Below are 144,179 nucleotides of genomic sequence, written 5' to 3'. Positions count from 1 at the left end.
CGAAAACCTAAATCAGGATAGCCCGACACAAATTTGAACCGTCGTCCTCCCGAATGCGAGTCCTGTGCGCCACTGCCCTACTTCACTCGGTGCTTGAGGCAGTACCGATTACGTAACATGTCATCTCCGTCTAACACGTGTCGTAAACATATCTGATTCTATTGCGCATCAGTGTTAAAGAATGTTAATAGCTCTTACAGCTGACGTATGGTAAAAAAAAACAACAATAAAGAAATAGATTTCCAAGCACATTAATTAATTCCACCAGGCAGGTGCTGACTCAGAACATACGACTGCTTAACCGAGAATGATACCTGCAGATGTGACCTTGATCTCTAGATCTGATGTCGGGCATGACCGAGCACTTTCTGATTTCTGGTAAGACGTAGATACGGTAATAGCATCAGCAGCAGAAAATGGTATGGACTACGATGTGTTAAGAATATGAAAGTAGGGTGGACACTAAGCTTCTGTGAACAGTTCGGTGATATGATCGTTCTCACAGGATTCGACAGCAAATCAACGGCGGCAATAATAGTTCATTTATACATGTTAAAGACTCAAATAGCATATGAAGAGACAAAGGAAATATGCGAGGAAATATGGAGGGTTATTTAGTATGTAAAGGAAGATAAAAACGTGATAGTCATGAGGGATTGTCACTATGTGATATAATATGATTGTAATACTCCGGCTGTGAGAACCAGCGATGATACGCTGCCGTAATTGAGACGACAACGCTCTTTGCTGTGAAAAAAAGGATCCACCTTTTTCCTTGCAATTGCTGAAGAAATGCCCATTAGACACTGAAGTTTTTTTAGTTCAGGTAAGTTTACATATAGACATAATCTGAAGTGCAGAAGTCAGCTGGTACCGAGAATAGAAAAATTACTAATATGTAAAAGACGGCAAATATCGTCTACGAGCTTTTATTCGATGTTCGATCCCCGGACCTTCATAAAAATATTATATCTTTAGCAATACAGTGCATAGCGATTTTTTCGCGAATTAATAATACTGGGCGAATCTGCTACTATCAGGGTCCGAACGACACGAAATATTTCGCAGCTAGCTTATGTGTTCAAGACGTTCCCTAAGCGACCATTCACTGTTGTTCAACCTTCTCATTCTGAAAGTGCTTCCAGAAAATCTTAAGGAGACTGTGAGTATTTCAACTGCCATGAGAGACGGAGTCTTCATCGCGAGTTGTAGCAGTTTTATACGACTTTGCCTGCGTTCTCTGAGAAATGGAGAAACGGGAACCTACGACCGCCAACTCATCCTGCACCTAACCCGATCTCTCCTTACAGCAGCCACGAAGAAAACATATTCATCTATAGTCAAACTTTTTCACAGATTTTTGTATTAGACAGGTAAAATTTTTTAAAATGTGTGTATCTAGGCCAAAAAGAAAAAGGAATTTTTAAATACAGTACATGTCTTCTCTGTGTCAAAGTCAGAGGTCAAGTTAGCTAGTTAATTAATTTTTTACGACACAACAGATAATTAAAAGTTGTAGGAGAAGGAATAAAGGGTTACGTGAGAACAGAGTCCTGGCATCAGATATAAGGGAGGAGAAAAAATAATTTACTTTTGCACTAAATTTCAGATGCAAATTGTGAATAATCCATTTCAAGAAACACAGCTGTTCATTAAAAAGTGGAGATCGTGACAGGACTGTTTACAAAATTAGAGAAATTGTTAGGATTTTGTATCATTTCCGTGTGTGTATGCTGTTGGTACCAAGTGTACTATAACGTGTGTTTCTGTGTTGCATATCGCGTCCTGCCAGCCGGAGTGGCCGTGCGGTTCTAGGCGCTAGTCTGGAGCCGAGCGACCGCTACGGTCGCAGGTTCGAATCCTGCCTCGGGCATGGACGTGTGTGATGTCCTTAAGTTGGTTAGGTTTAATTAGTTCTACGTTCTAGGTGAATGATGACCTCAGAAGTTAAGTCTCATAGTGTTGAGAGCCATTTGGACCATTTATCCTGTCCTTGTTCGAGACCACAACGGCGACAGAGGGGCCGGAAGACAGATGTTGTACGGTTCATCTCAACAGGTCACCTGAATGTCCAGGCTGCATGCAAGTAACAGCAAGTTTATCCGTCTGTAATCTAATACTGTCGTTTTCTGTAGAGTCTTTCTATTTTGATTAGTTACAGATGTATATTAAAGGAAATTAATGTGTACATTTGTACTGATTTTATCTGTGTATTTTGAAACAGCGTGGGCTGTGTGAAGAGTTTTTTTTTATTTATTGTTAGGACACGCGCACAGTCGAGACTGTAACGGGAACAAAATACAACGGACAATATTTAATCAGTTGAGGACAGCTTCACCGACAATTCGGTACCTGTAATGAGCACAGCTGGGACTGAGGAATTTAACATCAAAGTTCTTTTACTCAGTATATCCCAAGCGGTGTAGACGTTAACTGCCAATCGACACTCGATGTCTGCTAAAGTTCAATCTGTAGCAACTGAACAGTCCAGGATAGCTTCCGCACAAGAATCAATGGCCGCGGAACAAGAGAAAATTTCCACTATAGTTCATATTGTAGCAGTAGAGCAGGCAAGTCTCTCTGCTAGACAAGACGGTCTCATTTAGCAGCAGCAGGTGCTAGTAACTGAACAAGCAAATATCGTATATGAAGATGGTATCTTTTCTTTAGGACAGACATGTCCGTCCGAAAGAACAGATACCATCGGTGACCATGCAGCGCTCTAGAATGAATTGATAATTAAATCATGACCCTATTCTGCCGACAGGCATTGATACAGGTACAGTTGAAAAAGTGTGCCCTGACAGGCATTCGAACCCGGGATCTCCGGCTTACGTGGAATATGCTCTGTCCACCTGAGCCTCCAAAGGCACAGAGGACAGCGCGGCTGCATGGACTTATCCCTTGCACGCTCCCCGTGAGACCAACATTCCCAACTTAATGTCCACACGCTACATTCGTAGAGCTCTGCCCATTACACTCATCACTCTCAGCAGACAATCTTACCGAGTCCCTTAAGGGTTCGGGCAATACTTGTGCATCCGCACGGAAAAAGAAGGTTATGGTCGGTTATCCTTAGCTATATGAAGATGGTATCTGTTCTTTCGGACATGTCCGAAGAGATACCATCTTCATGTAGTTAAGGCTAACCGCCCACCGACCTTCTTATATGCGAATGATCACGTATTGTCCGAACTCTTACGGGACTCGGAAAGATTGCCTGCCACGAGTAACGAGTATAATGGGCAGAGGGCACTACGAATCTAGTGTGTGGACATTAATTTGGGAATGTGGGTCTCACGGGTAGCGTGCAAGGGATAAGTCCAAGCAGCGGCGCTGTCCTCTATGCCCTCGGTGGCTCAGATGGATAGTGCGTCTGCCCGGTAAGCAGGAGATCACGGATTCGAATCCGGGACGGGGCACACTTTTTCAACTGATCCCGTTGATGTACATCAACGCCTGCCGGCAGCGTAGGGTCTTGATTTAATTATCATTTCAAGCAAATATCAGGCTAACTATTCAAGATATTATTTCTAAAGTTCAGTCACTACCTACCAACAAGATTTTGAGAGTTTGAAATGCGAAGTGGATCATTTAAGCATTGAGCAAAGTGATCGTGGTACGGAAATGGCAAATCTTAAGCTGTCCCAGGAGAAAGTTCCTGAGGAAATCTCTAAAATCCAAACCGAAGTAAAAGATGTTACAGTAACTGTAGATTCTCTTATGCCCAAATTGGAACATGTTGTATCAGATTGTGTCGCAGTTACAGAAGAGAGGATGACACAATGTGTTAATGAACAACTGAAACGAGCTGTGCAAAACTTTCAACTCGCTAATGTGTCGGATTCCAGAAGAATCCAGACTGATAGTGATGTGATTAGCCAACAATCTGCAGAAAAGTTCTCAGAGTGGAAAGACGATGTAACCAAATCGATTGAAGAATTTTCCAAGTCAATGAAGGAAATAAGGGCAAGTGGTTCTGACACACGTCACATTTTCTGACGAACCGAAGCAAAATGTGATTGATTCGGTGTCAGTGATGAGTAGCCCAACGCCTACGACAAAAATTGCACATGTGGTGTCTGACCCCATTTATGGCAGTATATCGACCAACAATGTACATGCCCAAATGTTAATGGAGGAGAAGCTCCGAAAGAATCGCAGTTGTAAGCCTTCTGTCCGGAGAAGGAAACTGTGAACTCCGTCGTTTTAAATTGCGAGTTCATAGGTGTTTTACACCGTGCATGGACTGACGCGAAAAAGATTTCTTTTGTCGATGGCTATGTACAAGGGGAAGGTAGTTTATGGTGCACGGACATTATGGAAACCTGTGGCACCTACGAGGATTTTGAGCGATCGTTCTTGAGTAGGTGTTAGTCTCAGGAAAATCAAGATCGACTGAAAAAAGAGGTTTATAAGCGAGAACCATTTTCAGTCAACAGTGGTAACTTGCATCGCTACTTTGAGAAGTACCTGAATAAAAGTAGATATTGGGATATTCCAGTCCCAGGTGGATATTTTGAAGATTATTAAGGTAAAGTTACCGGTCGAGATACGTGAAAAACTCATGTATGCTCCCGAATACAATGTGAAAGACTTTCTCTCTGTCATCGACACCATGACTTGAAACTTCCTGGCAGATTAAATCTGTATGCCCGACCGAGACTCGAACTCGGGACCTTTGCCTTTCGCGGGCAAGTGTTCTACCATCTGAGCTACCGCAGCACGACTCACGCCCGGTACTCACAGCTTTTACTTCTGCCAGTATCCGTCTCCTACCTTCCAAACTTTACAGAAGCTCTCCTGCGAACCTTGCAGAACTATCACTCCTGAAAGAAAGGATATTGGGGAGACATGGCTTAGCCACAGCCTGGGGGATGTTTCCAGAAAAGTTTGGAAGGTAGGAGACGGATACTGGCAGAAGTAAAGCTGTGAGTACCGGGCGTGAGTCGTGCTTCGGTATCTCAGATGGTAGAGCACTTGCCCGCGAAAGGCAAAGGTCCCGAGTTCGAGTCTCGGTCGGGCACACAGTTTTAATCTGCCAGGAAGTTTCATATCAGCGCACAATCCGCTGCAGAGTCAAAATCTCATTCTAGACACCATGACTTATTAAACGATAAATTAAGATCTACAAATGATGGGAATGGGTCGCCGAGTAGAGTGGCAATAATAATAGTAGAGCGCATCAGAGTTGCCTGCCGGGGTGGCAAGCGGTTCTAGGAGCTACAGTCTGGAACCGCGCGACCGCTACGGCTGCAGTTTCGAATCCTGCCTCGGGCATGGATGTGTGTGGTGTCCTTATGTTAGTTAGGTTTAAGTAGTTCTAAGTTCTAGGGGACTTATGACCTCCGAAGTTAAGTCCCATAGTGCTCAGAACCATTTGAACCATTTTTTTTTTTGCAGCAGAGCTCACGCTTACAAGTTCAGCATAACAAACGACAGCTGAACGGCGGCCAAAGATTGGATGCCAATGCGGTGCAGTTCAGACGTCGCTGGGAGAAAAATAGACCCAATGAGCGAAGATTCAACTCGATGTAACCAACGAATCCAAATAACAAAACCAACATAGTCAGAATAATCAGTAATTCCATGGGAACAATCCGAAAAGCAACCACAAAATATCAACCAGCAATCTCCCAATATAAATGACTGGAGAGAGCAACCGCCAGTGATTACGGATGTCACTGACGAACCCAGAACCCCTCCGTTAAACTAAAGACGATATGATCGTGCTCCGCATAAACGGTTGGGTGTGATGTAAGGGGCTCTGGCAAGAGAGTTGTCATGTTCCAATGCAATGACGCACGGAGACTAGTAAATGAACTTAGGGATGACGTTCAGCATTGTACACCCAAGCGTATGACCGTTCCTATAACTGCGAAATATGCAGAAGACTATGGCCGTAGAATTAAAGTTGTTCTTGATACAGCTGCAAATGTGAATGCAATGTAAGCATCACTCTTTGAGAGTTTGACACGACACAGGAATCTACCAGCCTTTCCTGTGACTAATTGTGAAGTTATAGGTGCAGTCGGTACCAGGGCACAGAAGGTAAAGATACAGACTGATCTTGAATTAAGAATAGGAAATGCAGCAACTTTATGCACGTACCTAGTAATAAATAAATTAATAGAGGACTGTATTTTGGGTATCGAGAGTATAGGTGTCCGAGAGACGGACGTATAACTAGATTTCCCTGCAGGCTGTCCCTCTTTTAAGATTTATTCGAACGGCCATAGCCCGGGTGGTGGTGGTGGTTAGTGTTTAACGTCCCGTCGACAAGCTCGGGTTAGGGAAGGATTGGGAAGGAAATTGGCCGTGCCCTTTCAAAGGAACCATCCCGGCATTTGCCTGAAACGATTTAGGGAAATCACGGAAAACCTAAATCAGGATGGCCGGAGACGGGATTGAACCGTCGTCCTCCCGAATGAGAGTCCAGTGTGCTAACCACTGCGCCACCTCGCTCGGCAAATGCAGAGGAGTTTTATCAAGTATGCACCTTAACTGATGTCTCAAGAAACCTCTAAATCTGTTTGACGATCTGCAGTGAAAACAACTGTGAGACTTATTGCAGCAGAATATCGATGTCTTTAGTGAAAAACTGGGTATGGTGAAAGGCGATGTGTGTAACTTAGAAGTGTATCAACGTAGTACATATTGCCGAAGTTTATATCCCGTACCTTGGAGACTTCGACGATCTGTTGATGAAGCATTGCAAGGAATGTTGATTGGAAGTTGAATGAGCCATCCACAAGCCCATACTGTAGTCCTTTGTTGGTTGTCCCTAAACTAGAGTGAAATTTCGACTATTTTGGGACGCAAGACAGATAAATGAGATTATAGTTCCTGTCCGAACTCATCCAGAAAATATTGATGAGCTTATACAGAAGTTTCATGGCAAGAAATTCTTTTCAACTTATGATGGCAGACGTTCTAGCTGGCAGATAACGGCAAGTCCTGAATCGAAGAAGTACACAGCCTTTGTTTATGCAGGGAGAACCTATCATTTTAAAGTTCTTCCATTTGGCCAATATGTCAGCTCTAGTTTGTTTATCCGGGCATTGGATGCTGTTTTAGGACCTAAACTGCATTGTCAACTTACGCTTTTTGTCAAAATATTGTCATTGCTACATTTTCTTGGGAAGAACACATTAACCTCTTGTCCAAAGTTATAAATGCATTTAGTAAAGCAGGAGTGACAGCTAACCTGCAAAAATATCATTTTTTACTCGAACAGATCCTTTGCCACGGGCATATAATAGACAATAATGGAATAATACCGGATTCAACGAAGGTGAGAACCATCAAGAATTTTTCCACACCATCAAACAAAAAGCAGTTCAAATCATTCGTAGGAATGACGACCTTCTACAGGCGAGTTTCAAATAAATAGGTGATGAATGCAGAGCCCTTACACCACAACGTAACGCGGAGGTGGACAAATGACTGTGAAGTTGCATTCCAGCTAATCAAAGACACTCTTGCGGATACAACTTTGGAGTTTGGTTTGATGACTGATTCGTCGAGCGTTGGTTTAGGTTGATGTTTGTTTCAAATCAAGGACATCAATGATCAGCCAACATTCAGTCTCACAGTTCACGCAAGTCACGTATTATCATGTTGTTAGCGCTCCTACACAATTGTGGAATTCGAAGCTTTGGTGGTTGGGTTGGCGTTTCGAAAATTCCCTTATTACTTGTTTGGAGCACGCAGTACCGTGTATTCCGATCATCTAGCTCTCACTTTCCGGCAACAACGCAATCTACTTCACACTCGTCTATCACGCTGGAACAGGGCTTTTACAAGAATATAATTTCAGAGTTGTAGACATAATGGCACAACATAACTAGAAAGCAGGTGCTTTATCTAGACTACCTGAAGGTTTGGAGAACATTACCTCTGTGGAAGATGAGTAGAAACGACATAGGATCTTGCTTATGAAAGGTTTGGAATCCAGGAGATATTTTTTATGCATGTGTAATAATCTATCTGCACCGCAGCACGATATGATCATTGGTCTATAGTTTTGAATAAACTGAGTCAGCCAGACCAAGGACAGTTCCGAAGATTTTTCAGAGTAGTTGATAATGTATCGTTCCATATAAGATCTGATACTTCAGATAAATGGTGTGTGTGTGTATACCAGAAGATTACGCGGGACAGCTCATACTGCACACTCACTATGTTTGGGGATATTTTGGTGTACTTAAATGTGCAATCAGGATATGTAGCCATGGTTACTTCCCGAATATCAGAGAAAGATTTCAGCAGGTTTAGAAGAAATGCAAAGTTTGTCAGCTGACTAAGCCTTCTAACAAAGGTACACAAGATGAGATGCACTCCATCATTCCACGTAAGCCCTTAGATATAATAACTGTGGACATCTGTGGGCCAGTACTGAGCGCAAGAGGAGGTAGAGCATACATCGTTGGATTTTTGGATACGATTTCTAAGTATGTAATGTTGTAGCAAATGCGGTCAGCCACCAGCAAACCCGTTATCGAGAAATTGTTTTCTGATTTTATTCCATCTACTGGGAAGCCAAGAACGGTTATAACAGACAATGCAACGATTTTCTAGTGTCATTCTTGGAAGAAAGCTTCACGGGAAGCAAATATTACACATGTCAAACGTCATGTTACAATCCCGAAGCAAGTCCCCTCGAACGTGTATTTAGAGGGTTAAATCGTTTTATGAGAACCTACTACTCAACGAAGCAAACCAAGTGGTTTCATCAGTTGCAATGACAACATAACACCCAGTCCCTGCATGGAGAAAAATGTCCGTCCCAATCGGGAATCGAACCTGGGAAATTAGGTGTGACATTCCGTCGCGCTGACCACTCAGGTACCAAGGACGTACATCTGTTGAATTGAATGAACAGTCTAGCGAGTACAGAATGTGAATAGGGAATAAACTATAAAAAGATAAAGGTAATGAGAAGTTGCGGAAACGAAAATAGCGAGAAAATTAACATCAAAACTGATCATCACGAAATAGAAGTTAAGGAAATGTGATACCTAGGCCGCTAAATTACCCATGACGGACAAAGGAAGGAGGACGTAAAAAAAGGAAATGTGATACCTAGGCCGCTAAATTACCCATGACGGACAAAGGAAGGAGGACGTAAAAAGCAGACTAGCTCAGACAAAGACGAAGTTCATAGGCAAGAGAAATTTACTATTGTCAGTCCTTTTTATTTTAATTTGAGGAACAAGTTTCTGAGGATGTACGTTCGAAACATAGCACTGGATGCTCGTGAATCATGCTCAGTGGGAAAATGAGAAAAGACTGGAATCGAAGCGCTTGAGATGTAGTGCTACAGCAGAACGTTGAAAATTAGGTGGCCGGTAACCACTAAGAAGAAGAAGGGAGGACATGGCTGAGCATGTCTTATGACATGAGGGAATAACATCCGTGGTACTAGCGAGATCTGTAGAGGGCAAAATCTGCAAGGGAAGAGAAACATTTGAAAACGTGCAACAAATAGTTGAGGATGTAGAAAGCAAGTGCTACTCTGAAATGAAGAGGTTAGCGCAGGATAGAATATCTCGCTGGGCCACATCAAACCAGTCAGAAGACTGATGACTAAAAAGAGTTACCTAAATTGCCCCAGGCGAATTCTTGGAAGGTTACTTTGAAAGGACACTGCCAACGTCCTTCGCCAAGCTTCAAGGAATCGGAGCTGCCGACCTCGACGTCGCCGAGATGTTGATTCACAAAGTTTCTTCCTTCGTTTTGAATACAGTGACTGTATGCATTATTTAAGTGCCTAGATAATCCTTACTAGCGTTGTAACTAAGTTTTTTCTTATTATAGTACTGGTATGTTGATATACGCAGTAAAAATTGCAAGGATGTGGAATTTATCATTATGAACTACCTAGTAAAGCGACAACGATTATGAGATCAATAGTTTGTGTTTTCTCATTATAATACTGGTATGTTGGTATACGCAGTAAAAACTGCAAGGATGTGGAATACGATTATGAGAACAATAGTTTGAATCTAGATGAATATTAGAAAGCAAGACATTCAGTTATGAAACCATGAACACCAGCATACAGTTTTCATTGTAAAATGCATAAGAAAGTTGTCCCCTCGTCTATCAACATAATTATTGACAAACCTGTTTACTTCTTGGAAAAAAATGTTTAACGATCTGTCAGGAAGTAATTACAGTTTCCAAATTACTTTTTATGTAAAGTATAATTACTAGCTTGCTGAAGCAGCGGGATCTATTCTCATTTAACTTGATATTTACAGGCGTTCGTATCGCAAAAATGGCGTATGCCGAGAGGTATCCGTATGTCAGGTCCCCCTCATACCTTTCGGTCTTTCTTTATTGTTCATTTGCTTCTGCCACTTGTTACCTGTTATCGGCCTCTCAAAAAAAGGTTGACATGGCTCTGAGCACTATCGGACTTAACATCTGAAGTCATCAGTTCCCTAGAACATAGAACTACTTAAACCTAACTAACCTGAGGGCATCACACACATCCATGCCCGAGGCAGGTTTCGAACCTGCGACCGTAGCGGTCACGCGGTTCCACCCTGGCTTCCAAATTCAATCGGAAAATCGATAAACAATAGATAGTAAAAGGAACTGCTGATGTGCGTCCCACTACTTGCAATTTGACTGAGACATTCTCCACTGAGATGAAGGCATTTAAGATTAATTTCCACAAGTGATTCCAGTGGCATAAGCACATCAGAGGTAATTGCAATCAGTCTTCAAGATAGCCCACTTTCGTACTAACATTTACATGTAGCCTGATTCCTATTAACGTTTAGAAACTCACGAAGCGACGTTGATGACGCTGATAGATAATTTAATATAAGACGCATGGCTCGGCAAATGTCGGGAAATACCCCAATAGTTGATGAAAATTATTGAACATGTGACGTCACCAGACGTCGCATCTCGCCACACGTGCAGCGAATGGGCTTGTCTATCCTATGCTCGCCTCTAGGGGGCAGTGTTGCACATCGCTCGCTAGGTTACTCTTTTTTCGAAGACCTTTCGTAAATGTGATTTGTTGTAAACCTACAGTTACAAAATTATTGTCCTCGATGTAACTGAGCAAAAGCTGTTGTTATTTTGGTTCCTTTCCTTTTGTCGCTTCCTTTTTTATTTATGTATTTTATTTGGAATAGAAAACTTAGGGTATTTACTGGTATCGACGCAGTTAGTGAACTTATTAACTTATAGCCCTATACAATACTTTTCAGTTGTACTATTCTCTGCTATAATCCAGTGGAGACAGGCAAACAAAATCTTTCCTCAGTGTAAAAATGCAAAAAAAGTACTGCGTGTTACACAAGACTCGAACTCTCGCCTCACGCGCTAAAGTCGGGCACATAAGTCAAGAGCCATACCGACGTGAATACTTCACTTGCGTTGGAATAAGATGTGACAGACCTAGAGGCTCAATTGCTGCAAATGGGGCGATGTGAGTCATTCCGTGACGTCACATATTCAACATTTGTCATCCACTTGGTATTTCCCGACATTTGCGGCCCTATGGGTCTCAAATTACTTTTCCCAATCTACGTATGTCGCTTCGGAGGTTTCTAAGCTTTAATACAGGGTACTGTATATTTAGATGCTTCTCCTAATAGGACAAGGAATAGAAAGACTAAATCAAAAGTTAACAATATAACAGCATTTATGTTTGGAGTAAAGTTTGGCTCGAAAGGATTATTACTGACGTTACTTGCTTCCTACCCAGAGCAGCATGTATGTCCTTCAGACAGAAGGCTCTCCGCCACTTTATACAGGGACAGTATCAGGCGGTCGCTCGCACCCACTTTTCACATGGGGTCGTTGAAGCTAAAATTTCACTGGAATGAGCTGCAAGGGACGGCCTGTTGATTGATGCCAGAATAGCGCGCACGCTACAAATGCGGCTCCTGCTGCGGTTGCTTGTGAGCCGTGGCAATGTGCATTTTTTTTTTTCGTTGCCTAGTTCAGACGTTTCGAAAATATTCAAAATGGAAGGGGAAGGTGGGAGCTTATCCTCATGTCTCAAGGCCTAACGACAAGACTAGAGCTCTGATACGTCGCTAATATTTGCCGCAGCCTTCTCTGGTGCTCACTTGAGGGAGAAAAGGTTTTCTGTCAATCTTCCTTTTTCTGATAGGTCAACCGATAACTGCGATACCTGGTTGGTTCACGTGGGTATTAACGCTCTCAATTTTTAGTGGGATGCGGAATTAGAGAGACGATATGTTCAGAAAGCACGCTGGGTCTGGTATTGGTGTCAATAACTTCCTCGCCTGGTATTGGTGAAGTACACTTTCAAGTTTGGATACTGGTGCAGAAAGCATCCAGGGTCCGATGCTGGCGAATTATAGAGTGAGATTCCATTTTAGGCGAGATGTAGACTGCTAATAACTGCATAGTGTTTCATGGCAATGGGATTCCGATGGAGTGAGGCCTAGTAAGTGCTTTCGCTTCTGTAACTGAATTTAACTGAGACTGACGCCATCTGAAATTTAATGACCTTACAAAAAGCCTTGTTCATAAATCTTACCGTTATTTCAGTTGTACCACGATTCGCGGATGGACGCTCATTTCAGTGAATTCTGTGTTAGCATGTATTGGTTAGTACCATGCCAAATGCTTGTTTTTGTTGTTCTGTGTGGTTATAATTTAAGTGCAGGTGCTCAAGGGAGTCCTGTGTGTGCTCTGATTATCGTACGGCAACGAAACTTGGTAGATATACTAATACGTCATTGCGGAACAGATTTACACTGGAAAAACTTTGTTCCAGTTTTGAGCATCAGGTGCAAATCTGGCGCTGTACACTGTTCGTGTGACGGTATGTCACTCACACTGTCTTTTAAGAAGCCGTAACGTGAATGAATACTATAGCTATCGAGAAAAGAACCCGTGAGCTGCTAGAGAACCTGTTTTATCTGAACGATAGCTATTACAGTGCTGCACTGAGAGAGTATGACGGAGGAGAGGCGCCATCCGTTGTTACTGGATGATATAAAGAAGCTGGTAATGAAATTTGAAAACACGGGGCAGCTTGGTGTGGCACGTTGAAGAGGAAGGCGTCTTATCTCACTGGAAGTTATTGGCGACGTGGCTGTTGCTGTAGGCGACCATGCGGCACGTGCCCGGGTAGTGCTAGTCCTCGTGCTGCGTTGCAAGAATTGTCCATCTTATGGTCAACGGCATGGAAAGTTTTTCGGTCTATTTTACACCGGTGCCTGTACAACACCCGGAAGGTGTACCAACTGAAATTATCCTTCGGTTTGTGGCTCGAACTGCGTGATATGTGGACGGGCAATATTCCATGCTGTACGAGGCAAATTTTATACCACAGGGAGCAGTGAACACACAGAAATTCCGAATTTGTGGAACTATTAAACAAGTTGTTGTGCGCTAAGGACCACTGCACTCGCCGTATGTGACAGTTTGATGTTGATTCACAAGCACGTTTATTCTCTGTATGTTCTTCATTGAGGGGAATACACCATGAGAACCTGTCAGGTGCGCCGTGATGTCTGCTCATTATCGATTCCTCTTTAGGAAGACGGCAGCTATGTGGAAAGCAGTGTTTTCATGCAAGATGGAGCAACATCTCATGTCGCTCGCCTAGTGGAAGATCTATGTAATGGAACATTTCACGAACGTGTTATCTCCAGTTTTCTCAGGTGCATTGCCTGTAAGATCACCTTAAGTGAATCCATGTGACTTTTAACTCTGGGAATATCTAAGAGAACGTTTGGCCTCTACCTGATCCCAAGGACAATATCCAGGAACACGTTGCTCAGATTCCGCTGCAACTGCTGCGAGCAACGGTTGATCACATCATTTTGCGGATGCAGCAACTCATCCCGGTCCCCACACTGAACAAATTTTATAAACGACGGTTAATAATAAAATTAACATTATTTGACCCTATCTGTCCACGTACCATTTCATAATCCATTACATATGGAAACATTTCTATAAATCGCTCTTGCGTTACAGCACCAGATTTGCACCTGAAGGCCAAAATCAGTTCCACATTAACGCCTTAGAATATCTACCAATTTCCGCTGTCGAACGACAGTTTTAGCCCTTACTCGCTTCTGTGAGTAGCTGCACCTGGTATCATGAGTAAAGTCTATTCATCCGCTATATCTGGGAGTAGTAACACATCTTTTATATAGGTTTCCCACGTTTTACGCTGGTGATGGAGACGTGTTCATGGTCATGAGAAATAGGATAATATCTAGTATGATCAATACAAGCACTAAAGAAGTTCAAACATGGTCACAGAATGCTTTTACAGACTTCCCGACTAAGCAACAGTAGTGGCGGGACGGTAGAGATAAACTTGGAAAATATTTTGAAAAAATTCAAATTCCCTGGCCATGTTACGGTTTTAGATGGAAATCTTAACTTACCAGCTATAGCCTGGGAGACTCAAGTGATTTCGAAGGGTAGTAGGGAGAGAGAAACATGTGAAACTGTTCTAAGTGCTTTATCCGAAAATTACCATGAGCAGTTGATCACAAAACCAACTCGTGAAGGTAATATCTTAGACCTGCTGGTGGCAAACAAACCCGAACAGACCCGAACTAGAGTCAGTGTTAATAATGACGTTACAGCATTACTGAATACGTCTGTAAATAGGAATACAAAGAAACGCAGGAAGATATTTTTGCGTAGAAAAAGTGACAAGAAACAGATTTCAGATTACTGAGCAGTCAATACGAAATTTACATCTCCAGCACTAACAACGTTGAGTATCAATGGTCGTAGTTGAAGAGCATTGTGCAGAAGGCTTAATGTGTCCAGCAAAATAATGAGGGACGGAAGGGTTCGGCAGCATGTTAGAAAAATGCTACAAAGCAAGGCGAACTTCACTGCAAATTTAAAAGTAGCCAAAGCCTCACAGAAAGACAAAAACTAAACTAGGCCAAACTTATCCTAAGCAGGGACATGCGTGAAGTACTCAACAAATTGGGGAGTAAATTTTTATCGTTCGACTCGGCAGCATAGCCGCGCCGGGTAGCCGAGCGGTCAGGGGCGTCTCGTCACGGTCCCTGCGGCCCTCCCCACCGGAGGTTCGAGGCCTCCCTCGGGCATGGGTGTGTTTGTTTTCGTTTGTGTAAGTTAGTTTAAGTTAGAGTGTAGTGTGTAAGCTTAGGGACCGATGACCTCAGCAGTTTGGCCCCATAGGAACTTACCACAAATTTCACAATTTCGTCAGAAAATCATTACAAGTATTGGTCTTACGTTAAATCAGTAAACAGACCGAAGCTCTCTGTCCCTACTCACTTTTGAGCGTAATCGTAGTGAAACTGCGAATGACTCAGAAAAGACCGAAATACTAAACGTCTTTTTCAATAAATTTAATACCTCTTTTATACAGTCACACGAATTATAAAATGGCTAATACTGAAACAAGTGGCCTCGGGGCAGAAAAGAAACTGAAATCACTCAACAGCAGGAAGACCAAAGGCCCTGACAGGATACCAGTACGGTTTTACAGAGAGTATGCGGAAGAAATTGCCCTCTTGGACAGTGTTGTACCACAGGTCTGTAGAGGTGCCAAGTGCTCCTAATGCTTATAAAAAGGCACAAGTCATTCCAGTTTCAAGAAGGGCTGTTGATCTGAAACACAAAACTATTGGCCTATAACGCCTGCGACGGTCTGTTGTTGAATTTTGGAACATGTTTTCTGCTTCTGTGGTATTCCAAGGGAGTATTACACAATCATTATAGTAAGCACTATCTTTAAATGCCCGAGCGTATAAAGTTGGAAGTTTAATTAGACTTTTCGCGCAGGATTCTGTTGTATACAGAGAAGTCGCTACGCTAGAAAATTGTAGCAAAATGCAAGAAGTCCTGCAAGGATTGACGCGTGGTGCAGGGATTGGCGGAGGAACCTCAACGTTAACAAACGTAACATATTCAGCATAAAAGTGCAGAAAAAACCATTATTGTGTTATTAGACGATACCATGGGCCAGTCAACAGTATACACTTTTGGTTAGCATTTACAAAGCTCAAAGAATTCTGCAGTAAGAAAACGATTAAGTTCTTGCTATCAAAACTTGGGATGATGCGGTAGGAGAGGAGACAGAATGATGCTGTTTAGGTTGCGATATTACACTAGATGGCGAAAGTAAGGGAGACACCAGATCGGTGCCACAGGTGATAAAATGTTTCTTTAGTAGGGTTTTACCTGTGTCACAGAGTTATTGGAGATTTTTCTGAGACTGTACGTGTAGAGCACTCTACTGTATCGATTTCATCTATTAATCCTGGAAAGTTATGGAAGATAGACCTGGCTTTCATGTATGAATCTCCAGAAAGACGTTAATCTTGAAGTTTTACGGTTTACAGTGGTGCGCCCGGTTTGCAGCTGGTCGTCGTTTGCTTCCCAGCACAACATTTCGACTGGATATCTGTTAGTGATACCCCGGTATTCCATTAAAGACTGCATTTTTTCTGACACTTTGAATTAGTTACTGACGTACTGTATATAGTTCGTGCATGCGTCATGATCTAACAGAAGTAGCGAGGGTATCGACGGTTACCAGCAACACGAGCAGAGCCTTTGGCGGTGAAGCTACAAAACCGGTATGTTTGATTGGTTGCCGCATCTTCTGGCGCTAGGCGAGCAAACAGCAGCACGCCAAGTTGCCACGCTAGCTACCCAGCGATAGGTCGAAGCATATGGGTTTGTCAGTGGCAAGAACATAATTTGAATGAGTAATAAAGTAATAAGAGGAGCGTCTTGATGAAATTCAGAGGTTTAAATGAAAATAGTTCGTCTTAGTTACACAGTGGTACACTAAACGACACGAGGCATCAGCAGAGATATGGGACGCCCTACGAGTGAGACTACACGAGAGGAAACTGAAGAAAGTACACCACAACACGGAGAGGGAGTGGCAATCATACGTAATAAAAAGGATAGAATAGGACTGAGACTTGGTGCAACAGAGATCGACTCACTGCATTCCAGAGCAACTTCGCCCAGTAGAAATAGTACGTCATGGAACGATGAATCCAACGAAACTGACTTTCTACAAGTAGTTTGAGAAGAAAGTATTGATATGAGTGAGAACAACATATAGGAAATTAAATATTAAAGAAAAAATCATGGATGCTATAGCTAGTGTTGGTCAGTAGCCTGACAAAAATTCCATCTCAGTCATTTTCAGTGCCATGCCACAATAACTGTACCAACACTGGAAAGAATTATCTTAAACATGCACAGGAAATTGTAGCCGTGATGGGACAAGGATAAAAACTACGTCTTACTTAGTTCCATACTCGGCCCCTAAGTAATATTTATGTATGTCCACCTACATACAGATGGTTGCGGAACCTCAGCTGTTCAGTACAGAATGTCAAATCAAAACACACTTCAACCGTCTAAATTTCCAAATTGCTATTTTATTGGGCAACCAGTTTCAGTGACCTATTCCTCACGTCGGTCCAGGAGCCTGAAGTGTATCACCGAAACTGGTTGCTCAATAAAATAACAGTTTGCAAATTTAGAAGACTGAAAGTTGTTTTGATTTGGCATTCTATGTTCATAAGTTTCTGCGGTTCCCTACGTCTATCTCAATGAAATAGATAGCCTTGATCCAAAGAGATAATGTTCTGAATAAAATATTATATAATTTTTTTCCTATAAACTTCTGCCCATGAGGAACCTAACTAATAATTCATTGGACAAGGTATTTTTACCAGAACAAAAGAAGTTACAGGGACCCTAAATAAGGGCCTGACTGCTTTATCACAGTCTATCATGTACCGTTACGGCACTCACTGCTTTGGAAATTGTTACCATCAAAAAACTGGAATGATACTAGCGAAACCTAGCAGTAATTTGCATTTTTCTGCACTTTATTCAGTTTCCTAATAAAGCAATATTTTTGTAAGTGTAATTACTTTTGGTCCAAAAGCCAATATTTCGAAGACTCTTGGCGTCTGTGGCTCAGCTGTAGCAATTGTTTTGCAATTGGTTTCTTCTGTGTTGGGAAACATTTCTATTCTTTTGATGTTTTATTATTGCGTTTGTGTGGTTTTTCCTTGAGCTACGCTCTTCGGGCCTTATTTGATACTTTAAATAACGTATTACTTTTCACACAGGTTTCCTACGTTTTACATTAACTGATTTAACTGGTGTTGTAACGAAGAAAACTTCCTGTTGCTGACAACAAATACGACGTCTTTCAGCAAACTGACAGGTCTTCTAGTGTTTCCGACCCATTTCTTGTTCTTAAAAGAACAAATAAGAAACATGATTATTCATCAAATATCTGTTATAAGAGAAGCTTAAAATAACTACCCTGTAATGGACTGTTTCATAAATCCCAGAGTCCTTAGACAACTAAAGAAAAACAAATGTATAATTTTTTAGGCATTACCTTTTTTAGGGCACTATATGCCGTCCTTGTTATGTGTTACAAATCAATGCAAAAGAGACTATTTGCACTCATCGTATATCCTATTCAAAAGTGGAGCATTCTGTTTGATTGGAGAGCTGCTGTTCCACTGTATAACAAATAGTATTGTGAATGTATGTGTTAGACTGTGGTGTAATGTTAATGTTCCGCCACTGTGGCGAGATATTATCAGACAACTGAAATAAAATTCGGAATTCCACAGAGTAAAAAAAAAAGAGCTCTATCTTGTAAGTGCCACATAAGAGTTTTAGTTTTAGAACTACAGTATGTGATCAAAAGTTTCCGGACTCGTGGCTGAAAATGACTTACAAGTTCGTGGGGCCTTCCATAGCCAATGCTAGAATTCAGTATGGTCTTGACCCACCCTTTGCCTTGATAACATCTTCCATTCTAGCGGGAATACGTTAGATCAGGAGATGGAGTGCTGCACTGTGGAGAAGTATCGATGTCAGTCGGTGAGGCCTGGCAGAAGTCAGCGTTCCAAAACAACCCAGAGGTGTTCTATAGGATTCAGGTCAGGACTGTGTGCAGGCCAGGTATTATAAATAGGTGTTCGATCGTGTTGAAAGATGCAATCGCCATCCCCGAATTGCTCTTCAACAGTGGGAGGCAAGGAGGTGCTTAAAACATCAGTGTAGGCCTGTCTCTACATCTACATCTACATCTACATCCATACTCCGCAAGCCACCTGACGGTGTGTGGCGGAGGGTACCCTAGGTACCTCTATCGGTTCTCCCTTCTATTCCAGTCTCGTATTGTACGTGGAAAGAAGGATTGTCGGTATGCTTCTGTGTGGGCTCTAATCTCTCTGATTTTATCCTCATGGTCTCTTCGCGAGATATACGTAGGAGGGAGCAATATACTGCTTGACTCTTCGGTGAAGGTATGTTCTCGAAACTTTAACAAAAGCCCGTACCGAGCTACTGAGCGTCTCTCCTGAAGATTTTTCCACTGGAGTTTATCTATCATCTCCGTAACGCTTTCGCAATTACTAAATGATCCTGTAACGAAGCGCGCTGCTCTCCGTTGGATCTTCTCTATCTCTTCTATCAACCCTACCTGGTGCGGATCCCACACTGCTGAGCAGTATTCAAGCATTGGGCGAACAAGCGTACTGTAACCTATTTCCTTTGTTGTCGGATTGCATTTCCTTAGGATTCTTCCAATGAATCTCAGTCTGGCATCTGCTTTACCGACGATCATCTTTATATGATCATTCCATTTTAAATCACTCCTAATGAGTACTCCCAGATAATTTATGGAATCAACTGCTTCCAGTTGCTGACCTGCTATTTTGTAGCTAAATGATAAGGGACCTATCTTTCTATGTATTCGCATCACATTACACTTGTCTACATTGAGATTCAATTGCCATTCCGTGCACCATGCGTAGTGAAAGTGCCATTCAAAAAAAGGAATGCAGCCCCCCTCCATGGGAAACACGTCCAAACCATAACACCACCTCCTCCGAATTTTACTGTTGGCACTACAAACCGTGGCCGTTGAGGTTCACCGAGTATTCGCCATACCTGCACCCTGGCATCGGATCGCCACATTGTGTACCGTGATCGTCATTCCACACAACGTTTTTCCACTGTTCAATCGTCCAATGTTTACACTCCTTACACCAAGCGAGGTGTCGTTTGGCATTTACCGACATGATGTGTGGCTTATGTGCAGCCGCTCCAGTATGAAATCCAAATCTTCTCACCTCCCGCCCAACTACCATAGTACTTGCAGTGGATCCTGATGCAGTTTGGAATTCCTGTGTGATGCTCGGGATAGGTGTGTGCCTATTACACATTACGAACCTCTTCAACTGTCAGCGGTCATTGTCAGCCAATAGACGAGGTCGGCCTGTACGCTTTTGTGCTCACGTGTCTCTTCATCTTTCCACTTTACTGTCACATTGGAAACAGTGGATCTAGGGATGTTTAGGCGTGTGTAAATCTCTCGTACAGACAAATGACGCAAGTGAAACCCAATTATCTGACCACGTTCGAAGTCCCTGAGTTCCACGGAGCGCCCCATCTTGCTCTCTCACGATGTCTAACATGGCAGTAGGTGGCATCAGAATGCACCTCATATGAAAAAAGTATGTTTTTTTGGGCGTCCGTATACTTTTCGGCACATAGTATATATAGCACACCGGCGCAAATGAAAAGATTGGAAACACGTTTATCCTAACAGTACGCTCTTTCAGATACATTGAGTTTCGTTTTGAAACTTTATGTCACTATAAAGTGAATGTAAAGATACAAAGCATATTTTTTCTCACCTATTCACTCACATTCTTGAAAACTCGTTCGAATGAAGACAAACAGCTGGTGCATTCTTCATTAAGATTACAGACACTGGTCCTCGTTGTTTTACCTAGACGAATCACTTTCGACAATAGAAAGCTGTAAAGCAGTATAGTCGTAGCCTGATGCAATCAGATGATGTCAGTCTAGTTCGAATGTAAGGCAACCACCAACTTTATTACAACACAAAATCAATTTTCTTCTTTCGAATGCCGGTGTTGTCTGTGCAGGCTGCCTCGAGCTCTTCTGTAACCAGTAAAATGAAAAATGAGATAGAAAATTCGAGACCTGTTAGATGATGATTATTTTGGTATTACGGATGGTAAAGATCTCGATTTTACTTCAGCCTTACTTCCGTCTCTATTCCACTCCTTAATTGAAAACGGAATCCACGTGTGTACGTGTACCTCACCCCTCATGGTAATGTACATGTGCGTCAGTGAAAAAGACCAATAAAAAGGTGTTAGCATGTGGACATAATGTGCTGTTCCAGTCTCTTCTGTAGCTAAGGTCAGTCACCGTTCCCTTCGGATCCCTACGTATTTCGGTGCTCTCCGATACACACGATCGAACAGCGGAGGAGTGGTACTCAAGCGTCAAATTTAGGTTACAATATCTCCGGATGTAATTAACATTTTACAATGCAACAAACGGCACTGATTATGTATTTGTTTATATGATCAGATGTGCTAACAAAACTAAGGGGGTTCCATTTAAAAAACGTAGGTTTTTATTAAAAAACATACTTCCGTGCTTTTTTTTTAATGGTTTGTATTAACCAATTACACTAGCCCCTCTCCTCACGTTCGGTCTGTGGAATCGTTTCGTCAGTATTTGATGTGGTTTACGAAATAGATGCAGCGGTAACGTTAGGTGACTCACCCTGTATATAGAAGAGCCTTGTTATCATGTTATATTACGCATCACTGCGCCTTTGTTCTGTAATATTGATACATGTATTGTTATATTACAACTACCCCAAATATTTCCCAGTGAAACTTTTTAAATAAAATGATTGCACTTTTATGTTTTTAATTTGTAGAGACTCTTTCAACTTAGAGTATGGCACTTACATCTTGTTACTTTTAATTGGAGACCTACAGTTCTCCGTTGTAAAAATTATATGCACTCCAAAGCTCTCACTTTGCTTAGACCTTTATTCCTAAATTCTTTATCCTGCATGTTCTTAGCTTAAAAAGCAACCCTGTTGCCACCTACATTATACAGGGTGAAAATTGTAAGTTGAGAAACCAGAATAACTCGAAAAATAAGCCTCACACGAAAAAATGTGTTGAATCCAAAGTTGATTATTTTCGAGAGGGACATCTGCTGGTGCCAAAATTAGCCCGCCACCGCAGCTCCCTGGTGGTAGGGCTGTAGGAAAGTTTAAAATTTCAAATGGGAACCCTCATTTTTGTTGCAGAATCAGATTCTTCATAAAAAAAACTACGTACATTTTGTCTTAGGAATTTGTTTTGATTCTTGGTAGTTGGAACTGTAATTCAATAAAATGCATGTTCTCATTTTTGCGTGGGAAATGGTTAAGGATAAATAAAAAATACTTAATTACTTCGTAAATTTTGATTTGCTAAAACTATAACTCTCCCTCTCTCCCCATAGGGTGGGGAGAGAGGAATTAGTTTTACACATGTTGATCCAAATATTAATTTTTTCCGCAGACTCGGATATTTGGGTCAGGTTGACCAAATTGCTTCCAAAATCGTCTCCTACGATTGTCTGGTTGGAGACATATGGGATCTCATATGTCAATAGAACTTGATGCCAATTATGACTAGACCATTCAGCATGTTGGGACCCATGTGTACCGCGAAGCATGATGTCAAAAGAGAACTTCCCAATGGACGTTTGGAATGGAGTTTCACTCCATGCAGACTATTTCGTCCGGTTTGAGCCGAAACACAACATAAATTTACACAACATTGTCTCTGGAGTGCAGCGATCTCCTGGTATATTTAGGTTAAAATCAACAGTCACGATACCAGTAATATTTGTTTATTTACTGGTTTCGTCTTATGTTAAAGGGATTCTCAGAATGTTTGGCCCACTGTGACTGTTGCCTGCGCCTCCTAGGTTTTCTCGTGATACCGCGATGGATCACTGCCACAGTCCATTCAGCTCGTGTACGATAGCCGCCAGCAACAGCCACAGTGGGTCGAAAATAGGGTACGGCTTTAACATAAGGTATCTCCACTGTTGGTTTTAGGCGACACACGACATTCTGTGGCTGCAAAAAATCATTATTCAGCATGATGGCGCTCCTCTCATGATTCCTCCGAGCTGGCATCCGTAAGTAGTGGTTATCAGCGGCAGTAGTAGCTTTTGGGCACGCTGAGGGAAGCAAGTTAACAAATTTCATGTATCTTTGATCCTCCTCCATGTCCGAAAGCATCGCTTTGGTTCACTATGACACGTGTGGAAACTTCCATTGATGAGACCCTCGCTGACAGAATGTAACGACGCAGATACGATCAAACTTCAGAGCTGACCTTCTACGCAAGGCAGACTTACAGACAACACAAGTAGTGCACTTCCTTCCTAGTGTTATGACTAAAACTGAACAGCTTTATTACCTGCTCCGTCACACAGGCATTGCCCATGCACGGTTTTTTACAGCTTTGTGCGGGTATAGTGACAACTATGAACAATCCAAGTGACTGTGTTATTGATACTGTTGGGCTCTGTGTTCATACAGTGCGGCTGCCACACGTAAGACGCTGCCCTGGCCTTTTCGAGCACCGTGTACCAACGTTCCAGTGGTAGCAGCGTGGCATACTTGGGGGCGCCACAAGAGATGCAGCAGTCATACAGCTGGAGTCCACGGACCCAAGCAGGATGCAGCCCCACGTGATTAAGACGCGTCGTCTGGTGGGCCTCCTGGAGTACAGATCATGTCTCCTCTCAGTCGTGACGCTGTTACTGTGCTAGTGTTTACTGGAGATGAACTGTATCTACGGACCTGGAAACGAGAGAGTACGCTATGTTTCACCTTGTTTCCAGAATAAATCTTCTAAGTTTTAATAAATTCCGACCTCCCATTTGGTAGTATGCACCTGGGACACAACAGATACATCATACACATTCAACGTCAGTGTTGGAACCGTGGTGATGCAACACTTTTTTTCATGCCTGTAGATGTGTACATGCTTTCCTATAATGAAGTACAGCTTTGTTCTCTCCTATGTACTCACATACCTCCTAATTTTGAAAATTATGTGTACTGAAAAGCTAAAGAACGAGGAGATTCTCCGCAGGACGAAGGAAGGGACATACGGAAAACAGTGACCGAAGGAAAGGACATACGGAAAACAGTTACACGTAGAAGACTCAGGATGTTAGGACATGTGTTAAGGCATCATGGATTAACCTAGTTGGTACTAGAGGGAACTTTAGAGGCTTAAAACTGTAGGACAATACAGAGATTGAAATCCAGCAAATAAGTGACGACGTAGGGTGCAGGTGATACGCCCAGATAAAGTGGTTGGTGCAGGATAAGAATGCGTGGGTGGCCACATAAAACCAGACAGAAGAAAGAAACGGATCAGTCTTTCATATACCCTCTATCGATTTAAATTAACATTTCAGGGGGAATAAAAGAAAGCGATGTAGCTCTAGCGTTAGAAGTTTCAATGTATGTAAGAGTTCATCGACACCTTTGCAACAAATTCACCTATTTACGTGCTTTACTCGTCGGTGAAAGGTTACTTCAGCAATGAGCTCAAGGATTCTCGAAAATATTTCCTCTATCGGATGCGATGATAGAAGACTGTTACCGTTATTACACCAGTCGTTGTACAATTACAGTAACTTTTTGGTAGTTAGCAAGAAATATGTCTAAGAAATTAATGTCATTTCGCATTACTGTTCAACGGTTAACTTAATTATTTTATGTAACATATTTAAGTTGTAAAATAATAGATCTCTTACTGGAAAAGATGGGACAAAAGCAGAATACCGTCCACACATTCCCTATGATAAATTAATCCATAGACCATAATTAGCGAAAAACGTTTCGAAGACGGTTGGGTCCCGTTAGGATTGGGAATTCTTTATTCTGTAAGAGATTTGGCCGTCAGATGTAAAATAATTGAACCTGAAGACCAAATTTAATAACCTGATATATTTTCTAACCGCCATTCAAACAACGTTTTAGGGATCAGAACATTATTTCGAATAGCTATGAAGCGTGTCTCCGGTTGGTGGAACAGTATACAAGACAACTCCCTTGCAATAAAAGGTTAACTGAAACGCTATCTATGATCTGAATAAGGGTTCGCACAAAAGAACTATCAAAGAAACATGTCCTTCATATATGCGCTTGGCTTATTGCCCTTTTTAATCCATAAATAATCAAAGAGTGACAGAAGTTACTAACTACCGAAATGATAGCAAAAGGAATTAAATTACTACATAATTATTTCACAAAAATTCACACACGTGAGGAAAAACTAACACTAACGAATGGATTAGTTCAAATATAATGCAATGCCCATAAAATATTAAACTGTCTCAGTTATATGTAATACCTACATTAATGTCTACGTCTACATCTACATCTATACTCACGTTGTGGTTTACTGTTACTGTTACGAGATCGAAAGTTCCTAGAAAATTCAACAAATACACTCCTGGAAATTGAAATAAGAACACCGTGAATTCATTGTCCCAGGAAGGGGAAACGTTATTGACACATTCCTGGGGTCAGATACATCACATGATCACACTGACAGAACCACAGGCACATAGACACAGGCAACAGAGCATGCACAATGTCGGCACTAGTACAGTGTATATCCACCATTCGCAGCAATGCAGGCTGCTATTCTCCCATGGAGACGATCGTAGAGATGCTGGATGTAGTCCTGTGGAACGGCTTGCCATGCCATTTCCACCTGGCGCCTCAGTTGGACCAGCGTTCATGCTGGACGTGCAGACCGCGTGAGACGACGCTTCATCCAGTCCCAAACATGCTCAATGGAGGACAGATCTAGAGATCTTGCTGGCCAGGGTAGTTGACTTACACCTTCTAGAGCACGTTGGGTGGCACGGGATACATGCGGACGTGCGTTGTCCTGTTGGAACAGCAAGTTCCCTTGCCGGTCTAGGAATGGTAGAACGATGGGTTCGATGACGGTTTAGATGTACCGTGCACTATTCAGTGTCCCCTCGACGATCACCAGAGGTGTACGGCCAGTGTAGGAGATCGCTCCCCACACCATGATGCCGGGTGTTGGCCCTGTGTGCATCGGTCGTATGCAGTCCTGATTGTGGCGCTCACCTGCACGGCGTCAAACACACATACGACCATCATTGGCACCAAGGCAGAAGCGACTCTCATCGCTGAAGACGACACGTCTCCATTCGTCCCTCCATTCACGCCTGTCGCGACACCACTGGACGGGGGCTGCACGATGTTGGGGCGTGAGCGGAAGACGGCCTAACGGTGTGCGGGACCGTAGCCCAGCTTCATGGAGACGGTTGCGAATGGTCCTCGCCGATACCCCGGGAGCAACAGTGTCCCTAATTTGCTGGGAAGTAGCGGTGCGGTCCCCTACGGCACTGCGTAGGATCCTACGGTCTTGGCGTGCATCCGTGCGTCGCTGCGGTCCGGTCCCAGGTCGACGGCACGTGCACCTTCCGCCGACCACTGGCGACAACATCGATGTACTGTGGAGACCTCACGCCCCACGTGTTGAGCAATTCGGCGGTACGTCCACCCGGCCTCCCGCATGCCCACTATACGCCCTCGCTCAAAGTCCGTCAACTGCACATACGGTTCACGTCCACGCTGTCGCGGCATGCTACCAGTGTTAAAGACTGCGATGGAGCTCCGTATGCCACGGCAAACTGGCTGACACTGACGGCGGCGGTGCACAAATGCTGCGCAGCTAGCGCCATTCGACGGCCAACACTGCGGTTCCTGGTGTGACCGCTGTGCCGTGCGTGTGATCATTGCTTGTACAGCCCTCTCGCAGTGTCCGGAGCAAGTATGGTGGGTCTGACGCACCGGTGTCAATGTGTTCTTTTTTCCATTTCCTGGAGTGTATGTTTCTTTCTCCAACGCATAACTCGCATAAAGACCATGAAGATAAAATTAGTGAGATTCGAGCCTACAAGGAGGTTTCACAGCGTCGTTCTTCCCGCGAACTACTCACAGCTGGAACAGGAAAGGGAGAAAATGTTAGTGGCACACAGAGTACCATTCGCTACACACCACAAGGTGGTATACCAGATTGTTCATAATGAAAAATTCCAAAAGTCTGCAGTTCTTACTGCGAATACCAATACTGAGAACACTTAGTTAAATTGTTAGTAAGGATTATATTAACACTTGAATATAATGCATACAGTTTTTGTATTCAAAAGGAAGGAAGAAACGATATGATTTAACATCTCGTCGTGTCGAGGACATCAGCTCCGATTTCTTGAAGCATGGGGAAGGACGTCGGCCGTGTCCTTTCAAAGTAACCTTCCAAGAATTCACGTGGGACAATTTAGGGAAGTCTTTTTAGCCTTCGGTCTTGTGACTGGTTTGATGTGGCCCAGCATGATATCCTATCCAGCGCTTACTTCTTCATTTCAGATTAGCACTTGCATTCTACATCCTCAATTATTTGTTGCATGTATCCAAATCTCTGTCTTCCAATGCTGATTTTGCTCTCTACAGTTCTGTCTAGTACCATGGATGTTATTCCCTTATGCCATAAGCCATGCTCAGTCATCCCACCCCTTCATATTCTCAGTGTTTTCCGTAACTTCCTTTCTTCGCTGAAGAGAACCTTCTCATGCTTCATCTTATTGGCCCACCTAATTTTCAATGTTCTGCTATAGCACCACATCTCAAACGCCTCGATTCTGTTCTGTTCTCGTTTTCCCACTGCGCATGATTCACGAGCATACAGTGCTATACTCCGAACGTACATCCTCAAAAACTTCTTCCTCAAATTAAAATAAAAATAACTGACGATAGTAAATTTCTCTTGTCTATGAACGCCGTCTTTGCCTCTGCTAGTTTGCTTTTTACGTCCTCCATGCTTCGACCGTCAAGGGTGATTTTGCGGCGTAGGTATCACATTTCCTTAACTTCTATTTCGTGATAACTGGTTTTGATGTTAATTTTCTCGCTATTCTCGTTTCTGCGACTTCTCATTACCATTATCTTTTTGTGGTATATGTTCTATCCACATTCCGTTCTCGCTAGACAGTTCATTCCATTCGACAGATCCTGTAATTCTTCTTCATTTTGACTCAAGATAGCAATGTCAGTAGTGAACCTCATTACTGATATCCTTTCACCCTGAATTTTAATCCCATTCTTGAATCTTCCTTTATTCGTCCCTCTTGGTTCTTACATATACACATCAAAAAAAGTTTCGCATCACCTCGGTTCCGAGAGTTCCGGAACCTATATAGTTAACTGGAATAGAGATCAAAATAAACATCAGTTCAGCCCTTTTGATTGCTCATTAAAAGCACACATCGCATGTTGTACCACCATACAGCAAGACCTTCAGAGGTGGTGGTCCAGATCGCTGTACACACCGGTACCTCTAATACCCATTGGTGCATGCCTGTATTCATCGTGGCATACTATCCACAAGTTCGTCAAGACACTGTTGATACCGATTGTCCCATTCGTCAACGGCGATTGGGCGTAGATCCCTCAGAGTGGATGGTGGGTCACTTTGTCCATAAACAGACCTTTTCAATCCATCCCAGGCATGTTCGATAGGCTTCATGTCTGGAGGAAATGCTGGCCACTCTAGTCGAGCGACGTCGTTGCCCTGAAGGAAATCATTCACAAGATGTGCAAGATTGAGGCGCGCATTGTCGTCCATGAAGACGAATACATGCTGCCGATGTGTTTGCACTAACGGTCAGAGGATGGCATCCACGTATCGTACAGCTGTTACGGCTCCTTCCGTGACCACCAGCGGCCCCACATAATGCCACCCCAAAACAACAAGGAACCTCCACCTTGCTACACTCTCTGAACAGTGTGTCTAAGGCGTTCGGCCTGACCTGGTTACCTCCAAACACGTATCCGACGATTGTCTGTTTGAAGGGATATGCGACACTCATCGGTGAAGAGAACGTAATGCCAATCCTGAGCGTATCACGCAGCCTATTGCGCACAGTTTGAGTCATAATACGACGTCCTATGGCTACACGAAGAGCATTATTCAACACTGTGGCGTTGATGTCAGGGTTCCTCCGAGCCATAATCCGTGGTAGCGGTCATCCACTGCAGTAGTAGTCCGTGGGCGGCCTGATCGAGGCATGTCATCATCAGTTCCTGTCTCTCTGTATCTCCTCCACGTCCGAACAACATAGCTTTGGTTCACTGCAGTCTCCTCATTTGTTTTCCCTTACAGACGTTACCATCTACAGCTCCATCTAGTACCAAGGAGGTAATTTCCTGTCCTATTATTAAACAATCATTTTTGTCAACCCTGCCACTTACTGTACTCAATTGCCATAGTACTTGAAACCGTCATCCTCAGTTACTTGCTGCATGTATTCCACTCTCAGCCTTCCTCTACAGCTTTTACTTTCTACAGCTCCCTCTGGTACCCTGGAAGTTATTCCTTCATGTCGACACAGATCTCCTACAATCCTCTCCCTTCGTCTTGTTTTCTTTCCAGATATTCGTTTCCTTGGCAATTCTGCACAAAAGCTCTTCATTCCTTACTTTAAAAGTCCACTTAATTCTCAACATTCGTCTGTAGCACCACATCTCACACGCTTTATTCTCTTCTTTTTCGGTTTTCGGACAGTCCATGTTTCACTGCCATACAAGGGTGTACTTCCAACGTACATTCTGAGAATCGTCTTCCTCAAATTAAGACCTATGTTCGATACTAGTAGATTTCCCTTCGACATAAATGCCCTTTTTCCAGTGCTAGCTGCCCTTTATGTCCTCCTTGCTCCTTCTGTCATGGTTTACGTTGCTGCATAGATAGTAGAATTCCATCTGCTTCGTGACTACCAATTCTGATGTTAAGTTTCTCGGTATTCTCATTTCTACTGCTCCAGATACTTACTAAGATTTACTCTCAGTCCATACTCTGTACTCATTACTTTGTTCATTTCATTCAAAAGATCCTGAAAGTGTTCTTTACTTTCACTAATAGTAGCAATGTCATCACAGAATCCAATGACTGATATCCTTTCACCTTGAATTTTAATCGCACTCTCGAACCTTAATGTACACTAAAGATCCAAACAAACTGGTACACCTGCCCAATATCGTGTAGGGCCCCCGCGAGCACAAAAATGTGCCGCAACACGACGTGGCTAGGACTCGACTAATGTCTGAAATAGTGCTGGAGGGGACTGACACCGTGAATCCTGTAGGGCTGTCCATAAATCCGTTAGAGTGCGAGGGGGTGGAGATCTCTTGCGAACAGCGCAAGGCAACCAAGATATGCTCGATAATGTTCCTATCTGGGGAGTTTGGCTGCCAGTGGAAATGTTGAAACTCAGAAGAGTGTTCTTGAAGCCACTCTGTAAGAATTCTGGACGTGTGGGGTGTAGCATTGTCCTACTCGAATTGCTCAAGTCCGTCGGAATGCACAATGGACATTAATGGATGTAGGTGATCAGACAGGATTCATAAATATGCGTCACCTGTCAGAGTCGTTTCTGCAAGTATTAGGGGTCCAATATCAAACCAACTGCACGCGCTCTACACCATTACAGAGCCTCTACTAGCTTGAACAGTTTTCTGCTGACATTCAGGGTCTGTGGGTTCATAAGGGTGTCTCCATACCAGTACATCTCCATCCGCTCGATACAATTTGAAAGAAGACTCGTGTGACCAGACAGTATATTTCCTGGGACCATATGGTTCAAATGGCCCGGAGAACTATGGGACTCAACTTCTGAGGTCATTAGTCCCCTAGAACTTAGAACTAGTTAAACCTAACTAATCTAAGGACATCACACACATCCATGCCCGAGGCAGCGGTCACGCGGTTCCAGACGGAAGCGCCTAGAACCGCTCGGCCACTGCAGCCGGCTTCCAGTGATCAACAGTTCAATGTCGGTGTTAACGGGGCCAGGCGAGGCGTAAAGCTTTGTGTCGTGCAGACGTCAATGGTTCACAAGTGAGCCTTCGGCTCCGAAAGCCCAGATCGATGATGTTACTGTACGTTGAATGGTTCGCGCGCTGACACTTGTTGATAGCCCATCACTGAAATCTGCAGTAATTTGCGTAAAGTTAGCAGTTCTATTGCGTTGAAGGATTTTCTTCAAACGACGTTAGTCCCGTTCTTGCATGACCTTTTTTCGGCCTCAGAGATGTTTTACCGGATTTCTGATATTCAAGGTACACTCGTGAAATGCTCGTACGGGAAAATCTCCACTTTATCGCTAACTCGGAGATTCTGTGTCCCATCGCTCCTAAGGCGACTGTAACACCACGTCCAAACTAACTTAAATCTTGATAACCTGCCATTTTAGCAGCAGTAACCGATATAACAACTGCGCCAGATATTTATTGTCTTATATAGGCGCTGCCGACGGCAGCGCCATATTATGCCTGTTTACATATCTCTATATTTGAATACACATGCCTATACCAGTTTTCTTGGCGCTTCAGTGTACAAAGTTTATGAAGCTTAATATATAGTATCATGAGAATCGAAAGATTTTTTTTCTGTTCTCTGTACAGTTTTTGCAAGTGCCGAGACCGAACGTCTTCGGTGTGTCCTTCTCCAAGCGCAAAAACTGCCCAAGAGGAAAGGAATGAGCCGCGGCAACATGTTCCTGCCGACGTTGAGAATTGTCTCACTGTAGGGCACCACACAGTTTCATGCTTTCCTTCACCTGGCTGTACTGCTTTTCCGGTTTCCCGTCGTGGAGTGGTGGTCGCTTTCAAAAGCCCTTGGCCGCTCGGTGTAGCCGCGCGGTCTAGGCGCCTTGTCACCGTCCGTGAGGCTCCCTCCCGTCGGAGGTTCGAGTTCTCCCTCGGGCATGGGTGTGTGTCTTGTCCATAGCGTAAGTTAGTTCAAGTTATATTAAGTAGTGTGTAGGCTTAGGGATCGATGACCTTAGCAGTTTGGTCCCATAAGACCTCACCACAAATTTTTTCAAACGCCCTTGGCTGCGATTTTAACACATTGACCTTTTATTTTGAAAGTGACGTAAGGTCATTCCATGAAAACAGTGAGATAGTCGAGTGAAACTCTCAGAAAAAAAAGCCTGTACCTTGCAAAAGGCGGGGTAGAAGATTTTATTTTTTTAACTCGTTCATATTGTTGGAAAGGTTAGAAAACCAAGTTTTGCCAACAAAATTTCTCTTGGGAAAACTTTCTGCAGTCAAAAAACTTCGAAAATTTCGGCTTTTTTTCAGTTTTTTCAAAATATCTCAGTTTCATTTGCTCCTATCGCTTTGACGTCTATTTCCTTTTTTAAAGAGCACAAAATTCTCTACAAATTTGATTTTTTACCATTTTTTCTACTCCCAATATCTAAGGTGCTACAGCGCGTCAAAAAATACCAATTTTTCAAATTTCGAGCAAAGTGGCAAATTACCTAATTTTTTAACACTGTTATTTCAGTTTCTTTTTATGTGGTATAACCATATTACTCATCATGTTATTCATTGGAATTTACCATCTCACTCTGCTGCAGGGCCAGGACAAACAGCATCATATTCAGTAACTACGAACACATTCACGTCGGATTGCGTGAAGTTTATTTGTGTTACAATATGTAATACGATTGCATGCAGGTGCCGTACATTTTCTACAGTTGATTGACGTTAATGATCAGATATAAGAAAAAGTATGTAGGAATTGTTCTTTAACGGACAAAAGCGTATTTATTCTTTGGCGGGCGGAAGGTAATTATCTCTAGTGATTGTTCACAGCGCGCTGACAGCTATTAGCACACAACAATAAGGGTCCTACAGTTTTGAGTCGCTCCCATTCAGTATATGTTGTGGTGCTGAAAATGAGTATGTCTCACATGAATTTGTGTTTCATTTGCGGAAAAACTGGTGAGTGGTGGATGCAATGTGAAAAAGAAAGGACTGAGCACACTTATCGATTGTAGTGCTAAACGCAAGGAGTCTGCTCACACCCGCTTTTTGAAAACGCTCAGTGAAGTGATGGTGCATGAAGCATGCTACAAGAAGTACATTAATGAGAAAAAGATAGCAGCTAGCCTTCGACATCCTCAGGAACCAACAGCCGTGCTACGTCGGTCGCAGGAAAAAGGTCAGTTCAAGTTCAAAGAGAAATGCTTCTCATGTGCAAAAGGGAATTCTGATAACTTTTTAACCAAGCAGTTAAGACTGTCATTTGCCAAACGAAATTTTGATGGAGGGTACCTTACCCACAAAGTGAGTTGGACTCGAAATGTTTGCTTCAAGTCAATAGCCCAAAGCTATGTTTCTTCCTGCAACGTCAATTTGGATCTCAATTTGCTATTGTATTTGATGGGTATCCATGTGAGGGAGACAAATGTAGCACAAAGAGTGCTGAGAGGATTCGTAGGTCCAAAAAACATTCTTCGGTTGACGTTGTGGTTGAATCAGAGATGGTGAACCAAGTCCGTCAGGACAAGTTCTTGTATAACGAACGAAACAAGATGCGTTTGATCACACTTCTTAAAAAGGAATTTCTGGTGTGTAGCGTTGAAGTGCTGCAATATTGTTGCGAAAAATGAATGCCTAACCTCAGCGCTTTGCACGTTCAATAAACCACATGCTACCCATGAAGAAATAATAACAGCAGGAGAACAGGTTACTATCACATTGTATAGTGGACGTGTCAGCAGTTCCCACACACTAGACCATTTGCGGTACCACCTATTTGCCAAGTCTGCCACATAAAGCAAACTGAATCCTGCACGGTTGTCACCTACACAAGATGCTGCACATCATTCGTTGCGGACTTACCAACAAGTCCAAAGTTGAACGGGAAACTGGAAACCTCCTGAGAAATGGGGCTGGAATCACAGTGACCACGGTCCAGTACTTCTTATAATGAGCCAAGATCCAGCACCTGAAGCACTTTTTCACATTGTTTCATGCTCATGCACGCTGAACTGTGGCGGAGCGTGCTCCTGTAGAAAAGAGGGTTTGAACTGTTCTTCAGTTTGCAAGAAATGTATTGGGGTCAACTGTGAAATGTGCCAATATTTTTATATGAAGACAGTGAAGAAGATGTTGTGGAGGATGTGGAGGAAACCGCTGACGAAATCAACGAACTTGCTGAAGGTGACTCGCTGTTTAAAGAAGAGGTCAATCTGGGACCAACTCTCGGTGCAGACCCTGAATCCGTAACTCAAGGTATTTCTGGTTACACTGAGGAGCCTGGCCTATCAAAACGTTGGAAGTGACGCTCATATCTGTCTGAAGTGCGCTAATGTGCGATATTACCAGTATTACACGCCCAGAACTGTCAACATTTTTTATTAACTAACAATGCATTTTAATTGTAATAAAGCTACTTACTTTTAATGTCAACTGTGTGGCTTTTATACACAAGAATAATTACCTACAAAATTAGGTTGCCTATTGCAGCTAATAATAGTTCAGTTTTCTGAGACAATATATTTTGTGTGTGTTTGTGTGTGTGTCTGTCTCTTAATGATGTATTTTTATATTTATAGTTTTACAAATACCATGGCTGAGGTGGCCCATAGTGAACTTCAGGTGGTGATGTAAGAATCACAATAGTTGTGTGCCCAGCAATCCTTATGTGCATACAGAGAAATTGAATACTTCAAAGTGAGGTGGTAAATCCCAACATATAACATGATGTATAATGTATTTATACTACACAAACAGAAACTGAAAAAATAGTGTTCAAAAATAAGGTACCTAGCCACTGTGTTCAAAATTTGAAAAATTGGTATTTTTTGAGGTGCTGTAGCGCCTTAGATATTGGGAGTAGAAAAAAATGGCAAGAATCAAATTTGTAGATAATTTTGTGCTCCTTAAAAAAGTAAATAGACGTTAAAGCAATAGGACCAAATGAAACTGAGATATTGTGAAAAAACGGAAAAAAGGCCGAAATTTTCCAATCTTTTTGACTGCAGAAAGTTTTCCCAAGCTAAATTTTGTTGGCAAAACTCGGTTTTCTAATATTTCCAACCATATGAACGAGTTGAAAAAATAAACTCTTCTACCCCGCCTTTTGCAAGGTATTTCCGCAATTTTACTGGACTAAGAGGGCACATAAAATAACTTTATACTAAATTAATCTCAAATTATGTGACATTCAAATTATTATTTGTTTCACCATCTTAAGCTTACTGCATATAATTAAACAGAATTTTACAGCAAACACTTTTTGGTTTATTTACAAAGCATCTTCTATGGTCATTGTGGCAATATGGACACATTTCTTTGTAGAATTTGGCTGTTATTGATTAAATACAGTATTTCCTTAACATGTGCTGCAGACCACTGCTTTTTCTTTGTTTGTTAGCAATAGTTGAAGTCAATAGGAACTTCTTTGTACTTTGCAGTTTTCTGTTTTTTGCAGTTTCTCTTACTTTACATTGACATTATTTCCTCTTCGCCTCACTTTTGGAAACAGAAGTGCAGGTATACGTATATATGTTCGCATTCGGCACTGCATTACAGTGTTTATGGTTGTTCATTTGTTTTTCGTGTAGGTTGTATTACATATCAGTTGGCATATTCGTGATTTCTGATGTGGATTAGTTTTTCCTGTTCTTTTTGGAAAGTACTTTTGAATTGAATTGTTTGTTTGGTGGGCTATTTTTAAGCCTTGTATTTTGAAAGTATTAGGTTTTCTGTGCTTTTATTTATGTTTGTATGTCACTGTGTATCATCTTTTGTTTTCTGTTTCTTCTCATTTTGAGTTTTTCCTGTATTTTTATTTTGTGTGTGTGATTGTGTAGGATTCTGTCCTCTTGGTTACGGCTGGGTGTTTGCTGCTTTTGTTTCTTGATTTTATTGTTTAGCTCTTTGTTTCTCTTTGTATCCATTGTTTGTGGTTATTTGTACTATGGTATTCGTTCCAAAAATTTAGAAAATGAAAATTTATTCAAATTTAGAAAATAATTACATTGAACTAGTTTCAGCAGTTTTCTTAGTCTATCCACAGCGGTAATGTTAATACCTTATAGTCGGTTCAACATCTGATGGGCTTCTTTCAATTATAAAAATGCAAATAATATAAATTACATCATAAAATGAATACATATCTACATATTATTTTTAGTGTTTAATACATGTATTATTTTGAAGCAATTTTTTTGTGCTTTTGAATTCTGTTATTAATTTTTTACATATTTCAACTATTTTTTTATTACACATTTATAAATGGCAGTTTCCATCACATGCTAACGAGACCAAGAAATCCATGTTGCGATTTAACTATTGGCAGTAGCTGTCGTTTGAAGCAGTATACGCATTAGATACGTGTGCTGACAGTAATGAAAATTTTGTTTATTGGTGTAATGGTGCACATAGTTCATATGCCGTAAATTTGCCAGGTTTTTGTCTGCAGAGTGTTATATAGTGTTGATAAAAATAAGCACAAAGATTTTTCAGCGTCATAAATGGATTATACAGAATTTGATTCTCGTTGTGGCCAGCTAACGGTCGAAATTACTCTGAGCGTAGAACTCTGCCACCTTCTTCTAGAAAGACTCAGTTTGGCACACAGTTGTCCGAACTCAGTGACTAAGCTACACCCTTAGCTGTTTTTTGCAGCCAGTTGACTACGCCCAGTCTCCCACTATGTACTCTCGGCCGATGATGGCCACCTTCTCCGGCCGTAACAATCATGTATCAACGTTCTCAATTTGCAACTTCTCCAAATGGTGCTTCACACTGTATATTTTCTTCTGTATGCCATACAATGCAGTAAGACAACAGTATAGTGGTAATCATTCATGTATACTGCGCAGTAGTGAGTACGGCTTGTGAATCTTTCCTGGGGACACGTAACACAATAGAAAGTAAGCTACTGATCCTGGATACATCACTGTTTTATTTGACTGATGTACTGTTCATAAGCCGTCAAAAAATCCAGCTTACTGTTGACAACATCTGTAATATTTTATACCAGCTGCTACCTGGGGGTAAGCTCGCATATCAGAAGTTTTCTTAAGATGAGCGATGCTAAGTAACCTGTTGCATGTGCAATAGCGTGTCTGCCTGTTCGTGTGAGCAAAGCACGATGCTCAGATGCACCCCATTCCTGCAACTACCCCAGTGCATAACGACGTGGCGCGCATACAGCTTTGCTGCCGTGATGTGTATGTGGACGATAACAGGCAGGTGTGCACATCCACCCGTCTTCCTGTTTTAGTAGCTACATATTTCGCAATATGTACATTACGCAACATATTTAATAATTTTTGACACTGTTTATGTTTACTGATGAAGAAGAAAGTGTTCCATCACCTACTTTACATTTTTGAGTGTCGACTTCTATTTTCTTTACTTTCTAAAGCAGCCGACGTTCTTCCTCGGGGATCAAAATATCTCCATACCAAATTTCAACTGAATCTGTTCTGCGGTTTTATCATGAAAAGGTATTATACGAACACACTTTCACATTTATAGAACTTAAGAATATTATATCTTCTTTACGTGATACAATTTTGATGAAATAAACCCTATATTTTGGTTACATTACATAATCATTCAGTACAGGAGGTAATCTGTCAAATTGTACTCTAGTCTTCGTGGGAAAACCGATTTATTTGCAGAGATCTATTGATTGTGTTAACTTAGTGATGATGAAAAATCAATTGGTTTTCACTGGAATATAGTTGCATCAAGCTTGTATGCTGCTCCAACCTATGCTCACGTTACCTGTGCAACCCCCTTAAAAATTCGTCTGACACGCTTGGAGGTTGTCGCGTTCAGTCAAACAGACAGACAAGACAGTTAAAAAAAAGTCATTAACTCACGGTAATTTTCTATATCGTGATCCGATTTTGATTAAATAACGCATTTACGATGCCCCAAACTACTCTCAACTTACCTGTGGAATCCTCATAAAAATTCATGTAGTTCCTTTGGAGATTAGCAGGTTCAAACAGATACACATGACAGGTTTAGGTGAAACTTTAAATTAAGTATGTTTTTCTTCCATGACCCAATTTTTGATGAAATAAATTATGCATGTTACTGGAAGGTACGTTCAAGTCACCTGTGAAAACCCTGCGAGAAATAGTCTGGTAGTTTTGGAAATGAGAGTTTTCAAATAGAAAGAGAGATACAACGACTTTATAGTTTTATTATTAGTATATATACTGGTATAAGTAAACTTGGGTGTTGGATGGCGAATGATTAGAGTGTTAAATTGCAGTCAGACAGATGTGCTGAGACTAATCGTACGCTTGTAATAGCACTACGGACAGTATGTTCAGTGTACTAGTCCAAATACCAATTTATTCTCTGTATTCCATTTCAAAAAAAGCAAATTGCAAGGAGACTTCGGGTACACAATGAAACAGGCAATACGCAGGCTCATTTTTGTTTCGTCGCCGAACAGGGCTCTGGAAATCCCGCAGGATGATGATGTCGAAATGCTTGTCAACGACTGTGTTGGGTGGGCGAGGCAGTTGGCTGGTATAGCTCAAGGCAGCAGAGGCCGACGCCATAACATACTTTAACTTTCAGACCCTTTGTCCGCTTTCTACATGGAAAAGGGAAGCGCAGTCCTGACACTGGTCAGCTGTCTATGAAGACATTACTCACGTCAGACACAAAATAAGTGTCCGCAATGCTATCTCAGGCTAATTCCGCATAATACCGAACCTAAGCGTGATAATAGCCTCATTTCGGCGAAGAAAATTTAAAAACACTCAAACCTGTCAGTGAGACCGTCTAACCAAGAGATCGGCCTCACTTCAGTGTTTAACAGTGTCTTCGAATCCATCCTTTCGCATGCACACATGAAACCAGCGTCTGCCTCTACCAACTAGTATGGTTCGAGTCCTAACTCTTCCTCTGACGACCAGCTCCTACACCTTTCCCATCCTACTAACTCAATATCTGTAAATCAATGTCTTTAAATTCCTTGACCTATGGCTTTGGTGGCTTTCATACTCCAATAAACTATGTCCACCTTATTGCATCCTTTCTAGTCAATCCTATTTAACTATGAACAATAATAATTTCCGTGTCTTCTATCTCCCTGCAGGTATGCCTTTCTCCACCCCTGTATATAATCTAGACTGCCATTATGCCTAAATCCAATCACCCAATCTACTTCCTCTAGTAAGCTGACGATACCGCCTTCCTAGCCTCAATACCCAATCCTCGATAAATCACAGTGCTGTTTCAAATAGTCCCAAATGTTTTCTACAGAATGAGGATTGATGATTTAACGAGCTGTTCGAGGTGAGGATCCCTGAGTTTCGTCAGACATGTGAACACGGATCCTGTCATGTTGGACGATGGGAGTGTCCACAGCATTATCATCAAGAAGATGTTGCTTAAAGAGTAGCACTTGGGCACCTTAATGTTGAAATAAACGCTCTGGTTTATGTTCACGGTAACATGAAAGACTGAGCCCGAGTCATGGTACGAAAACACACATCACATAACGACCCCCGACGTGAAGCACACCTTACACACGTTGGGAATTTACTTGCATCACTGGAAAACAGGCAAAATTGCGACTCGTCGGACAACACTACACTCCAGTCAGCTACTGTTGAGTTTCTACACTATGTAATCAAAAGTATTCAGAAACCACAAAAACATACATTTTTCATATTAGATGCATTCTGCTGCCACCTACTGCCAGGTACTTCATGTCAGCGACCTCAGTAGTCATTAGACGTCGTGAATGAGGAGAATGGGGCACTCCGCACAAGTTAAGGACTTCGAACGTGGTCAGGTGGTTGGGGGTCACTTCTGTCATACGTCCGTTTGCGAGATTTCCGCACTCCTAAACATCCCTAGGTCCACTGTTTTCGATGTGACTGCGAAGTGGAAACGTGAAGTGACACTTATAGCAGAAAAGCCTACAGGCCGACCTCGTCTGTTGACTGACTGAGACCGCCGATAGTTGAAGACGATCGTAAAGTGTAATAGGCAGACATCTGTCCAGATCGTCACACAAGAATTCCAAACTGCACCAGGATCCACTGCAAGTACTATGACAGTTAGGCGGGAGGTGAGAAAACTTGAATTTCATGGTGGAGCGGCTGCTTATAATCCACACATCACGCCGGTAAATGCCCAACGACGCCTCGCTTGGTGTAAGGAGCGTAAACATTGAACGATTGAATAGTGGATAAACATTGTGTGAAGTGACGAATCACGGTACAAAATGTGGCGATTCGATGGCAGGGTGTGGGTATGGCGAATGCCCGGTATAAGTCACTGGCAATCGTGTGTAGTGCCAACATTAAAATTCAACACGATCTAGCACATATTCATAATGCATGGCCTGTAGAGGACTGGTTACACAATAACATCCCTGTAATGGACTGGCCTGCACAGAGACCTGACCTGAATCCTGCAGAATACCAGATATTTTGAAACGCCCACCTCGTGCCAGGCCTCATCGACGGACACGGATACCTCTACTCATTGCAGCATTCTGTGAAGGATGGGCTGCCATTCCCCAAGAAACCTTCCACCACCTGATTGAAAATATGCCTGCCAAAGTGGAATCTGTCATCAAGGCTAAGGGTGGGCCAACACCATACTGAATTTCAGAATTACCGATGGAGGATGCCACGAACTTTCATTTTCAGCCAGGTGTCCGAATACGTTTGATCACATAGTGTATGTCGTCTTGCCTATTGTGTAGCTTTAAGTTCACTGTGGCCAATGATGTTCAGTGAGGTACCCGACTCCAAATTTCATTGTGTGTATTTCTCTTTGTAATGCTCACTAGGAAACTGCGCTGATTGCCAACAACCGACTGTCACACACCACTTCACTGCTGTGACTTATCGTCAGCAGCAGATGGTCACGCTACCGCCTGGAACCAGTTGTACTCCATTTTCAACGTTCCAAGGCGAACTGATTAATCGAGAAGCCCAGTATATTACAGTTGTGTAACTGCTGTAGGCTAATGTAGGCTGTCGTAAATAAATGCAGACTTCGGTAATTTTCCTAGTAGCTGCGGTCAATTAAGGTCGTAGCAGCTAGGTGTGTTGCATACCTGTCGGGCGTTACCTCATTTCGATCGCTTTGCTTTCGTATGAAGCCAATGTTCTACAGATTCCCCTAAACACCGAAAGTTGTGTACTGTCTAAAAACTGAGTGAGGACATGTAAAGGGCCGAGTAAGCCACAGAATATTTTTGTTCCACATAGTTCTCCTCCTGTCCGTTACTTAAAAATAATCAATATTTATGCAAAAATTCAAACTGCTAATATTTAATTAATGTTTTACTCGAGAGTTGTTGATTTGTAACGTGAAACAGAGGGACGTTTTAGCAGAAATAAAAAATAGTACGGGTTTATCACACAGCTCTAGAAAACGCAATTTCCTCAAAGGAAGATAAAACGTAGAAAAAATGAATGGAAATCAAAAACGTATCAGTAAATTTTGGGAACATTTTACCTGGAGTACAGCGGTTATTTTATCGCTCAAAAATGAACATGAACAGTCACAACCGCAAGAAACTTCTTTTTTATGAAGTTACCTGTTTCCGCCTGTTTTAGAGCAGTTTCAGACCTCACACCGTGAAGGTAGACGGTGGCTGTAAACGGAGCAGTCGCTACGGCACCACAAGCTGGAACTGCAGTGGCATTTGTGGAGTCGTAGCGACTGCTCCGTTTACAGCCACCGTCTACCATAATGGTGTGAGGCCTGAAACTGCTCTAAAACAGACGGAAACTGGCAACCTCATGACAAAAAGAAGTTTCTTACGGTTGTGACTGTTCATGTTCATTTTTAAAAAACGTATCATACATCGCTTCCTATACTTACATAAAACGTGTTCCCGTTATTGCTAAACAACTTTCTCACTTACCAACAATAACAAGAAACTCTTGTCTTTGCTCATAATGAAGAACGCTCTAATCCGTACACAACAACAACAATAATTATATAGAATTTTTATATCTGTGCGCGTAATCTGTACTTGCATCTAAATTTTTTGCTTTGAGTGCATGAAAGCACAAAAGTTACGCGAGCTGCTAATTTTTATTTCTTATACAATGAAAATTATATTTTGTAAGGATATAATATGCACAGTGTAATAACGCTGAACGATGTGCGATTCTAGTTATATGCAATACAAAAAAAAAAGATAGCTAGTTGCCTCCCAGTTCCTTTCTCTGACACATTGGTTTATGTTTGTTTCCCCACCAATGCTACCAGTTCTTCCACTCACTAGGTCAGGTATGTACCGTACCTAAAAGATCGAACCATAATCTTGGAATAGCGCAACTCTACATAGAACACAGGATTCTGCATGCAAGGTCACGTAAAAAAGAAAGAATGCGTCTGCATACCATATATCCTGTACGTCAGAACTCGTGAACGGAGTGAATTGAATGCGAGGATGCTCAGCTACATTTCTCCAGATTCTCTGTTACTGTGCTGTGAATTTTAAACGTCAGTGCTCTGTTACACTAGCAACTCCAAGGTTTACTGCAAGATCCAGTCTTCAGACTACCCAGTCACTTTTGCAGCCACAGTCGTAGCAACTCAAATACAGAGAGCAGTGACACAATGGTTCGTCAGCACGTATTGTCATTCCGTTTTCGTGATGATGTTCCTATCCGGAATTAGCTGATCACGAAATAGAATACTTCACTTTGCGTAAAATTGTGTAAAGAGGGCCGTCATTGATCTGGCGAGAGGGAGTAGACCTGGCTCACAGCTGCTTAGAAATTCATTGGACGTAGTACGATAGTCTCGAGCTATTTTCCCAGGCTTGCGTTTGAACGCTTTGGACGGTCAAATAAGCACAGATGTTTCTCGTACATTCTAAATAACTACATGATTTGAATTATTTGCCCGAGCGATTCTAGGCGCTTCAGTCCGGAAACACGCTACTGCTGCAGTCGCAGATTTGAATCCTGCCTCGGGCGTGGTTGTGTGTGATGTCCTTAGGTTACTTAGGTTTGCGTGGTCCTACGTTGTACGGGACTGGTGACCTCAGATGTTAAGTCCCTTAGTGCTCAAAGCACTTTGAACCATTTTTTAAAATTATTTGCCAACTGTTTGGAATACGATACTTTCTGCATTATTTCGTAAATGTGGCAGCAAAAGGTTCAGACCTAAATCAGCTAATGCGTCGGCATCGTGCTATACAATTCGCCCGAAACAGCAGCAACAACTATCTGCGAGTATTTGGGAAGAATGGAAACAAACTGAGTCCTCATTGTACCACATGATAGTGGAAAGCTCCATCGAAGGGTCTAATAGTAGCAATACAACTAGAGGTATCAACTGAACCATGCAGTAGAGGCTGTTGGAGGAATTTCGCCCAGTAGTGTTCCTTCAAGGCTTACAGCAAAACGTGAAGAGGCGATAAGAGATAGCTGAAATCGATTTCTAATCCCTACAGATCCAGATATACTCTTTCGATTCAGCAGAATCTGCACTAAGTCTATGTTTCGAGGAATACTGAAATTATCCCATATGCCACCCTTCCGATCATTCCATCAAAACCTTGACCTTAATTTTTTAAATGATTATTTTTCGAATGTACTCGTCAGTCAAAGAGCATTTGAAATGCAGATAAATAATACTTTGATAAATAAACTGCAACACATTTCATTTTCACATTAACTACTCAACATATTCAATCAATCGAAAATCCTGGATGGAGTGTAACAATATTATGAGAACGGAAGTTGCTACTCACCATATAACGGAGATGCTGAGTCTCAGATAGGCGTCGCGTTTCGTACGAAAGAGCAGCAACGCCTATCTCCGAGTATTTTGCGAGAATGCGAGCAAACTGAGTCTTCACTGTACCATATGGTAGTGGAAAGCTCCATTGAAGGGTGTAATAGTAGCAGTACAATTGGAGTATCAACTGGACCATGTAGTAGAGGCTGTTCGAGGAATGTCGCCCAGTAGTGATCCTCCAACGATTATAGCACAACGATAAGAGAGTCTTTTTGTTGTGCCAATCTGCGACTCGGCATCTCCGTTATATTATGAGTAGCAACTTTCCTTCTTATAATATTGCTACTCAACACATTACTAGATCACGATACAGGCGCGTGATTCGCTTAACACAATGTTTTTTCCAATATTTTTCAGAATTATAAACAGAGACTCTATTCCTCTAGCTCCTAGGCTCTTCATCAGGAGTCTGTTGAATGCGGCACTAATCTTCTCACTCAGATTCCCTTTCGGTATAAAATAGCTCAAGTGACTCTGAGCACTATGGGACTTGACTGCTGAGGTCATCAGTCCTTTCGGTATAGTTAGACACTGTGAGGGATCAGCAGTTGTGGTGAACATACGAACGCAGGAGAAGGAAACGGAAGTATGGAAGGGTAAGGGACACGTATTTGCTCAAATATTTGGAGCAGCAGAAAAACTTCCTAATATCATCATTCCAAATCAATAAAACACGTTGATGAAGAAGGAAGAGTGATTTAATGAGCTTCGACTCTAGAGGTACATCTTAGCGTCTACCCTAAAATGCTGCACTAGCGCCGGTGCACTCTGAGAACGAGTGTAGATAAGCAGCTACCAGGTGGCTGGATGGTGCGCTGGCCGCTACTGGATGAAGAGCTGCTCGTAGGGCACCTGCAGGGCGATGCCAGACAGGATCTGGCGCACCGCCTCGGCGATCGCCTGTGCTATCACGGGGCCCACATCCGTTGTCACCTCCCGCCAGTTCTCGTTCAGGAACATGTTCGTGTTGTCTCCTGAAAGCCACACATACAGCGGTGTTAAAACATGCAGCAAAATCTTTCCAGACGTTTTGGGGCTATAGACATGTTTATAGAACCACACGCTCTCTGTCACACACTTTCTCTTCCTCTCTCTCTCTCTTTGTCTTTGGCTCGCACGTGCCAAAGACATACGTAAGGGCTCAGAGAAAGATATAGCGTATGCACGTAGGTGCTTGACGTATCAGAGAGCAACCGGACATATATCAGATGCGAATGTTTGTTTCTCATAGAACTTCAAACGCCAAATCTACGTGTAGTAATCGCTCCTGGATATCTGGTGACACATAAATTCCAAACCGCGTCTATTTTTTCATCAGTCTTCTCACTTGTTTGATGCGACCCGCCACGAAATTCTCTCCTGTGCCAACTTCTCCACCTCACAGTAGCTCTTGTAACGTAAGTCCGCAATTATTTGCTGGATGTATTCCAATCTCTGTCTTCATCTACAGATTCTGCCCTCTACAGCTCCCTCTAGTACCATGGAAATCAGTCCCTGATGTCTTAACAGATGTCCTATTATCCTGTCCCTCCTCCTTGTCACATTTTCCCACATATACCTTTCCTCTCCAATTCTGCTCAGAACCTCCTCATTCCTTACTCTATCAGCCCACCTAATTTTAAACACTCTTTTGTAGCACCACATCTCAAATGCTTCGATTCTCTTCTGTTCCATTTTTCCCACAATACATGTTTCACTACCATACAATGTTGTGCTCCGAACTACATTCTCAGAAATTCTTCCTTAAGGCCTATGTTCGATGCTAGAAAACTTCTCTTGGCCAGTAATGCCCCTTTTGCCAGTGCTGGTTGCTTTTGATGTCCTCCTTGTTCCGTCCGTCATTGGCATTTTGCCGCCTAGGAAGCAGAATTCCTTATCTTCATCTACTTCGCCACCATCAATCCTGATATTAAGTTTCTCGCTGTTCTCATTTCTGCTGCTTCTCATTACTTTGGTCTTTCTTCAATTTACTCTAAATCCCTATTCTGTACTAATTAGATTGTCCATTCCATTCAGCAGATCATGTAATTCTTCTTCACTTTGACTCAGTATATCAATGTCGTCAGCGAACTGTAACACTGATATCCTTTAAACTTGAATTTTAATTCCGCTCATGAACTTTTATTTTATTTCCATCATTGCTTCTTCCTCTTCAAATGTTTTTAAAGTATGGAGATGTATAATTTCTAAGCTATATTAAGGTCATATGCCTCTGAAAACCTGCATTTGCGTACAATTTAAACACAAACTGTTGGAGACAATGCCGTGTAACAGACAATTATGACCAACCTATTCACTATAGTCATAAATAGGTTACTGGACAAAATTTATGATAATACATGGTTTCAAGGCAAAATATAGTGATAAAATTGTCTCGAGCTTCCAACCGCGTCAAGTTGTTTAAAATCTACAAACTTTTGATAGCCTATTCCTGAGTCAGTGCCAGTTAGTGACTCTCGCGGTGTTGCTGCCGACGGCTGCTGCAGCCAGACGACAGTTGTCTTTTGCCAATGATTGCAGAGTACTCTGTCGAAAGTTCGCGGATTTTAAACCAGTTGGTACGGCCGGAAATACGAGAGAATTTTATTAGCCTAATGTTTACTCGAAACAATGTACATTCCAACATGCAGTACATACACAGGCACATCTTTTAAAGAAGTAACTCCTTTCTTGCTACACGTTTTTTCCTTATTTTTCAATCAAGTACTGAAGCGGAGTTTCAGTTAAGTGATTAAAGCACTGAGGAATGGAAGATTATGTACACTTGGCAAGGACACCTCGTGGACATATCATTTTCGGTTTATTCACACTGTAGCTGTGCTTTTACAATGTCAAAGGCCACAGTGATCAAATTAACCCGAGGACTGCCACAAGCGTAGAAAACGTAGATGAGCGTGGTAGAATTATGGAACGAAAACTCTTTGACTGTCTGGACATAACTTCAACATTCACGTTCATCGGTTCTCTCAAATTCACGAAATTAATTTAGATCAACCAGAATTAGCTCAGTTGCTACAGCACTTGCCCGCGAAAGGCAAAGGTCCCGCGTTCAAGTCTCAGTCCGGCACACATTTTTAACCTGCCAGGAAGTTTCAATGTAGATGAAGCTTGCCAGAGTAGGATGGGTTGTTACTGAACTTTGTTCTAAAGTACGCAAATAATATTAGATTTGTACATACAAATACGTTGTTGTGTCGACAGCGTGAAAGAAGACTAGGAAATCTCAAACAAACAGATTACGCAGTAGTTTTAATCGGTTATGTCAATTTGATATCAAAACACTTGTCATAACGTAAAAGATGTTTAATCTAATGAGTATCAGCTATATTTCACTTCCCCATCATAAAAAATATGGATAGAGACATAAAAATTGCAAGAGAAGCGTAGAAGGCAAATTATCCTAATTGTATTGAAACTAATAAAATATGAAGCTTTTACTGTCACGTTCTTCATTCATCCATTTCCGAAATACCACTTGAGCGTATTTCGAAATAGATATTATTTAGCTTGCTCTCAGAATAAATTTTCACTCTGCAGCTGAGTTTGTGCTGATGAGAAACAGTGATTCAAACTGCGTGCCTCCCGCTAACTCGCACGTGGGACCCTCACCTTTCTAGGTACGACTTTCGGTACAGCACACCTTCCTTACAGAAATGGTAGTCCCGCAGTGTATATAGGAGAATTTCTGTGAAGTTTGGAAGCTGGGAGATGAGGCACTGACTGAAGAACAGCTACAGGGCGGGGAATAATTCTTGCTTGGGTAGCTGAGCCGCTGCCGGTACGGTCGCTCAGCTTGTTCGGTCAGAGGGTTAGCTGCCCTCTGTAATAATAATAATAGTAATAAAAATAATAATAATAAAAAGAAACTGAGTGAATGGATCATCAACGAACTTCCACGGGTGTCGTGGGATGTCCGCCCTGACCAAATGTAAGAAATAATAACGAAGAAAATGAAATTTAAAAAAAGTTGGTAAATCACTTGCTGCGAAAGGCATGGGTCCCAGATTCGAGACCCAGGCTGGCACACAGTTTTAATTTCGAAGTAAGTTTCGATTTTAACTGCTGATTACAATTCCACAGCGACTCTTTTCTCTCGTGGAATTAACCGAAAAGCTTTCGATTCCTCATAAATAAGTGGGTCGAGAGGTCACCTTTATTATCCTTTATAGCGGACTTCTCTGCCAAATAAGGTTTTAAATATTTGTTGTCACAAGAAATGAATTTTCAGTGTTTCCCGCCAATCCTTTGAGTTTTGCATTCCACCATCATATGTAAGGACATACCCATTGAATCGGGCTACTGTGAATGACTCATTTTATAGGACGGAAGCATTCAGCCTTGTTAGAAAACAGTGTCATCGCATCGAATGCTGATGGGACTGGGTGAACGCAGGAAGGTAATTATAGTAAGTGGTCTACAAGATGATTCTCTGGGGGGTGTAGGCAAGTGCGATCGATGGAACACTCACTGGACTGCGACGTACGTGTACTACACAGAGACCTGTAAGATATGCACAACTGCCCAAGTGAAGAATATGTAGGTTAAGTTAGTGCCGTAGTATTTAACTTGAAAAACTTCTTTTGTATCGCTTTTTTTTTTAAATTGCGTATTTTATACCTTGTGTGTTACATCAACGCATTCGTGATAGAAAATGAGTAAATAAGTATCATGAGTAGATCCTTATTTAGTATCTAAAAGTGCAATGGAAGTAGCAATCATATTTGGAGCATTTAAGCTTCCCATTTAGTAAATGTGGAATTTACTATTGTTCAAAGATCGTTATTCCCTCCGTCTAAAAGCGTACTGGTGGTGATAAAGATCCAAATAAAGCAACCTTAACTTGATCTATGAAGTTGCACATGCTTTATTAGGGGCGCTGTTTTACTCTCTGACTCACCCAGCAGTTTGTCGCCGTTGAACAGGTTGTCGAGCTGTATGTAGGTCCGGCTGGTGTCGAATGTGGGCGTCGCCTTGGTTGGGTTCAAGTACTCCTTCCCGTCCTCCTTCTTCACCAGCTCGTACTCGAACTTCAGCGTCAGTGGGACGTCAACTGGAAAACACAGGCTAGGCTGGTAAGGCAATTTGTGTGCCTCTATATTTTTGAAACCACAAGTTGGGTCTATCTTTTTCTTAGGCCAAACTTGTTATATCTCTTTCCTTCTTTTCTTCTCTACATTATGTATGCCAATAACATTGGAAATTTGTGGTAAGGACTATGCTACTAAACTGCTGAGGTCATCGCTCCCTTGGCTTACACACTAATTAATCTAACTTAACCTGACTTACGCTAAGGACAACACAGACACACACACAAACCCATGCGTGAGGTAGGACTCGAACCTCCAACCGTGACAAGACGCCTAGACCGCTCGGCTACTCCGCGCGGCTGCCAATTAAAGTAATAGAGGCAAAGACAAATTTATTGCAGATGAAAACTGAAGAAAGAGGACACACAGGTAGAATGACCAGATGTGTTAGAAATGCCTGGATGACAAAGGAAATATTAAATTTAATTGTTTAAAGGAGGAAATATAAAAATGCATCAAAGCAAATAGGGGAAATAGCATACAAACGCCTTAGAACTGAGATTGACAGAAAGTGCAGAATGATTACGTAGGGAGCTGTCTATGGGAAGTTTAATGTGACTTTTGACGAAAAAGGAGACAGCTGCATGAATATCAAGAGTTCAGACGGAAAGGTAGTAATAAGCAAAGAAGGAAAGGCTGAAAGGTGATAGCAATATAGGAACATTCACGCTTTATATAAGGGCAACTAACCTGAAGACGGTATTATATGTAGCGAAGACGAAATAGCTGGAGATGGGAGACATGATTCAAAGAGTAAAAATTTGACAGAGCACTGAAATATGTAAGCCGAAATAAGGCCTCTGGAGTAGATGATGTTTCCTCAAGTTTAATGACATCCGTGCCCCTCCCCACTATACGTATTACCCGCGGCAGTCAATCTACCGATTCCCGTAAGGGTTTGAGTAATGTGAATGCATACGCACTGAAGAAGATCATTGGCCAAAGAAGGAGATCCCGGATTCGAGTCCTGGTCGGGGCACATATTTTCAACTGTCCCCGTTGATATTTATCAACGCCTGTAAGCAGCTTATGGTCTGCATTTCATTGTAATTTCATTCTTCGAAAGCTGCAAGAACACCAATGGTAACTGGTCTTTCGGACATGTACAAAAGAACAGATACCATCTTCATATATGAATATAAGTATTATGAAGACTTTTCTGAAAGTATTTGGAGTATAGCCCTTGGGGTAAATGAAATGTGGATGATAGGCAGTTAACACAAGAAGAGAAGGAAGTTTTTGAGACGCGGTGCTTGACAAGAATGTTGAGGATTATATGGATAGATCGGATAATAAATGAATAAATACTGAAGTGAACTGTGAAAAAACGAATTTATGACACAATCGCACTAAAAGAAGGGGTCGTTGATAGGACACAGTCTGATGTATCAAGAAGCTGCTAATTTGGTAATAGAACGAATTGTGTGAGTGGGAAGGGTGGGGGGGTGGGGGGTGAGACAACTAATCCAGAGGGAAAGCAAGACTCGGATACAGTAAACAAGTTCAAAGAGATGTAGACTGTGGAAATCACACTGAGATGAAAAGATCTGCACAAGAAAGAGTAGCACTGTAAGGTGTACCAAACCAGCGTTCGGACAGATGACCACAACTACAACAACTGAAACACTGGACATACATCTCCACAAATATTTACAGATAAATGTCAAGGGTAGATATCAGTACTTCATTTGTAATGTCCACCTGAATATAAGACCTTTTATTCTCTTCAATATTGATACACAAAATGGTGGCTTAATCTCGCAGGAAAATGGTTATGTTAATTCTCTCTTTCTATATGAGAAAAAGTCAACGAGTAAAGAGTGTGCAGTGGCAGAGGTCTAAATTACTCGTGTTTTGTCTTAGTTGGAATAGGCAGACACTGCTAGACCAGAGAAGTAATTTACTTTCTCTTAAAATGATATACGTTTAAATACTTTTTTTTAATGGAGGCTCTACACTCTACCATTTGTATCTGGAAAGCTTCCTTTCAACATAATCTGATCAGTAAGTGTCAAAAGTTTTCCATCCAAAGAGGTTAATGTCGAAAGCATTATCTGGGTTCAGTGATAACTCTACTAATCCACGTTACAATCAGGGCAAAATAGAGCCGAATTTGCTTAGCTGTAGAGACGTCTCTTGAAATTAATCTCTGAATTTATAGCTCGTAGTTCGAGTCCTTCGAAAACGCTCACATGTTTCTCTGTTGCTGGCTTCAATGGTTTTTACACTGCGATCCCCAATAACGTGGATCTAACATTGCTGTTTCGAAACTCAACTCTTCATGCATTTGTGCCATCTACGTACTGCAATTCCATGTTTCTTACTAGACAGAGTAGATGACAGCAACTCTAGACTCCCGTGTGCCGAAAGAGCACTTGAACCAGTATCCATAAACTAGCTGATTTCCTTTGTAGGTTAGAATCATGTGAAAATACATACTTTTCCGTCGTATATTGTGCTGTCCCTTTGAACAGAGCACGACGATCTCTTCCTCCGTGTTTAAAACGACGAATTATGTTGTAGCTCAATTTATTTTCACATGCCTGCACAAAAATAATTGTTACTTCTATTACATGTTACGTCGTGTGAACTGTTCGTCCTCTCGGTCATATTCGGCCGCTTGTCTGATAAATTTCCTTTAAAACTTTCTGCACATTGTGCCAAAATATTGAGTGAAGCTAGATATTTCATTTACAGTGTTCATTTCTTCCCGAAAACAATGAAGTTACTCTTTATCATAGTTGATTTTCGAATGCTATTTTTCTCTGCAGAAATTCTCCTCTAGTTACATTAGGCAACACTGAAAAAGTAATTGGGATGAAATAACTGTTCGTTAACTGTGTCTGACACACTGAGAACGAAAACGACAATGAAATACCGAATTAGATCTTTTTCCAAATTAAAGAGGGTGCATTTAATTACAATTTATCAGCATTTATTGTCAGTCCTTCCCATATGGGCTTGGAAACCCCGTTCAAGGTAGAGAGAATGATGAAGTTTGTAGTCCGTACTCGAAGCAACACGACGAAGGGGAGAAGGAAGCGAGGAGCTGAACATGCTTCAATTCAGCGTAGTTTCAATCTGTTACAATCTGTACTCCGTTCCTGTGTTGGAAGAACGTGTTACTGCAGTGTAGTTAGCACGTGGGGTCATTGTAATTACTGTAATTCAATGTGCTTTGCAAATGCGTAATAGGTGTTGCAACATTTTGCTACATTCACGGACAGGCTACACTGAAATCGTAAAGGAGGCCATAGCATCATATATTAGGGAGGCGTACAGGCTGTGCTTTGGCTGTGACATCCGGGACCAGGACAAACCCTGGGCTCCTCATGTATCCTGCATAACTTGTGTTTCGAGACTTCATTTGTAGTTGAATCATAAAAGATCTTCCACGGGCTTTCTATACCCGTGATCTGGCGAGAACCATCGAACCATGTGATTGTTGTTTTGCATGACAATTCCATTAACACATGGCATTTACAACAAGCAAAAGTCTTTCATGGAGTATCCTAATATGTCGTCGGCCATGTGACCAGTCCTCCACCTAGACGGACTGCCTGTTCCTGTCTCACTTGACAGTGGCAGGGCGTTAGTGAAACTAGTGCTGCACCGTCATCCTTAAAACCCAATTCTTCGAAAAATCCTGATAATCGTGGGTATACAGAGATTCACAAAATAACACAGTGTGAACTTAATGACGTATGAGAGATATGAAATTGCCGAAAGGCAAAGCTGAACTGTTGGTGTCGATACTATAACAGTGGAACCGTCTTGATAAAGGGGTAAATGTGACCGCGTTCATCAACCGCCGTACGCCATTCCTTTCATTTTTAGAAAGAGAAAAGAACTTGGTGTTTTGTCGAGATGAGCAGTGACCAATGGCAGCTATGGACATCTACTCATCCAAAGGATGTCTCATGTGCGTGCCAGTGCACAATGGCAACGCTTTAACATCGATTCCAACTAGGTATGCGCCTCTTATGAAAGAAACGTATGATAATATGAGGAAGTTGTTATTGCGATTGAACTATGAAAAGTTTAAATGGAAAATTTCCGGGGATCTGAAGGAAAAAAGTGGCTTGAGCGTCAACCATTTTAACCACGGATCTCACAGTGTTAAGCACGAAGCAGTTGTCGAATCCAAGAACTAGTAATTCTCCATGCTCTTCATATAAAATTCGGGCTAACGAACAACTTCGTTAAGACCATGCACAAAGCTCGGGAAGCATTTCTCTATTTGCACTTCTGCAATAAAGAGGGGACATTCGAGGAATCCAGCATATACAGACTGCACAGAGATCAGCATTTCAGTACCCCCTGTCAGGTGATGAATAGTTAACTCGGGATGCCGTCGTTAAAGTGTCAACAAACTCTCTAGGAAATAAGAGGGCAAAAAACTTTAAGGATATTTTGACAAATCTTCTGCACTGCTACAGTATACTGGGGTTGCAACATGACCTTAAAGTTGTTGTTCCTAGCCGCCCACTTAGACTTCTTTCCTGACAACTGTGGAGCTGTAAGCGACGAGCACGGAGAACGCTTCTACGAGCAAATTTCGGAAATGGACATGAGATACCAGGGAAATAGAGTGCATCAGTATTAGCCAATTACAAATCATTGTAAAGATTTTTGAAAGTCATCTAAAAATGAACCAGCTATAATATATCAGCTGTTACGTACGTTCTGTGTACAGTTATGTAACATTCATGCCAACCAAAACAGTATCGTAAGGAACATTTAACGACACTGTAAAATATTTTTTAAATATTTTTCTGTCATACATAGGGTCACATATCAAATTATTCTCCAGCTATCAAAACGTAACTAATTTCATGTTTATTCTCTAGCTATAGGCGAGGCAATCAATATTTTACCTCGATGTCTTTCGTGTAAGACTTTTTTCTTGTATGGAGGATAAATGTTGAAGTACCATTATCTCTTTCTTGTCCAGGTACAAAATTAGTCGCTGAAAACTGTGTCCTCTTTAGAGAGACCAAGAGACTTCTTACTTATACCTACGGAAGGGGGTTTCCTTGAAGTGTAATGTGTGTTAACATTCAGAACCGTAACTGAGTCATGTCTAAATGATCTTCCTGTGAATTAGTTGGTAGATTTCATAGAATAAATTAAAACATTTAATTATTGAAATTACCAATGTGAATGCGATCGGACTCAAATTACTATACTACTATTAAGGTAGGATTTTAGTTAACAAGCCAGTAGAGGGCATAAATAAATTTCAGAAACAGCTATTACGAGTTTCACTGAAATACGCGACGTGGTTCAAAGTCACAAAGTACTTACCGAGAGTAATGTTAGCGGGGCCACTGCCTTTCAGTGGCAGCACGAGAATCTTGCCGTCCACCTGGTAGTCGGCTAGAACTTCCAGCCGCGGCAGGAAGAAGCCCCACTCGAACTTCTTGCCTTTTGGGTCAAATCTGCGACAAAGGTTTCATTCCTATACAACCATGCATGTTAAACTGTATCATTGGAAATTTAAAGAATTTTATTCCGTTAATGGTACTGAATAAGATAACTCGCGGGGAAGTACAGGTATTTAAAATCCAGTTCTAACGCTCTCTGCTCTCCATGAATTTCTGATAAGCTGCATCTGCTTGTACAGGAAATTTAACTATTGGTATAATTTGTAATAAATAAACGTCTTATAGTTATTTTGCCCTAATATTTCATAGTGAATTAATAGGGCAGCAGAGCTGAGAATACATGAAAAAATAACCTGATTGGTTCCTGTTTGGACAGTAGCCTTTAAAAATGCTAGCGATGTTAGTCCCAGTTGAAACAACAGTATAGTGGGTTAACAAACTGAATTTGGTTGTAGGTAGAAATTATTGTAACATATTATAATATTTCCTAGACATAAAGCACATTATTGTAATTATTTTGTGAAGACCGCAGGATTTGTGCAAGTCTACACCCTTTTCGCACACCCAATTTAATCAAAGCACTTCGTTCTTGTCTTCCAGTCTTGTTGGTCTCCCTTGGTTTATGTACACATTGTACACGTATAGTCTTCCCTTGTAGCTTACCCTTATTTTCTCAGAACTTCGAACGTTTTACGTTGCCGAATGCTTTTCCCAGGTCGACAGATTCTGTGAACATGTCTCGGTTTTTCTTCACTCTTGCTTTCATTAGGCTATCAACTGCAACGTCCGAACTGCCTTTCTGTTGCCTTTATCTTTGCTACAGCCAAACTGATCGTCATATAACAGTTGCTTAGTTTTTTTCTGTCAACTTATGCCACCTGTGGTTGAGCGTCATCTTGCTCTCAAGTCCGACTAGTAATATTACCCTGTGTCACTTTCTCGAAGTGCCTCTGCAGCGAAAGTGAACCGCTTGGCATTAAAACACGCTCTCTGGAAGGATTATCCGTCACTGTGGTTCGCCCACATCGGAAACAAATTTGACACCGACGGGGTAACGCAGGCACGAAATATGCACAAGTGCTTGGTCTACTCGACATCCGCGTCGGCAGTGAGGTTAGTCATGTTATCCAAACCAACCCACGTCCGGAAAATATGTTACTGAAAGACTTCATGCTTAGGACGGTCGTTACACAGGATGAAATAGGGAGTCGTCACTGTACCTGCGATACCTCCACGCTTTGGCTGGACAAGGCGTACTGTCCCACTTCTACGGTCCATATGCTTGCCGGAGATGTATCTCACCCTGCTTTCGGCAACACAAGAGGCGTAATTGAGCAAGCTGGTAGAGATCGCGAACGTACTAATCGATCCTGCTGCTCCACAGGTCTTTACTACAACGCGTGTCTTGCAAAGTAACGTTGGTTTACGAGCTTCGCTCGGAAGTTTTGAAATTTCAGCGAGTGATTTACGATCAGGTCCTTAAAAGGGAGATAGAATAATTCGTGCAATCGCCCGACTGTACGGGATACACATGACAGTCCGCAAACGGTGTTATGGAGTGTCTACACCATTGCTGGAAGGAAGCTACATTCCACCACATGACTGATCCGTGGATTGATGCTCTCCCAATAGCGAAGTTGCGATAGTGCAGTGCAAAGAAAGCCTGCAGGTGTCCCAACGGAGGTACTTTGTGGCGAACATCTGCGTCCAGCAATAGGTTTCCGAACCACATCCCGGCGCGCGATGTTACACTCAAGATATCGTTGAGGGTCTCCACAGGCAAATGGAGGCTCTGGCACCGAGTGGAACTAACGGCACGCGAAACAGACCCTCTCTCTATGCTCCCGGTCCTACCGAATCCTTCTCCCCTTAAACTATATTCCGCTGTTGTTGATGCCAACTTACATTCGTCCCTCCACACTTCCTTATCTCGTTTGCATTTCAGCTGACCGCCGTTCCGTCGTCTGCCAATGACGTCATTGTTTGCAGTATGGAAGGCAGAAAGTCGTCACACGGCTCTCCCGGCCGTTGTCAGTTTTCTTGCACTAGAGCCGCTGCTACACGGACAAATAGCTCCGCACTTGGGCTCACAAGGCTGAGTGCTCATTTTTCCAGTCCTCCAGTCAAGGAAATATCCTTGGCAATACAGGGAATCGAACACGGATCCTCCATCCTGCTGACATCTTATCCATGGAGACGTACTAGGTACTTAATAAATGCTACACTTTACCTAAAGATAAATCTCTTAATTGGTCTGAATAACAAGAAGGTGATTTTTTTGTTGTTGTGGTCTTTAGTTCGAGGTCTGGTTTCATGCAGCTCTCCAAGCTACTCTCCTGCGCAAGCCTCTTCATGTTAAAATAAATACTGCAACCTACGGCCTTCTGAATCTGCTCACTGACTTCATCTCTTGGCCGCCCTCTATGATTATTACCCTCACAGTTCCCTCCGATACTAAACTGGTGATCCCTTGCTCTCTCAGAATGTGTCCTACCAAATGGTCCCTTCATCTACTCCACTTGTGCCACAAACTTCTTTTCTCCCGAATTCTCTTCAGTACCTCCTCATTAGTTATGTGATCTACCCATCTAAACTTCAGCATTATACTACAGCACCACATTTCAAAAGCTTCTATTTTCTTCCTATCTAAACGGTTTATCGTCTCTGTTTCACTTCCATACATGGCAACACTCCATACAAATAGTTCCAGAAAAGACCTCCTAACGCTGAAATCTATGTTCGATGTTATAAAATTTCTTTTTTAGAAACGATTTTCTTGCCATTGCCAGTCTACACTATACGGGGTGGTCCATTGATCGTGACCAGGCCAAATATCTCACGAAAAAGCGTCAAACGAAGAAACTACAAATACCGAAACTAATCTAGCTTGAAGGGGGGAACCAGATGGCGCTATGGTTGGCCCGCTAGATGGCGCTACCAAAGGTCAAACGGATAACAACTGTGTTTTTTTTTAATAGAAACACCTTTTTTTAATTACATATTCGTGTAGTACGTCAAGAAATATGAATGTTTTAGTTGGCCCACATTTTTCGCTTTGTGACAGATGGCGCTGCAATAGTTACAAACATATGGCTCATAATTTTAGTCGAACAATTGGTAACAGGAAGGTGTTTTAAATTAAAATACAGAACGTTATTTCGGTTGTTCCAATGTGATACATGTACCTTTGTGCACTTATCATTTCTGAGAACGCATGCTGTTACAGCGTGATTACCTGTAAATACCACATTAATGCAATAAATGCTCAAAATGTTGTCCGTCAACCACAGTGCATTTGGCAATACGGGTAACGACATTCCTCTCAACAGCAAGTAGTTCGCCTTCGGTAATGTACGCACATGCATTGACAATGCGCTGGCGCATATTGTCAGGCGCTGCCGGTGGATCACGATAGCAAATATCCTTCACCTTACTCCACAGAAAGACATCCGATGACGCCATATGCGGTGAACGTGCGGGCCATGGTATGGTACTGCGACGACCAATCCACCTGTCATGAAATACGCTATTTAATACCGCTTCAACCGCACGCGAGCCATGTGACGGACATCCATTATGTTGGAAGTACATCGGCAATCTGTCATGTAGTGAAACATATTGTAGTAACATCGGTAGAACATTAGGTAGGAAATCAGCAAACATTGCACCATTTAGATTGCCATTGATAAAATGGGGGCCAATTATCCTTCCTCCCATAATGCCGCACCATACATTACCCCGCCAAGATCGCTGATGTTCCACTTGTCGCAGCAATCGTGGATTTTCCGTTGCCCAATAGTGCATATTATGCCGGTTTACGTTACCGCTGTTGGTGAATGACGCTTCGTAGCTAAATAGAACCCGTGCAAAAAATCTGTCATCGTCCCGTAATTTCTCTTGTGCCCAGTGGCAGAACTGTACATGACATTCACAGTCCTGCAATTCCTGGTGCATAGAAATATGGTAGGGTGCAATCGATGTTGATGTAGCATTCTCAACGCAGACATTTTTGAGATTCCCGATTCTCGGGCAATTTGTCTGCTACTGACGTGCGGATTAGCCGCGACAGTAGCTAAAATACCTACTTGTTCATCATCATTTGTTGCAGGTCGTGGTTGACTTTTCGTATGTGGCTGAACACTTCCTGTTTCCTTAAATAACGTAACTATCCGGCGAACGGGCCGGACACTTGGATGATGTCGTCCATGATACCGAGCAGCATACATAGTGCACGCCCGTTGGGCATTTTGATCACAATAGCCGTACATCAACACGATATCAACGTTTTCCGCAATTAATAAACGGTCCCTTTTAACACTGGTAGTGTATCACGAAGCAAAACCGTCCAAACTGGCGGAATGTTACACCACACCACGTACTTATACGTTTGTAACTATTACAGCGCCATCTATCACAAAGCGGAAAAAGTGGTCAAACTAAAATATTCATATTTCTTTACATACTACACGAATATGTAATAAAAAATGAGGGTTCCTATTTAGAAAAACGCAGTTGATATCCGTTTGACCTATGGCAGCGCCATCTAGCGGGACAACCAAAGCCCCATCTGGTTTCCCCCTTCAAGCTAGATGAGTTTCGTTCTTTTTAGTTTTTCGTTTGATGCTTATTTCGTGATATTTCTTCCTCAGCATCATGTGATTTAATTCAATTATTTTCCACTATTCTCGCTTTACTTTTGTCGATGTTCATCATGTATCCTCCTTTCAAGACACTGTACATCCCATTCAGCTTCTTTTCCAAGTCCTTTCCTGTCTCTGGCAGAATTACAATGCCGTCTGCAAATCTCAAAGTTTTCGAATAATATCATCTACATTGCTGCGAATACAACAATGGTAGACAAGTGCAAGAAATGTCGCACAATTGGCTTAACAGCTCATGCATCCAGACAGATAAAGAGAGTAGTATGCAAAAGAGCGGAAAAGTAAACAAAAGACCTGTTAGATAACGGTAAGTTTGGCTTTCGGAAAGATATGGCACCAGAGAGGAATTTCTGAGTTGTGCTTGATAATGGAAGCAAAATTTAAGAAAAGTTGACACCTTCATGGAATTTATGAGTCTAGAAAAAGCTCTCGGCAGCATAAAATTGTGCAAGGTGCTCGAAATTCTGTGAAAAATAGGAGTAAGCTAAGGCGAAAGAAAGCTGTACAAGAACCGAGAGGAGACATTAAGAATAGAAGACCAAGAGCGAAGTGCATGCACCGTACTAAAGGTAGCTGATGATTGTAAGAACTATAGGGGAAGACAGAGATTGAAGTACTTCCAAAAAAGAACTGGGACGAGGGGACCGTCCTGAGTGAAACAATTATATACAAAATTGTTAAGGCTTTCGTGGCCACTTGTTGATAAACAGCCTATTTGCTTCTGTCTCGGGTTTTGCAGACGACTTTCGTCTGATGTTTTACTGACGTTTTGCCACCACGAGTGGCTGGTGTTGTCAGAGCTTCACGCTCCACTGCTGGTGGTGAACTGGAGCCGAGCTCGCGGTTGCAGACTATATGCCAACATCGGAGGGTTCTCGGCGGTCATTTCCGGCCCGGTTCTCCTCTTGCTACTTGCGACGGTAGCTCGCTGCAGCATGGGAAGCCAGGATCCGTTTACCTCAAGGCTTTCTTTTTTCCCATGTTTTTGTATTTCTATCGCCCCTCTGAACAAGCGGGTGTGAAAGCGCTTCTCTAGAGCTAGATCTTCCGTGTCGGCGAATTTTATTACGTATTCAGTCTCACATAGTGCGTGCTCTGCCACGGCCGATTTCCCTACCTGCTCCAACATAAAATTTACCATGGAAGTATAAAAGGACAAGAAACAACCATTTCTAAATGTGGTGGTCACAGGGGATATCGAAAACCTGGGACACAGCGTGTTCCGAAAACCGACACACAGGGACCGATACCTGCACAATTTACCAAACAACAACCCGAGACAGAAAAGAGGCATGATTAATACACTCTTAACGCGAGCAGGACGAATATGTGAGCCGCGGCACCTCAGACGTGAAATGCAACACTTGCAAAGTGTTCTGAGGAGCAATAGGTACGACACAACTTACGTCAGAAGTGTAACAGAGCCAAACACTCGGCGAAGCGGCATATCAGAAAAAGAAATGGCGGGTAGAGCCCTTCTGCCATGCATTCCCTGAGTGACGGACAGAATCGGCCTTATATTGCGCAAACATGGCGTAAATACGACTTCAAAATTGTCAAAGAAGATCAAAGAGTATCTTAGATAAGTAAAGGAGGCAAGGGACCCACTTGCAATGTCGGGAATAATCCGCATACCATGCACATGGGGAAACATTTATGTCGGAATGGCTGGACGATCAATCAACACCAGGATCAAGTAACATAAGCAACATTGCAGTTTGGGGCAGGTGGAGAAATCGGCCGTAGCAGAGCACGCACTATGCGAGACCGGACACGTAGAAAATTCGCCGACACGGAAATTCTGGCTGTAGAGAAGCACTGTCACACCCACTTGTTCAGGGAGGCGATACAAATACAAAAACACGGGAATAACTTCAACAAGAAAGAAGAAAACCTTGAGGTAAACGGATCCGTGTTGCAGCGAACGACCGTCTCAGGTAGCAAGAGGAGAATCGGACCGGAAATGAACGCGGAGAAGCTCACGGACGTTGGCGCGCCAGGTACACATAGTCTGCGGCCGTGGCCTCGACTCCAGTCCACCACCAGCAATGGAGGGTGAAGCTTGGACAATGCCAGCCACTCGTGGGTGGCGAAACGTCAGTAAAATCATGAGACCAACGTCGGCCGGAGAACCCGAGACACAAGCCAATAGGCAGTTACGTACATATTCAATGCTTCTGGATTCTCCGTTTCCATGCCAGTTTGGTCGCTGAGTTTCAGGACAAATGGCTTAGATTCATATACTGATTTAATTAATGACCAAAACTTGTTCCAGCTTTCTCTCAGATCGGTATCTGCATTCCCACTTTTAAATTCGTTAAGGGGTTAGAGCAGGCTGGAAAATTGCTTTTGAGCCCATTTATTTATCTTATAATGTTCCTTAGAGAGTCTATTTTCAAGATTCTTTCATGTAAAGTTTGCCATAAATGTTAACATTTTCTATAACGGTGATTTACTGAAAGGTATCTGGCGTGTCTGAGCGTTCGGATGCAACCGATGTGATGCTACAATAGCTACGGACGGGATAAGGGTCCTGTCAGTTTCGCATAGTATCACAAAGTTCATTTGTATAAATTAAAATACTGTTTTCGAGAAGCGTTCTAGCTCTCGTCGTTTATGGTATCGTATGGCATCGTATGATTCATTTATGGTAAACAGTCTGAAAGCACGTGCTTGTCTCATGTCTGCTTAACTTGTCATTTCGTTTGTTTTTTTATACGAAGTAAAACGTGAGTACTTGAAAATGACAAGATAAACGTATTTTTAGGATAGAAAACGTTCTAAAGAATCCCAGTCGTGTAAAAAAACACTTTCATCGGTAAGAGGACATAATTTCGTCAAATGAGAGTGTTTCGACATCGGCGAAAAGAGACCAGATGTACAGTGTTGGCAATGCCGATTAAAGGTTTGTTCAATTTGAGAATTAAAAAACACGAGTTGAAGCTTAACACCCTTGTTTTTTCAAAACATTTTCCAAGTTACTAGGTCCTCCGATACATGAAATATACGTGCTGTTACTTTATACCTCTTTGTAACTTGGGTGTCAGCTTTTTTCCTGTTGCAGCACATACTATTTTTTCTATATATTTTAATTTAGATTATTGTTGCACGTTCTCATAACGACGTTTCGTCAAAAATATTGACTTTTATTTCAGAGTTCCGCTATTAAGTCAACAATCATCTTGTAAAGTACGTTAGATATCAGTTTCATAATAGTTATTAAAATGTTGTTCTGTGTCGAAATTTGTGACGTTCAGAGCTCCCACCAACCGACCTCGCACTTCACGAAAGAATTTCGTCGCTGTCGTGTAGTGTCCTTTGGGTGCAAGTCTTTTACTTAAATAAATATGTGCTATAATCTGAAGAGTGTACAATAACGATCTAAAATCAGATTCGTAATTTGTTCGTTATTTTATTGAAAAAAAACTATCATGATACTGGTTCTAAGATCGAGCTTTATCCTGGTCTATCCCCTTAAACGCTTAACGCATAGTTCACCTTACGTTAATTTTACATCGTTCATTGTTTGTTTGTCTATGAAGCTTAATAAATAAGCTCGCTATGTTTTCAGAGCAAATTTCTAACACAGCTGTCGAAAGACGACAAGTCTTTCCGATTCCTCGCAACTTTGCTGTCTTACAATATTCTCGTATTTCGTCTATTTATCGTCCAAAAGTTTTAGTCGCTGAGATGGATATTTATTATCCAAATCGCAACGTTTGCTCAGAAGAATCCCCCAATGTTCTTCACATTCCTACTGGCGCCCGTGGTCTGGGATCCTGTAGGCCTCATGACTACTGGTTCGGTACTCTACGTTAAATGAGTGTGATATTTTAGGCGTAACGCGCTGCCCCCTGGGAGTCCAGAGCGGCGCGCACTTACACAGAGGAGCGGAACTCGATGTCGGAGATGCCGTGCAGGCGCACGTTACGCAGCGTGATGTTGAGGCCGCGGTCCGCCACGCTCACCTCGCTGATCACCAGCGGCTGCATGCTGGGCACCCGGTACTTGGGGTCTCCTGCAACAGCACGAGTAACAGGTGTGGAGCGGCAACGGGCTTCAGGTGTAGCGACAATGCCTTCGAATACACACGTTTTACGAGGGCCTGTTGAAAAGTAATGCTTCCGAATTTTTTGAAAGGAAACTCTTAAACCTTTTTGAATAAAAGGAACGTTATTGACATTCTACACCTTCATTATTGACATCTATATATTTATTCCTCAGCATAGTCACTCTGGCAACGAAGACATTTCTCCTAACAAGAGACAACTTTATTTATATCGTCGCTGTAGAATGTTTATTGACGGGGCCACAGCCGCACCTTTCTTGCACCGCATCATCATTTTCAAATTGAAGTACTCGAACGTGTTCTTTGCCTTTTGGAAACAGATGAAAACCAGACAGTGAACCCAGGGTGCTCGATTACTGAAGAGGTCGCAGTGCTCATGTATGGTCTGGCATTGTCATGCTGAAGAAGAGGGTGATCAATGTGTGGACAGAATTCGAAACTCGATTCCCTCAAGCTGTTCCACACTCACCGACATAGTTACGTTACAAATCGCCATGTTACTCGTTTCAAGGCATGACTTTCCAACACGCCCTCGTATACGAACGATGAAAAAAACAATCTTTTGTCAGTATGGCGCTAAGTTGCTTACTGTGAAATTTTGTTTTATGTTGGTACATTTTACGCAGTAACGTAAGTCATGTCTCAACGTGATTTGGGTAATACCGTTGTCTGCAGGTTTTTCTGAATTAGCCATGTTCCGTGTGTTCTCAAATGGATAAACTGTGAACTGCGTGGTCTCCAAACTTTCGTTCTTGACGATTGTGACAACCGAATTTCATTGAAAGTTTTCGAATGTTTACAAAACGTCGATGGCTGGCAATATTGGCACGTTATCGCACCTCTGTCGGAATTGGTCCAGGTGAACGACTTCCCGAAACAGCAACCACAGATGGAAAACACCGAGGAAGTGTAGAGTGTGGTGTTAGAGTATGAAAACCTGAAGTATTCTATTTGTACCTAGTGTGATTGGCTTATCAGTAAACAGAATGTATCGTGTTTTACAATAAATTATAAGAAAACTATCTGCAAGGTGGTCGTCGTGTAGTTTAATGCAGGAAAAGAGATTGCGGAAATAAATGTCTCCTCATGTTCAGATCTTATTCAAACAAATTAAAACTTTTTGTTAATATTGCACTGGCTTGAGTGATACATCCACCACTTCTATACATAAATGAAACTGCAGTCTAAGTACTAAGTAGTCGGAAGAAGCCAGTAACCCTGCACGAATTCCTTTTTTTCTGACAGAATGGTCTGGTCATTGTTTTTTCTTAGGCATAACAGATTCCTGTTGAAGCTTACACAAACAACTGGTGAGTACGGAGGCTAGCTCTCTGTACAAAGCAAGTCATTGTGAGCAACGGAAGAAAAGAGTACTTGAAAAGAAGCCCTGAGACCTCGTACTCATAAATTCATTAATGGAATGAACCGGCGCACAAAGGATCTTCAGCAACGAAATCTGAAGCATCAATTGTTAGAATATCCAACTCATTTCTCAAACGTGGGATCTGCTAACATTCGTCTAATTCCCACGTGTGACAGCATTAGTGACTGCAAGCTATGAGAGCCTTCGTCAAGAATAATGGTTCACATACTGAAAATAGTTATAGGAAGAAACGATGGACTAAGTGCGTGTATCTGAACTGGATCTACGACGAGAAATATGTGCATTTTGAACCAAAAATCCCAGACGAGAATGTCTCGAAGAGCTGGAGATGTTATACAGGATAATTAAAAAAATCGCTATATTCTGTTAGTTATGAAATGCAGCACAAATAGGGAATCAGTTCATCAGAGAGTTAAATATAACTTTAGCGTACCTACAAATGAGAATGTCGAGAAAATTCAGCGTTGCCTCCTTTTTGAAATTGTTCCGATGTCAAGGACATTTTGCATGTTGGAAGTACCAGCGATGCTTGTGCTCTCGCACCGTGAAATTGCACGTTTTGTAATGAATCTGGCTATTAAAAATAAAATACGCTCGCAGGGATGTTTAATGTTGTAATGTAATAACCTTGGAGGTACATATAACACCGGGAGAGTGAGCTACAGACTTAGGCTTCAAATTGTTTTGAAACCGCGCCGCCTTGTTGGATGCCCCAGAACATTGGCAGATTATTGCTTACGATAAATTCTTGTTATAGCGTCTGTCGTGTGCGCGCAGGAGTTAAATGGAAAATGTTACATTGTTTTCGTGAATAACACAGTGTCAGGATGGTATTTTCAGACTTTTTTCTAATGTTAAATGAATATTTGAAGCAATAATACGACTTATTTCGTCTCGTTCACGTAACGCACTTTTTGTCATATGCTTCGGATAACCAGAATAGAAGTTCGTTATGTGAAACGCTGCTATAATAATACAGCTTTTTCCTTAATATGTTCTGAGAAAAGCGATATTCGGTCTATACACTCCTCCAGAAAATACATGCTCTACTTTGCTGTGTTTGGTCGGCTGCCAATCTTTCCTTCTGATACAGTTACTAAAAGAGCTTCTCGGCTTGAAATAATAGTAAATACGACGTCAAATGACAATTTTTATTAAGATAACTTTCAAGGTGAGCAACACAGTTCTGTAGTATCAGAATACTTCCCCCATTTTCTGGATACAAGTAAGATATGTACAAAAAGATATATATATACACTCCTGGAAATGGAAAAAGGAACACACTGACACCGGTGTGTCAGACCCACCATACTTGCTCCGGACACTGCGAGAGGGCTGTACAAACAATGATCACACGCACGGCACAGCGGACACATCAGGAACCGCGGTGTTGGCCGTCGAATGGCGCTAGCTCCGCAGCATTTGTGCACCGCCGCCGTCAGTGTCAGCCAGTTTGCCGTGGCATACGAAGCTCCACCGCAGTCTTTAACACTGGTAGCATGCCGCGACAGCGTGGACGTGAACCGTATGTGCAGCTGACGGACTTTGAGCGAGGGCGTATAGTGGGCATGCGGGAGGCCGGGTGGACGTACCGCAGAATTGCTCAACACGTGGGGCGTGAGGTCTCCACAGTACATCGATGTTGTCACCAGTGGTCGGCGGAAGGTGCACGTGCCCGGCGACCTGGGACCGGACCGCAGCGACGCACGGATGCACGCCAAGACCGAAGGATCCTACGCAGTGCCGTAGGGGACCGCACCGCCACTTCCCAGCAAATTAGGGACACTGTTGCTCCTGGAGTATCGGCGAGGACCATTCGCAACCATCTCCATGAAGCTGAGCTACTGTCCCGCACACCGTTAGGCCGTCTTCCGCTCACGCCCCAACATCGTGTAGCCCGCCTCCAGTGGTGTTGCGACAGGCGTGAATGAAGGGACGAATGGAGACGTGTCGTCTTCAGCCATGAGAGTCGCTTCTGCCTTGGTGCCAATGATGGTCGTATGCGTGTTTGGCGCCGTGCAGGTGAGCGCCACAATCCGGACTGCATACGACCGAGGCACACAGGGCCAACACCCGGCATCATGGTGTGGAGAGCGATCTCCTACACTGGCCGTACACCTCTGGTGATCGTCGAGGGGAAACTGAATAGTGCACGGTACATCCAAACCGTCATCGAACCCATCTTTCTACCATTCCTAGACCAGCAAGGGAACTTTCTGTTCCAACAGGACAATGCACGTCCGCATGTATCCCGTGCCACCCAACGTGCTCTAGAAGGTGTAAGTGAAATACCCTGGCCAGCAAGATCTCCGGATCTGTCCCCCATTGAGCATGTTTGGAACTGGATGAAGCGTCGTCTCACGCGGTGTGCACGTCCAGCACGAACGCTGGTCCAACTGAGGCGCCAGGTGGAAATGGCATGGCAAGCCGTTCCACAGGACTACATCCAGTATCTCTACGATCGTCTCCATGGGAGAATAGCAGCCTGCATTGCTCCAAAAGGTGGATATACACTGTACTAATGCCGACATTGTGCATGCTCTGTTGCCTGTGTCTATGTGCCTGTGGTTCTGTCAGTGTGATCATGTGATGTATCTGACCCCAGGAATGTGTCAATAAAGTTTCCCCTTCCTGGGACAATGAATTCACGGTGTTCTTATTTCAATTTCCAGGAGTGTATATAACTTTTAATTCTTCCGACCAAAGTGAATTCAGAACGTTTGACCTCTTAACTAGGAAACTACCTCATTTGTCTTGATAGGCCGGCCGGGGTGGCCGAGCGTTTATAGGCGCTACAGTCTGAAACTTCGCGACCGCTACGGTCGCAGGTTCGAATCCTGCCTCGGGCATGGATGTGTGTGATGTCCTTAGGTTAGTTAGGTTTAAGTAGTTCTATGTTCTATGGGACTGATGGCCTCAGACGTTAAGTCCCACAGTGCTCAGAGCCATTTGAATTTTGTCTTGATAGGGGTGTGTGACCCTATATTTATATTCTGGAAAAAAACCTTGATTAGCAGTTAATTGCAATGATGAACGAAATCATTATGATCACCTGCTGGGCTAAACATTGGTCCAATTTGGGATCAAAACACAGCAGCAATGCTGGGTGACATGGATTCGCCAAGTCTGGTAGGTTTTTGAAGGTCCGTGCCACAACATCAGAATTTTGCTATAGTGAAGCACGGTCATAAGCTAACGTTGATGTCTTGGCCACAAAACTCGTCTCATCTGAACTAGAAGCAACAAGTATGGGATACAGTCGGCCGCCAGCTTGGGACATAAACCCGCTACTGCTGATTACTTCCTGATGAGACCTGAATAGCGATGCCTTTGGTAGAAATGCCAGTGGGCAGGCATATGACCGTATAGTACGTTTAGTGACTTGATTTTTGGGCTCTGTAAGTTCCTACACAGACTTGTGGTCCAGTATTCTAAACTCGCTAATGTCGGTTAATTCCCCACATTTTTGTAAGCATAGCGCAGAGCACAGGTACCTAACACCCATAAATTGTCGGTGGTCGTGGAGCTTATAAGCCATGGGTTTTATAAGTATAAATTTACCAGGGCTGCCCTGTACCCTCCAGGGTAGCCGAGAGCGCTAATGCGCTGCATCCTGGACTCGGATAGGCGCGCCGAACGCCGAAGCCCGGTATTCCAGCCAGCCTCGATGTGGTTTTAGGTGGTTTTCCTCATCCCACTAGGTGAATACCAACGGGTTGGTTCTCACGTTCCGCTTCAGTTACACGACTCCCCGACATTTGAACACTTTCGTACTATTTCATGGCTTACACTAGACACAGACAGCTGGGGTAAACTACTTACATCCCGGGGGAGGGTTGGGGTGGCAGCAGGAAGGGCATCCGGCCACCCTCTGCAACTAACAATGCCAAATCCGTAATAACATGGCCGATCCCGCGTTAAAAATCGGGACAAAGGCCGAAAGGAAGACAGCAAAGGCTGGGATGAGCAACATGTAGCTGACGAGTGAGGCCGCAGTGCAAAGTGAGCGACGTGTATGCCGGAAAACAGGATGGGACAGCCGACCCACGAAAGGCTGTGCTGCCGTCTCCGGAAAATTCCGCGGCGTTAAATAAACCGCATTGTCGAAAGCTAGCTTGCAGCACTCTCACACAGCGAGGTTCTGAGTGTATGCAACTATGAATTATGTATTCAGAAAAAGAACACAAGAAATCGCAACAGCATAACGATCCTAACTAAGTTATTACTACCGATGCATTACAAAGAATTTAGAATGTTGTCGAAGTTTATATAACTTTGTTATGTATAAGAAATATTCATGACTACAATGTGTCACAATCAAGTGACATTTCATGTGAAAGAAAATGAAGACATCTCCAGAAAGAGCCTACATGACACATTGCTACACGAAAAGACGAATTTATAAACACAAACATTGTATTGCAATGATTGTGGGCAAAACAGAAAGTCCGCTACAGTAACACAACCAATGTCCTCTGCGTAAATAATTTGTATTATTGTTCTTTATTTAGGTATTAGTATGAAATTCTAGTACTGTTGTGTGTCATTTCAGTAAAGCAGTAACGCAGGGCATGTAAATTGTGAACTTCACTAGGTTCCAACAGATCCGATTCAAAGTGTAAATTACTTTTCCAAAACATAATTTCAGCTATATAGAAAATTAATCTGTCTCATACTGGAATGCAGAGGTAATGTAAAAATATATCTTATTTGGTTAGTATAACGTATGTTCAAAAATTGTAAATAATTTGAGATGATGGTACAGAAGTTAAGAGCTAACATGACTCGAGTAGTGATCACAAGAGTAAGTCGACGTCGGAGAGAGCAGAGCGGGGCTAGGTGTTCTTTTGTCAGTGTCCTTGTTTGGGGTGCGTTTGTTAACGTGGTAGGAATTTGGAACTTATTCACCTCAGTAAAAATAGTTTGCATGTGTGGAGATGCGCGTTATTCGTCATGAGTTAGCTTGTCTTGATCTTTGTATGTTACTCGGTTACTGAATAGACTGTGTGAACTAGATAAATGTCAGATCAACATGGGAACAAGTAGGGCTCGTCTGCTGCTAAGCTCTACGTTCAACAGCGTGCACTGAGCGGTCTGGTCTGAAACACTTGTATCTTCACCAGCGCGGCACTCAGTCCCCAGATTTGCCACAGATTGCCACCTACCGGGCATTAAAGAGCGGATAAGCCTCCGGTCTTCTTGTTCTGTGATGAGAAGTGGACGTCAAACGCCTGGCCATCTTCTCCAGCCCATGCTTCGCTCGAATCAGTCCCCTTTCGTCTCAGCTCCATTTGTATTCTCTTCCTGCCACGTCAAATGCTCGCGTTGCCAGCAACGGGGAGTGGCCATAATATTGTGGCTCGTCTGTGTATGTCAGAAATGGCGCAAAAAACGTTACAAATATTGTGGATGAAATGTCTCACCTTTTAGGATGGATGGTATTGCCTCTCGACCATTCTTCAGTGAACATTCATTCAGGCCAGGATCGTTTATTTTGCAAGGCTTGATGTAGCTCGCTGGAACAGAAAAAAAAAAATGTATCGTTTAGTGTAGAAATAACAGGCGTTACAAAAAGAAATAGATGCGATGGAATTACCTTAATAATTAACAACTAAACTCTACAATTCCATGCGACGGCTGTTTGATGAAAAAAATTCAGTGCGCCTGTACAACCAACATCTGAAATACTACGGGAATCAGAACTCTGTCGTTCCTGTGGGCGAGTGGGAAGCTGGGAATTTGGGTCTGAAATGAAGCGCGTCCACATGAGGGTGGAGGTTGCGGCAACCGTTCTAAAGGAGCAGGGCATCCTGAACCGACACACATTTTCAAATCTCGTCGTTGCATTTCCGCTTTGCCCTGCGCGACTTTCCTTTCTATCTCTTTACCATCCAGTTCCTATTCCCCTACTCCCCAACCCCCCCGCCAATTATACATGTAATCGTAAACAAGATCGCTTGAGAAAAGCACATTGATGTTAACTAACGTGTGCAGTAAGACCAATGGTCCGTTCGTTCGTTGTATTCTACTGGTGTTATGAGATAATCATCTGTACTCTACAGGGTGTACAGGCCCGTTCACGGTAGTACACGCTATCAACGTGTTCCAAAGGACTGCGAGTGAAAATGCAATTTTTCCGAGGATCACATCCAGGAATTCTATTGATTACACAATTACAGGGTCGAGTGTTTTGGATAGCCCTTGCCCTAGTGACCATTTGTATAGCTATCAGAAGAACGAGCCTTCTGGAGCTACCCTATATCACAGCATCAAAATTTAAACATTACACGTTTCCTGTAGCCCAGGCAAATTGAGCGAATAGGTTGGTTCTGTTGCGTTAGGTGTGGTCCGGGGTGGATCTTAGGCGGCTTATAAATGCATCATTTGTTTATGAGCGGCTACTGAGGAAACCTCGAAAAACCATGAATTCTGGCAATGAAAAGTACCAATTATGGGGATAATCACTTCTGTAATTGCTATTCAAGGCAGACCGTCAAACTTTTACCATATGTTCTTAAGATTAAGTTCTCGGGGAACCTAGAAACTTTTTCGGTACCATCAACCGTTACCGAGATCCAGAGGTTGAAGGTTACCGTACTTATGATCGTAAAACGTGCAGGTAATATACAGTCTGAGGACTAAATGTGGTTTTAACTGATGTAGAGAATACATAGCAAAGATTCTAGGGTCATCGCAAGGGTTTTAAGGTCACTTTTCACCAATAAAATTTTACGACGCGCTCCATCTGTACGATGGGCGCTTTACTTCTGTACAGATAAACCGAAAATGGTACTGTGATGGCAGAAATCGGCTAAAAAGGATCTTAAAATGTCTGCCACAAATTATGTAATACTGGAGAGACTGTAAGTTCAGTAAAATATTTCTAATAACGATTTTACTCCTTTCAGATATAAACCTTAAGCCTAGCATTTCCAATGACTTGCGTTCGATAAGTAAAGTATACAGAAAAAATGAAAAAGTATATCGTTTTGTGTTCATCTTACATTATGTGTACTTTTTTGTTGTTTATATGTGCCAAAGTATGTACAGTAATGTGTCGAAGTACTTAAATAAAGCGTCGAAACTTAAATGACTTACAGAATTGGTTTTATGTAAGTAGCACACCTTGCTTTATCAGGGAAAAGAGGGAAACCAAGAAAAAAATGCACCTGTTAGCACAAAAAAGGCAAATATGATCCCCTTTTAAAAAAACTTTGACAGAGGTGGGGAACCAGCTGCCCCAATTCACATTCCACCTTCCCCAACAAATATTTTGGCATGCGAACATATTCGCGCTTTTTTGTGCACAAAGAGAATAGCAGGAGATACAATGACGATGGGACAGACAGGAGACAGTGCTAGTGGAGAGAAAGAGAGTGGAGACATTGACGGTCAGTGAGAGAAAATGGCAATAGAAGAGAAAGAGAGGTAGATGGAGATAGATGCAGTGGAAGCAAAAGAGAGAGTAGACGCCTGTGGGTCTCCCAGACCGGCGAACTTTAACACGTAGGTACAGGGGAGGGCGAACGTTTAAATGTAATTTTAAACACTGGGCATAAGGTAAAAACTAGTTGGATCAGCCAGGATCTTTGAACTGCCTAGTTATGGTGCAGACAGTGGCAGTGGGAAAGTAGTCAAAAGGAGAGAGTGTAAGTAGAGTAGACAGTGGCAATGAGATATGACGTAAATCAGTGAGAGAAAAAGAAGATTGTGGGAGAGAGGTATAAAGTCTAAGAAAAAAGGAAAAAAAGACGCAGCATGAAGGAATTATCTGAATGGAATAGAAATTATTAGATGTGAGGTAAGTGTAAAGCAATCAAATGATTACAATTTTATAAAAACTGAATGATCTATTCATGAGAAAGAGCTTTACAAACTGAGCAAGTCAATAACGTGCTGGAATTTATGCACGCAGTTACTAGGCTTGGCATTGTACTTACAATTAGTACCAAATCGAGTAACTGCCTGAAAATGGCCAGAGGTGGACCAACTCGCTGTTAGCTTGCTCTTTCTCTTGAATAAATCATCCAATTTTTCTGAAACTTTTATCATTAGCTTGTATTTGGTTGGTGCATAAGTTCGTAGAGTTTTTGTTTTACATGTTAGCATTCCGGTTATTGTTTGTCATGTTTTACTTGTAGTCCACGGTTGCTATCTGAATTTACACACGGTCATTTTGTCATCTGGACGTAGTGAATGATACTGTGGACGACACGAAGTGGATTAGCAAGTGGAGAAATCGGAACATTTACGACACATTCTTCTGTTTGAGAGAAGTAGAGGGATAATAGCAGCAGTAATCAGAAAATTTGCTTCATGTATGGGGGTAACACCACTTGACAGAGCACGGCAAGAAAACGAGTGTCTCATTATAAGGATAATTATTTTGACATTACTGACTTTTCACGTTCGGGAAGACTTCCGGGGTAGAAAAAGATCGTTTAAACGCATTCATCCACAATGATCGACGTCAGTGTATTCGAGAAATACCAAATGTGAAGAACTGTGATCATCGTGCGACTTTTCCATGCAATGTAGCAGGTTCAAAACTCGTGTGTACTTTTTTCTTTTTTTTGTCATCAAGCTACTTACTGATTTGATGCGGCCGGCCACGAATTCCTTTCCTGTGCTAACCTCTTCATCTCAGAGTAGCACTTGCAAACCTACGTCGTCAATTATTTGCTTGACGTATTCCAATCTCTGTCTTCCTCTACAGTTTTTGCCCTCTACAGCTCCCTCTAGTACCATGGAAGTCATTCCCTCATGTCTTAGCAGATGTCCTAACATCCTGTCCCTTCTCCTTATCAGTGTTTTCCACATATTCCTTTCCTCTCCGATTCTGCGTAGAACCTCCTCATTCCTTACCTTATCAGACCACCTAATTTTCAACATTCGTCTATAGCACCACATCTCAAATGCTTCGATTCTCTTCTGTTCCGGTATTCTCACAGTCCATGTTTCACTACCATACAATGGTGTACTCCTGACGTACACCCTCAGAAATTTCTTCCTCAAATTAAGGCCGGTATTTGATATTAGTAGACTTCTCTTGGCCAGAAATGCCTTTTTTGCCATAGAGAGTCTGCTTTTGATGTCCTCCTTCCTCCGTCCGTCATTGGTTATTTTACTGCCTAGGTAGTAGAATTCCTTAACTTAATTGACTTCGTGACCATCAATCCTGATGTTAAGTTTCTCGCTGTTCTCATTTCTACTACTTCTCATTACCTTCGTCTTTCTCCGATTTACTCTCAAACCATACTGTGTACTCATTAGACTCTTCATTCCGTTCAGCAGATCATTTAATTCTTCTTCACTTTCACTCAGGATAGCAATGTCATCAGCGAATCGTACCATTGATATCCTTTCACCTTGTATTTAAATTCCACTCCTTAACCTTTCTTTTATTTCCATCATTGCTTCCTCGATGTACAGATTGAAGAGTAGGAGCGAAAGTCTACAGCCTTGTCTTATTCCCTTCATAATACGAGCACTTCGTTCTTGATCGTCCACTATTATTATTCCCTCTTGGTTGTTGTACATATTGTATATGACCCGTCTCTCCCTATAGCTTACCCCTACTTTTTTCAGAATCTTGAACAGCTTACCCCATTTTATATTGTCGAACGCTTTTTCCAGGTCGACAAATCCTATGAACGTGTCTTGTTTTTTGTTTAGCCTTGCTTCCATTATTAGTCGTATCGTCAGACTTGCCTCTCTCGTGCCTTTACTTTTCCTAAAGCCAAACTGATCGTCACCTAGCGCATTCTCAATTTTCTTTTCCATTCTTCTGTATATTATTCTTGTAAGCAGCTTCGATGCATGAGCTATTAAGCTGATTGTGCGATAATTCTCGTACTTGTCAGCTCTTGCCGTCTTCGGAATTGTGTGGATGATGCTTTTCCGAAAGTCAGATGGTATGTCGCCAGACTCATATATTCTACACACCAACGTGAATAGTCGTTTTGTTGCCACTTCCCCTAATGATTTTAGAAATTCTGATGGAATGTTATCTATCCCTTCTGCCTTATTTGACCGTAAGTCCTCCAAAGCTCTTTTAAATTCCGATTCTAATACTGGATCCCCTATCTCTTCTAAATCGACTTCTGTTTCTTCTTCTATCACATCAGACAAATCTTCACCCTCATAGAGGCTTTCAATGTATTCTTTCCACCTATCTGCTCTCTCCTCTGCATTTAACAGTGGAATTCCCGTTGCACTCTTAACGGGTACGCCCTGCTATAAGCCAAAATCACAAAAGTCAAATGGCTGGTGGCCATATTCAGGCCTCTACTTTCAAGTTATCAATTAGCTCGTGGACAACAACGAACAATCCTATCCTGTATCATTATTGGTGATACGAAATGCAAAAATAAGGAAAAGAAAGGAATGGTTGAGCCCAAATAAAGCATTAACTCCCTGTACAAAGACCTGCCCGCATCCATAAGAGGTAATTTTATGCGTCTAGCGTATCTGTGGAGCTGTCGAGTAATACGAATTGCTTCTACTAGGAGAAATCATCATTCCTGACATTTATTCTCAACAACTGAAACGTCCAGAGGACGAAGTCCAAAAACAGCAACACGGAAGAGTGCGTGAAGTGATTCTACTCCGCTAACTTTCTGCTAGAGTTGCAAAAAACGATATACAGGTTGTTGAGTCATTCCGCATTCACTTTTTTCACTTGATCTTGCGCCTTCAGCTTTTCATCTTTTCCGCTATGTCGAACAACCTTCAAGGAACTTCCTTTCCGGATTAATATGCACTCCGAACATGGCTCGACGAGTTCTTCGCCTCAAAATCACATGGTATCTACAGTCGAGGAATCGAAAAGTTACCCGAGCGTTGGCCGGCTGCTGTAAACAGCGAAGGAGAATATATTATTGATGACTAAAGTCTCTGTTATGTGTGGCTGTTGTGTTTATTAAACTTATGGAAAAACGCTACGAACTTACGCACCAACCCAATGCTTCACATCTGTCGATTTTGGTCCATTCGGATGATTCTTTCGTGATCCGTAGTTCTTTCTGTCAGGCCAGGTCAGAAATTATTTTTTTCCTGGAAATAAAACCATGACCTTGCCATCCAGTCCTTTGAATTTAATTATGATTTTTCAGGTGTATAAAATATTCCGGGATGCTTCCCAAGAGGGGATACAACGCGTCCCCAAATGAGGACATTGTGTTCAAGAGGGTGCAGTGTAAGTCGAAAACTCAAAGTATTTTATTTGATTTTTATTTCATCAAAATCCATAAACTACACAAAGCTTACTCAATGATTATATGCATAAACTATGGCTTTGCCCTTGTGAAGAATGATAATCAGAGAAACATATTTTTTTCTATCCAGACATACTTGAATGTTACATTTTATACAATAAAATTTGATATTGTCTTTGCAGCCCGGTTTCTAGCACCTGTAAAACGATTTTTTGTCACTGGCCACTGGAAGATGCTCAACCTTGTCCAAGCGAACATCAGCTTCGGGACGAACTTCCACGTTGACCCGTTCTGAAGTACTTGGACTCTCACTAGAGGGACACCCCATTTTCCTGGCAGATGACTTATCTATTTTTGTCAGTACTTTGACCACATTTGCCCTAATGTGGAGCAAATCAAGTGTGTTATTTTAGGAACACCTAAATCTGATGCGTTTTTCTTGCAATCAGTCCATGCATTTAAACATGCAAAATCAATTGCATGAACAAGCATGGCTGTCGAAAATCGTGTTCGGTTTCAAAAGCAGCTCACTGCATGTTCCTTCGGGTGCAAAGCCCGCTAAATGCCCAATAGGCTGTCGCCTTGCCAGGTCCGGAAAAGCATCAGACTTACTAATCTGGACATTCAAAGCTACCTTTCAGGCTGTTACGATTACAATGGGTATTTTTCTTCTTCAGCTTTAGGTTGACTGCGGTATGACAAATCGTACGCAAAAATAACATCCTCGCTGCCAATCCATTGTCGTTTGGATGAGAAGAGTGTTTCGTGATAATCTCAGTCGCACTTATCATACAGTTAGCGGGCTTTGCGTCTAGGCTATTCAGCTTACAGTATACCGTATGGTACAAAATGTATGACCTCAGATGTTAAGCCCCAAAGTGCTCAGAGCCATTTGAACTTTCGCCTTTCTTAGACTCGGAGCATTGTGAAATCACCGTAAATGACTAAAAAGACAGCGAAATAATATCGTAAATTTCTATGCTATTACAACCTTTCATTCAGTGTCATTATTTGGAGACACATATAAAGCTATAAATATGTCCTTTACCTTTCGTTACGAATGACACCTTTAGTTTTCACCTTCAAGAATGCACCTTTCTACGCACAAATATATTTTTTGCCTAAACTCAGAAAATACTAAGCGGCTGATGGAAGGTACAAAGATTACTGGAAAGCGTCCATGTGACTGTTTGCTTTCAGTTTTGTTTTGTGGTATCAAAGATTGACAGAAGATGTCAACACCGTTCTCAGATAATCTCTCTGCTTGTGACAATATGAGGACAACAATCGCAAATGGTGAAGATTAACGAATTTTAATCTACTGTGCATTTATTTAGTATGTCCTTATATGAGGACGCCGTGACCGAAAGGGTTAAAACTCGCAATGGTGCGAAAGATTGCAATATTTATCGTCTAACGTATTACCAGTAACGGACCGGTACACAAAGGGCCATCATTTGAAGAAAATTTGATTCGCTTGTAAGGATTCCTACAGGAAAAAGAAGGAAGATAAGGGTTTAACGTCCCGTCGACAACGCGTTCGTTAGAGAGGGAGTGCTAGCTCTGGTTTTTACAAAGAAGGGGGAGGAACATGCCTGGAGCGGTTTAGGAAAATCACGGGACACCTATAACAGGGGAGTAGGACGCGTATTTGAACCATCGTCCTCCCGAATGCGAGTTTCGTGTGGAAATCAATCCACCACCTCGCTCGGTATTGTTGCTACAATACGAGTATGTTATTCCTGACCACTTAGTAGATGATCCTGAAAGACGAAGTGTATGGTATCCGCAAAATCCAAGTACGCTGGATAGGTGCTGAAGCCATTAACAGTATAAGAAAGAAATGTTCGCTCGTAAGTTGTCGTTACGACTGGAAGAACCAGTCTGAGTCCTGATTTACTTGTACGTAAATTGCCAATACCATTTCAGAAGCAAAGGCTAAGAACTTGCTGTGCAGTTTCAGAAGCTCAGAACATATTAAGAACAAAACCACAGTTAAGGATAAGGTCTGGTTTGAACGTGCTGTACAGCAGAGTGGGGCAAAATTGTAGACCTCTGCCCGGAGTTTAGAAACTGCTAATGTTTGGTTGCAACAGAGGCCACTCCTACAAGTACGGCTGCCGTGGAACTGGTTTGGCACATATCGCATTTCCAGTTGCTATAGTACCGGCCTCCGTCTCGCAGAGGCGTACTGCAGACATCGAGGCCGCCACGTGACTCTTGAAAGGCGACTCGTTTACCGGCTTCAAGGTTCATCCGGCAACTGAGAAGGCGGCCGCGTGCCCTCTGGAATGTACGAGCGATCTACTGATCCTCAGTCCCTGTCCCACGAACTAGTGACATCTACAAACTCCCTCTCACAGCGTGGCGGAGGGTGCATCCTGAACTGAGATCCTTTCTGTTGGGCGAGGGATGTCTCTGCCTGTTCGCCTATAGATGAATTGGAATTTCTTCGGTGTTGTCGTCGTCTCACTCTCGGAAGCTAATTTCTCGTCATTTGAAGAGGAATCATTTCTATCATGTACGACGTCTTTCTTTTAGAATTTCTCTCTCTGACTTCTTTCACGACATATGGTGAATAGTAAACATCGTCTGTGATTATTTCTTCTGGTAACGTGTTATGTAACGATCCCGAACTGAAGAACTGTGCTCAATTGTGTACGTGACATGAGTCCGATTTGAGGGTGACATTTTATCAGCTTTCCCAACAACGCCGGACGAGGTGGCCGAGCGGTTGAAGGCGCTACAGTCTGGAACCGCTACGGTCGCAGTTTCCAATCCAGCCTCGGGCGTGGATGTGTGTGCTGTCTTTAGGTTAGTTAGGTTTAAGTAGTTCTAATTTCTAGGGGACTGGTGACCTCAGAAGTTAATTCCCATAGTGCTCAGAGCCATTTGAACCATTTTCTTTCCCCCAACAACTGCATGTGTGTTGTAAGTAGGATGTTTAGATTCTTATATTGGTAATGCCACGTAGCGCTCTGTATGAAAATCACTGGCTGTGCTGTGTGCAGTCTGTGGCTGGTTTGCATTGTTGTTGGCTACTGTAGTGTTGGGCAGCTGGATGTGAACAGCGCAGTTGGAGGTGAGCCGCCAGCAGTGGTGTATGTGGGGAGAGAAATGGCGGAGTTTTGAGAGCGGATGATCTAGAAGTGTGTCCATCAGAGACAGTAAACTTGTATTATTGGATATCATGAATTGATACATATATGATATCCTTTGAACATTATTAAGGTAAATACATTGTTTGCTCTCTATCAAAATCTTTCATTTGCTAACTATGCCTGTCAGTAGTTAGTGCCTTCAGTAGTTAGAATCTTTTATATAGTTGGTGGTATTGGCTCTCGCTGTTTTGCGGTAGTTTGAGTAACGAAGAGTTTTGTGAGGTAAGTGATTCATGAAAGGTATAGGTTATTGTTAGTAAGGGCCATTCTTTTGTAGGCATTATTGAAAGTCAGACTGTGTTGCGCTAAAAATATTGTGTGTCACATTAGTGTTAATCAAAACAGGTAAACAGCGAAATGTCTGAGTACGTTCAATTCTGCTCAGCTGTTTGAAACTCAAATAACGTAAGAGGTTTATCAGCACAGTAATTTACTGATTTCTCTAAGGCGACGTTTCAATGTCACTGTCTAATTTTAGGTCACCCCAAGCAGCAATTTCAACATTTTGTCCGGTTATAGCGTACATTAAAAACGTAGCAAATTTTGAGACAAACGGTACGAAATTTTTCTTTTTCTGTTCAGGTACATTCCGATATATTTTCTCATATTCAGAATAAACAGCCAATCGTTTCACCATTGTTTTGTTAATCCTCAAGTTTTCCGGTATTTTATGCAGTTCTGTGTGTATAAAAAAGAACTGTTCGAAAGGGGTCTCAGAAATTTATCACTGGTAGCGAATCCAATCGTAAAGGTAGCCGGTCCCAAGACTGTAAAGCTGTTACAGGGTAGACTGTACTCAGAAATAATTATTAATAAAAAAAATTCGATATGTTGTGCTGTGTCTGATTTAATTAGCATTGATGTTATGCGATCTGGCCTTCCTGCGCGCAAATTTAAGGTGGCCGTCAGAAACGTTGTTGCCAACATGTACTTTGTATGGGTTCCTAAAACTGAACAAGAGAGCGATGCAAATAGAGACATGGGACGATAGTAAGGATCGAACCCTAGACAAAGGCATAGCAGTCTCTAGCACTATCATCTATGCTATGACAACAACTGATGGTAATTGTATCTGGCGGGCCGCTTGAAATAGCACACCTGATTGGCTAACTTCAACACCAACTAACCCGGAAACGGCGCAATATATCGAAACTTTTTTACTTAACAAATATTTCTCAGCACAGCCTACCCTGTAACGCGGCGTACAAAACCTGCCGTTTCGAAAGTGCACCCATCCTTCTCCCGAAAGCCATTTATCAGGCCCTTTGGAGTCAGATAAAGATTTTCAGACTGTTTCCGATCAACCTGAATACAACTAAATTAACCAGCTACGTTGTAGTCCTTCAAGTTATATCAACTGCAACAACTCGTTTAAAATACTACAGAAGCTGTGTCACCCTGTTAGTTAATAGGTAATAGGAAACAATTATTCGTTTGTGCTGATTTCGGTCTTGTAACTGAGAACATTGTTTTCGCAACATCCAGTCAGTTACGCTTCTCATATAGCAATGCACCAGTGTCGTCTTCTACTTGATTCTCCAGTGTGTGAAAACGAAAAACTGACAGTGGTGTCTTTTTTCCATCATATCTTGTATGCTAACCAGATATTATTTGTATGGAGCCCTTGTCACTTCTTGCAAATGTATTTGCAACATTTCATCATCCAGTAATTCACTGAAAAACCCTTAAAATCTGCAAATTTTTAGTTTAGTTTTAGTCTGCATTCACTACGCTAAGGTAGGGCCGATTGTTATAGAAAAGATTCACCGTACAATTGGTCCTTTTAACCCTAATCTGAGGGTAGGGCAGAGTGGTACTCAGTTGAGCAGTTACTATCATTTACTTTACAACAAAACGAAAGCTCCCGAATATCTAGATCGGAACCGTGGTGCAGGGAGCAGAGGTGTGGGTTTGGCGCTTTTGTTAATTTGTTACTGAAACAAAGTGTGCGTATATGTATGTTTAATGTACCAAAATACAGTATATCAGTCGGTCGAGTTGCAATGGAGTGAAAAACAATCGATGGCAAAATGAAGCATTCTTAGTAATGTTATAACACTTAAGAGTTGCAAGAAACTCTTAGCTTATAACTACTACTAACATATACAGTAGTCTGCTATGTTACTCTGATGAAAGCACTGCAACAGTTTTAAGACCTCGGTATAATATACGAGGGTTGGAAGCTAAATAGTGGCAACTATTTTTTCACAACCGTTACAAAATAGTTGCCCGTTTACACCTCCGCTGTTCTTCAAAGTAGTGACCAGGGTTGTGTGGAACCAGTTGCCAGCGATGTGGGAGGCGTAGTATACTGTTAGCAGAGCCTGTTCTGTTGATGGTGCGAATGGGGTGGTCTACTGGCTGTCGAATACCTGTAACAGTTCTGAAGCGAATGCCACGAAGTGGTTCCTTCATCTTCGGAATCAAATCAAAGTCACAAGGACTCAAGTGTGAGCCGGCCGGTGTGGGCGAGCGGTTCTAGGCGCTACAGTCTGGAACCGCACGACTGCTACTGTCGCAGGTTCGAATCCTGCCTCGGGCATGGGTGTGTCTGATGTCCTTCGGTTGGTTAGGATTAAGTAGTTCTACGTTATAGGGGACTGATGACCTCAGAAGTTAAGTCCCATAGAGCTCAGAGCCATTTTCACCATTTTGAGGAGTATGGTGGCTGGTATAGCACCTCCCAGTCCCATCGACCGAACAGAGCAGCCACAGGTTGCGCTGTACGCGCCCGCGCATTGTCGTGCAAAATGATGGGTGGGTTGCGGAGAAAGTGTCGCCGCTTCTTTCGCAAAGCTGGTCGCTCCAAAACCGAACATACTGTGCATTTGACGGTCTGCCGTGGAGGAACGTAATGCGTTAGGATAACACCATCACAGTCGTACACGAGAAACGCAATAACTTTAGACCGCTCCATCCGCCCCATCAACAGAACAGGCTCTGCTAACAGTATCATACGCCTTTCGCATCGCTGGCAACGGGTTCTACACAACGATGGTGACTACTTTGAAGGACAATAACATATGCTAACATGTAACACTTCATCGGTTGTGAATAAATAGTTGCCACTATTTAAGTTCCAACCCTGGTATTTAGTAGACAAGCACTTCGAATTTAATCTGGAACAATACACAGATGTTATGGGAGAAAAGTATAAGGATGTGGACTTAGTCCAGGGTTACGAGGAGACCATAGACGCCGTCACACTCTGTTCGTCGGGTGTGACGTTGCGCTGGCGCTGTCAAGGGCACTCTAGCCCACTGGCCGGTCTGCTAATCTCGGCCTCAGTTTGCACCCACGCCACGCGCCGCAGTGGCACGCCGCAGCGCAAGCCAATTGCTCCGCATCACAGCTGGTGGAGGTGATGGCTAACTGCCGACCTTCACTGTCTTTCTCTACCTTTCGGTGCTATTGTCTTAGCGTGTAGCGAGTCGTTTATTCCTTTCGTTTCCTTTCCATTTAACAGTTCCATACCAACTGGGGGGGGGGGGGTGGAGGGGTGTCAGTAACTAACCGAAGTTTCCAGTTCAGTCGTTTATTTAATAAATTCATGACAATTATCGTAATTATAATTTGCTACAATCGACAATAAGAACACCTTTTGGTTTACACTCATTGTTGAGTTATAGCGATTGTTATAACTGAAGGTGTAACAGATCAACATTCACCACTCGCAGTCAACCGGTAAACAGTGTGGTGAGTGGAAGCTAATATCTGTGGTGTCACCGCCAGACACCACACTTGCTAGGTGGTAGCCTTTAAATCAGCCGCGGTCCATTAGTATATGTCGGACCCGCGTGTCGCCACTATCAGTGATTGCAGGTCTAGTCTAGAGAGACTCCCTAGCACTCGCCCCAGTTGTACAGCTGACTTTACTAGCGATGGTTCACTGACTACAAACGCTCTCATTTGCAGAGACGACAGTTTAGCATAGCCGTCAGCTACGTCATTTGCTACGACCTAGCAAGGCGCTATATTCAGTTACTATCTATCCTGAACAGATAATATTGTGACTCAGGTACCGTCAAGAGCGACGTTCGTCTTTAATGGATTAATGTTAAGTATCAGACTAATTTCGTCCGCTTTCTGAATCCTCATTCCTTGTCATGTTCCAGACCTCACGTCAGTATACTTCTTCCCTCCTCACGCCAGCCTGCGTGAGCTAAAACGCGTGCATTTCGGCCTCCACTAGTAACACGGTGTTGGCTCTTCTGCCAACACAACAATATTTTTGTGTAATAACTTTGACATAAGATGAATCTGACAGCTGACGAAATTATAAAAATTTGCTTTGGAGTTCAGACTATGAATTTAGTGGTCAACTATCTGAAAGCTCAAGCAGTGAAACTGAAGATGTAGTCATGAAAATTCGAGATCAAGTAGTTTCTGACAGCAGCGAGTTGGATGAAAGTGAACAGGGTAAGTATTGATTTTTATTACTTTTTGCAGATATTTTGGAGAATATTTGGATAAGTGTCACGGTAGAGGGCTTAGTTTGCAAGTGTTTGATTCTGTTTTCATATTTTTATAGATATTCAACCAACAAGAAGACCACCCAGGCCGAAAGCACAAATTGATCAACTTGAAAAGGACACGGTGGCCCCGTCAATGGAAGAGAAGCCCTTACGTAAATCAAAGGAGGAGGTCTGTTGCTAACCTAATGAGAACCCCGAAAGGAACTAAGCCAGGGATAAAACCTGGTACACCAGGTAAAGCTTTTCTCACGTACTTCGATGATAACATCCTCGATAACATTTTGATGTGTACCAATCGAAAGCTTGGAAATCTTAGGGAATCATCTGAAGATGTTTTCATAAAGAATTCGAAAGAATTTGAAAGGGAAGAGGTTGTGTCAGCAATTGGAATTGTATTGAACTGTGGAGTCCATAGACAGAACAAGGACAGTGTACGTGATATATTTAGTAAAGCAAACTTTCCGATGTACCGAGCTTCATTTTTGGAGCATTGACTGAGGCTCTTACTGAAGTCCTTGCGTTTTTATGATGCTCTAACTCGAGCAGCTACAAAACAGACCGACAAATTTGCTCCTATCATAGATATATGGAACACGATAGTTAGTAAATTTCCTGAGTTTTATAATGCTAGTGAGTCAGTCACAGTGCATGAAGAACTTGTGACCTTCCATGGGCGATGCCCATTCAAGCTATATATTCCAACAAAACCAGGAAAATATGGAATAGAGGTGAACCTGTAATGTGATTCAGATACGAAATACTGCTTCGCTGCGGATCCCTACACTGGAAAGCACGCTAATGAGAAGAACCGTAACAGTGGCCCTGAAATAGTTAGAAGATTGATAGAAATGTCTAACTTAATACAATCTGGAAGAAATGTTACCATGGACAGAAAGTTCACTACCGTTTCACTAACGTCTGATCTTTTGAATGAGAAAATAACTACAGTTGGTACTATTCGAAGTGACAAACGCGATTTTCCTACAGAACTCAGTCCTGTTTTTCTAAAAAAGGCTACACCAGGAAGAATCCGATTTGCCTTTAGTGATGATGCCACTTTACTCAGTTACATGCCTAAGAAAGGAAAAGTTGTTACAGTATTGTCAACCCAACATCATGATATGAATGTGACGGAAGAGAAGCTAGACATCATCCTATTCTACAATTGTACAAAGTCAGGAGTGGATTCATTCGATAAGTGTGTAAGAACGTACAGCTGCCGTCGAGCAACGCGTCGATGGCCAATGGCGGTGTTTTTCAACTTGATTGACATTGCAGCATATAATTCGTATGTTGTATTTCAAGATACACACAAGGAATGGACAAAGAATTACCCAACAATGAGTTCTGGAAGAAAGAAGAAAGATCTTGCTAGTGAACTTCGTGACCTCAACATGAAAAGACGTGCTCAAAATGCTGTAGGCCTACACTCAAAATACGCTACAGCGTTATCAACTTTTGGATATGTGTGTAATCAAAACCAAGGTGCTGTGAGCAGAGGAAAAAACGTTACGGAGCCGAGACGGAAAGTAACGCGTGCAGCTGTTCATAATCTGCCAAAGAAAGGACGCTGTTACTTATGCGCCAGAAGCAAAGACTGTAAGTACATGAAGGTTTGCACTTCTTGCAGGAAGTATATCTGTACTGCACACACCAAGAAAGAAGATGTAGTTCGTATTGTAAAGTGTTCTGAATGTGAATCTGAGTAATCCTTGAAATTGTGAAATTAATACAAATAAATGTAAAAAAAACTATTTATTTTTTACTAAAAATGTTCCAGAAATCCTTTCCCAGTAATAATAATCAACATTTCAATCTTCTAATCGGCCAAAATTATGGAAATACATAAGTAATGTTATTTAACCTAGACAGAGAATCTGAGATGGCGTTGGCCAGTGCAACGTACAGCACTGGTATGCAACTGTTAATGTTTTCCAGCTGTTTTATGAGCAAACAACGATAACAGGTGAAATAAATACGGGGTGTTCCAAAAGTCTCTCCGCACTGCAGTATAATTGTTGCCCGCGCGTGCCGTATGTCGTTGTGAAAGTACCGAAATGAAATACAAGTTATTAATTTATTGAATAGTCATTCGTACTAGCAAATTTTCGCATTGTATGCTGAAAGTGTCCTCCCCCCCCCCCCCCCCCCCCCCCCTGTTGTTGAATACACAATTCAATCCGTCTAATCATGTTTCCAAACACAAGGTGTAACATTTGTTCTGTAACAGAAGCTGTGAAAGTTGATATTGCAGTTTTCAATTCATCGACTGATTTTGGACGGTTTTTATAGACAGTTAATTTCGCTGCACCCCAGAGGAAAAAGTCGGCTGGTGTTAGGTCAGGCGATCGTTGAGGCCAAAGTCCCTGTGAAATTATGCGATCACCAAAAACATCAGCAAGCAGTGACATTGAAACGCGAGCTGTATGCGCGGTTGCACCATCTTGTTGAAAATAATCGTTCAGTATTTCATTTAACAGAAGTTCTCTCTGGTTACAGAATATCATTGCAGTATCGTTGTGCGTTTATTGTTCCGTTGAAAAATAAAGCACCCACAATCCGACGTCTAGAAACTGCAATACAAATTTCTATTTTTAAAGAATGAAGTGGTTCCTAATGAGTACACAATGGATTTGCAGTACTCCACACACGAGAATTTTGCTAGTTCATGTACCTGGATAAATGAAACCACGCCTCATCAGTGAAAAACGTTTCATCAACAATATCCCTTCCATTTCGTTGAACGAAATTTTTGACCATTGACAATAATGCACGATTTTTCAGTTCTTGCAAGACTGTCACTTTGTATGGGAATACACTCCTGGAAATTGAAATAAGAACACCGTGAATTCATTGTCCCAGGAAGGGGAAACTTTATTGACACATTCCTGGGGTCAGATACATCACATGATCACACTGACAGAACCACAGGCACATAGACACAGGCAACAGAGCATGCACAATGTCGGCACTAGTACAGTGTATATCCACCTTTCGCAGCAATGCAGGCTGCTGTTCTCCCATGGAGACGATCGTAGAGATGCTGGATGTAGTCCTGTGGAACGGCTTGCCATGCCATTTCCACCTGGCGCCTCAGTTGGAACAGCGTTCGTGCTGGACGTGCAGACCACGTGAGACGACGCTTCATCCAGTCCCAAACATGCTCAATGGGGGACAGATCCGGAGATCTTGCTGGCCAGGGTAGTTGACCTACACCTTCTAGAGCACTTTGGGTGGCACGGGATACATGCGGACGTGCATTGTCCTGTTGGAACAGCAAGTTCCCTTGCCGGTCTAGGAATGGTAGAACGATGGGTTCGATGACGGTTAGGATGTAGCTTGCACTATTCGACGATCACCAGAGGTGTACGGCCAGTGTAGGAGATCGCTCCCCACACCATGATGCCGGGTGTTGGCCCTGTGTGCCTCGGTCGTATGCAGTCCTGATTGTGGCGCTCACCTGCACGGCGCCAAACACGCATACGACCATCATTGGCACCAAGGCAGAAGCGACTCTCATCGCTGAAGACGACACGTCTCCATTCGTCCCTCCATTCACGCCTGTCGCGACACCACTGGAGGCGGGCTGCACGATGTTGGGGCGTGAGCGGAAGACAGCCTAACGGTGTGCGGGACCGTAGCCCAGCTTCATGGAGATGGTTGCGAATGGTCCTCGCCGATACCCCAGGAGCAACAGTGTCCCTAATTTGCTGGGAAGTGGCGGTGCGATCCCCTACGGCACTGCGTAGGATCCTACGGTCTTGGCGTGCATCCGTGCGTCGCTGCGGTCCGGTCCCAAGTCGACGGGCACGTGCACCTTCCGCCGACCGCTGGCGACAACATCGATGTACTGTGGAGACCTCACGCCCCACGTGTTGATCAATTCGGCGGTACGTCCACCCGGCCTCCCGCATGCCCACTATACGCCCTCGCTCAAAGTCCGTCAACTGCACATACGGTTCAATTCCACGCTGTCGCGGCATGCTACCAGTGTTAAAGACTGCGATGGAGCTCCGTATGCCACGGCAAAGTGGCTGACACTGACGGCGGCGGTGCACAAATGCTGCGCAGCTAGCGCCATTCGACGGCCAACACCGCGGTTCCTGGTGTGTCCGCTGTGCCGTGCGTGTGATCATTGCTTGTACAGCCCTCTCGCAGTGTCCGGAGCAAGTATGGTGGGTCTGACACCCCGGTGTCAATGTGTTCTTTTTTCCATTTCCAGGAGTGTAGTTCTAGTTTTTTCCTTACAGCTGTGTGGGCCGTTCCGACACTAACATCGATTTTCTCTGCAAGTTTTCTTACTGAGGTGTTCGAACTCATGGACATTTTATCAGAAATATCGAGTATTTTATCCTCAGACGAAACGCTAGGACGACAATTTCTCGGTGCATCTGTCACTGGACCCGTACTTCGAAATTTGTTAGTCAAATCTCGCACAGCATCGCGATGTGGGAGTGTTGTCTCCGGGAAAACTCAATTAAATGTTTTATTAACTGGTACTGTGTATTTAGCGACAGCTTTGAACACTTGTTGGACTAAAAACACACGTTCTTCAATGGTTAGCATTTTAACACTGACAAAAACGAAAAAAACGAACAAAGGAACTAAACTTAATCGTTCACGTCAATATGTAAGAACACACACCAACGATACAACTGACGCTGGCTGAGCTAAACGAAAGAGTAGGATGTTGGGAGAGTCCACTTTCAGGGAAGTAAGCCAGGCAGGCGAACTATCACACAGCACGCGCGGTAACAATCATACGGCACTGCAGAGAGACTTTTCAAACACGCCGTAGCACACGACGCTGTTAAGTTACTTAAAAACGGCTAGCTCTAATTTCTTAGCTGTGTAACCCAAAACTTCTTTAGTTGTCCCCCACTGTCATGCTGATTGCCATATGTAGATAGACGCCTGTGTGTGGCAAATTATAAACTCGGTAAGGTCTCATTTTCCATTAACTGCGGCAAGGCTTTTGTGTCCTATGTTCTCAAATTGTGGCAGTCTTTAAACGGTTTTTGGTTCCAATGGTTCAAATGGCTCTGAGCACTATGGGACTTAACTGCTGAGGTCATCAGTCCCATAAAACTTAGAACTACTTAAACCTAACTAACCTAAGAACATCAGACACATCCATGCCCGAAACAGGATTGGAACCTGCGACCGTAGCGGTCTCGCGGTTCCAGAGTGGAGAGCCTAGAACCGCACGGCCACTCCAGCCGGCAAACCGAGTTTAATGTACGGAAAAAAATACATAGACAATAGTAATTTTTCAATTCTTTCAATTGGTCTAATTCCTTTTTGGCGTCTTAGTTTTCTTTTCGCGCAACATATTTCATCAGTTAAATAACAGGCATTCGAGATCTTTTCTTACCTCATTTCCAGGACACACAGTAAGACGACATATTTAAAAGTAGCGCATTTGGTTATCTTCTACTAGTGGGGTAACAGATAGTCTTAAGTCAATACGGCATCTGATTCAAACTAAGCCCATAGATGCTCTTGTCTGGGATGCCAATAAAATGACTTGTGTGATACGTCCTTTAATTTGCAAGTTTACTACTGCTCGTGTTCTGATATTTATACACTTTATATCTCGTAGCCTACATTTTACCATAGTATTCCTCGCTACTCAGTGGACGTCTATTCGCGGTACTGGAGTGCAAATTTGAGCCTTCGTCGCCGATAAACTACAGCGAACATGGGCGCATGAACCATGTCTTTGCTGTGGAAGCCTGTATGCAGCAATGTTCCTGAACGGTCGTTGAGGAGGCACAGTTGGTAGCCCATTGGTTCTCCTGGGCGGTCAGTTGTCAACAGTTGCAGGTCTGTTCGGCCGTACACGTCGCCGTGGTTCACCCTTGTCCACTACAGTTGCCTTGGCGCCGGTTTTGGATAGCGCCGTTTTGCCACGCGCTGTATACTTCAGCCACAGATGCACGCGAACGGTTTACAAACGCAGTCGTTTCGGAACTGCTCCCACCCTTCTCCCGAAAGCTAGTGATCATTGCAGTTTGGACTCAGATAAATTGCTCCATTTCCGGATTACGACAACGCGTGCACTGCTTTTCTGCTTCATCCCGCCACGCTTTACTTACCCTCTAGTGCCAGTGCTGCCACATGCCGTCTGCCAGTGGTTATCGCACGTCGACGTCGTACAGGGGCGGTGATCTCATTAATGCGACTGGACCGTGTGTCTGACATAAAGGTACTATCTGTCATAAAGGTATCCAATGTTGCACAGTGAGTGCTGATCATTAAACGATACGTTTGTCGTCTACAGTCTAACATAACAGTAAGTAATATTTAGAATTAAACAGTTTTTTTGCAAATGTGGATGAAATACACTTGTAAACTACTAATGAGTAATCCATGTTTTCCTAGACACATCTGAAAAAAAAATTGAAACTATTGTAAAACGTAAATGTAGGTTACCAGCCGGTGGTAAGAACTGGGCATCCTCAAATCTTGTCGTGAAGAACTGCAATCTAGAGTGCTGAAGAACAGCACATTACAGTGCTGTACCTTACTGCAGAAGACACCAAGATACGGAAGGTCTACAGAGGGAGCTCCCAGAAAGACTTTCCTGGCACAGGTATGAGCTCGTTAGCATCTCTCGATGCTAAGGAAAGACCTTGTACCAGAAACAGCGGGTATGTTACACATCCGTGATTTGGACGAACAATAGGAAGAACTTTTGAAACATTGTACTCGAGACTTTATCGTCAACACGGCTACATTATTTTACTAATTACAGCTTGCGTTCCTCACAAAAGATTCAGTCGTCGTAAATAAATTGAATGTAATAAAATAAGGTTGCTGTTGCCAGTCGCTATTTATTTCCACAAAGTGTTTTGAAGTTTCAAACTTTCATCATCATGAGGATTTCTATAGATTAAATCTGCGTGTGTAAGTACTTAGAAGTAACCTTTGGCACTCCCTCCGTTTACTCTTGGTGTCCATTCCCCGTCGTGTTGCATCACACGCATCTAGGTATTTGCATTTACAATGTGTGATGAGGTATCTGATGTAACACGACAGTGAGAGGTGTCTGTGACGAAATTACATACATGCCACATAAGTCTACATAAATCCTCATGATGACGAATGTTTAAACCTTCGAAACGCGTTGTGGAAATAAATAGTGACTGGCAACAGCAACCTTGCTATTTCCTTACATTCAGTTTATTTATAACGACTGAATCTTCTGTGAGCAAAACAAGCTGCAACATAAATGGTGATCGGTAGCAGTAAATTGTTTCTTTCATTCTGTGTTAATAAAATTCGTGATAAAGTGTATTCAGAATGGGCGTATTTAAAGTTAAAGTAAATGTAGGGAGCTACAGTTAAATCTCTACATGTACGGTTACAAAAAGTTGTACGGTTCTGGGTGACTCTTGAAATTGAATCGTAAGAGCATTAACTTGTCAACTCAAAGAGGACGAGCGCGTGCAATAGTGAAGACTTACTTTTTACCAATTTGCAATAGACCCTGCACGATAATGTGCGTTCCTTTTCATATTTAATCGAAACGTTTGGGAATTGAGAGACGTAAAGAAACAGTTTACCTTTGCTTTCCAAGAGATCGCTAAGTAGTACAGATGTTTCCAGAATGAGATTTTAACTCTGCAGTGGAGTCTGTGCTGATATGAAACTTCCTGGAAGATTAAAACTGTGTGCCAGACCGAGACTCGAACTCGGGAACTTTGGTTTCACGGGCAAGTGCTCTTCCATCTGAGCTACCCAAGAAGGACTCACGCCCCGTCCTCACAGCTTTACTTCTGCCAGTACTTCATCTCCTACGTTCCAAACTTTACAGAAGCTCTCCTGCGAACCTTGCAGAACTAGCACACCTGAAAGAATGGATATTGCTGAGACATGGCTTAGCCACAGCCTAAGGGATGTTTTCACAATGAGATTTTCACTCTGCAGTGGAGTGTGCGCTGATATGAAACTTCCTGGCACATTAAAACTGTGTGCCGGACCGAGCCTCCAACTCAGGACCTCTGCCTTTCGCGGGGAAGTACTCTTTCAACTGAGCTACCCAAGTACGACTCACGCCCCGTCGTCACAGCTTTCCTTCTGCCAGAGTTCTCAGTCTGGCACACAGTTTTAATCTGCCAGGAATTTTCAACGCAGATGTTTCATCCATACGGTTTCGTTTATTTGCGCTTCCTGCGCTATAACGTTTCATGTAATTAAATCTTCACCAAATTCGAAAAAGTAGCTTTTTTAAATAATGATAGTCCATATGTACAGTGGCTAGGCCTGATGAGGCTACTACACACGTGTCAAAATTGCGATGTCACGCTAGTATGATCACAATGAAGTGTCAGTTTTAGTACGTGGGCGTTTTTAAAAGAAACACCTCCAAATTTTTTATGTGAAAACTCTTAAACCTATTTTAAATAAAATTAATCTCACTAATTTTTTTTCATAAAGCGGGACCACAGTCATAATATATTTCTTTAAAATCAGAACCGTCTTTAAACTGTTTATTTAGATACATACATTTACACTCCTGGAAATGGAAAAAAGAACACATTGACACCGGTGTGTCAGACCCACCATACTTGCTCCGGACACTGCGAGAGGGCTGTACAAGCAATGATCACACGCACGGCACAGCGGACACACCAGGAACCGCAGTGTTTGGCGTCAAATGGCGCTAGCTGCGCAGCATTTGTGCACCGCCGCCGTCAGTGTCAGCCACTTTGCCGTGGCATACGGAGCTCCATCTCAGTCTTTAACACTGGTAGCACGCCGCGACAGCGTGGACGTGAACGGTATGTGCAGTTGACGGACTTAGAGCGAGGGCGTATAGTGGGCATGCGGGAGGCAGGGTGGACGTACCGCCGAATTGCTCAACACGTGGGGCGTGAGGTCTCCACAGTACATCGATGTTGTCGCCAGTGGTCGGCGGAAGGTGCACGTGCCCGTCGACCTGGGACCGGACCGCAGCGACGCACGGATGCACGCCAATACCGTAGGATCCTACGCAGTGCCGTAGGGGACCGCACCGCCACTTCCCAGCAAATTAGGGACACTGTTGCTCCTGGGGTATCGGCGAGGACCATTCGCAACCGTCTCCATGAAGCTGGGCTACGGTCCCGCACACCGTTAGGCCGTCTTCCGCTCACACCCCAACATCGTGCAGCCCGCCTCCAGTGGTGTCGCGACAGGCGTGAATGGAGGGACGAATGGAGACGTGTCGTCTTCAGCGATGAGAGTCGCTTCTGCCTTGGTGCCAATGATGGTCGTATGCGTCTTTGACGCCGTGCAGGTGAGCGCCACAATCAGGACTGCATACGACCGAGGCACACAGTGCCAACAACCGGCATCATGGTGTGGGGAGCGATCTCCTACACTGGCCGTACACCTCTGGTGATCGTCGAGGTGACACTGAATAGTGCAAGGTACATCCAAACCGTCATCAAACCCATCGTTCTACCATTCCTAGACCGGCAAGGGAACTTGCTTTCCCAACAGGACAATGCACGTCCGCAAGTATCCCGTGCCACCCAACGTGCTCTAGACGGTGTAAGCCAACTACCCTGGCCAGAAAGATCTCCGGATCTGTGCCCCGATGAGCATGTTTGGGACTGGATGAAGCGTCGTCTCACAGCGGTCTGCACGTCCAGCACGCACGCTGGTCCAACTGAGGCGCAGGTGGAAATGGCATGGCAAGCCGTTCCACAGGACTACATCCAGCATCTCTACGATCGTCTCCATTGGAGAATAGCAGCCTGCATTGCTGTGAAATGTGGATATACACTGTAGTAGTCCCGACATTGTGCATGCTCTGTTGCCTGTGTCTATGTGCCTGTGGTTCTGTCAGTGTGATCATGTGATGTATCTGACCCCAGGAATGTGTCAATAAAGTTTCCCCTTCCTGGGACAATGAATTCACAGTGTTCTTATTTCAATTTCCAGGAGTGTACATCGTGATTGTGTAAGTGTAAATGTAATATGTAAGTAAGGAACAGTCTAATAGCGCTACTGACTTTAAAGTAATCTCACTAAGATTTTAAATCTTTATTTTTCACGTCTACGTGTTTATTTCTCAACATTTCTCCCACTGGGAGGCTAGTCCGTAGATACCGCCATTCTACAGCGTTTGACGTTTTCGGTGGACCTACAACCTCACTTCTGCTTGCGCCACTTCATGGTTATCAAAGTGCAATTCTAGAAGGTTTTGGAAACAAATGAAAATCTGATGGGACAGAATCGGGAATGTATGGAGGGTGATGGACCACAGTGAATCCAAAGCATGGCATTGTTTTAGATATCACAGGGATCGTGAGTGGTGTGGCACTGTCGTGCCGAAGGAGACGATACTCCATGTGTGCGGTTAGAAACTCGATTGCAGCACGTTATTTTTTACGCACAGACTTAGTTAGAGTAATACCGCCATGTTACAATTCAGAGCCCTCTAGTACCTGTGTGTTGCAACCGGCGTCAGCGAGTCGGGAAAGTCAAGCCATTAATGTGTATGATGTGTAATAGTCCCATATTGTGAAGAGAATAAAAAACTCATAGTCACTACTTTTCTAAAAACGAGGGGACATCAAAAATTTAGTTACACATTGTGGTGAAAAGCTATGTAAATTTCATTAAATGCTGCACTTTACTTAAAATGAAAACAACGATTGGAAATTTCCACAGCTTCTCTACAAGTGAAATAATTTCCTTGGTCACGGACCCATTCGAGAACTGCTGTGTGAACATCCAGATCGCTGACAAATGTACGGCTGCTCAGAACCAGTACCACGACTGCCTGGACACTGTCATTGGTTGGTCGATGTCGACGGCCTTCCTCTCCGATTAGCACCAACTATGTCTGTGCATCCTTGGACAAACTGTTGGTACCGTTTCGCAATGGCGGTACGCGACATTGCATTTGTCCACATACCGTCAGAATTTCGTTCTGAATATGTGTTTCGACGTTTTCGCAACAAGAATCGTAATGTTCTGTGTACTTCTGCTTTGGAGTTCGTTTCTAGTTGCCACGCCATTTCTCTCGCACTCTGTGATACACCTGCCACCCGTACCGCAGTACAACTCTGTCTGTACGGCACGCGGAACTTATACTCGATTCCAACAATGCGCCACTGTAACTGCTCTATGGTTGAGCGTGGGACGGCACTACTGATTTTAGCAAATTCGTGAAACGATAAGAAATTAATTGAAGTAATACCACTGACTTAATATCATCAGATAATTCAGCTAACATGGTGTACAAGGCTTACGAAAAGCTATGACTACAATTTCGAACATGAAAACATCTGATCTGTTAGACTATTCTTCAACGTAAGTACACAGTAGATCTGTTAACAACTAGCTACCACGTCTTTAAACTTTGGCAGAAAGCTATTGGTATGGGAAAAGCGTTACAATTATTGAATCAGTCTTAGAATTGTTTCTCCAGTAGAAACTCGGAGTTTGTGCTAGACCGTTTTTCATAAAGTAGTACCTCCGTATGCTAAGAAAGCGATGTATGGAATTACATTCCAACGAAATGTTATTAGTATTAGTGTTAAGACACCCAGAATTAATAAACTTTACATCTGGAGAAGACGTGATGTGGGAAGTTTGTGGGACACATCGAGACTGTAATATCGAGGTCACGCTACAGAGGAGTGTAGGAGGTATTCACTGGTCACTAGATTAAGCAAAATATTGAGACATATGGGAAATATATCACACCAGTTACCAAAAGGAAACAAATGTCTCGGCGACTTCTGTATCAGCGTTAGCAGGATGTGATACGTCGCTGGATCATCATTCTGCAACAGTGTGCCCAGTTATCAGACAAACAACATGCTAACTTGTTACTTACGGGTTCTGTTTCGCAGTTTGAATTTCATAAAGTAGAAGAAGGAGAGAACTCAGTGTTGGCTGTTGACCTCTAGAATACTTATATTTGTTTTGTAGTTTACATTGTTCATGAACTATATCAGAACAAAATTTATTTCTGCTACTTCTCGTACCGCTATTGTATTAATTTGACATCCAGAGTAAACAAATAAACACGTACGACGAAACATTTATCGATTGTTATCGATTGGTAAAAAAATTAAACCTGACAAAATGGAGCATTAAAAGTGATTCTTAGCTAACACTTTTAAACGTTGAGGAGAAGAAATACCAAATCTGAGAATACCGTGTTAACGAAGTTCTGAGTGATTTTTCTGGTTTGTTCATTATAATAGTGGAAACAAAGATGGCCTGAAAAATAATAGATTAGTTCAGACCTATTTTTATTCTATGTGACAGAATTACATCTGTGTTGGCCTCGCTGTTTCACAAGCGTTCGTGGCAGAATGAAACCTGTGATAGAGGCCAGAGTAGCACCAACTACTTCTGTGTATCCTTGGGCAATCTGTTCGTACCATTTCACAACGCCTGTATGCGACGCTGCATTTGGTCCACATACGGTGAGAATTTTGTTATGAATCTCAGTGCAGCTTAGACGCTGTCAAGATATGGTAGCCATCCGTTGTAAAATGCTAATGGATATGTGTAACAAACAGTACGTGCCTACAGCAAACAAGAGTCGTCTTTTCCATGTCGCAGTACCGCCGTTATGGAGGTAGAAATGCAAGCTGTGACTTTTATTTTACCAGATAGAAAGGTACATAAATGTATTCATTTAGGGTCGCATAGCGTAGAGGATACTAAATTTAATCGCCAGCTGTTTCTATGGTAGGTATCAGACGTAATGACGAGCGAACACTGCAGTGTTGGTGAAGCGATGTAACCGATGTTCTGAAATCGCGCGTGGTAGGCAATGGACGAATGTCCCTCTTCAAGTGATTTTTGCAGGGGTCAGCAGCCCTTTCCAATTCCAGAAATGAAAGTGGGTGTTTCAGAGCATACAACACGGTATGCTCTGCGCATGTGATGAATGTATCCAAGGGCCTATTCGTCCCCGTATTACCCAGTACGAAACGAACGACGGTCTTCTGTGGCACAAGAGTCCCAAGGGTACGAGAACTCTCACAGTGAAACTAACATTTCAAATAGATGTATATTACCTGAGACAATATCTCATACTGGAGTCTGTGGCGGCTTATAACAACACATCTGCGGTTATTTTACAAATGGCACGTTGATGCACCTGTGTTTACTGAAACGTGCTTGATTCAATTATCCGATATTTTAACTAATGGTAAATTATCTTACATAAAATTTTTGAGGTAGCCGAATGTTCTTCCTGTTTACGGACTGATTGACCATAGAATATTAATGAAGCCAACGTGAATGCAATATGGCTGAATCTGACATCAGTTCATTACTGTCGACGGGTAAACAGATATAGGGTCTCAAAACTGGATTTTAACTCAGCATCAAAGAGTGCACTGTTTTGAAATTTTTTGGCAGTTTAAGAATGTGTGCTGGACCAGAACTCGAACCCGGGACGTCTGCATTTCGAGGGAAAATATATATTACTAAACAGTTAACCCACTTCATGGTTCATGGTGCAGGGCCCTAGATGAAAATTGCTTACCTGCTGGCTTCCTGAACCAAAAAAAGTTTTATATTCAGTATTTCATATTATTACTGACCAAATTTAAAATGTAAAATGCTTTCGTAACCTTATGCATAAAGGTTGACTCAGTAGAACAAGACTTACAGATAAAACTGTTTGTACGTCTCGAAGCAACGTAGCTCACGAGGCGCAAATCAGCCGGACTATATTCATTCAGTATTTGAGAATAGGAACACTTACACCCAAACCTCCAAATGGTAGACACTCATATCGGTACCAAAGGTTGATGTCGACAGAGTGTAAACCAAGACTCCGCTTTAATTCGTACTATGTGCTGTTGTTCTGCAGAAGGGGAGTTAATTAAAGATAACACCAGAAGTAGAAAGCTCAGGAAAAGCATAGCTGTTAGTAAACAATACGTATAGGTTGCCTGGGGAAGTTGGTAGAAGATTAAACTGTCGTACCGAGGATCCTGGGTTCATACCCCACTCATAATAATTTGTTTTTTACTGTATTATGCGTGAAGGTGTTATATTGGACTATTAATACTTCCGCATGTATGATGCAATTGTTTCTTTATTCTACTGTTCCTACTGTTTATGTTTATTCTGTGAAACTTCAAATGCACTCGTTGCTTCATCCCGAGTGGTGTCTGTTCTGTGCCACATGTCCAACAGAGCACCAAACCTATCTATACAAATGTAGTCTCTACCGGAACACCACACCGCTCTATACAAATACAAATGTACCGTGTAAGTTTGTTTCTCTCAACTAACGAACGAAAGCAGACTGCCAAAAGAACATTGTTACGAACTCCGAAAAGTCCTTTTAGATGTCAGGAAAGTGCTCTACCATTGAACCATTTCACCCGTAAACAGTTAAAACAAACTGTCACGGGAGTGTTTGAACTACCACACGCTCCACCAACTCACCGACGCGAGATCGGCCAAGATATCACTCACTGATACGCGTTTCATGTGGTCCATAGTTTTAATTACCGGTTACGCATCTTCTATCGGACGACAGCACGTAGCACGAACTAAATTGGTGTTTTGGTTGATACTCTATCGACATACAACGTTTGCTATCGATCTGAGTGTCTGTCATTTGAATGTTTGAGTTTTATAGTCTTCCCACAGACTTAAACAAAATTTCAAACCTTTTCTTAAATTTTTTCACACTTAATTCGTTTGTAAGGCAGTCAGACTTTTGAAACTGTTTTATACTGATATATGAGAGCTCGATTCTTTAAGGAATCTGTGTTCACTGGTGCTTTACTAAGCTATCTTGGAACGTACTGTTTTACACCTACGTCTTCATGAGAGCTCGATTCTTTAAGGAATATGTGTTCACTGGTGTTGTACTAAGCTATCTTGGAACGTACTGTTTGGCATCTAACAGTACCTCTCTTTTACTTGAGAAACTGCACAGAAGTTCTCCTGCATGCTTTAAGGGACTAGGTTTCCTAGAATATAGAATTTTACAGAGAAACCGCTTAGTCACAGCAAGAATGAATTTTTACCACACAGTCAAGAATTCCTTGATTTGAAAATTCCTGGTGGATTAAAACTAAGTTTCGGCCCAGGGACGCGAAACCGGACCCTTTACCGTTAGCACGCAGATGCTCTTCCGATTGAGCAGTCTACATACGATTTATTGCCTGTCGTGACAACTTTGTATTTGACCACAAAAGGGAAAAGTTGGAGTATCGGTCCGGCACGCCGTTTGAATCTAGCAGTAAGTTTCACGCACACTGCCTCTCAAATACCCACGACCGCGTACTCTTTGCTGGGGTAGGCGGGCGGTACTCACGCAGGGGGAGTGCGGCGGCGGCGGCGCAGGCGACGGCAGCGGCCAGCACGGCGCAGACGCGGGTGGCGGTGGCGGCGGCTGTGACGTAGGCCATGGCGCTGCGTGCTCCGTGCCGTTCCGGTGTGCCGCGACCGCCTGCGCGCCCCTTTTTAAGTGCGAGCCTTCCCGCGGGCGGCGCTGGTGGGGGATGCAAGGCTGCCAACACCACCGGGCTAACAGAAGAGAGGGAAGCTGCCGCCGCCCTTTTACGTACGTTCAGCGGCCACGCGAATCAAACTTGGTACCTGATGGCTGCTTTTCATGGTCAACAAGGGCAGCCACAATGTCAAGTCGCGAATCCGCTGTGACTGCACGTACTGTCGGGCCGCCGCATACCGCTGGCTTTAGGTTTAACTCCCTGGTTCTGTATTGAAGAATGTCTAGCTGCATCCTTCCCCTTGAGGCCGGCGGGAAATGAAGTAACGTGCCCACTACAACTGTTATTTTAGTACCTGACAATTGATATTATTTCCCTGCGCCGCTAATTATAAGTCGCTTTAGTTACCAACATCAGGCATTAATTTGCATTTGGTACGAACTATTAAACGTGTTAACCACTTGCAGCCAGCCAACGAAAACGAGCTTACCAAGGACAGGCATTGCTAAGGGCAGTGAACGTTTAAGAAAAATTCAACGGAAGGTTGTTCCATGAAACGTAAGGACAATAAGATGCGAATGTAGTGTTATCGCGTTCGCACTATTGTATAACATGATATAATCCTCATACTTTAATAGAGTCTTAGAACATATTCTGAGCTCAATAATGACTTATTTCGGACAGAATGATCTCCTCATGCCGACCACTATGGATTACGAAGACATCGATCATGCTTAGGCCAACTCGCACATTCCCCACATGAGATACTGAAAGCTGTTGATCAAGGCACTCAGATGGATGCAATATTTCTCGATTTCAGAGAAGCATTTGTCTCTGTATTACACTGAAGCTTATCGTAAAGATTGGGTTGGGTTGTTTTGGGGGAAGAGACCAAACAGCGAAGTCATCGGTCTCATCGGATTAGGGAAGGACGGCTACAAAACTGGGAAAATCAATAAGTCTACAAAGGAGACTGCATACGAAACGCTCCTGTGACTCATTCTAGAATATTACCGAAATGCGTGGGACTCATACTAAATAACAGAGGATATTGGACAGATACCAAGAAGAGCAGCAGGAAAAGTCGCACGTTTGTTTGACGCACTAGAGAGTGTCACCTAGACGCTGAAAGAACTGAACTTGCAGCCGCTTGAAGATAGACGCAAATTATCTCATGGAAACCTACTTAGAAAGTTTGTAGAACCAGTTTAAGTGATGAATCCAGTCATAGATTAGAACCCCTACGTATTGCTCCCATAGGGATCCCGAAGACAAGGTTAGAGTAACTGCAGTACCCACGGAGGCGTTCACGCAGTCGTTGTTCCCGCGCTCCATACGTGAATAGAATGGACAAAGCCATAATAACTAGTCCGTTTGGACGTACTCTCTGGCGTGCACTCCACAGTGAGTTCCGGAGTATTCAGGGTGATTAAAAATTTCTTTTACAAACTTCTAGGCGTTGTAGGTTGTGGTCGGTGTTAGCTTGCTGGCAACACTGATGAGAAGAAACATATCACTGAATTGTTCACAGCAAAACATTCTCTTTCCTACCATCCTATTTGTAAATAATTCTACTCCCTTTGCACCATTTTCTGCTTCTCTTGATGTTCTAAACTCGTCTGAATAGAAATCTTTGTCTTATTGCCATTTCACTTCACTGGCACCCACTGTATATGCATTTCCATTTTTAGGTTTTCTAGTTTATCTGCTACCTTCAAACTTCTGTCACTCCACTCCCCGACTTTTAGAGCTTTATCGTTTTGATGGTTAGTCAATCTTCTTTTCATGGTCACCTCCCCTTTAGCAGTATCTGCCCAAAGATCCAAATGGGGGACTAGTGCGGAATATTTTCCCGATGGAGAGATCATCATGACACTTTTTCAATTACATGCCACATTGCTGTGGATACATTTATGTACATTTCATGCCGTGGTATCCATTGTCTTATGCATCCTCATGCAGTTGATCATTGCTGATTATTCCGTCTTTTAGTGGAGGTTTCCCACACCGAGAACACGTGGTTGCCCTGAATCTCTGTCAGCTCCTCGACTCTCTTTGACAAGGCCGCTGGCAGAATGAGGGTGACACCCTATGCTGAATTTTTCGGCCGCCATTGATAACGATTTTATTCAAAATTTAAGAAGCAGCGGGGTTCAGGCACAGGACCTAGGACTTCCTGATTACCAATCAAAGACGCTACACGTAGACCAGGGCTTCGCAACCTTTTCAGCTGGCGGACCCCTTCTTCAGTCGAAAATCCATGGCGGACCCATAGTCAGTCAAGAGCACAGTAACTTTAAATTTCAGACCCAAAGCCATGGAAACTGAAAGCTTCTTAATGGAAGTGCCATGTTCCCAATGACCCCCCCCCCCCCCCCCCCGAAGTATCAATAGTCTTTGGTTTACAGATGAATGAAAACAATTTGAAGGTCAAAAATCGATATAAAGTAGGTAGTGCACTGACAAAGCATGTTTAACATTTCATGATGCCTGGGGCCGCATACGTGCCAGCGAGCGCTGTGGCTGGTCGACAAAGCTCGTTCCGCTCATGCGTAAAAGGTTTCAGCGCATCTAGCGCCGTGAGCCGGCGCACAAACGACCCCCGTATTGTTGCGAAAACAGTCGATCAGAGAAACCGCATTCTCCGGCACTAAACTGTGTATGCGTTCTCACTTAGGAACCGCAAAGGCTGCTTGAGAATACGACCTGAAATAAAAGTACACATGTTTCTCACAAGAAAAAAGTGATGAATTTGTCCACATTTTTATTCAATAATTTTATTCATTATTTTACACGATTCGGTGAAAGGTGGCCGCGGACCCACTAGAAAGAGCCGGCGGTCCCCTAAGGGGTCCGTGGACCACACGTTGGGAAGCCCTGCTGTAGACCATTCTCAGCCCATATATATGATAAATATGGATGTGCGTATACATGTAAGCATGTATATTTCACATCTCTTAGACAACTGGAGCGGTTACAGGCAAACCTGGTACACATATCACTTGCGGTCTGGAAATTATCACTATGGAAACGACTTACATGTCAAAGGAGTGAGGTTCGACGAGAAAAATCAGTATAGTCCAAGACGCGCGAATACCCATGCTTTAGCCATCCAAGACTTGAGAATGGGAGCACTTAGTGACTTGCAAGAAACATTACAGGTGATTTCAAACGTTTACAAAACTTTTTCTCCTTGACGACGCCTACAAAATTATGAGAGGGAAAAAGTTTATCAATCACTACATCTTTGCTGTTGATGCAGTAACAATGTCCCCTGAAACATGTATTAATTTATTATTTCTTTACCACTACCTGTATTTGCGACACATTTTGAAGACTATATTCGCGTACATCACTGAATGTACCATAAAAATTTTGTCATTGGTGACACATAGTTCAGGAGATATGACATCATAAACAATGAGGTGAGTTAGAAATCACAGCAAAATGCAGGATATTTTAATTTTTTACTAGTTTACTGCTGGTCCCGTTTGCAAAAAATTTAGCTGACAGTGCTCACATATACCACTGAACGTATCTGTTAAGTAACATCAGTGAATGACACCTTGGTAATGGGATTCGGCGTCATAATCACTGAGCTACGTGAAGACTAAATTGCAGGGTGAAATTCAGTAGTGATGCAAGTGAAATTTGTGTACAAATTCGTGTGAAACATGTTAAATATATGTGAAATACATTTGGCCTTTGCGTACACAATGACTAAAAAGCTTATCCTAAACTCCTGAAACGATTCAACGAAATCTGTTAGTTACAATATGGAAACGTATACTGTGGGAGTAAGAACCACCGGCCTTCTATTGGGGTTATGATGGAAATGGAAATAGCGTTTGACGTCATTGGCCGGGAGTTCTCAGTGTTATAAGACAAGCAATACTGCGTGGAATAACCGCAGTAATTAATGTAGGACGTAAAACGAACATATCCGTGACAATGGGCTATGACAGCAGGTGCCTTTGCTAATAGCACGACATCGCCTGCAGTGCCTCTCCCGGGCTCGCGATCATATCAGTTGGACCCTAGACGACTGGAATACCATGGTATGGTCAGATGAGTTGTTATTTCAGTTATTAAGAGCTGATGGTAGGATTCGAGGGTGCCGCATACCCCACGAAGCCATGGACCCAAGTTTTCAACAGGGCACTATGCAATATATTGGAGGTTCCGTACTGACGTCGGCTATGTTTACGTGCGGTGGACTGGGTCATGTGGTCCAACTGAACCGATTATTGACTGGAAACGATTATGTTTGGCTACTTGGAGACCACATGCAGCCATCTCCCAACCACTGTGGAATTATTTATGGAGGACAATGCGCCAATTCACCAGGCCACATGCATTCGCGATTTGTTTGAAAAACATTCTGGACAATTCGAGCGAATGATTTGACCACCGAGATCGCAGACATGAAACCCACCGAACATTCGTGGAAGGTAATCGGGAGGTCAGTTTGTACGCAAAGTCGTGCACCGGCACACTTTCGTAATTATGGACGGCTGTAGATGCAGCATGGCTCAGTATTACTCTGGGGGCTTTCTACGACTTGTTGAGTCCATGCCACGTTAGGCTGCTCCACTGCGCTCTGTGCTTGGCAAAATGGTGCTATCCGTACCCGGCGCCGAAGCAATTGTGTGGCACCAAGGGCCATAGATGAGAGAGGTGAATGACAGCCACGGTGATCTGTACGGTCGTATAGCCGTGCAAATGTTGAGCAACTGACCGGCCAGATAAGGCAAGGACTACCGTAGTGTCTCATCAACAACCGTTCAACGGAACGGTGCTACGTATGGTCCTCTGCAGCTGGCGCCTCGTTCATGCACCCATGGTGACCGCTGTTCATCAACGACGACAGCTGGAATTTGCACGGCAATACCACAACTGGACTTCACTGGGTGGCGACAAGTGGCCTTCCGAGATGAGTCCTCTGTTACGCACTGTCGGACAGATGGTCGTTGGCGCATACGGCCCTGCAACAATTTGTCGGAAGGGTCCAGGACTCAGGAGGCAGCATTATGGTCTGGAGAATGTTTTCGTACCATCCCCTGGGTGACACTGTCATTCTGAAAGACGTAATGGATAATCAGAACTGGACTCAGTCTCTGGGAACCACGTCAGCACCAACATGCAATTTGTTTTTCCTGGGCACGATGGTATCAACCAGTAACAAAATCTAACGTATCACATAAATCAGAGTGTTCGTACATGGTTTGAAGAGCACCACGATGAGTTTACCGTACTGCCCTGGCCTCCAAACTCTCCGAATTTAGAGCCAATCGAGAACCTATGGGACGACGTCGATCAGACTGTTCGGATCATGGATCGTCAACCGAGAAACTTAGCTGGCCAAGGCACTGGAGTAAGAATGGCTCCGCATTCCAACCCGTAGCTCTAGCACCTGTTTAACTCTGTCCCTGTACGTCTCGCACTGCGGAGGTGATTGTTCAGTCATTTTACAGGTGAACACATTAATGGGACTGGATGGTTTAATAATTTAATATTACCGATTGTTGTTTATGGTTGTTTCATTAAGAGGATAGTCGATACTGTGCTGTAAATGCTTAGCAGAGGAATCGGCCTCATTGTTCAAATGCTAATTATAATAAGATAAGGTTTTATACACAACGTGTGCATTGTTTAGGTGTGGAGGTTCAGCAGACGCTTCTTTCTCTAATAATTTCCTTAATAATTTCTTGAATAATTACTTCTCGTAAGGTGTCATATGTGATTGCTGTATGTGGTTAACTCTGTGGTAGTTGCAAGGCGTTATTAGTTTTTGATTTTGTTGTTATATTCTGTGCATTATTACTTATAAAACTAATTAGATTAAACTTCATATACGTTACTTGAATCTGAAATGACAACATTATCAAGAAGTTATAAAATACATGCCTTGTGATTGCATTGCTTGTTACTTCTAACTGCGTGATTTACCTGGAATCTAAAATCGTTTTTGGTAAAGCCCACTCATATACATCCTGTGGTGTGTTATTGGTAAAACTGAAGAATTTTCGAAGCAGAGCATTCTATCACCAACTGATTCCAACTGCCGATATTTGTGACAAGTAAATTTTATTTCCCTTTACGCCTGTTTGTCAACGATCAAATATTTGCATAAGTATTAGCACAGTATCTCAATTGGAAAACAGAAGACAAATCTGCGCAAGAATATGAATCCTGAGACTGTGGAGGAACTCAGACAATGGAAACCCTGTGAAAGTTACGTCCACCAACTAGAACTGCACAGGATCTATTGCCATAACGCAACAATGTCTTTGGCGTAGCCCGGTATTATTTACCTGACCATCTACGTCTTTGTTTCTTAACTGTACATTTATTTTGATTGCCGAGATTATATTATTAGGCGGTCTGCATACATCCTTGTATTATAATTTATAATATAGATATTTAGCAACCATATGTTCTCCATAGCGCCTGCAAATCTTGTTTTTCTCTTCTTTTTTATTTATTTTCATGAACTCTTTTCGAGAATACGATAAATAAACATTGTTTCTGCTTATTTGTTTCCATCTGTAGTTTCTTCTGGTCTCACACTTTTTTCATTCTTCGGGAATGTTGTTCCTTCTCTTCTTGTGTTTACATTCTTCCGGTTCTTGACATTTTTCTGTCCTAAGAGTCTGACTTTCCTTTGCCTCCTTAAAAAGTATTCTGTTTATTATTTTGTCCATGTCGACTCCTACATTTTCTATATCTCAGCCTACTTCTCTCATCCAAGTGGTTTTAGATTTATAATTATTTAATAAGACAATGGTTTATATTGTTATTATGTCATTATTGGTTCAAATGGCTCTGAGCACTATGGGACTTAACTGCTGTGGTCATCAGTCCTCTAGAGCGTAGAACTACTTAAACCTAACTAACCTAAGGACATCACACACATCGATGCCCGAGACAGGATTCAAACCTGCGACCGTAGTGGTGGCGCGATTCGAGACTGTAGCACCTAGAACCGCTCGGCCACTCCGGCCGGCTCTGTCATTATTCATCCTGCTTATGTGTCCAAATAATTTTATTCTCCTTTTTCTCATTACATTTTTTTCTCAATACATGTATCATCTTTTCAACCTTCTGATACATTTTTGTGTGAGATCTTAACGCTCGAGCGGTAGCGCGTGTGTATAAAGTGTGCCAACCAAAACTGTTTTGCATTGTTCCGTTGCTGTTTCACCATTGCGAAACCCATGCACATTTCCTGTGTCGTAAGCAGCTGTAATAAAAAATAAACAGAGAGCTAGGTAACAAAAAAGTTTACGAGGTTAATAGTAATCGAAACAGCGGTTGGATGGGATCCATGCAGCTGCACTGTTTCATGCTCCGAATGGGTCATTACTACGGGCAAACATCTGTCAGTGGCAACAGAGTGATGTAATAAAGATTATTTTATAATTGCCTAAATAAGGGAACGATTGACAGGAAGGGGGGAAAGAAATACTGTAGAAGAAGAAGGGGTAGCTTTGAGGGATGATGTAGTGAAGGCAGCAGAGGATCAAGTAGCTAGTAAGACGAGGGCTAGTATAAATCCTTGGGTAACAGAAGAAATATTGAATTTAATTGATGAAAGGATAAAATATAAAAATGCAGTAAATGAAGCAGGCAAAAAGGAATACAAACGTCTCAAAAATGAGATCGACAAAAAGGGGTAAGGTAGATACAGCCTACAGGAAAATTAAAGAGACCTTTGGAGAAAAGAGAACCACTTGCATTAAATATAAGGATCTCAGATGGAAACCCAGTTCTAAACAAAGAAGGGAAAGCAGAAAGGTGGAAGGAGTATATAGAGGGTGTATACAAGGGCGATGTGCTTGAGGACAATATTATGGAAATGGAAGAGGTTCAAATGGCTCTGAGCACTATGCGACTTAACTTCTGCAGGTCATCAATCACCTAGAACTTAGAGCTACTTAAACCTAACTAACCTAAGGACACCACACACATCCATGTCCAAGGCAGGATTCGAACCTGCGACGGAACCGGTCGCTCGGCTCCAGACTGTAGCGCCTAGAACCGCACGGCCACTCCGGCCGACAATGGAGGAGGATGTAGATGAAAATGAAAGGAGAGATGTGATACTGCGTAAAGAGTTTGACAGAGCACTGAAAGACCAGAGTCGAAACAAGGCCCCCGGCGTAGACAACATTCCATTGGAACTACTGGCGGCCTTGGGAGAGCCAGTCCTGTCAAGACTCTACCATCTGGTGAGCAAGATGTACGAGACAGGCGAAATACCCTCACACTTCAAGAAGAATATAATAATTCCAATACCAAAGAAAGCAGGTGTTGACAGATGTGAAAATTACCGAACTATCAGTTTAATAAGTCACAGCTGCAAAATACTAACGCGAATTCTTTACAGACGAATGGAAAAACTAGTAGAAGCCGACCTCGGGAAGATCAATTTGGATTCCGTAGGAATATTGGAACACGAGAGGCAATACTGACCCTACGACTTATCTTAGAAGCTAGATTAAGGACAGGCAAACCTACGATCCTAGCATTTGTAGACTTGGAGAAAGCTTTTAACAATGTTGACAGGAATACTCTCTTTCAAATTCTGAAGGTGGCAGGGGTAAAATACAGGGAGCGAAAGGCTATTTACAATTTGTACACAAACCAGATGGCAGTTATAAGACTCGAGGGACATGATAGGGTAGCCTCTCCCCGATGGTGTTGAATCTGTATATTGAGCAAGCAGTGAAGGAAACAAACGAAAATTTGGGAGTAGGCATTAAAATCCATGGAGAAGAAATTAAAACTTTGAGGTTCGCCGATGACATTGTAATTCTGTCAGAGACAGCAAAGGACTTGGAAGAGCAGTTGAACGGAATGGACAGTGTCATGAAAGGAGGATATAAGATGAACACCAACAAAAGCAAAACGATGATAATGGAATGTAGTCGAATTAAATCGGGTGATCCTGAGGGAATTAGATTAGGAAATGAGACACTTGAGGTAGTAAAGGAGTTTTGCTGTTTGGGGAGCAAAATAACTGATGATGGTCGAAGTAGAGAGTATATAAAATGTAGACTGGCAATGGCAAGGAAAGCGTTTCTGAAGAAGAGAAATTTGTTAGCATCGAGTATAGATTTAAATGTCAGGAAGTTGTTTCTGAAAGTATTTGTATGGAGTGTAGCCATGTATGGAAGTGAAACATGGACGATAAATAGTTTAGACAAGCAGAGAATAGAAGCTTTCGAAATGCGTTGCTACAGAAGAATGCTGAAAATTAGATGGCTATTTCACATAACTAATGAGGATGTATAGAATAGGATTGGGGAGAAGAGTAGTTTGTGGCACATATTGACTATAAGGAGGGATCGGGTGGTAGGGCATGTTCGGAGTCATCAAGGGATCACCAATTTAGTATTGGAGGGCAGCGTGGTTGGTAAAAATCATAGAGGGAGACCAAGAGATGAATACACCAAGCAGATTCAGAAGGATGTAGGTTGCAGTAGGTACTGGGAGATGGAAGAAGCTTGCACAGAATAGAGCAGCATGGAGAGCTGCATCAAACCAGTCTCAGGACTGAAGACCACAACAGCAACAAGAATTAAACAGTGCTGTAGGTCATATTGTATAAGTTTATTTTGTCATTCTTCAGTGAAACTAAGATTACACTGTAATTTTAGTCATATATTTTTACCTCCTTGGTAACATGAAGACAGCCATTCTCTGTATGTGTAAGAAGTGCTCGGCGAGTTCGCTTGTGGTATTAAGTTCGCTTAAGGATTAATCTGCATTCTCACTCACTGTTGCTTCAGGTCCTAGTATTTTTCTTAGGACTCTTCTTTCACCTTCACTAATTTATGAAGCTCTCCTTTCGAAGTCGGTTTAGGAGCTTCTGCTGCATGAAGTATTTCTGGTCTGAACACTGCTTTATGTTTCAGTTTTGTGTTCCAGGGTAAAGGTTTCGTAGTATATATCTTTCTCGTTATTTGATGGGCCGTCTCCAATTCATGTGTTTTAGTTTCTATTGCTGTCTTTTCATTCATGTTGTGTGACATCCATTCTGCTAGATACTCACAAAAGCTATCTTTGCATATCGTATTATATTTATTTTCAGCTTTTGAGGTACATTAGCGATATTTGTCATAAACTGTGGTTTTTCAAATAGTGTATGTAATACTACATTTGGTGGACGCCGTTGTTCTGTGATTTGTTCTTGTGAGCTTTCAAATGAGTCTGTGATAAGTGGCATAACATCTGCAAATGACAATCCACTGTGATTTTGCTTGACTGTCTTCCTAGTTGTATACTCTTCATAATTATTGCCTTTCTCTAGCCTCTAACCACTAACTGTAATGCACAAATAAAAAGTGGGCTAACACGCCATTACCAAATCTTACTCCTGATTTTATTTCAAAATTTTCTAAACGTGTTAATTAATGCATTTCTATCATTGCAGTCTTAAGCTTTTTTTTTTTAAATTGCAAATGCAACCACTCATCCCAAGCGTCTGGGTTTCTTAATTTCTAAGATGTGCTTTAAATTTACGATTTGCTCTACACATGATCTGTTCCTAAACCCTGCTCAATACTCTCGCAACTGTGAATCAGGTAGTCTTTTAGCTCTGCTTGAAAGTGCCTTCTATAAGCTCTTATAGGTCATCTGCAAGAGAGAGATTCCTCTATAACAGTTAGGATCTGTTTCATCTCCCTTGTTATGCAGGAATGTGTTACTGTAAGTGACCATCCAGTTGGCAAGGTGTTTAATTCCCACACTTCCTGTATTATTGTTTTTGGGCGTGCTATCATACTGTCTGTAGAGTGCCTCCGTAATTCTGCGGCTAAGATGTCTTTCTCAGATGCCTTGTTATTTTTTAGTTGTTTTTAAGATTTCTATAATTTATTTGATCTTTGGTAGCTTCGAGACTGGTTCGCTCGATGTTGTGTGTACGCTAGTGGATTCTCATTCGAATGAAGAAATAAATTATTGATGTTCTCCCTTTCATTTGTGACGTTTTAGTTTTGTCGGATTACTTGTCGTACTCACATAGCAATAATCCTTTGATGAGGCTTCCCCTGAACTACCCTTATTGCTCATTTCCTGTTTTTGTCTTAATGTTACCTTCGATTATTTTGTGTGTTGTGTAGATGATATTGAGCGTTGAATCTCTGACTTTGAATGTCTTGTCCATTTTTATGAGTTCTGCGTTGGTCAGATAGATCGGTTTAAAACGTGTTGTCAGCATTTGTGATTTTCGTGTTAAACCTTGTGAGTTTCTTCAGTTTTAACTTCTGTTGTTCAGGATGTGTTGATACGGTTTTTTGTCGTTATTTCGCAATTGTCGTATTCAAATTGTGGGGGCATTAAGAGATCAATAATTGTCTTTTGCAAAGATGGAACACTAAGTCATCAACCAAGCTCCTCGCAAAAAATAAATAAATAAATAAATAAATAAATAAATAAAAAATAAAAAAATAAAGAAACTTCTCAACGAATTTTATTCACAAACAGTGAAAAGTAGTCTTACTCTGTTATGTCAGGAAGCTTCCACTAAAGGAAAGGATGAGTAAGAATCAGGATGGTATTCCAACATTTTCATAGGGAATAATTTTATTCTTTAAATGAATTGCGAAATGCGTGTATCGAAAGTATATGTATCAGTTAGGCGTTGAAATGTAAAGATATTTGCTGCTATCCACCATGAAGGCATTAGGCTAGCCGCAGGACCCTACTGGATCAGCTTAGAGCTCAGTATGAGAGACAGTGCCACCAACCTTTTATGTGCGGATTGCCAACTATTGGCGGCTGCTATTGGTCGGTTGAGGCGAGCGGAGGGAGGCAGCCATTTTGAGTCTCAGCAATACGTGAGCGTAAGTGGCAAATCTGAATTAACTAGTCGATATTTTAGTATTTACTGGTGTTGGAAATGTATGTATTCTTTGTGTATTAAATTAAGAGCTTAACGTGGCATGTTCCACTGTTCTATAGTAAAAATGCAGCAGTGCTTTTCTGTAGATTGTTATACGAAACCAGTCCGAGGTAGCAGGCTTTTCCGCATTCCACAGGGCGAAAGGAAAGAGAAAAGACGCGAATTGTGGCTACACCGCATTGGAAGAAAAGATACACTTCCATACGAAGCAGCTAAATTGCGTGAGGTAAGTGAACTTACCTTTGTACCTGATAATTATGTGAATTACGTATTGGATTGTCGTTTGTAGCTTCACTTCACACCTGATGAGTTTGAAGCAAATTGTAAGGAAGGTGTTAAAAAAACAGAAACCTAATGCGGTACCCACTATATTTAGCCATCGTCCTCAAATTAAGGAACGAATGGCAAAGGGAACCTGAGTGCACTTACACTACACAGACAGAGCCAGGTACACTTTAAATATATGTAACTAAAGAGAAACTTGTCTATTTTATTCAATACTAACTTTTTATGAAACTTAAATTTCTCACGTTGTATTTGGACAAAACATTTTTTTTATTAATATTATTTCTTTTCAGGTAATGAACAAGTTTGCGTACTTCCCCAAGAAGTTTTGCCGGATGTTCACAGTTCTGACGTCGGATTACCTCCTGAGAGTGAAACTTGAACGGAACTAGAAAGTTTGAAAAGGAAAATCCAGTTATTGCAGAAACAACTACACAGTGCGAGTGGTAAAACTGATACAATGGCTGCTTTTGTGAAACCTTTTTTTAAACGACGATCAGATCTCGGCATTACAAAAAAAAAAACTGTGCGAGGGACAAAGTGGTCACCAGAAACTATTAAGAATGCTTTGAAAATTCGATTAGCTTATGGAAGCGTTCGATATAATGCGGTAAGAGAACTGAGACAACCATTACCAAGCGAACGAACTCTACAAAGGAAACTTGAGTCGCTGGCAGTCAGTCCAGGTATTTTGGAGGATTTCGTATTTGCTCTTAAAGTGAAGGTAGAGACCATGAATACTTTTGAAATACATGTTGCAATAACGATGGATAAGATGAGTGTGACGCCACGCCTAAATTACGACATTTCCTCAAAATTCGTAATTTGCCATCCAACGCTTCCTGCAGCCAATGGTTCGCATAAAAAACATGCATGTCACGCCTTGGTATTTATGCTTGGTGGTCTAAGTACGCGTTCGAAACAAATAATTGGATACCATTTCACCGGGAAATCAATTTCAGGTAAAGAACGAAAGTCTTTCCTGTGGCAATTAATTATGAAGTGTGAAGGGATTGGTCTGATGGTTGAAGTTTTGTATCAGATATGGGTGGACAAAATCAGGTACTGTGGCATGAATGTGGTATTATTGCTGGCCGTTATAATCAAACAAAGAATTTGTGCTAACAATCATTTTCTCCAGAGTGGAAGCTGTACTTCATGCCTGACGTAGTTCATATCTTGAAGAATGTGAGGATTCATCTAACTAATTCCGACCACATTATCCTACGACAGCAAGTAGTAGCAGACAATAATTGGGCGGGACCGGTAATCTCGATTGAGCCTATCAAAAAACTGTACGAGTTTGACAAGGAAAAGAAATTAAACATTGCTTGGGATTTAAAAGATAATGTCATAAGGCCAGGGCATTCTGATAAAATGAGGGTTGGTCCTGCTTATGCACTTTTAAATCACAGCGTTGCAGCAGCGTTACAGTATGCAATAGAGGAACATGTACTTTAAGATTCTGCCAAATCAACAGCGTTTTTCATAGCTACAATTTTCCGTTGGTTTACATTAATGACCTCAAGGACAGGAAAACTGTCATGAGTAGAGCCGTTGAGGACAAACATAATGATGCTGTACAGTTCCTTAAGAGTGTCATCTTGCTGTTTGAAAATTTGAAAATTGGAAGCAGGGGTATCTGGAAACCTGTACAATCTGGAGTTATTCTAGCAACTCGCACAGCTATTAATGTCCAGGATTATCTTCTGAACGAAAAAGATTTCCAGTGTGTTCTGTTGTGCAGGCTGTCACAGGATGCTCTGGAAAACCTTTTCACTACGGTTCCAGCCAGTAATCCTGTTCCAGATTGTCTCAGTTTCAAGATGATTCTGCGGCTTATTCCTGTGTCACAGTATTTTCGACCCACTCACCATGGAAGTTATCAGACAGAAGATGCTGAATTTCTTGTCGAATACTTGGAACACAGACGGACGTACGATTAAGCAGAAGGCACAGACGATGCAGACTTGCTTGCAAGTGCGAATTCAGACCATCCGATGTTGAAGGAATGCCACCTGAGGAAGCACAGTCTCTACATTATTTAGCAGGCAGAACAATAAATCAAGTGAAGCAAAAGTATTTGCTTTGTGAAGCGTGCCGAGAATCACTTTCAGCAAAGGAGAGGTGTGAATATGAAGCAGTACGAAGACTCACTGAACTAAAAAATGCCACAGCTCAAGACAGCTTGGAATGCATTTCCCAAGAAATATTTAGCATTATTGAGATGACATAAAAAGTCTGTTGTGTGAATGAAAAACTGCTCCTGGAATCTAAGTTGTCCCTCCAAGCAATAGAAGCAGTTGCACATAAAATCAATCGAGGAACCCATTCAGAATATTCCTTTTTGTCACAGTGTCGTGGACAGAGTTGTACATGAATTTTTGGAGACTGGAATTTATATTCTGCTGAGGAAATATAACTGCCAGGTACAGAAGGATGCCACAGCAAAGTGCGATAGTACAGGTATTGGTATGAGAAATGAAAAAAAAAGGTTCAAATGGCTCTGAGCACTATGGGACTTAACATCTATGGTCATCAGTCCCCTAGAACGTAAAACTACTTAAACGTAACTAACCTAAGGACATCGCACACATCCATGCCCGAGGCTGGATTGGAACCTGCGACCGTAGCAGTCGCGCTGTTCCAGAATGAGCGTCTAGATGAGAAATGCAGCAAAGGTATTTTAAGAAGAAGAAATGTATTGTCTTTCATATGTTTTAGCTAAATTGATGTACCAGTAATTTGTAATTTTGTGTTTTTTTATTTTTAATTACAAACCACTAACATTATTTGAAACAAACAAGCAATAAAAAAGAAATTATGCAAATCGAAGTACGCATTTGTATTTTAATATGTACTGTAAGTCATGTATGTACCTGAGAAGACCTTGACTGGAGTCTATCATTAGAGCATGTAATACTTTTCACAAAAGTCAGCGTGATAAAAAAATACTGCCACTTACATTTATAAGCGTCTAGATCTCAGTGACAGAGCAGCACATTTTCATTAATTTTTACAGTAGACGCCTAGTTATCAAGGATGTAACGATTAATAACGATAGTTATTTGTTCACTTAAGCGCTTTCATATGAATACCGGTTCCCTTCTTCACAGAGGCGAATCTTACAGTTCTGTCCATACGGCTACCGTTGCGCAGTAGGCCTAAAATGGCGGCGGCCGGCAGGTTGGCGGTACTTTCCGGTATACTGAGCTTTAGATCAGCCCCATTCCTAGCGCCTCTGCAGAAGCTGGTGATCTACCCCTTTCCATTTGGCGAGAACACCTCATGGTGCGACATACGTACTAAGTGCAGTCCATCACAGACTTGTTAGCTATGTCAGAACAGCGAAGGAATATCGATCGCATGGCTACTAACCCTTTTTCTGTCCGTTAGAAGGAATATCTTGAGCAAACTGATGTAGCTGCGTGGAGCAAATTCCCTCCCTGGATGACTGACAGGCTCACTCTTAACTTGGATATGACTGAGTACAACAAGCTCACCACTCCGACCTTAGTTTTTAAACGAGTTTTTAACAGCAATTTATCGAAGTATCGCAAGCACATGGTGTTTTTTTTTCCAACGGACGATACCATGGGAATAATGTAGTGTTCTATTATCTTCCCAGATTTTGTCATTAAACTCTGCTTACCAAGCCACTTCTCAGTGTACTACGCAGAGTTGTGGCTGACCAGAAAGACGCTGGAACCCGTAAAACGTATTGGTAGAGGGACGTTTGTTGTCTGCACGGACCCTCTTAGTGCTCTACACGCTACTCAGCAAATGCTTCCAGCAGGTAGGGTAATCAGATGGTTCATGACACTTATCCAGCTCACGAACAACCAGAAGAAAGAGGTGCCTTTCTGCTGGGTCCGTGGATACATGAGAATTGAAAGGAATGAGGAAGCCGATAGAGCAGCGAAAGCGGTCCGCCAGGAAAATACCACACAGCAACTGACCCCCCCCCCCCCCACCCACCTGCTGTCGAGTCGTGGGTGACAAAGAGAGTGTTGGCTGGAACTGGCTAACAACAATCTACTATTAGCCAAAGCGGCTATTCGATACAGTTTCTTCCGATCTCCACGAAGGGACAAAGTGATCCTCACTCGCCTTCATATCAAGCACTACTCAACGCCACAAGCAGATCTCTTGCGGCATGGAGACCCACCGTAATGCAGCGTTTGTGGCAGCAAACTCACAGTTCACCATGTTTTAAAGTCCCGTGTGTTGTGCACTGATATGAGAGAACGCTTTTCTCTATCTAGTGACTTGCCCTCATTTAAAGGGGATAAAGAAAATTTTTGTAATTTTTTGAGGCGTCATCACACTTGCTCCATCTAACTGGTCATAAGTTTTATTGTGTTTCTAGTAGCTGACTCATCCTCTTAGTTCCGCAATCAACAAGCCTTATTGCTGATTTCCACTGTTTTGTTAATACTTTTAGCATGTGTATTACTAGATATACTGGAAACTGTATGTGACACGTTACATGGCCTTCGCTTTTAGTTTTAGCAAGACTATTCTTTCACCAGTACCACGATCTTGTGAAAGCGTGCTGATGACCACGCTGTGTAGCGTCTAGCAGTTTTAAATCCATGAGTCCCTCCAAAACCGCACTGAACAACAACAACACACTACTCGGTTCTTTCACCAGTGGAGAAAACACGTGCCAGGGAATAGCGCCGAGTTCTTCAACGTGTTAGGAGCACTTCCTGACGCTTCGGTGTGTAGCAGGAGCTATCCAAGGCTGTGATATTTGCTTTCACTTTCCGCGTGTTGTTATCCTTCACTTGCAGCCACCTTTCCTCCCGTGCCTCAGCAATCTGGACACCGCACGATTGAGAAACGAGTTGAAGTCAGATTCACTGTATTATTGTAAATATTTTACATGTCTCCTTGCGCTTCCTGTCTGCTAACTTGTTTATCATCATTCACACACGCTCTGATATTCAGCAGAACATCAGCTCTTCCCCTCATCTTGTAAGGGGAGGATAGCGTTCTAGATTGACTGGATATGTTCGTCTGCTGATCTCATGTACCGCATGAATCTAAGGAGATGGGACCTTGATAAACTGACAGAATAAGAGGTTGTAGAGAGTTCCAGAGAGATCATTAGTGAACGATTGATAAGAATGGGGGAAAGAAATACAGTAGAAGAAGAATGGGTAGCTTTGAGAGATGAAATAGTGAAGGCAGCAGAGGGTCGAGTAGGTAAAAAGACGAGGGCTAATAGAAATCCTTGGGTAACAGAAGAGACACTGAATTTAACTGATGAAAGGAGAAAACACAAAAATGCAGTAAATGAAGCAGGCAAAAAGGAATACAAACGTCTCAAAAATGAGATCGCCAGGAAGAGCAAAATGGCTAAGCAGGGATGGCTAGAGGATAAATGTAAGGATGTAGAGGCTTATCTGACGAGGAGTAAGATAGATACTGCCTACAGGAAAATTAAAGAGACCTTTGGAGAAAAGATTGGTTGGTTGTATGTGAAATCTTCTGGGACTTAACTGCTAAGGTCATCAGTCTCTAAGCTTACACACTACTTAACCTACATTATCCTAAGGACAAACACACACACCCATTCCCGAATGAGGACTCGAACCACCGCCGGGACCAGCCGCACAGTCAATGACTGCAGCGCCTTAGACCACTCTTGGAGAAAAGAGAACCACTGATAGTCTTGGGAGAGCCAGCCCTGACAAAGCTCCACTAGCGGTGAGCAAGATGTTTGAGACAGGCGAAATGCCCTCAGACTTCAAAAAAACTATAATAATTCCAATCCCAAAGAAAGCAGGTGTTGACAGATGTGAAAATTACTGAACTATCAGTTTAATAAGCCAAGGCTGCAAAATACTAACACAAATTCTTTAAAGACGAATGGAAAAACTGGTAGAAACAGACCTTGGGGAAGATCAGTTTGGATTCCGTAGAAATGTTGGAATACGTGAGGCAGTACTGACCCTACGACTTATCTTAGAAGAAAGATTAAGGAAAGGCAAACCTACGTTTCTAGCATTTGTAGACTTAGAGAAAGCTTTTGACAATGTTGACTGGAAAACACTCTCTTTCAAATTATGAAGGTGGCAGGGGTAAAAATGCAGGGAGCGAAAGGCTATTTACAATTTGTACACAAACCAGATGGTAGTTATAAGAGTCGATGGACATGAAAGGGAAGCAGTGGTTGGGAAAGCAGTGAGACAATGTTGTAGCCCATCCCCGATGTTATACAATCTGTAAATTGCGCAAGCAGTAAAGGAAATAAAAGAAAAATGGGGAGTAGGAAATGAAGTCCATGGAGAAGAAATTAAAACTTTGAGGTTCGCCGATGACATTGTAATTCTGTCAGAGACAGCAGAGGACGTGGAAGAGTAGTTGAACGGAATGGACAGAGTCTCGAAAGGAGGATTAAGATGAACATCAACAAAAGCAAAACGAGGATAATAGAATGTAGTCGAATTAAGTCAAGTGATGCTGAGAGAATTAGATGAGGAAATGAGACACTTTAAGTAGTAAAGGAGTTTTGCTCTTTGGGGAGCAAAATAACTGATGGTGGTCGAAGTAGAGAGTATATAAAATGTAGACTGGTAATGGCTAGGAAAGCGTTTCTGAAGAAGAGAAATTTTTTAACATCGCGTATAGATGTGTCAGGAAGTCGTTTCTGAAAGTAATGTATGGAGTGTAGGCATGTATGGAAGTGAAACATAGACGACAAATAGTTCGGACAAGAAGAGAATAGAAGCTTTTGAAATCTGGTGCTACAGAAGAATGCTGAAGATTAGATGGGTAGATCATGTAACTAATGAGGCGGTACAGAATAGAATTGGGGAGAAGAGAAATTTGTGGCCCAGTTTGACTAGAAGAAGGGATCGCTTGGTAGGACATATTCTGAGGCATCAAGGGATCACCAATTTAGTATTGGAGGGCAACGCGGAGGGCAAAAATCGCCGAGGGAGACCAAGAGATGAATACACTAAACAGACTCAGAGGGATGTAGGTTGTAGTAGGTACTGGGAGATGAAGAAGCTTGCGCAGGATAGAGTAGCATGGAGAGTTGCATCAAACCAGTCTCTGGACTGAAGACCACAACAACAACATTGATTGCAGGGTAAATAGGGTCACTAGGAGCAAATGAGAAATTTGTTAAACTGAAAACCTCCCAGCTTTTCTAGCGTCTTCAACACTGTCATGGATGCTGCAAATAGTTCTTGAGTGTTTGTGTGTGTAGACAGGCGTACAGCTACAAAGTGCTTTGAACTGGCTGTCTGAAGAAAGAAGTCCTGACACTATGTTGTCTATTCTCGAGTATGTGAAATCCATCCGAGATTGCAATTAACTAAGGTGACAGTTTCAACTCTAAGCAAGGACTGTCATTTGGATCACATAAAGTGCCACTAGGTTGTCTAACGCCTGACCCTTAAATGGCTTGAAGCACGTGAGAGACTGGAAGTGGATGATTAGATGGAATGGAAGTGACTGCAAGTCTGTCATAGATCTGATGTCTTGGTGTTCCATGAGACGTCGCTCTGCGATGGATAGAGAGGCTACTCACTACAAACACATAAACATCAGCACCCAGTTTTGTCTTTTCGTAGTGGATGACTTTAATGATAAGTAGCGTCACAGAATGATCTCGGTGTATGTGCCTAATTTTTCTTTTTTTTAAAAAAAAAAAAAGAAAATATCTGCTCGGCAAGCTAAGAGCCGGTGTACTCATCGTACCGCCGATGTAGTAGAAGTCATTGACAACAGGTGGGCATTCCGACACATCCTCCGAGCAAGAGAAGCAAAAGAGCAAATGTTGCAATGCGTCGTAACAGTGCAGCATGAATCAGAGAGTTACTTCACGCTGCCAGAGTAGCTTCACGTGCCAGAGCGCCTCGTTGCAGCAAGACCTGGGATTGGTTACTAAGATTAATTGTTTAACGACCAAAGTGAGGCAAGGAGCAGTGACAAGGCCAATAAACAAGGTCAAATTCGATCATGGAGGAACACCGGGTCATAAGTATCGGATCTGTTCTTAACTAATGGGGCTCCTCAAGCTCAAAGACATATTCAGTCGTGCCGCCAAAACCAAAGGCAATGACGATCTTTGAGTTTTAGTGAATCTATTACAAGCTCATCGATGATGGTCCACCTGCTACCTCCTTGCTGACTTCAGCACTGAGACGCCGTGCGGAATGGCCGCGCGGTTAGAGGCGGCATGTCACGGACTGCTCGGCCCCTTCCGCCGGAGGTGCGAGTCCTCTCTCGGGCATGTGTGTTGTTCTTAGCATAATTTAAGTTAGTTTAAGCAGTGTGTGGGTCTAGGGTCCGATAACCTCAGCTGTTTGGTCCGCTAAAAATTCACACACACACACACAACACTGAGACGCAGCCAACCTGGTACAAAGTACTGCTGTGGTTTGCTGTTGCTGCCGACGGGGACACGACGGGTAAAGAGAAGGCTCGGGTGCTGCGAGCCCTCCTTCCACCGAGGGTCATTCGCGCACGAGCTGTGAGCTGACATTTGCACACCACCTAGGCATGGCGCGCTCATGCAGCCCCTTGCCGACTCGTGAACACCTGCTACGGTCTTGGTAGATCCGTGGTGAACTACCACGGCCTGATCTTCACGACAACCGATATCTTGTGCCACGTAGCTTGCCAGCCTCACGTAGGTGCATGAAGGATTGCCACGAGAGTGCTGAGGTATAGGGCCATACCATACTGCAGAATGTTATGGTTGAGCAACGCCTTCCCAGCTCCCTATGCCGGTTGCATGCATGACGACACACTGCCACCGCACACGAACTGTGGCTCCAACGTCACCACTGGTTGCTGGTACACGATGGTGCATCTTCCTAACATGCGCTGAGGCCTGACTGCCATTTAACGCATTGAGGCAGCCTTAAAGCCCCGTAAACTCATCCGTAAAATAAATGTTATTTGAGATACTCTGTGCCACTAAGGTTCCGGGCGTTACTCATCTACATTGCATACTCAGCCTCCTGCACATAAAGCGACCCGAGCATCTCAGGTGTCAGAACTGGCTGTCACCTCAGAACTTCGGTGACAGTGAAACGACATCTACAACACAGTACTGGCACAATGTGGTGTGGTGAGTAAACATTTTCTTTGGTTTTTGGCCTTTTTGGTGGACGTGTGTATGTTGTTGGGTCATGAAAAGTCGTGGAGACATCATCGTCATCTAGGAGGTGTCGTTTGACAATACGTAGGAGCCTGTGGACTTTAGACGGAATGTCGGTGAGGTGAAAGTTTTGTAACCCGACAGCAGACGAACTCCATTGTACCAAAGCTTGAAGACAACGTGGGTATTTGGCACACGATTGTTCAGAGTCCATCTGGGCAATGATACCCCGAAAGAATTACTAGTGCGGAATTATTTTTGTGTGTTTTGAGTAGAGCAGTAGTGCATAATTATATTTTGGGTGTTTTGAGTAGTTCCTCTATTTGTGCCTGTCTGTTGTTGTAAGTTACCGAGATAGATTACATAAAACGTCGGACACACGTGTATATGTCATGGGTGACTGCTGCTGCTCTATCAGAACAGATTTTGAATTCTCAGCAACAGTAGAAAAAAGAGTAGCTGTGTGGGCACGTTGAAGTTTTATAGGCCGTGGTTCAGCAGCTGCATTCAGGATCAACGGAGGCTAAGGCAGCAGTGAATGTACCCTCTCTTCCTCCTCTCAATGCGTCGGCAGCTACCTTGGTAATGCCTTTCTATGAAAAATCAACAGTGAACGTAATTGCTTCCAGTGATGGCGTTAGAGTTACTGCCGCAATGAGTAACTGGTTACACGAGAGTTGTCTCCATTGACAGGGAGATCTACCTTGAAGTTCTTACTAAGGTGGAGACATTCCATCAGTTAACAATGGCTTACGGAAGCGTTATCAAAAGCAAAGCAATACCAAGTTCTCCGAGAAAAATCACCTTAATGCAGGAGCATAATGTATCAGTAGAGGCCATTTGGTAACTAGGAGGTAGCTGCGCAGGTACACCAACAGACGAAAAACGCAGAATCTGTAGGATTATTACTATGGGAAGCCGAAAATAGGATTCTGTATGATTTTTAAGTGGTATCCGTGTCAACATATCAAGTGGCATGTGAATCAAAAATCCTGGAGGCTAGGTTGCGTCTACAAAGTTAGAAAAGATTGACGTTTCGCAAAAATAAGCTCAGACAACATTGCTTTCGCTTCAAGTGTAAAGCGTTATAGATGTGAGTCTAGAGGTCATATACAGAAGCATGTCGGCAACCTAAATGCTACGAGTGTGGAAAAGTACGTCACCAAGTCCAGAATTGTGGGAAGGTAAGGCAGGGAAAACAACGTCTGTGAAAGCAAACGCAAACGGGAGTGTTTCAACCATCAGAAGGCGTTCCCTTAGGACATAACACTGCACAAACAGATGGATATATTGAATGCCGCTTGGCGTGTTTTGTGGAAGGTAAGGAACATAAATTTCTGGTAGACAAGGGTTCGTACAAGTCACTCAGTCTTGGTCTCCTAGAGAGAGAAGACTTGGGTCTCTACGCTACAAATCGCGCGGAGTTGGAGGTAGTAATATAGAGACATTAAGTACAACACTGTTCAGTTATAGTACTGGCAATACGAAGTTTCGTATGTGGAAGTACTACACTACCCGGGTGAAGCCTTGGACTACATTTTTTCAACAAACATCATGCTAAAATCGCTCTTTTCCAGTACAGCAGAACTTAGTGGGACTTTATTTCCGTTGGGCGGTATAGCTGCAAGCGAGTCAATGTCTCAAAGCATACCCCTTACGAAAGTCTTGCTGACTAACTGCGAACATGTACACTAAAGATGGAGGCTATGATAGAAAGACCTGCAAGTTAATGGGGGGTTTCCGTTGATACCAATACACCACATGAACCATTATGTGTGGTAGAGCCACCAGTGGAAAATGAAGGAGTAGACCTAATGCACTGTTTTTTGCGCAGAAGCTTTAATTTACCTTAATAAGATTTGCACGAGTTAAATTGAGGAAACTCTATATATAAGTTTAAAGATACTAGCACACAAAATATTATTCTCTGGCTTGGCTTCATATTTTCGCAACCATGTGAATTTGGATTCTTTCACGTTCGATAATTTAATTCATACTGGGCAACAGGAATTACGTTTGTTTAAATGAAGGACTAAACAATGACTACCACTCATAGTTACGTCTGTGAGATGTTTACAGTGGAAGCAATGCCACCTTCGCCCAAGCTGTTTACGGCGGTCTTCGAAACACTCACCCACTTTTCCACCTGGTAATCTGTTAATAACATAAGAGAGACATTAATGTTAAGGTATACTAAAACAAGAGTCACTACTGGTACAAATTAGATGCTTATTTATTCCAATACATTTAAAGTGATACATAGAGGCTGTCCGGGAACACTTTCGATTATTTATTGCACAAGAGCTAAACATTGTACAGATACAAATAGAAAGAATCCTCAAAAAGCACGATATCAAGTGTGTATTTCGGCCACTAGCAAAATTGAGGAATTTATTGTGCTCGGTCAAAGACGATCTTGGCCTTAGGAAACGTGGCGTGTATAAAATCCCATGCCAATGTGGAAAATCTTACATTGGACAGACATGCCGAACCGTGCAAGAACGTTGCGTCGAACACCATCGTCACACACGCCTGGGGCAACCTGATAAATCAGCGGTAGCGGAGCATTGCCTGGACACGGGACATGGTATGCTGTACGAACAGACGGAAATTTTATCCCCAGCGTCATCTTTCTGGGACTGTGTTGTTAAGGAGGCCATACATATCCGTACAGCGGACAATCTTATCAACAGGGATGCAGGTTTTCAACTAAGCGCCGCCTGGAATCCAGCACTGGCTGCCATTAAATCGAAAAAAAGGGAAAAAAGAACTTCCGATCCGTCAAGTGACGAAACGCGCAACTGAGGTTTAGTTCGGACTTCAACCTCAGGAGCGTCCGGCAGCACTGTCATTGCCCACAGCGCACGCGCGGATGGCCTTTCTGCGGTTCCCAGCAGGGGGCACCAGGAGCGCCGTTTTCCTCCAACTACGAGCGTCTTCCCGCGCACGAGTATTTCCTGCTCCCGGCATGATAAATTCCATCGCCGCCGTGCGATTATCATCAGTCGCACCTTGCAGCAGTGATAACAGCAGCTACCACCGCCTGACGATGTCTACCAGTTGCATCGACGAAATATTGTGCGAGTTACACAATACAATCTGGCGGCAAACCCGAGAAGAGTATTTGCAGCAGATCCGTCGGGAAAGCATGAAAAGTCACATTGTACAGATATCATACATATGTCTTTTTGAAAAGAAACCCTGAAAGGGTTTTCTTCATGTACACCGCTACAGCGCAGTTTGGTAATTTGCCTATAATCAGCGCTAGTGGCAAACATGGTGAGTTCAGATGTGGAGCGAGCTTTCTGTTTGTTGTAGTCCGACAAAAAGAAGTGTGCTACAACTGTTCAACGGATGTTTAGAACCAAGTACAGTAAGAAGCCACCAACAAGGAAGGCCATTTACCACTGGCACAACAAAGTCGTTACTACAGGTGGCTTGTGCCCGGCCAAGAGAAGCGGACGTTCCAGTGTGAGTGAAGTGAATGTGGAGCGCCTACGAGAGACATTCATAACGATTCCCAAGAAATCGGTGCGCCGTGCATCCTGTGATCTCGAAATGGCTCGAATGACAGTGTGGAAAACTGTATATGAAACCATTCAAATTGTAGCTAGTGCTGGAGCTCAATGACGACAAAAAGACAAGTATTTCGAGTTTAGTTCGCAGTTGCAACAATGGAATGAGGATGGGGAAGGCATTGCTGATCGCTTAATTTTTACTGTCGAAGCCACTTTTAATACTAATGGGAAAGTAAACAGGCATAATTGTCGAATCTGTGGAAAAAAGCATTCATACGAAAGTATTGAATTTGAACGTGATTCCCCAAAGGTACGGGCCATTCTTCTCCGCCGAGAGCACTGTCACTGGATATTCCTACTTGGACATGTTGCAGCAATTACTGTTGCCTCAAATGCGATCAGATCCTCCGTTTATGTTCAGTCGGATGGGGCTCCACCCCATTTTCATCGTGAAGTTCGTGGGTACCCGAACACTGAGCTGCTGCATCGATGGATCGGTCGTGCTACAGAAGGGATCAGCTATTTCATGAAATGGCCCCCCCCGATGACCAGATCTCACTCCGTGTGACTATTTTCTCTGGCGACACATTAAAGATCTATGTACCGCCTCTACCATGTGACGTAGCAGAGCTCTGGGAGAGGGTACGGGAAGCGACTGCCATAGTCGACGATGCCATGCTGGAACAGGTATGGCAAGAATTCGATTCCCATTTTTGACGTCTGCTGGGTCACTCATGGTTCACATATCGAATGTTTGTTTAGAAAAAAAAAACTCTTCGAAATGCAGTATGTATGACTTCTGTAAAATGTTTAGTTCTTGCTCAATAAATAATTGAAAGTGTTCTCGGACTTACTGTACACCCTGTATATGTTAGTACAACAAGGTTAGGAGGAGGAAAGGTGCTGAGGGAAATAACTTTAGAAGAAAGAAACAGAAATACCAATCACAACTTCAAAGATAAAAACTCCACTCCTCCTTTTGAGACAGCATGGTATTATGTTTTACCAGTATGACTACTTCTTTCGTCTTTAATTGCTCAGTGCACCATCAGTGTAGGATATTCTTCAAAGTAATATTATCAGTACAGGAATAGCGAGATAAAATAGTGAAATGTCGTTACAAAATGTGGTATACGAAAGTAGTATTAATTGTGAATCTATGGCTCCTATAAGCTTGGATAACTTGGGAATGGGCTGTCAAAGGACCTAATGATTGGCGCTTTAGAGGTATTAGGTGAAGAGGCGATTAACAGAGCATGCGATAACAAAAGTGGGAAGTCAACCATAGATGCAGCAGCGTTATGCAAAAAAAGTGGATCACTTATCATTTGCATGATAGTGATCAGCAGGCAATGGAAGCTTTGCTAGTACAATTTATGAATTTAACATAAAAGATCCTTTACCAGCAACACCTGTTACCTAGCACCACATACCTATGGTTAACAATGCACAGATAGCTGTACCACACAGCAAAACATCTACAACCCATAATGGAGGGGCGTATAGATTAACAGCCATCGGAGGGTATACAGAGCACAGTGATAGCCCAGGAGAGATGCATATCCCATCCCCAATATTTCAGAAATGTTACACAATTTTGGACAGTGCCAATACTTTACAATAATGATTCTAAGAAGCGGATATCACCACCTAGAAAAGGCCTGGAAAATAAACTGCAGGCCACGTTTCTGTGCTGGGGAGTATTACCATTATGGGAGATGCCATTCAGGCTGAAAAACGCGCCATCCACGATCCAGAGGTTATTAGATGGGGTTGTGTCATGTTTAAAGCCAAAAATTTGTATCGTATACTTCGAAGATATTATATTCTCACAGGAGATACAAGTTCTGGGGAAATGCTTGTAAGAGGCATTCAGCAGGCTATGATCAGTATGTCTGACAGCCTAGACGAGTGCAATTTCGTGCAGATCTGCGTGAACTACCTTGGACATTGTGATTAGCAGGAACAGTGTTCAAACAGATCCTCACAAGCACGGTTCGTGTTAAATCTTATTTCAAAGATGTTTTTCGTTAGTTTAAGTTTACATCTATCGAAATTCGCGCATTGTTTTAATTACCTGGCGTGGCAGCAACAGATTTAGCTTATCTATTACGGATATGTTAGAATCTGTGACTGTTAACTGAATGTAAATACATAAAATTGAAACGAGTCAGTTTTTTGAATATTTACTTATTACTCCGTGAACCAGCTTTCAAATCTTTTAGAGTTCATCTCCAGATGGTCCTCTGGAAATTACATATCTAATTCTTGCATAATGTTGGGTCCTGGTTCTGTGACAAGAAGATGGGACATGTTTTAAAGTATCGGCATGAGTAACTGTCTATATGTGTGCAAAATTTTAGTTTTGTATTTACTGTGACAGTACAGGCGTCTGTTGGCGTCTATCTGTCTCCTTCCATTTTGATGGCCAGTTGGCACATCACTTCACACAGTCTTCCACAATATGTGCATTTACACTTTGATAGTTAAAATAAATAGAATCTACTCTTTCTAATATTCCAGATGATGTTAATATTACAACAGAAAGGATTCAGCAGTTCATCTGAAGTTTTGTTATTGTTTTAAATTTAAAGATAAAGTTCACATCATGCAAACAATTGCATTTCCTTGCAAATACTATAACTCTATATTATTTTATTCCTGGGCGTTTATGTTAATGCCAATCTTAATCAAAATATTTGCTCATAAGTTGACTGTATCATACGTTAATACATGAACAGAAATGATACATCAGATCACTTGAAGTTGGTTCTTGTAGTAATTTATTTATCTATGTATTTTATTTTGAACTCACATGTTAACGCCAGTTTCAACTAAAGGATAGCCCATATATCGACATTAATACGTGAGAGCAAAACCAAATAACATCTCTGAGCAAAATAGGCTTATGTCATGCCATTGTACCAAGATCTTTATAACAAGAAACTGTGGCAGAGCTCGTGCTGGATGCTGGCAAAGTTTCGCTATCGCAGCGTAAAAGCGTACATATTGCGTAAAAGTATGTGAATTGATGTACCAACTGACTATCACAATGGAAGCAATTTGACTGACACCAACAGAAAAAAGCTACCCATACTGTCGCAGTAAGCACAAAACTAAAATTTTGCATCCATGTCGACAGATAAACAATACTTATGGTCATACATTAAAGCATATTCCATCTTCTTGTCACAAACCCAGTTCAATGCTATAAATAGATATGTGACTTCCCGAAAACAATCTGAAGATGATCCTCAAAAGGTCAGAAAATCGGTCCATAAAATAATAAATAACTATTTAAAAATGCCTTGTTAATTTTATGTGTTCCTGTACCATTAGCACAACACAGTTATTCTTTCCTTGCTTAGCTAGGCACACTACGTTCTGTCTCGGAAAGTCTTTGTTCATAGACATTTCCAAAACTACTCAGTTCCTCTGCATTGTGTATTTGCTCAAGCTCTAAATTTTTTATTGCAATAAACTTTGGGAAATGGCTACAAAATTCTGAGGCAGCCTTATTATCCCCACATAGCTTTTCTCCATGGAGAGCAGTCTCCAGGATACAACGACGCTGTTTAAATCTTACAGCACTCGAATGCTATCGTCTTGTCTCTCTGACTTCTTTGCCTAACGGCAAGCGAGCCTGGAGGGAGGTGTTAGTCACCCCCATGTGTGTTCCTAACCCAGGGGGCAGCACCAGCAATGTAGTTGGAGACATTGTTAAGTGAAAGTTGTCACTCTTAGCGGCCTTTGCATGTATCAGACACGACGATGCCAAATTCGTAAGTATTTTTGATCAATGTATATTTTTGTTTTTGACTATATTGAATTTTGGTTTTATTTTAATCGCTTTAGTAGTGCTCAAACGCGCTGTTATTTCTCTCTCTTTTGAAATGCAGGACGCCGAGATCAGAAGCCTGTGTGGCTCTCAGATATTCTGACAGCAATTTCGTAAGTATTTCTGCTCAGTCTCTAACTGTCTTTATAACTCTGTTTATGTGCCTTTAATCGTGTGAGTAAAACGCAATGTGGCTATTAGTTTCTTCCATTAGAGAAACAGAATGGCATTAAAGAAACACTTTTTGACTTGAATAATCCAGTTGAAGTAACAAGAGTCCACCAAACGTCGTTTGATAGTATGAATGAGGATGGAGTGCGGCCTGGAGCATCATCTTACGATTTAGAAGGACGACTCTTACATTGATGGATCAGGGAGGAAGACTCAGAAAAAACAGAACAAGGCACCACAAATGTGAGCTCAGTTGAAGAAGAAGAAGAAGAAAAGTGGAATGACTAAGTTTGTTACCAGAAGCACGGAAGAAGGTAATAGAAACATTTACTTAGAACAGAACTCCTTATAGACAACAGAGGAAAACTTCCAAACACACTCTAATCAAGTGGCGTCCAGGTGTATTTGAAACATTCAAAATTGTTGACGAAAATGTGGAGTCGTGAAAGTATCTCAAACACGCGGTAAATATGTTTGTTAGATATGCAAATCAGTACATTGACAGAATGCATGCGCATTATTCACTGCCTAAGTTTGCACGTCAAAATGATCAGGATGAAATACTTCATAGGCTTTTTATACATGGCAGGACATAAAAAATGTGGAAGAATCAATCTTCACTATTTGTGGAGTAAAGATGTATTCGGCATAAAAAATTTCAGTTTGACGACATCCCTCTTTAGATTTCGATTCTTACTGAAAAATGTGAGATCTGATGACAAGGAAAGTAGACTAAACAGAAGCGCAGACCGTTTAGCAGATGGTTGTGATTCGTTTGAAACGTTTGGGAACAACTGCAGAGCTTGCTACTGTGTGTCACAACTGACGAAAACCTGGAGGCCTTCAGGGGCAGATCCCGATTCACTCACTGTATTCCAGCAAAACCATCAAAATATGGGATCAAAAAATTCGCTGTTATAGATTCTAAAACGTTTGCTACAATCAGTCCGAAAATTAATCGTGGTAAAAAGCAAGAGGTATCATTCTTGTGCTGTAACAAATGCTTAGTCATAGTACAAAGATTAGTTACTCCCGTAACTAACACTGCACGTAACGTGAAAGTTGACAGTTGGTTTAGTGATGTCACTCTTCTTGAAAGGCTATCAGGAAACACTGCTTGTCTCATGTGGAAATGCTAAAGAAGAGCGAATGGCAAAGACGTGAATAACCTGGAGAACTCTTGCAGACTTTTTGCATTCCATAAAGAACGAATTTTGCATTTCATAAAGAAGGAACACTAGTTCCATACGTCCTCAAAGTAAAATGAAAAATGTACTGCTCATCTAAAGTTCACACAAGGGCCAGCCATCCGATATTCTGGTGACAAGGGAACCCTGAAATGGTTATTTACTACCCTGAACGTAAGACTGGAGGAGATATACTTTACAAAATGTGATCCACTTGCAATGTCACGAGGTTTACTAGAAGGTGGCCCACGATTGTTTTCTTTTCGTTCGAAGAATCGGAAGAGAACTTACTGGTAATGACTTCATAAGGTGATCTTCATCTACATCTACATAGGTACTCGGCAAGCCACTGTTCAGTAAGTGGCAGAGGGTGCCCTGTAATACTGTTTGTCATATCGTTTCTGTTCCACTCGCAAACAGAACGAGGGAGAAACGACCATCTATATGCTTCGATATGATCTTTGTGCTCCTTGCACGCAATGTATGTTGGCGGCAGCAGAATCGTTTGGCAGTCAGCCTCAAATGCCGATTCTCTTAATTTCCTCAACACTGTGTCTCGAAAACGTATGCCTCGTTAACCTCGATCAGGTTGTATGAAACTTAGAGAAATTTCATCTCAAAATTAACAATCCATCTTTACTCACGTCAATCCTGTGACCACTGATGGTGCAAACAGGAAGCATTGTCAGGCTTCCTGGGCCACGAAAACGACAAGTACGACAAAATATACCTGCAAAAAATTTGGACAGTATTTCTGACCAAAACACTGTGCTCTTATTTGTACTGATGGGTGTGATACACGAAATGAACATAATGAAGAAGACTGTAACTCATTTTGTTCTTTAAACTTTATTATTCTTCACTATTTTTGTACATAAACGGCATTGTTGCAATATGTTGTGTGGCGGCTCTATTAGAATCATTAATTTAAGAAAGATTATGATTTTTCAAGTTTACCTACATATAAGGAAAATAAATTAAGCTTACAGTGTTAATAATTTATGTAAAGGTTAACGTTTGTCTAAGAGTAAGTATACAATAAGGAGTTAATGCTCTTGATTTGATTCATGTTTTACTGTATATGCTATCACACGATAGTGAGTATTCAACTATCATTGCTTTATCTTATCTAGTTTTATCTTACTTTTGTCTGTACTATTGCCACCTTTGTTCTGATGAATGTAATCGTAGCTTCTGATTAAAATGGTGATCACGGCAAAGATTTAATGAGCCTTCTGTACGCCAATTCCTATCCTTTACGATCCTGCAGTACCTTAAGTTAAATGTGCCCATCGTAATTGTACTTGTGGAAGCTAGTGTGGTTTTGCGTGGTGGTATTAAATTACTTCTAGCTTTAATGCTAGTTACTTGTATCTGCTGTTTAACAGAACCTCCACAGAGTGTATCTGTTTGCGAAGTCTGATGTTTTGTTAGGTTACGCAGTGTAGATCATTTTTCAGTACATCTATTTTCAACACACACAAGCCGAAACTACTCAATAACTTTGGCTTGAGCAGAAATTAGTGTGTTTTTCTAAAGTGAAAAATTAATTAACCCTAATATGAGGGAAAAATAAACTATTATGTGCAGTCTTCGCCCATAATTCAAGGCAGTGCGGAGATATTCTTTAACGCTGACTCACATTTCTCTCTCTTATGACGAATTTATAGCTGACGCTCATGAAATATTAATACAATCTAGAAGAGAAAGTTTACATAATCTATTTCTTTTGAAATAAATTATAGTAAAATCACATGTCAGTTACAATTTCTGAATATGTAAATATAATTTATTTTTCTTACAAGATTTTGCTAGATATTTTGCAGCTTTTTGGCTATTAAAAATACGAAACGATGTACACCTGTTTGACATTCCCCTAAAATACTAACGTAAAAAGTGCACGTATACTGCAATTTATGTCATGCATCCGACAGATACAACTACAAAAATGCCGTTAAGTTCTCTGAGTATAGCATTTGAGTGTTACACCCGAAAGATGCATTCAATTCTGCTTCAGTCCCTAAGATTTCGATCGAAAACTTGGCCATTTTGGTGCATATTGATCTCTGTTCTTTTATGTTGAAACTATTCCAGCGCGGCTTTATCCAGCTTTGCGTGTGTAGAAATTTTCGTAGCCTTCCGTCTGGCAAACATTTAGATGAGTCAGAACCGATAGAAAATAGATTTTTTTTGTCTTTTTCAAATATCAGGGAACTTAGTTTTACCCACATTGTATATCAGTGACAGATTTCGCGTATCAATAGTGCCTCCTGTGAGTTTGTGTAGTATTTCCAGTTCCTGCTGTACTGTTGTCGCAATACGTTTTCGCTTTTCAGACGTAATTCAGCACTAACAGAAATCAATTGCTGTATTCCGCAACAATTACTTGCAACGTTCCAGCAGGAGTTTGTTGACTCACTCGTGTCGCAAAGTGAGATCATCGCTCATCCGGGACCACTCCCCTGTCAAAGAAAAGTTTTCGTTAGCAAAAACAGTGGGAGAAACAGGCCACGGACAATTCGTAAAGCTGATTATTCGTCCACTGGTAATCGAGACTTTATAAATATTACAACCAAAAGTCTTACTGTGTTTCTAACAGCAATTTGTGTGTTTTACGTTTGTCTCAGATGTAGAAATATCGATTCCTCGGACTTACCAGCAAATCAGATAGGTCTGCTTGTCGAGTGGTTAACTGGCCTAACCAGGAAAGAATAGACTAAGAAACCTGTAAATTCGTTATAGCTTGTAAGGACAGAAATAGAAATAATACAGCGGAACATTGAAAAGGGTGCAGTAAACGAGAAGTTAGGAACAATAGCATAGAATGAAGAAACAAAAGGAAGACCCATGTGGATTTGCTTACATGAGAGAAATAGTCGGCACAATGGGCACAAAGTACAATTATAAATTTAAATTTATTAGCTTGTTGCAGAGTATGATCAGAGACGAAATTCTGGATGAATTTCATGGAAGAATGGAAGAGCATTGTGCTGCAGAATAGTTTCTGTGTACATGCCTAATCTACTAAAGTTCTACACAGGAAAGTCAGGTAAAAGGAGGCCAACTTTGACCCGGTGTTACAATCGGAATGTGAACACGTATACCGGCAATGTAAGTGAAGACGTTGACACCGGCCAATATTACCATACATGCTCCGAGTTAGAGAAGCAAAAGAGCAAATGCTGCAATACAGTATAAAAGGCAGTAAAAAATAACACTCAACTTCAAGCACCCGAACGCCACTGCAAGACACAAACTTTGCAGTAGAACCCGAATGATTGTTGAACTGTTAAGCTCGTCGTCCGTCCCACACTGATTTCTGCGATTACTTCACGCAGTGTTGCTCGTCTGTTAGCACTGAGAACTCGTACGCAAACCCCGATGTTCTCGGTCGTCAATTGAATGCCGACGGCCACTAGGTTGTCTGTGGTGAGATGTAATGCCTGAAATTTGGTATTCTCGGCAGACTTTTCTTTCTGTGGATCTCGGAATACTCAACTTCCTAATGATTTCCAAAATGCATGCGGCTAGCTCCAACTACAATTCTGCGTTCAAAATCAGCGAAGTCCTGTCCTGTGGCCATAATCACGACGGAAAGCTTTTCACAAGAATCTCCTGGTTACAAGTGAAAGCTCCGCCAATGCACAGCAATTCTACACCTTGAAAAATCTATACTAGTGCCATCTGCATACTTGCACGTCGCTATCCTATGAACCTTTGCCACTTCAGTGTACTTTAACACAAGTGACTAAGTGATGCACACTACTACGTACAGGAAACAGAGCGAGTTGGCCTTCATGTCATTTACGATATCATGCAATGTGGTAAAAATGCGAAAAGAAAACGAGTATTTTTTAGCCGCAAGTAAAAGAGCCGGAATAGACCGGTGAGAGAATAGCATCAAGTGGCAGATTGAAAGTACACAATTTATCATAATTTCACATAAACTGCATTTCATGTAACTTTTATACCCGCTCACTCAATAGAACTCCCTTCTTGGGTCGCATTGATAGTTGCTTTGGGCCGCACGCAGCCCGCGGGCCACGGGTTGGACACCCCTGTTTCAGTGGTAAGTACAAGAAACAGCAACCAGTTCCACCTGAAGCTTTATTTAGCTGCTAACCGGTTTCGGCTGCTTTATATTACAGTTGTCAAACGACAATACTATTAAAATGCCTACATTAAACTCATGGAGCAGCTACACAGCCTGCATGCATTACAGTTATGTCGTACATTGAAGATGCCTGTAGAAATTTTATGATCGCAAATTTTTATTAAGCTGTTTCCTGTTACATGGATAATGACTGAGTTCTTGTTTTTCGAAGTTAGCTACTTGTGGTTTCCTTAACTGTTTTTGACAACATTCTGCAGGACAAGTCTCTAAAGGTGCTTTTTTCTCAGGATAAGTTGCTGCAGCCATGTATGTGCTGTAGTGGAAGTGGAACCATCACTGGTGACAGTGCATCTTCATTGGCCCATTTGGTGAAACTGGATTACTGATTCCAGTTCTGCCAAACAATACATATTGACTAGGGGTAGTGTATTATCACTGCTGAATGTATACCTTCACTGCTAAAAGGTAACAAATGTGAACCATGGCTGTAATAACAACACAGTAGTACTTAGAAAGTTGCATTTATCACCTATATTTTGAAAACGTAGTCATACTTTGTAAAATTCGTTTATTGCAGCAAGGACGTGCACCATGACACTTTGAGTTGCACCACATATTTTTGTTTTTGCAAAAGCATCTCACAGTCTGACACTTTTGCTGGCAGTTGCATCTGAAGAATCCCTGGCAGCTTTCTGTCGACTGAGACGGGCAACAGTCTTCTCTGCTGGAACTTCCTCTCCTGAGATTATTCTTAGAGGGCAAGTACTGAACTGGGTCCTGAAATAAAATGTTGTAGTTGCAGCATATCGTATCGACCCTTCCATAATTATTTAAAAACAAACAATTTTTACCGTGTGTATAGTTGGATCAGCACAGCGACTCTCGTCCCCATTTGGCAGAGGCCATCGCCCGTTGTCTCGAAGACGATACTCAAGATCGACCTAGCATCTCCTATTCCTCTCTCGAAGTAGGGAAGTGGAACTCACACAGTACAGCCCTTTTCCACTGTTGGAAAGCAGCGAACTGAACGCTGCCACATTTTTGGCGCTTGTTATTCTAAGCACTTGTACGCTTCAGTTCTGTTAACTCGTCTAAACCGGTCAAGCGGTAGTGATTATTGTCAGGAATACTTTCTTTCTCTCTTTTCTCAACCTCTGTTCCTGTTGGTATGTTATCCTCTGTCAGTGGAAATTTACTGTGATAGTTATCCTGCAACGTTTCAGTCCCTGTCTCACTGCTAACACTCACTTGATGAATTTTATTGTCAAGGTCATTACCAGAGTGAATGTTCATCAATGCTTCAGGAGGTAACCTTGTTGGAGACAAACCATTCTTAGGAGGGCAGCCAAATATCGTTTGGTAAGGAGATCTTTTCCTTCCAAAATGTACATCGCTATTCTTCTAATTATTCAAATGGCTCTGAGCACTATGGTACTTAACATCTCAGGTCATCAGAGCTTAGAACTACTTAAAAACAAATAACATAAGGACATCACACACATCCATCCCTGAGGCAAGATCCGAACCTGCGACGGTAGCAGTCGTGCGATTCCGGACTGAAGCGCCTAGAATCGCTCGGCCACAGCAGGCGGCGCTATTCTTCATTAGCTGCACAAATCTTAATACACGGCTCCACTCTCCGATGTTGTGCTCCTGCAGCCATATAGTTAGCACATTTTCAGTGTCACGATTTGCTCCCTCTGCGCTGCCTTGGCTCTGACTGTGTAGGTTTACTGTGGATAATCTTAAAATTGGGCTGTAGTTCAGTTAAACTGCTCATTATTTTGCTAACGAACTCTCTAGCATTGTCAGATGCAAGACCAATGTCAATAATGTTATCGCGTACTTCTCCAACTGTTTAAGACTTCAGCGGCCTGAGAACAACGAATTCAGTGGCTTGCTCCCGATAAACCATTACGAATTTGTAATCTCCATCTGGTTGCGATTGGAAGTCGATGAGATCAACTTTATATCTGGAATTTAACTCCTTCAACAGAACTGGCTTCACTACTATTCCTTTTTTCTGACATTTTTGCTTTTGTATACAAGGTTCAACAAACGAAGATATGTTTGGATAACTCTGCACGTTATATTACAGAACTTTGACTTCAAGAATTTCATCATTCCGTTGCGTCCACTGCGGCCAGTCATTACATGAGCATCATGCAGAATATCATACAGTTCTTCATCATAAACGAAGTCTTTAATCTTACCTTCTTCAGTCACAGGTTGTATTAATCTGGTTACTCCATTCACTTCCAACACTGCATATCTCTTCAAAAATTTGTAGTTGTTGCCGTCCCTCTTTCGTTCAGATTTTAGTGATTTTGCCTTGCTGATAAGTGACTCATACTTTTCTCTGTCCATGAAGACGGAATTATAACTCAGATTTTACTGCTCCACTGTAATATGTTCGTAGAACTTCACTGATTCACCCATAGCTGCACTTCGCTAATGTCAACCACAGCTGCACTACTTTAAAGCGTAACTTGCATTACGGTCGACCATAACTGCACTGCTGTATAACGTAACAATAACAAGATTTACTTTGGCCATGTCGGTCCAAGGAACTGGTAATGGTTGGATTACTATTGTTTTTGTTCGTACAAGTGATGCTAAGAAGAGTTCTTTGGCTTCTTTTCCTACGCGTGATGTGATTGCGTGGAAGGCATTTAATGTTGTTCATCAGTCTAATAAGGCTTATGGTGGAAGTTATCTCTCAAGTGATGAGCCTCTAGTTTTAAGAAGTCGTGTTTGTCGTAAAATAGAAAGTTCTGAATCTGTATATGTATGATGTAAGAGTGGTGGTTCCTTGGGTAACGATTGTGCTTGTAAGTAGGCTGTTTAGGTTTTCTTATTGGTAACGCCACGTAGCGCTCTGTATAAAAAAACACTGGCTGTGCTGTGTGCAGTCAGTGGCTGGTTGGCATTGTTGTAATAATCGCCATTGTAGTGTTGGGCAGCTGGATGCTAACAGCGCGTAGCGTTGCGCAGTTGGAGGTGAGCCACCAGCGGTGGTGGACGTGGGGAGAGAGATGGCTGAGTTTTGAAATTTGTAAGAATTGGTGTCATGAACTGATATACATATTATGACTATAAAGGTAAATACATTGTTTGTTCTCAATTAAAATCTTTCATTTGCTAACTGTGCCCATCAGTAGTTAGTGACTTCCGTAGTTTGAATCTTTTAGTTAGCTTGCAGTAGTTCAAGTAACGAAGATTTTTGTGAGGTAAGTGATATGTGAAACATATAGGTTAATGTTAGTCAGGGCCATTCTCTTGTAGGGATTATTGAAAGTCAGATTGCGTTGCGCTAAAAACTATTGTGTGTCAGTTTAAGCACAGTTGTGTATAATTTTTCTAAGGGGACGTTTCATTCTGTCTAAGTAGATGTTATGTTTTATTATTGTAACGTTTGATGCTAATAAAGTTATTCATTTCTTTTATATCAACTTATTTTTCTTTAATAACAAAAACACTACACATTGATCTTGTCAAAAGCCGAGAAGCGATTGTTCTTGGTGTTGTAGCATTGTTGGGCACACCTTCACTAGCGAATAAAATACTACTGTACACTTTCCCTAGCCAAGTACAGTGATGGTTCACCTTTGCTGGTGGATGTGTTTTTTTCAGTTTATGGCAAGTTCTCACTGATCATTTTAGTGATGGTGTACATCCACTAAGAAGGTTTACCTTCCCTAATCTTCCACTTCCATTACAACATATGTACAAGAGCAAGGAGCTAATGTTAATTCAACGCCACTTTTCTAGGGATTGACGCACTACTGCGTGCCAAAGTAATTTATGGAATTTGTTCGTCTTAAACACTCTTTTATTCAATAACTTTATCGGTTATGACCGACAAAGTTTCTTACTGAAGCAGGTTCTTGGATTTGATAAGAGCGTGTACGACCATTCGTTATATTCAGATTGTCTTTCCTACAGAATTTCGATAGCAAAACTACTTCAACCTTTGCACACTAGAGAAATATGAAATAAAATTTTAGTTCCTTTAGTGTTGTTACGAGTGTGGAAGTTACAACTTGCAACAGCAGAGCCTAACGTTGCATAAGACACTAGAATAACCATTGCATACTAATTATGCCGAGGATCGAGATACGTGAAGTAATGGGAAACAAAAACGATGACATTGATAAACTCGGTATGCCTGTCAACATACAATAATTGCACTTATCATTCCACAATGAAGTCATGAGCACACCTATCAAAACATATTCCTCCTTGCACATGGATTAAAGCATTCCCGCGGACGGCAGCAAATACTGCAAACAACAGCCCCCAGGAGAGACTTGCACACCACAACGGTATAAAAAGCAGACGCCCAGGCAGATAATTAGTTTTTGGAGGTAGAATAATACTGCTTTTGAGTGTACAAGTGTCCTAGTATGCGATTGTTTTGTGGAATTATTCAATATGAGGGATTTTTTTAAAGATGAGTTTATTTACATTACCTACTTCTACGTTCATGTTTTTCAAAAGACACTTTTTGGTTAATTTGAACTTAGATGTTATTTTATTATACTGTAATCTGGGAGATTACCTGGAGGAGTCGCTGCTGCAACCTTGCGACTCTGGCTAAAAATGGGGGTGAGATGCGAATACAAGAGCTCAACAAGAGAGTTCTCTAAGACTCTGTCACCTCATTTCTCCACAATCCTAACTACACGTGGTGCCACCGTTAAGCTGAGCGGTTGGGTAACCAACCCCAGCGGGAAACGGGGTCAGCGAGCCAACTGGATGTGGAGGACAGTGGAAGGCAACGGGAAACCACCACTGGAATTTCTCCCCTAGACGTTCATGGGAAGGACCTCTTTGTACAATATTCTGGAGGTAAAGCTTCCCCTCAATCGTATCTCTGGGAGGGGAATACAACGGGGACTCCAGAGATCAGGGCAAATGGAAAAGGAAGAAAGGAGAAGAAGAAGGGAGACTTATTGAGGATTGGGGCTTGGAATGTTTTAACCCTTCTCCAGAAAGGGAAATTAGAAAACGCCAAACATGAAATGGCAAGAAACAAATTGGTTGTACTCGGAATGTGTGAGATGAGATAGGGGTGGTTGTGGAGAACTAGAAAGTGACGACTTCCGATTGTACTATTGAGATGAAGATAAAAATGTAATGTACAGGGTTGGAATTTTGGTAGGTAAAAGACTGAAGGACAAGGTTATCAAGGTTGAACATCTTAGAGGAAGAATGATGATGATGTGACTTAAAGGGAAAAAGAAAGACTTAGTTATCATCGAGGTATATATGCCAACAAGTAATCATTTAGATGAAGAGGTAGAAGAATGTTACGAGACTATAGAAAACTTAGTAGAGAGAGAGAGAGAAAATAAATGCATGTATTGTTATAATGGGTGATTGGTATGCTGTAGCTGGCGAAGGACCAGAAGGAAAAGGTATGAGGAAATTTGGACTAGGAGAAAGAAATGAGAGACGGCAAAGATTGTTGGAATGCTGCAATGACAATCTCATAGTAGTTGGAAATAATCTATTTGATAACCACAAAAGACAACGGAATACTTGGATATCTCGATTTGACAACAAAAGATATCAAATTGATTACATAATGATACAACAAAGATACCGAAATTGCCTCAAGAATGTCAAAAGCTATCCAGAGGCAGATATTTATTCAGATCATTTATCAGTAATAGCTGAGATTCTAGTGAAATTGAAAAGAACCTGGAAAGGACAGCAGAGAGAGCACATTAACTTTGAGAAACTGAAAGGCAAAGGAAATTGTGAAAAATTAGAAAATAACATGATGAAAGGACAGGAAACGGAATGCACAGAAGGAAGATCGGATAGTTTTAAAAACGGGATCAAAAAAGCAGCTAAGGAAACGTTGGGAGTAAAGAAGAGGAAGAAAGTAAAGAAAGAATGGGTAACACCAGATATGATAACCAAGGTGGATGGTCATAGGAAATGGAAAACTTTAAACACAGAATAAGGGAAGTGCAACTACAGGAAGTTAAATAATGAACTATGAAGGGAGACAGAAAAAGTAAAGGAGAAATAACTGGCAGAAAAGTGTGACAAAATAGAGAAATTAGAGAAAGATGGAAAATATGATTTAATGTACAAAGAATCAATGGATTTGACATTCAGGGAAAAGAGAAACAACGATGGACTAGTAGTAGACGGTAAAATGGTGAGTGAACCCCAAGAAATAAGGAGAAGATGGGAAGAATATATAGGACGGCTATACACTGCAGACAGCCGACCAAGTGAAGAAGACCTTGCGATAGAAGAAGATAAAGTTGCAGATGATGACAAAGGAAATGCAATACTAACTAGTGAGATTGAAGAATCTATGAAGGAGATGAAATACGAAAAGGCGATGGGAATTGATGAGATTCCAGCGGAACTGATAAAGACATTGGATGAATAAGGGAAAAGGGAGTTGATTGAATTGTGTAATCAAATATACATGACAGGAAAATGGCCAAAGGACTGTACGGAAAGTACTTGTGAGGCCAATTAAGGAGCATCCTGCTGAGAAGTAGCGACACCGGTCACGAAAACTGAGAAAGGGTGGAAGTGTAGTACGCTGGCCATATGAACCGAGTTTTTCATCATTTCACCGAATTTTAGTTTTTTGTTGTTTCAGAAACCCGAAAGATATGACTATCGATTAATTCTAAAAGGTTTCTAATACCTCACACTGAGTGAAAATTCCAAACCATATATCACAGTTTTTTCTTTTTAATTGGCGTATTTCACTGACTTCCGCCTCATTAAAAAAAATCTGTTGGCAGCATTGTAAACAGCTGTTTCAGTTAACCGCTTATTTTCTAACCTGTGATATACAGCCTTTGTTCCATTGCTGTTCAGCTGGCAATTAGTTCACATCAAACGATAAAATCAGCGACATTGATAGCGTGTGTAGTGGTGATTACGCAGAAAAATCATTCAAAAGAAAATGCGGTGCAAATCCCTCATTGCATAAGGTAAACAAAGTAAAAGCAGCCCGACGCAAAGGTGAACACGGAGGCAACATTGCTGAAGCTAAATAAGCTGCATTTTCCTGCAGGTAAACCACTATGCTCCCATTATTTTGTTCCGTTTTTGTGTAAATGATTTAGCAATACATCATTGTTTCAAAGCTATAGTTTATGTTTATAATTAAAACTATTGATAACAAACAATATTACTGATAGGTAACCAAAGTTGTTTTAAACGGTAGCCTTCATCTTCTTCAGAACGACCATGCACTAGTTGTGTTTACTGCAAAATTACTCATTTATTTATTTCTTTTTCTTTCTTCTGTTAGATGTACAAGAAAGTGTTTGATCAATCTGGGGGAGACAACTGTTTGGACGTGTTTTCAAAATTTTACAATATTCTTAGTAAGAATGCCCAGGATTTATATCTACAAGGCTTGATTGATGTAGCAGAAGTTAAACAGAGGATGATAGAAATAATCCCAAGTTAGTGAAAAGTGCTACTTTCTCTTACCACATTCTTGTAGGAAGTGACCTAACGAAGGTGTGCATGAAAGCTTTTCTTTCAGTTTTTTCTGTGAGTGAAAAGCGCGTTAGAATAATCAGATTTAAAAATGGCTGGATGTACTCCAGAAGATAAAAGAGGTAGAGGTATTACCAGATGTCTTGCACCTGAAATGCATGAGGCGATTCACGATCATATTAGATCTTTCCCATTGTATGAATAACATTGTTCTCAGGGCAAAATATGCTACCTGAGCGCTCAACTATCTATAAAAACAATGTGTAAACTGTTCAGAACGAAATATGCTGAATTCAGAGCTGTGTCATACTACACATACTGGAACGATTTTAACAAGAGTTTTGGCTACAGGTTTGGTAGGCCACAAGTTGATGTACATTGTACCTGTGAAAAACTTCACCTGAAAATTAAAGCCTCGCATCTTAATGAGGTTGCTAAAAGGACAGCTACAGCCGAATTATTAATACATAAACGCAGGAGTAGGAAGTTTTATTCTGCTCTATAGCATGAATTATCTGTAGATGGGCAAAAAGAAAGCCATGTTTTTCCATCGCAATTTACTACATGCAGAATATAACCCTAGCAAAGATTCGAGTTCAGGAGCTTTTCTACTTAAGACAGCTTACTCTTAGTGTATTCTGCATCAATAATATTAAAGAAAAGAAGAGTACATTGAACGTTTATCATGAAGGCAATGCCAGAAAATCCCCAGATGAGGTCTATTCTTTTCTATCAGACTTTATAAATGAGGTGCCGCAAAATAAAACAGAGCACCGTTTACTTTCAGATAACTGCGCAGGCCAAAACAAGAATCAGACACTTTCTCGATATCTTCTCTCACTCACAGATACAGGTCGATTTAAGGCAATACAACAGTTTTTCCCTGTGAGAGGTCACAGTTTTTTACCTTGTGACAGTGATTTTAGAATCATAGCAAAATATCTCAAAAAATTGATACAATCTATTCAGTACACAATTTTGCTCGACATATAGAGAGTTCTGTATCAGGAAAGTTTGTGGAGAAAGAAGTAGCAACCACAGAAATTCTGGATTTCAAAACCTTGAGGCCATTGCACTACAAAAAGTATGCAATCTCTGAAGAGACTAAAAGCAAACCGGGAAATGAAAGAATTAAGTTTTCAGTTAGTACTCTTTATCACTTTCTCTATTCCCATGAAAGAAAGGATTACATTAATGGGTATTCGAGAATAAATTGTCCGGTCTGCTACACTTTCTTCATGGCTCTCAGTTCAATTACACCTGGTCCGCCATCATCACCATCGTATTCTTCTGGGAAAATTAACATCAAAAGAGCAAAGATTGAAGACCTGAAAAAATCGACGGCTACATTCCTCAACGGCACAAGTATTTCTACACAGAACTATTTTCTTGGCCAACTGAATCTGAAAGTGCCACAGAGTAAGAAGAATGCATTTTATGTAATCTAGTTGATGACAGCACTGGTGTTATATTTTTTAGTAATTACTGAGATTTGTATCATAAACCACTGCTCGTAATAGTATTTTTAGTATCTTTGAAAAATAATTAAACGAAATAAAAAAAAACAGAGCAAAGTTTCCAGAATGAACTTTTCACTCTATAGCGGAGTGTGCGCTGAAGTGAAACTTCCTTGCAGATTAAAACTGTGTGCCGGACCGAGACTCGAACTCGGGACCTTTGCCTTTCGCATTCAAGTGCTCTACCAACTTAACTACCCAAGCACTTGGGTAGCTCAGTTGGTAGAGAAATTGTTCGAGTCTTGGTCCTGCACACAGTTTTAATCTTCCAGGAAGTTTTAAAGCAAAGTTTTCTTAATTCTGACATGAGTTTTTTAATTGAGGATGTATTTTTTTTAAAGGACGTAAATCAATGAAGTTTACAGTTCAGTTACACATAGCATAATTACTTAAAGTGAAAATACTTCTTACGTGAACTTAACTAATCACATAAAACCACCAAAAAGCATCTATGTTTCGTAGTTTGAAGTTAACACAGTTTTTTGTGTGTCCTGAAAAATTTACCTGGCATGAGATACGCCCTTTTAAAAAGCTCTATCCATATACCCTCCATATCTGCCTCTGGGTACGCCTATGGACTGAGTGTGACATAGCTGCCGGTGGTACTGTTCGACCTATATGACCATTGTTTTTGTGTTTCAAATTAGGAAACTAAGCTGTACCTGTACATAACTCTAAGCTTCATCTGAAAAGTAACTTTTTTATGTTTTCCTTTTTAAACATTTCTCTTTTTATAAAAAAAGTGTATGAATGGGCCGAATATTTCCTTTTTCCAGTTGCTTCTAACTATTTTGTCCCTTTTTTGGTGCAAGAACTGTTTCAATTCTGTTACAGATTAACCTCCATCGTTAATGACTTATTTTATATAGTAATACATACACCACGTGACTGTCCTCGTCTTTGAAGCCGGAAACGTTTTGAAATCCGTGTACGTTATCCTCCTGATGTTAAATTCAAACGTTGTTGTTGTTAATAGCATTGAACATTTAGATGTAATCCACTTCCATAAACCCAGGACTCGTGAACAGCCCACTGCTCGGTGGGGTCTTGTGTCAGTCTGGCCACATTTTTCACAGTAAAGATTCCCCTTGAGTTTCTGGGGGTGTCGCCGTGATGCTCTCGGCATCAGATCGTTTAAGAACACGTAAGCGGCCGAGCGCAGCATTGCACTTACACTCTCATCCAAAAAATTAGGCCACACTGTTTTTCAGTTTAGAGCCTTGTGTTTTATTTGATTGACTGGTATGTGGACTGTTTCCTTTCGCAAGTCTTCCAGAATCTTTTTCGTAGTGATATTGGTATCATTTGAGTGTTTTTCTAGAATTCCTATTGTGATGTGAGGACTGCGAGTAATATAAATTACGTAGGTGTCTGTTGTTGAGTTCTGTCTCTTGTGGTAGCTCCCCATGCGGCCTTCAATAAATCCGACTAACTTGTTTCATGAATTTAAGATCTGTACCGTCTCGCCCAACCAGACACGCATCCTGTCTTATCATAATTCTCAACTTATCATCGCACGCTGCACTGCTGCATCCCTATCCATCACACCTGTTACTTGCAAATTCTTGATCCCACAAGTGTTAGAACAATATTTGCACCGAAACGAATACTGATAAGCCAAAACGTTATGACCACAGTCCACCGCGACGTTGGATACTGCCTGGTGGCGTTGCGGGCAAGTGATGTGGTAACAGAAGTGTGTAACAGGAGCAGGCACGGAAGGGGGATTACGCTAGCGAAGATATGGACTGCAAATGGGGAAATCCATTAAGTGCTTCTACAGAGGGCAGATTATTCTTAGGCAGGGCGTGTGTGCGAGTGCTTCAAATTCGGCGAAGCTGGTCGAATGTACACGTGCTACTGTCGTAGCATCTAAGGAAAGATGACAATGACAGTGAAACAACAATATGGCGCGAAATATATGGGAGTTCACGACTCTTCGCAGAATATCAGGCTCGGAGACTTGTATGTTCTGTAAAGTAGGCTAGACAGTGGTTCAAAATGGTTCAAATGGATCTCAGCACTATGCAACTTAATTTCTGTGGTCATCAATGGCCTAGAACTTAGAACTAATTAAACCTAACTAACCTAATTAACATACATCCATGCCAGAGGCAGGATTCGAACCTAGGACCGTAGTGGTCGCTCGGCTAAAGACTGTAGCGCCTAGAATCGCCCGGCCACTCCGGCTGGCGTTAGACAGTGATCTGGGGCCTTTATGTCGATAGAGCACAATGCTAGTGCACGCCCAAGTGTTTCGGAGCACACTGCTCATCATACGTTATAGAATAGGGAGATCCGCAGCAGACCATCCCAAGAGTTCACTTGTTGATCCACCGACATCGTCAATTATGATTGCAGTGGGCGCGGGACCATCGGGACTCGACCGTCGATCAATGGAAACGTGTCGGCTCTTTGGGTGTTTCACATTTTTGCTACACTAGGTCGATGGTCGTCTGCACAAACGCCATAACCTAGGTGAACGGAAGCTCGAAACAAACAGCGCGCCATGGTTGCATGCTGGTGGGAGACGGATTATGCTACGGGAGACATTCTGC

At 42.2% G+C, this 144,179-nt stretch overlaps 1 protein-coding gene across 1 annotated transcript; it reads right to left on the bottom strand.

The window, feature by feature from the left end:
- Positions 1-44,270: 44,270 nt before the first annotated feature.
- LOC126337054 (circadian clock-controlled protein daywake-like) lies at positions 44,271-98,468 on the bottom strand. The gene is made up of 6 exons (XM_050001381.1): positions 98,330-98,468; positions 69,597-69,689; positions 62,603-62,738; positions 53,980-54,113; positions 48,483-48,635; positions 44,271-44,559 (listed from the first exon to the last, which is right to left on the bottom strand). The coding sequence occupies exons 1-6, from the start codon at positions 98,421-98,423 to the stop codon at positions 44,408-44,410; spliced, it is 762 nt and encodes a 253-aa protein (XP_049857338.1). The 5' UTR covers positions 98,424-98,468; the 3' UTR covers positions 44,271-44,407.
- Positions 98,469-144,179: the final 45,711 nt, after the last annotated feature.

The sequence above is a fragment of the Schistocerca gregaria genome, chromosome 2 (assembly GCF_023897955.1).
Source record: "Schistocerca gregaria isolate iqSchGreg1 chromosome 2, iqSchGreg1.2, whole genome shotgun sequence".
Taxonomy (NCBI): Eukaryota; Metazoa; Arthropoda; class Insecta; order Orthoptera; family Acrididae; genus Schistocerca; species Schistocerca gregaria.
This window is presented reverse-complemented; position numbering and strand designations above follow the sequence as displayed.

Excerpts from the sequence above, each read along its gene's own strand:
- LOC126337054 (XM_050001381.1), bottom strand. The coding sequence starts at position 98,423 with ATGGCCTACGTCACAGCCGCCGCCACCGCCACCCGCGTCTGCGCCGTG. Across the intron at positions 69,690-98,329 it reads CGCCGCCGCACTCCCCCTGC|CGAGCTACATCAAGCCTTGC; the intron begins GTGAGTACCGCC and ends TTTCTGTTCCAG. Across the intron at positions 62,739-69,596 it reads AATACCATCCATCCTAAAAG|GAGACCCCAAGTACCGGGTG; the intron begins GTGAGACATTTC and ends GTGCTGTTGCAG.